Source organism: Podarcis melisellensis (assembly GCF_964234715.1).
Source record: "Podarcis melisellensis genome assembly, chromosome: 18".
NCBI lineage: Eukaryota > Metazoa > Chordata > Lepidosauria > Squamata > Lacertidae > Podarcis > Podarcis melisellensis.
The window spans coordinates 6268413-6403150 of NC_138536.1; the positions used below are offsets into that span (position 1 = coordinate 6268413).

Below are 134738 nucleotides of genomic sequence, written 5' to 3' on the forward strand. Positions count from 1 at the left end.
TAATTTACATTTCAAAATAAGAAGTCTTCCCCTGCTATAACCTTTAACCCTGGGCACCTGCATTTCTCCACAGTTTTCTCGGAGAACTGGATTGCAAAATTCAGTGTGAATGTCAAAAGATGGCTGTTTTTCTCTCCACGTACTGTAAGGATGAATGCACACTGTGCAGCTATCACCATTTCCTTCGCGAGAATTGCTCAGGCGTGAAGGAAAGGCACTCTGCACATGCCCGGGAATATTGCATTTTTTGTTTTTACGACATAATGTTGCATCTCCAAATATTGGCTGCGTGAGAAAGCCACTTCCACCTTCAGGAGGGAGGTGGGTTGCGGGCTTCACAGCCCCTCCACACCCGTGGTGGGTGGAGGGCAGCCCCGCGTGACTGGGGGGATTCCCGGCTGCGTCACCCCCTAGCCAGCCAATCGGCTGGTTCAGGGGCGTGGCCCATCCTATAAAGAGATGTCCCTCTTTGCTGCCCACCAGCTGTTCCTGTTTTCCCACCCTATAAGGTTTTCATTCTTTGACCTTGCTGTGGACCTCGGTTGGTCGCCGTCGAGGGGCCTGGTAGGAATTTTCCCACTTGGCAAATTGGCACCAGCCGTTTGGTTTCCGCCAACCTCGTATCAAATCGCCACAACTTTCTGGGTATTGGAGGTTAGGCATTGGTATATTTCTGTAGATGGAAGAGGGGAGGTAGTGCCATCACCTGCCCCACATATTGAAGGGTACTCTGTTAAAGGATTCCAGGGGGCGTGGCCCTGTCCAAAGCCTAGGGAGGTGAGGGCCTAAGGCACGCCCCCTAGCAGTGACCCCGGAGGAGTTACTAGTTGATGTGCATCAGCAGGACTCCCCCTACTGGTGGTTAACCCTTCCTGGACTTCCAGCAGATGGGCTGGAGTCAGATATAGTCGGTTAGGACCAATGCCTGAGCCAATACCACTCATCACCTGTAATCAATAAAGTTGTGGCCTTTATTTTTAGCACATTAACCTTAATAATTGCGTCATTTGTCATTATTTCCACCTGGAGTTCTCTCCATGCAATGCTGGGGTCAAATCACTTGTGGCTTCCTGGGACAGCTCAGCAGGCAGAACCGCAAGATTCAATCTCAGGGCTGTGGGTTCTAGCCCCACACTGGGCAAAAGATTCCTGCATCGCAGGGGGTTGGTCTTCATGACCCTTGGAGTCCCTTTCTACAATTCTATGAGTCTATGAAAGAAAAGTGGGGCAGAACAAGCAGGTCCTGTACAACACTTTCATCCTTTCTGCCTTCCTTCAAATCACTCTTCAATTTGCGGACTTCCCTGCGTGGCCTTCCTTTCTGAAAATCACCACTCCAAATTTGGACTGCCCTCGTCTGTGTTCATCCACTCCCTGGTTCCTCCCTCCAGCCTCATTTGTTTATTTTACTTTGTAAGCTCCTAGGAGGCGGAGAGCTGCCTTCCACATTTTTGCCTCCGCGAGGAAGACAGCATGGGAATCGATGATGTCGACAGAAAGTGCCTCTTAAACAGCAAACGCCCGGATGACATCCTCGCTGAGCTATTTCAAATAAAATGTCCTCACCTGGTACTTAAAATAAAATCACTCCTCTCGTCTCTCCCCACCCGCAACCCCCCCTGACATCTAGATTTTCCAGCCCTCTCATCCTTCTCTCTTCCCATAGTTTGGGAGAAGCAGCACTGATCGTCTCAGGAAAGACACGCTTAATCTTTTGGGCACTAGGGGGAAATTTGAAACCCTCAGCCTTGGTGGTGAAGGGCGGGGCTTGCCCAAACCCCTCCCCTCGTGCATTCGGCTCTGTGGACTGCACCTTCTCTGCCCCCCTCCTTTCAACCCCCCCCCAGAAAAAGAGTTGGAAGGCAGGAACAGATCCACCAAACCCTTTCACTGTTCCCTCTAAAGCAGAGAAGCTCCAAGGTGAATGTGAAAAATGCAAAGCAGGGGAGAAGGAAAATAGCTGCTGTGGAAGGAAATAACTTCTTGAAAAGTGACAGAACCAGAAGCCTTGGGGGTTTTTTTTTTGGGTGTGTGGTTCCCCCCCCCTTGCATGTTTGCTTTCTCTCCCCCCACTGCAACCCTGCTGTTCCGTCTCCAAAGGATTGCTGAGTTGAGGCTGGCAGCTGGATAGGAAGAGGAGGAAAAGTCGGCGTTTATGCACACCAGACGCACCAGCGCAAAGAGACTCCAGCTGTGGCCAGGAGAAGCGCTTCGGAAAGGGCATCTGAGTGACCTTTGGAGGCCTGAAGACCGCCACCTTCCTCGCAGGAGGAGGCAGCAAGAAGTGGCAGGGAATTAGCCAGCTGGAGGAGACCGATTCGCCAAGTGCCCAAAGGGGAGAGGCTCCGCTGGCGAGGATCACACCTGGCCCAGGGGCGGAGGTGGGCGGCAGGAGCCACGTGCAGACGTCCACCTGCTTGACCTCTCCCCAAAGGACCTCTCCTCCCTTGGGGCGAGGCGAAGGAAGGAGGCCCAGGTCAGCAGAGGGAGCGTCCTCTGCCTCCGAGAGCCACAAAAACTTCTGGAATCTGCATCTGGGTGTCGTTTCCGATGTCCTTCAAAGTCTGGATCCCCAGGGAGTGAGAAGATGGGTTTTGGTAGCAGAGCTGCCCTGGTTTGGCACAATGGAGAAAGCGGAATGAGGTTTTGCAGGGCGGTTGGTGGTCAGGAGGAGGATTAACCCAAAGTCGGGTGTGGAGGTTTTCTGGAGTTGCCGCTGAATTACTTTTTGGACTTTCCTGGATGAGATGGGCCCTTTGAGGTGATTTGTGTTCCCACCCCCCACCCCACCCCCTTGTGTTTTTGTGGGCTGTTGTTTGTTTTTGCAAAGATGACTGGCCTTGTGGGTTTTTATTCTTTCGGAGATCTCTGCTTTTCCGGGGACGCTTTTTGACGGATGGTTTTCGGAGAGACTGGACTGCGAAGGTAAGAGGACGGGGGCTCTTCCCATTGTTTTCCGGGCTGTGAAGGAAGGGTAAAATCTTGCTTTCCAGGGGAGGTGGAAGTGTGAGGACATGCAGAGTTTGAGGACAACATGCTGAGATCATTTTAACAACCAGATCAAGAGGGGAAGTGTCTTAAATATGGGAGGGTGACGAAAGATGTGTACATTTCCTTCTTTCCCCCCAGTGCCATCTCAAATCAGATCTGTCCCTGCAGCAGAATGAGGTGGTCGGATCCTGAGGAAGTAGAATGGAGGCAGGGGACATAGAAAATTCTACATTGGTTTATTGACTCTCCAGTGTTTCACACAGGGGGGTCATTTTCAGTCCCTCCTAGAGATGACAAGGATTGAATCCTGGCATCCAAAACAGTTTCCCTACCCTTGGGCTCCATCCCTTCTCCAGCCACAGTTTTGAGCATTCCCCCATATTAAAATGAAAGCCAAGCAAAATGCCCCGCAAGCAGAAATCTAGCACAGCACACAGAGGGCAAGGTTTTTCTCCTCGCGGCCAAGCAAGGAGCTTTTTTCTTTTCTTTTCCATTTTACATGGCAAGAAGCATTTGAGAAATTCCCCTCCACTTGCAACCTTGAAAGCAGCACGGCCCACTATTTTCTTCCATGCGTTTGGGCAAAGTGGAAATTCGAACACAGGACCGGAGTCAGGAATTTATTTCTGGGCGGCTTCATGTAGCCTACGGTGAACGAACTTTAAAAATTTGGGTGGCTCTCAGATGCTGGATAGAGAATAGTTTTCATATCTCTTGTTAGAGGGGTAGGGCAGTGCCAAATACTCAACTAATTGGGACTAAGAGTTTATCCCTAGATTTAAATATTTGGTTTTTTTAAAGAGGTTAGGGGAATACCAAGAACACTGATATACCAACTGCTTCATTCACTAATTAATGAATAGCACATCTCCCCAGTGTTGACAGGGATGTGCAAAGTTAAAATGCCCAGGGAAGAATTTTGCATGTGAAATAACGGCTCGGCGCACATGTTTCAACAGTGCGTAAACCAGAAAACTCTGCTTTCTCACTGTAGAGTTAGTGCAGGGGAGGGAAACGAGGGCAGGGCATATTCCTCCGTTTTCACAAATACATAAACGAGTATCAGATCAGCCGCTCGCATCAACTATGAACTCGTTTCCAGAACTGCCTAACTTCTACTTACGGGAGCAAAACCGCATAGCCGACTATAGCAAACTCGGAATTTATTTATTTAGCAAAATCTAGCTTTGGGATACAGGGTGATTTCCTCATTTGCTGGCGTGAAGCTTGCAGATTGTAATCGGTATGCCTAGGTGCACATTTAGAAATACCGTATTTTTTGCTCTATAAGACTCACTTTTCCCCTCCTAAAAAGTAAGGGGAAATGTGTGTGTGTCTTATGGAGCGAATGCAGGCTGCGCAGCTATCCCAGAAGCCAGAACAGCAAGAGAGATTCCTGCTTTCGCTGCGCAGCGATCCCTCTTGCTGTTCTGGCTTCTGAGATTCAGAATATTTTTTTCCTTGTTTTCCTCCTCCAAAAACTAGGTGCGTCTTGTGGTCTGGTGCGTCTTATAGAGCGGAAAATACGGTAATTGCAAAGGTTTATATAGAGATGTGTTTCATCTCCTGGGAATGGGGACGACTGACAAGGCGAATTGTGTTCTGCATCTGTAAACTGCCTTGAGTCTTTGTCTGGGAAAAAGACAAGGAATAAATATACCATCATCATCATCAATATCACAGTCTGTTGTTGATGTGCTCATTGTGGATGGGAAGTGTGTATTTTCAGATCTGCCTTCTTGGCATTCTTTGGCAGTGTTCAGACCAGTGCTGGATTTACGTATAAGCTAAATAAGCTATAGCTTAGGGCCCCACTCTCTTGGGGGCCCCCCAAAAAATTTAAAGGGATGTACATTTCCAAAATATAAGATAAAAAACAAATACAGTGGTACCTTGGGTTAAGTACTTATTTCGCTCCGGAGGTCCGTTCTTAACCTGAAACTGTTCTTAACCTGAAGCACCACTTTAGCTAACGGGGCCTCTCGCTGCTGCCGCACCGCCGGAGCCCGATTTCTGTTCTCATCCTGAAGCAAAGTTCTTAACCTGAAGCACTATTTCTGGGTTAGGGGAGTCAGTAACCTGAAGCGTATGTAACCCGAGCTACCACTGTAAAATAAAGCCAACATACAGCAACAGTGTTTTGTGTTGTGTAGGCTCCTGTGATGTAAGTCATGGGCCCCGCCTGCTAGCCTGCTCCCTAAAATATCTCTGGTTTGCTCCTTTCTAGACATAGGGTGCCTGCATTCTGCATGGACTGGTTGCATGGCAATATGGGCAAATGGCTTGAGATACCTATGAGGTCCATAAATGACCATATAGCATATATTGAACACAAAAAATAGCAACAATTTGTTGTTGCTGGAGCCACACAGAGCAACCGGGGAAAGCCAGTCAGATGGGCAGGGTATAAATTATTATTATTATTATTATTATTATTATTATTATTATTGACAAAGGACAGCTGGACATAGAAAGGGCTCTATTACCTTCAGTAGCTTAGGGCCTCATCAAACCTAAACCCAGCCCTGGTTCAGACTATACATTTAAATACATACGATTGGATCCTGACGTTTCCCCACTACAGAGCTACATTTCCCAGCACCCATAGCAAACTACAGTCCCCAGGATTCCTTGGGGGGAAAGTCACGTGTCCTTATGTGTGTCTGCAGACTTTTGTCTCTAAACTAGGCTTGGGCTGGAGAGCCCCTCAGACAGAGAGCAGACCCTCCAAGCCTCTCTGTTTTCCAGGGACAGTCCCGGAGTTACAGAAGCCATCCCAGTTTCTGATCTGATCCCGGAACGTCCCGCTTTTCCTTAGGCCGTCCCTATTTTCATCGGAAAAACGTTGGAGGGCATGGAGTTATGTGACTGCCCCTCCCTCAAGCCAATACAACCTTTAGAAGACATCTGGGTAGGGAGGTTTCTTAATGTTCTATGTTTTATTATGTTTTCATCTATGTTGGAAGCTGCCCAGAGTGGCTGGGGAAACGCATAATGAAGTTGTTGTTGTTGTTGTTGTTGTTGTTGTTGTTGTTCTTCCTCTTCTTCTTCTTCTTCTTCTTCTTCTTCTTCTTCTTCTTCTTCTTCTTCTTCTTCTTCTAGTTATTATTATTATTAATGATGTTCCAGTCAGACGAGCAAACTGCTAAGTTGGCAGGAGCTGGGACTGAGCAACGGGAGCTCACCCTGTCAAGGGATTTGAACTGCTGACCTTCTGATTGGCAAGCCCTAGGCTCAGTGGTTTAAACCACAGCGCCACCCACATCCCTAAAGGTAAAGGGACCCCTGACCGTTAGGTCCGGTCACGGACGTCTCTGGGGTTGCGGCGCTCATCTCGCTTTACTGGCCGAGGGAGCCGGTGTACAACTTCCAGGTGATGTGGCCAGCAGGGCTAAGCCGCTTCTAGCGAACCAGAGCAGCGCACGGAAACGCTGTTTACCTTCCCGCCGGAGCGGTACCTATTTATCTACTTGCGCTGGTGTGCTTTCGAACTGCTATGTTGGCAGGAGCAGGGACTGAGCAACGGGAGCTCACCTCGTCGCCGGGATTCGAACCGCCGACCTTCTGATCGGCAAGCGCTAGGCTCTGTGATCCTGAACTCAGCTTCAAGGTTCAATCTCTCTCTCTCTCTCTTTATAGATCACTCTCTTGTTTAGGCTTCCTCAAATACCTCTGGCCGCTTGCTCTTTCGAGAAACTGCCAGGCGCCGTGGAGTGTCTTAAGTCATATAAATTTTTACTGTATTGCAATCTCAAGTGCCTTCTGGAGAAGCGGAGGACCGCTGCCAAGCCGCTTCACGAGAAAACTTTGTTTAGGGAAGTGTGTTTATTCCAAGGCCCCGCTCCTCCCCTCCCGGTTCTGCAGGCTGTGGCCGCATTTCCCCCCAAGCGCGCATGCTTTCCTTGACTGAGATGGTTGTTCCTGAACCATGCGCTGAGTGGTGGCTGGTGCTCCTTGCGACTGGACCCAGAGCCAAGGACAAGGCAGGGCCAAGACATTCTAGTTTGGTCTCACTCCTCTTCCCTCCTGAGTTCTACAGGAGCAGCCTTGGGACTTGAGGCGCAGGAGGAAGTTGGAAGGAAGCATCTCCCTCTAGTTTGGCTGAAAGCAACAAAGGTCCGTATAGTTAAAGCTATGGTTTTCCCAGTAGTGATGTATGGAAGTGAAAGCTGGACCATAAAGAAGGCTGATCGCCAAAGAATGGATGCTTTTGAATTCTGGTGCTGGAGGAGACTCTTGAGAGTCCCATGGACTGCAAGAAGATCAAACCTCTCCATTCTGAAGGAAATCAGCCCTGAGTGCTCACTGGAAGGACAGATCCTGAAGCTGAGGCTCCAAGACTTTGGCCCCCTCATGAGAAGAGAAGACTCCCTGGAAAAGACCCTGGTGTTGGGAAAGATGGAGGGCACAAGGAGAAGGGGACGACAGAGGACGAGAGGGTGGGACAGTGTTCTCGAAGCTACCAGCATGAGTTTGACCAAACTGCGGGAGGCTGTGGAAGACAGGAGTACCTGGCGTGCTCTGGTTCTTGGGGTCACGAAGAGTTGGAAACGACTAAACAACAACAAAGGATCTAGTGGCTGGCCGAGGGCATACCTAAAACAACGGTCCTGAAAGACCTTCATTGGCTCCCAGGACGTTTCCGAGCACAATTCAAAGTGTTGGTGCTGACCTTGAAAGCCCTAAACGACCCAGTATACCTGAAGGAGCGTCTCCACCCCCATTGTCCAGCCTAGACACTGAGGTCCAGCTCCAAGGGTCTTCTGGCGGTTCCCTCCCTGCGAAAAGTGAGGTTACAGGGAACCAGGCAGAGGGCCTTCTCGGTGGTGGCGCCCTCCCATCAGATGTCAAGGAAATAAACAACTATCTGACTTTCAGAAGACATCCGAAGGCGGACCTGTTTAGGGAAGTTTCTAATGTTTGATGTGTTTTTAATATCCTGTTGGGAGCCGCCCAGAGTGACTGGGGAGACCCGGCCAGAGGGGCGGGGTATAAGTAATAAATTATTATTATTATTGAGTGTTTGGGGCACACTGAGCCAATTCTGTTTCAGGGACTAAGTACCAGTTGTCAACCTGTGGGGCAATGTCTGGAGAATCGAGAAGTTGTCTACCTTTGCCTTGTCGAAAAGGGATCCCTGAGCTACCTGTTCAATGAATACTCCTTCCTGCTGTGGCTACCATTTGTGGGAGGTATTTAAGCAGCTCACTGGAAGGTCAGATCGTGAAGCTGAGGCTCCAGTACTTTGGCCACCTCATGAGAAGAGAAGACTCACTGGAAAAGACCCTGATGCTGGGAAAGATGGAGGGCGCAAGGAGAAGGGGACGATGGAGGACGAGATGGTGGGACAGTGTTCTCGAAGCTACCAGCATGAGTTTGACCAAACTGTGGGAGGCAGTGGAAGACAGGAGTGCCTGGCGTGCTCTGGTCCAGGGGGTCACGAAGAGTCGGACACAACTAAATGACTAAACAACATTTAAGCAGCATCTGGTTGTTTGTCTGTCGGGGATGCTGTGCATTCATGAAGGGATTTCTGCTTGACCCATCTTCCTCACAGCTGTTTCTGTTCTGCTGTGATTCGGTTCCGCCAAATGCCACATTCCTCTGTGGCATCCCCTGCCTGCTATTTAACGCAACCTCGGCGATTGTTTGCACATGTTACCCTAAGCTGTGAATTCCATGGAACCAAGGGCATAATTATTTCTACCCCCTCCGCTGAAATGCAAAGGAAGCGCGATTTAAATGGGGGGAAGTACCGGTAATCAGTTTCGCTGCACAGCGATCCCTCTTGCTGTTCTGGCTTCTGAGATTCAGAATATATTTTTTCTTGTTTTCCTCCTCCAAAAACTAGGTGCGTCTTGTGGTCTGGTGCGTCTTATAGAGCGAAAAATACGGTATGCGCTCTCTCTGGCGCAAGGATTCATATCTGTCCCAAAATAAGCACCCCTCCCCTGTAATGCAAATTGAGGAAATGTGCGCAGCGCTTCTTATTTTGCATAATTCTGGTTTTCCTAGTTGAGGCAGGTGGGAGAGCCAATCTTCCTCCTCCCCTCCCCGGTTGCTGGAAAACTGCAGCCGATTTTTGCTCTGGAAACGGCTACTGAACCTCTCTCCTGCTTCTTGAAATCCCAGTCTAGCGACAAGGCGGTACCGGTCGCCGTTGAGGCAGACGGGCTGTGCGACGCCTTCTTCTCCCTTGTTAACTGCGAGAGGCAAGCGGTGAAATATAAAGCATTATATGCACATACTCTGAATGGCTTTCGCGCACATGGACTGAATATTTCTCAGAACCTCTCTCTCTCTCTCTAAGTAAAGCAAGCTGAGATTCTCAGGAAGTTGAGTTCTGGGGTCAAAGCTGCCTTCTGTGATTTTTACGGCATCGCAGCATCTAAACGCAGCCCTGGATTAGACCCATTTCCTGCTCTGTTGAAGTAAGGTGGAACTCAGGAGTTTGGCGGTGAATGGAAAGAGGTCAGCTTTCTCCGTTTCTGAAATAACCTGTTTCCTTTCGGTTCTCCCTCACACTTCCATTTTACTGCCCTCCCAGCGTTCATAAAGACTTCACAATTCTCTCTCTCTCTCTCTCTCTCTCTCTCTCTCTCTCTCTCTCCCTCTCTCCCTATCCAAGTTGGAAGAGAATTTTGGAGGGGCATTCACACTCTGCAATTTCCTGCAGTGTACACAGAATTATTTGACAATTAAAAGAAAATATACCGAAAGACTTAAAACATTTATATTATCAAAACATTACGTACTCTAAACAGAGCTATAAAAGTACCCCAATGTACAAATCAAAACAGTAAAATTCATAAGCTAAAATCATCACGTGGCCGCTAATGTTAAAAGCAATGTCAGTTAATACAGTGTGCAATTTATACTCAGGGTTTGGTGACAAAGATTGACCGTATTAAAGATATTTGATTTGTTTGAAAGATAGAGCATAGCCTGAGGTAGATAGACAGGATCAAATAAATTCATCTCCTTTACAGTTAATGGCTACCTTGGCTATATAATTAGATCTAATTTTCCTAGCTGCAGTTGCAAAAAGTGCTACACACTATTAGGAAGCTACAGTGGTGCCCCGCAAGACGAACGCCTCGCAAGACGGAAAACCCGCTAGACAAAAGGGTTTTCCGTTTTGGAGGCGCTTCGCAAAACGAATTTCCCTATGGGGTTGCTTCGCAAGACGAAAAGGTCTTGTGAGTTCCTGCGGGGTATCCCCCCCTTTCCCCCCTTTTTCTAAGCAGCTAAGCCGCTTATCAGCTGATCCGCTAAGCTGATAAGCCGCTAAAAGCTGCTAAAAGCCTCTAAACCGCTAATAGCGCTAATCCACTAAGCTGTCAATGGGCTTGCTTCGCAAGACGAAAAAACCGCTAGACAAAGAGCCTCACGGAACGGATTAATTTCGTCTTGCAAGGCACCACTGTATAAGGAAGAGCTTACTGATGACATGAGGTGTTTGACTGCGTGGACGGACTCTCCTTAGAATCATAGAATCACAGGGTTGGAAGGGACTCCCAACCCCATGCAACGCAGGAAAATATGCAGCTGTCACATGCGGTGATCGAACCTTCATCTTCAGCACCATGCTCTAACCCACTGAGCTATCTGTGCTCAGTGCTCAACTGTGCTCAACTTCCTCAGAGACTTTTAAAACTAGGCTGGGCGCCTACCTGTCGGGGGGAGGAATTTGGTTTGGCTCACATTTTAATGCAAATCCACCTGATTCACAATTTCTGAAACAATTTGTTGTTGTTGTTTAGTCGCTTAGTCGTGTCCCCCTCTTCGTGACCCCCTGGACCAGAGCACGCCAGGCACTCCTGTCTTCCACTGCCTCCCGCAGTTTGGTCAAACTCATGCTGGTCGCTTCAAGAACACTATCCCACCATCTCATCCTCTGTCATTCCCTTCTCCTTGTGCCCTCCATCTTTCCCAACATCAGGTCTTTTCCAGGGAGTCTTCTCTTCTCATGAGGTGGCCAAAGTACTGGAGCCTCAGCTTCAGGATCTGTCCTTCCAGTGAGCACTCAGGGCTGATTTCCTTCAGAATGGAGAGGTTTGATCTTCTTGCAGTCCATGGGACTCTCAAGAGTCTCCTCCAGCTCCAGAATTCAAAAGCATCCATTCTTTGGCAATCAGCCTTCTTTATGGTCCAGCTCTCACTTCCATACATCACTACTGGGGAAACCAGAGCTTTAACTATACGGACCTTTGTTGGCAAAGTGATGTCTCTGCTTTTTAAGCTGCTGTCTAGGTTTGTCATTGCTTTTCTCCCAAGAAGCAAGACCATATTTTACGCTCTCCTCTTTCACCCTCATTAGAGGTTCTTTAATTCCTCCTCACTTTCTGCCATCAAAGTTGTGTCATCCGTGTGTCTGAGGTTGTTGATATTTCTTCTGGCAATCTTAATTCCAGTTTGGGATTTATCCAGCCCAGCCTTTGAAATGCAGCCGTCTTTCTGAATTCTCGCCCTTCCCTGAATTTTGTAATACAGCTCTACAGCCAGGAGCTGTACAAAAAAAGGCACGTACTAAGGGGATGTGTACATAAAAATGAATATATTGCTGAAAGAGGACCAATAGTGCATTGCATTGGGGGGTGGCTTTGTAAATAATGTGTAGCTTGGGAGAATTTCGCACTGAAACGATGAATTTTAACGACTTTACGATATTGCACATTGCTGCAGAAATGTAGAGAACTGAATTTAATGGGGGGGGTGAGAAACTGAGAGAAACAAAAATTATCAGATTCCCCCCTTAGTCTAAGGAGATCCCTTTCACTTCTACGGTTCTGCGATAAATCTCCACCATCCCAGCCCCATTTATGTGTAGGATCTGACACATAGGTAAACACAGATTCATAGCAGGGCAAGGTTACTCAGAAGCAAGCGCTGTTGAGTCAAATAAGGCCTACTTTCTAGTCTAGTAAGTAGTGATTTGGGATAAATTTGGTACCAGCGATCCTTCAAAATCGTCACCTACCTCCCGTCCAAAGATAACCCCCAAAGTGTCAGACTTTAATAAAATAACAATTGACAGGGAGGCAGCAAACTAAGTTATACTGAATTTAATGGGCTAGGGATGCGGGTGGCGCTGTGGGTTAAACCACAGAGCCTAGGACTTGCCAATCGGAAGGTCGGAGGTTCAAATCCCCTTGACGGGGTGAGCTCCCGTTGCTCGGTCCCTGCTCCTGCCAACCTAGCAGTTCGAAAGCACGTCAAAGTGCAAGTAGATAAATTGGTACCGCTCCGGCGGGAAGGTAAACGGCGTTTCCGTGCGCTGCTCTGGTTTGCCAGAAGCGGCTTAGCCCTGCTGGCCACATGACCCGGAAGCTGTATGCCAGCTCCCTCGGCCAATAAAGCGAGATGAGTGCTGCAACCCCAGAGTTGGCCATTACTGGATCTAACGGTCAGGGGTCCCTTTACCTCTTAACTTTAACTCCATTGATTTCAATAGGTCATCTCTATGACTAACATTCAGTGGTACCCACGTTGGGTTTTTTAAAAATAATAATAATGCAGCTTTAGGGCTTGTTTGGTTTCTTAAACCACTTAATACAACCAACTAAAACAAACAGAGACAGAAGGAATTATTTATTCTAAGAGCAGTGCCTTGAAGAAGTAATGGTTGTCAGTATATTGTTATAAGCACTTCTCTGAATGGGGAGATATCCTAAAATAAGCGCTGCTACAGCCCTTAGGAACCCAGAGAGTTCCTTATATGGGCTGCTTATATAGAATCAGACCATTGGCCCATTTAGTACAGTATTGGCTGCATGGGCTTACAGCAGCAGCTCTCCAGGATTCCAGACAGTGTGGTGTAGTGGTTAAGAGCGGTGGACTCGTAATCTGGGGAACCGGGTTCGCGTCTCCGCTCCTCCACGTGCAGCTGCTGGGTGACCTTGGGCCAGTCACACTTCTCTGAAGTCTCTCAGCCTCACTCACCTCACAGAGTGTTTGTTGTGGGGGAGGAAGGGAAAAGGAGAATGTTAGCTGCTTTGAGACTCCTTCGGGTAGTGATAAAGCGGGATATCAAATCCAAACTCCTCTTCTTCTTCTACCTGAACACAAGGTGTTCTCAGGAATCCTTTGTCAGGCAAGTGTTCACATAACAAGTTGACAATTTCCATTGATTCCTATGGGGAAATTTCTAATGCGTTCCCAGCCATGGAATTTTGACACCCCCCCCCCAAAAAATGATTCTGAAGAGCCCCAGTCTGCACAGGTTCCCCTGCAACAAACACCAGCTGGGCCGAGTCAGGGGCTGGAGCCTGCCCTGGCTCCAGATGCGGGGATTCCCTCGTTGCCTCCAGCTGGGCCATCGCTTACAGCTGCTCCACTACCGGTTGGGTCAGGGGAGGCTGAGGCGGCCCCTGGGTCTAGTAACCCACCGACGTCTCCTGAGGTCTTAGAGAAGGAAAGACCTGAGTACTTGCAGGAGCAGTGCTCGCTTTCGGGTGAAAAGGGAGGTGAGTCGCTGGGGGATCAGGACCGGCCGTTACCCCAACAAAGATAAAAGGCTGTTGGACCCTGCCCCAGATTGTGGGAGCAACATTGCTGTATGCTAGATCCTGTCTGAGATCCTGTACCTGTCCTTGCCTGGTTTCCTGCCTCGTGTCCTGCCTTGACCCTGTCAGACTGATTCCTAGAGGAACCTTTGGATTCAGGACCACACCTGGATTGGCTTACCCCCAGGGCCAGCACAAAAGGTAAAGGGACCCCTGACCATTAGGTCCAGTTGTGACTGACTCTGGGGTTGTGGCGCTCATCTCGCTTTATTGGCCGAGGGAGCCGGCGTACAGCTTCCGGGTCATGTGGCCAGCAGGACTAAGCCGCTTCTGGCGAACCAGAGCAGGGCACGGAAACGCCCTTTACCTTCCCGCCGGAGTGGTACCTATTTATCTACTTGCACTTTGACGTGCTTTAGAACTGCTAGGTTGGCAGGAGCAGGGACCGAGCAAGGGGAGCTCACCCCGTCACGGGGATTCGAACCGCCGACCTTCTGATCGGCAAGTCCTGGGCTCTGTGGTTTAACCCACAGCGCCAACTGCATCCCAGGGCCAGCATACGTACGCCCTTATTTGTGACTGTCCCGTGATGTGCCTGTGGTTGCGGGAATCTGGAGCTAGAGGCCCTGGGCTTGAACCTGCCTTCTACTGCTTCAGAACTGGACTCAGTCCAGAGCAGTGGAATCTTCCACGGGATAAAGGAAAGTATGTGAAGCATCTTTTGTCCCTTCCTCTGACTAGCTCCAGCTGGGTTTAGTGCGCCCCTGTTCCCTTTCACGGCTGTTTTCAGCGCCGGAGAGAGAGAGAGCGAGCAAAGAAATGTGTTTCGTTTCACCTCTGTGTTTGGGAAGCGAGAAGAGTTATCCCTCTCCCCCCTTGCATTTTCTTCTTTAGAAAAAGAACACACACACACACACCCGCCCTGTTGTGTTCTTGTGACTTTTATGAAGTGTTTCGCTCCTCTGTGCAGGCGGTCCCATTCCTGCAGAAAGAGGAGGAGGGAAAGTCTTGGTGGGGGGGGGCGGTTGTGGGCCTGGGGGGGGGCAGCACTGCCTCCATTGTAGGGGCGAGGGCACAAAGCTTGTTAAATGTTCCATGTGTGACTTTTTGTACATATATGGTAGCTTGGAAGGAAGGAGGAAGGAGTGACAGGGGAAACTCATTAGCACGCCCTGTCTTCAGCCAAAAACCGGGAACTGCTTTGAAGATAATAATAATACCTTTATTGTCCATGTACAACCTGTGTACAATGAAATTAACTGAGCCTCCCCCATGCCACAAACACTCAATCTCATTACACTGTGTGTGCTTGTCGCACAACACACCAACCCCGTAAAGTCCATTGCACTATATTATTTTCCGTTCAGCAGCCTAACAGCTCATGGACAGAAACTGTTTCTTAGCCTGTTGGTACGACTGATTATGGGACGCAGGTGGCGCTGTGGGTTAAACCACAGAGCCTAGGACTTGCCGATCAGAAGGTCGGCGGTTCGAATCCCCGCAATGACGGGGTGAGCTCCCGTTGCTCGGTCTCTGCTCCTGCCAACCTAGCAGTTCGAAAGCACGTCAAAGTGCAAGTATATAAATAGGTACCACTCAGGCGGGAAGGTAAACGGCGTTTCCGTGCGCTGCTCTGGTTCGCCAGAAGCGGCTTAGTCCTGCTGGCCACATGACCCGGAAGCTGTTTGCCGGCTCCCTCGGCCAATAAAGCGAGATGAGCGCTGCAACCCCAGAGTCGGCCACGACTGGACCTAATGGTCAGGAGTCCCTTTACCATACAACTGATTATACTTCTATATCTCCTGCCCAAGGGTAGAAGATTAAAGAGGTGCTGGCCAGGGTGTTAATCGTCCCTGAGAATTTTTCTCGCTCTCCTAAGGCAACAATCCCTTGCAATGTCATCTATGGGGCTCAGGGGGTATCCCATGATATCATATGCTGTATTCACCACCCTCTGTAAAGACTTTCTGTCCATGGCAGTCAAGCCAACGTACCACACTGTGATACAATATGAGAGGACACTTTCTATTGTGGACTGGTTGAAGGACGTCATCAGTTGTTGTTTAACACTGTTCTCTTGCAAGACCCTGAGGAAATGGAGTCTCTGTTGGGCCTTCCTAGCCACCTGAGTTATATTGTTTTTCCTGTCCCCACCCCCAATTTTTTATTCATTTTATAACACAACTAAACAACACAAACACATTCTTGTCTTATCCTTATTTTTTCTAAACATTGTTAGGTGGGCTTCCCCAAGTCCCCCCTATCTGATTTTCATTTTACCTCATCTTTAGCAGTTTACATATACAGAGGTACCTCGCAAGACGAATGCCTCGTAAAACGAAAAACTCGCAAGACGAAAGAGTTTTTCGTTTTTTGAGTTGCTTCGCAAGACGAATTTCCCTATGGGCTTGCTTCGCAAGACGAAAACGTCTTGCGAGTTTGTTTCCTTTTTCTTAAAACCGTTAATACCCAGGGAATCCGTGCTTCGCAAGACGAAAAATTCGCAAGGCGAAGAAACTCCCAGAACGAATTAATTTCGTCTTGCGAGGTACCACTGTATAATAATTTTTATCACGCTTACTTTTACCATAAAAATCTTCACAGTTTATCACTTACAAATAATACTATTTTAAAATACACTATCTTCTACTTCTAACCCTACAGCCTATATTGTTTGTCCAAGTGAGGTCGTCACTAAGGTAAACTCCCAGAAATTTAAAGGAAGAGATTCTCTCCACACAACCCCCCCTGATAAACAATGGGGCTAGTTCCCCTCTCTTCCTCCGAAAGTCCAACACCATCTCCTTTGTCTTGCTAATATTTAGGTGCAAGTTATTCTCTAGGCACCATGTAGATCCTTTGTGAACCTCCCCCCCCGTACGCTGATTCATCTCCACCTGTAATTAGACCCATTATGGTAGTATCATCTGCAAACTTAAGAATTGCAGTAGATGGGTCAGGGAAAATACGGTCATTGTGTACAACGCATACAGGTAGGGACTCGGCATACGTTCCCTGTGGGGTGCCAGTGCTGAGCTTCAGGGAGGTAGATGTAACGGGCCCAATCCTCACTGTTTGTGGTGGAGGCTAGCATGGTGGCGCAATCAAACAATTTTAGGCTCTGGTCTTAGAGGAGCTCCATTCAATACATTGTCCATGCTCATTGCCTCGCTTGCATCAGAAGTGTAGTGACCATTGTTGTAAACAAAAATTGCCCTTTTCCCTTATGGGGTATCCAAGAGCCCATATAGAGTCCTTCCATAGGTTCCCTATTGGTAGAAGAAGATAACAGAGGCCAACCAGAGAATATTGAGAAGCAAAGCAGCTAGTAAGCCTGATCTTTATTGATCTGTTGCAACAGGGTGCTCCTCTCACCCACAGGAGAGGAGTAGGAACCCAGAAAAATGGCGTGCAAGGCCTTATAAAGACTTTTGAAATTGCCACCCTGTAGATCAAGACCACCCCCAGAAACATCATACCTACATCACAGAAGGGGTGTAACCTAAGATACATCACACCTACATCACAGAAAAGGCGGTCTAAAACAGAAATTTGAATGTTGTTTTTCTGCTGTCCTTGTTTATCTCCTGTCGGGCAGGTTACTTGATTGGATTGCCTGGGGAGCCTGGCCAGTCTTTTGTAATGTTAAATACTTAGTTAATGGGCCAGGTCACAGGCTCACACCCTATTCATATCTTAAATGTGTCCTTAAGACAGGATTTGTGAAGGAAAAGAGACAATGGGGAGGTTTCCCACTTTGACCTTGCAGAGAAAACATTTGGTCAGTTTAGGAATCAAAATGGTTCCAGGTCGGTCTTCCTGTGCTGATCTATGTACGTGCTTGGTTGGTTGGTACGCTTGTGAACATTACCATATATCTAAGACCATAAAATTCCTATCACAATATACACCCCTGCACACATGGAGGGGTCGTGAGAGCGCGCAACCCCACCTCATCCTTAAGGCAGAAGTGCCTTTCTCGGCCAGCAGCCAGCAAGGTCCGTTGCTGAGCGCCTGATCTCAAATCTCTCTGGGGATCTGTAGCAGGAGGTCGGATCAGCTGCTTGCTTTGGGGAACCCACCCCGGAGAAGAACCGGCCTCGCCTGTGACTCACTGGTCTCCGCTCCTCAGACCACCTGCGCAGCGGGCAGAATCCAGGGAGTGTTCAAAAGTAGGTGAAAGGAGGATTTGCCCAGCGGGGTTGGTTAATGAACCAGCCACCCTGTTCTCGTTGACTCATTCGTCAAAAAAGAACGGGTCAGAAGACAAAAGAGCAGACAGAGGGTTGGCTTGTCTGAAAGCATCTATACATGCCCCGTGAAACTTCTTTCTTTAATGCCCTTCTCCTTTGTTTCGCTCCTCTCGTTCGCTTTCCATTTATTCTGGAAAGGCTCTTTTCGGTCCTCACATCAGGGGGTTACCCAAGTAGAATCATAGAATCATAGAGTTGGAAGAGACTCCAAGGGCCATCGAGTCCAACCCCCTGCCAAGCAGGAAACACCATCAGAGCACTCCTGACATATGGTTGTCAAGCCTCTGCTTAAAGACCTCCAAAGAAGGAGACTCCACCACACTCCTTGGCAGCAAATTCCACTGTCCAACAGCTCTTACTGTCAGGAAGTTCTTCCTAATGTTGAGGTGGAATCTTCTTTCTTGTGGTTTGGATCCATTGCTCCGTGTCCGCTTCTCTGGAGCAGCAGAAAACAACCTTTCTTCCTCCTCTATGTGACATCCTTTTATATATTTGAACATGGCTATCATATCACCCCTTAACCTCCTCTTCTCCAGGCTAAACATGCCCAGCTCCCTTAGCCGTTCCTCATAAGGCATCGTTTCCAGGCCTTTGACCATTTTGGTTGCCCTCCTCTGGACACGTTCCAGTTTGTCAGTGTCCTTCTTGAACTGTGGTGCCCAGAACTGGACACAGTACTCCAGGTGAGGTCTGACCAGAGCAGAATACAGTGGCACTATTACTTCCCTTGATCTAGATGCTATACTCCTATTGATGCAGCCCAGAATTGCATTGGCTTTTTTAGCTGCCGCGTCACACTGTTGGCTCATGTCAAGTTTGTGGTCAACCAAGACTCCTAGATCCTCTCCTGGTATTTGAGAGGTACACAGGTGGACAAAATTGTGGAAACCTTTTGGGAAATTTCTGAGGTTTGATGTCTCATAACACCACCAGAGCCAGTGTGGTGTAGTGGTTAAGAGCGGTGGACTCGTAATCTGGTGAACCGGGTTCGCTTCCCCGCTCCTCCACATGCAGCTGCTGGGTGACCTTGCGCTACTCACACTTCTCTGAAGTCTCTCAGCCCCACTCACCTCACAGAGTGTTTGTTGTGGGGGAGGAAGGGAAAGGAGAATGTTAGCCGCTTTGCGACTCCTTCGGGTAGTGATAAAGCGGGATATCAAATCCAAACTCTTCTTCTTTTTTTGGAGCAATACCGTAAAATTACATTATCAACGGAAAGATAATTACATGAAGAATGTAACGCAATGAAGTTTCTTCAATGATCTGTATTCTATCAGAAGTTAGAGCCAAATAACTAGAAAAAGGAAGCACAATTTGCTTAGGTTGATATGAGGTAGATTTTCTTCATTTGAATGCAGCCAGTGAGCACAAGTGTATAGAGAGCCAATCAGGTGTTATGAGCCATCAAACCTTAGAAATGCACTTTTCCTAAAAGGTTTCTGTCTTGTCATCTTGTTTTGGCAATGAGCCATTTAGGTCACAGTAGGATTCAGCTATTGATGTTATGTACTGGAGATGAGGGGACGCGGGTGGCGCTGTGGGTTAAACCACAGAGCCTAGGGCTTGCCGATCAGAAGGTCAGCGGTTCGAATCCCCACGACGGGGTGATCTCCCGTTGCCCGGTCCCTGCTCCTGCCAACCTAGCAGTTTGAAAGCACACCAGCGCAAGTAGATAAATAGGTACCGCTCCGGCGGGAAGGTAAACGTCGTTTCCGTGCGCTGCTCCAGAAGCGGCTTAGTCCTGCTGGCCACATGACCCGGAAGCTGTACGCCGGCTCCCTCGGCCAATAAAGAGAGATGAGCGCCGCAACCCCAGAGTCGGCCACGACTGGACCTAATGGTCAGGGGTCCCTTTACCTTTACTGGAGCTGAGAGGAGGGCGTTTGTCAGAGTGTTAGGTTATTGCTATCAAGTTGGTTGCTGTTTTTTGTTCTTTCATTTAGTGAGCTTGTAAAACATAATACAAATTAAAGAAATGGCGCAAAGAGTTGACTGGTCACTCAGAAAGCGATGTGATTACTTCTGCATTGGCTGTGCATGCCAGTTCTGCATCAGCTGATGGGCAGGAGGTTAAATCCTGCTCCGTTTGGCAGGATTCAGTGCAATCTGGAAGGGGGTCACGTTAAAACGCCTGATAAAAAATGAGGGCTCTTGCTTTAGCAAGGTGCTTTGACGTCCCGACTTAGGGACGTCAAAGGGCCGAAACACCTGGTGTCATTGTCGCTTCCAGCCCCACCCACCTATCCAATTTGGTTCACGAGGCCGGTCCTGATGAAGATCTGGTCCATGGAGCCAAAGAAGACCCCCACCCATGGGATAGAGAGTTCCCAAGCAAAGCTGAGCCCCCGTACCTTTCTCTCTCAATCTGTGGGACCATTGAGCTCTCATTCCCGAAGCAAGCTTCTGTGCAAAGCTTGGTGGCTTCATTGCCCTTTTAACAATGTTGGTTTTGGCACGGGATCGTAGGACGACTCTTGGACGGTTTATTGCAAACTCTTGTTGACTTCTGACCCAGTCCTATAAATGAGGGAAGATGTTTGAAAACAGAGGGAGGGACTGAAGACGATCTCTGCTCTCTTTTGCATCAGTCCATGGTTCTGGGAGAAAAGTCGACTTTCTGGAGAGTCATGCCTTTGTGTGTGTAATTGGTGGGTTATATTGGAAAGTAGGCATGCAGGTGGCGCTGTGGGTTAAACCACAGAGTCTAAGACTTGCCGATCAGAAGGTCGGCGGTTCGAATCCCCGCGACGGGGTGAGCTCCCGTTACTCGGTCTCTGCTCCTGCCAACCTAGCAGTTCGAAAGCACACCAGCGCAAGTAGATAAATAGGTACCGCTCCGGAGGGAAGGTAAAGGCGTTTCTGTGCGCTGCTCTGGTTCGCCAGAAGCGGCTTAGTCCTGCTGGCCACATGACCCAGAAGCTGTATGCCGGCTCCCTCGGCCAGTAGAAGAAGAAGAAGAAGAGTTTGGATTTGATATCCCGCCTTTCACTCCCTTTAAGGAGTCTCAAAGCGGCTAACATTCTCCTTTCCCTTCCTCCCCCACAACAAACACTCTGTGAGGTGAGTGGGGCTGAGAGACCTCAAAGAAGTGTGACTGGCCCAAGGTCATCCAGCAGCTGCATGTGGAGGAGCGGAGACGCGAACCCGGTTCCCCAGATTACGAGACTAGCGCTCTTAACCACTACACCACACTGGTTGCGAGGTGAGCGCCGCAACCCCAGAGTCGGTCACGACTGGACCTAATGGTCAGGGGTCCCTTTACCCTTTACCTTAGGGCTCATTCCATGCCCACCCCAACCCTGGTATTTCATTTATTTACGTGCACAAAGCGAAAAATGAATAGATGTTGATAGTATTAATAATAATAATAATAATAATAATAATAATAATAATAATAATACAGTCGTACCTCGGCTTCCGAGTGCCTTGGGAGTCAACGTTTTCAAAGGTTCTTTTGAAACTCCCACCTACCCCCCTTGCAACTGACCCTTCTTGACCCCGGCGTTTCTTGCTGTCTCCCCACCACAGGGCATTTCCTATCAGAAGAAGGGCGGGTCCCAACACCATGGGTAGGCAAACTAAGGCCCGGGAGCCAGATCCAGCCCAATCGCCTTCTAAATCCGGCCCACAGATGGTCCGGGAATCCGCGTGTTTTTACATGAGTAGAATGTGTCCTTTTATTTAAAATGCATCTCTGGGTTTTTTGTGGGGCATAGGAATTCGTTCATTATTTTTTTCAATATATAGTCCGGCCCCTCACAAGGTCTGAGGGACAGTAGACTGCCCCCCTGCTGAAAAAGTTTGCTGACCCCTGCTGTAGAGGACCTCGCCTGTCCGTGTTCTCCCTTTCTTCTCTCTGCCTGAGATCTTGGGGAGCTAAGAATGGATGCTTTTGAATTCTGGTGCTGGAGGAGACTCTTGAGAGTCCCATGGACTGCAAGAAGGTCAAACCTCTCCATTGTGAAGGAAATCAGCCCTGAGTGCTCACTGGAAGGACAGATCGTGAAGCTGAGGCTCTAAGACTTTGGCCACCTCATGAGAAGAGAAGACTCCCTGGAAAAGACCCTGATGTTGGGAAAGATGGAGGGCGCAAGGAGAAGGGGACGACAGAGGATGAGATGGTTGGACAGTGTTCTCGAAGCTACCAGCATGAGTTTGACCAAACGGCGGGAGGCAGTGGAAGACAGGAGTGCCTGGCATGCTCTGGTCCAGGGGGTCACGAAGAGTCGGACACGACTAAACGACTCAACAACAACAATTCTGAGCAGGCAATTTCCAATGCTTGGCTTCTACTTGACTGGGTTGTATAATCTCCCAAAGGGCACCCATTTTAGGCCTCTCCCTGCAGGCTCCTGCTTGCACACCTCTCCGGCAAGCTTTTCATGAGCGTGGAAACTTGCCAGAAAGATAATGAGCTGGCGTTAATTAAGATGAACCCTCGCCCTTTTTAACATCTCCATCAACATCCCGGGAAGGTGAATGTGAACCTGGATTGACAAACCATCGTGTCTTGGAAACCGAGGTGGATTAAAAGGTAGCCGAGGGCTCTTTGGAATAGTTTTGAAAGCATCCGAGACTCCCCTCCTTTGCATCAATGGGAGCAGAGGTGTTTTGCTCCCTCGGGTTAACCGAATACTTTGATTCTGCCATCTCCCTTTCTGCCAAACAGCCTGGAGGAACAATACTCTGAACCATTGAACATAGTCATTCCTATCTCGCTAATGCTCGTTTTATTTTTATTTATACCCAGCGGTGGGAGAGAGATCAAATTCGGTTTGCAGCTACGGGAAAACCTTCCAAATCTGCCCTATCTGAAACAGCACAAGAACCAAAACACAGAACCATCTTTCGAAATGCAGGCTTCTCCGAAATTTACAGCCGTGCAACGCGTAGAGAAACAGGCACCTTTCAGGGCCGAGTGCGCATAGAAATACTTATGTTAGTAAATACAAAAATGCATTTATTTGTGGAAACTGCTTTGCAAAAGTACACACACACACACAAAGAGAGAGAGAGAGAGAGAGAGAGAGAGAGAGAGAGAGAGAGAGAGAGAGAGAGAGAGTGGTACCTCGGTTTACGAACAGCCCTGTTTGCAAACGATTCATTTTGCAAACTCTGCAGAACGAGAACGAAAGTAGTGTCCCGGTTTGCGAACTTTACCTCAGTCTAAGAACGGAATCCAAATGGTGGAAGCTGCTTCTGACAAACCAGAGCAGCACACAGAAATGCCGTTTACCTTCCCACCGGAGTGGTACCTATTTATCTACTTGCCCTGGCGTCCTTTCTAACTGCTAGGTTGGGACCGAGCAACGGGAGCTCTCCCCATCGTGGGCATTCAATGATCGTGCTCCGGTGGCACGGCAGCAGCAGGAGGCCCCATTAGCTAAAGTGGTGCTTCAGGTTAAGAACAGTTTCAGGTTAAGAATGGACCTCCGGAACGAATTAAGTACTTAACCCGAGGTACCACTGTATATAGAAAGGAGCAAACCAGTGATATTTTAGGGAGCAGGCTAGCAGGCGGGGCCCATGACTAACATCATAGGAGCCTACACAACACAAAACATTGTTGCTGGATGTAGGTTTTATTTTATTTGTTGTTTTTTATCTTATATTTTGGAAATGTACATGCAGGTTTTTTTCCCTTTAATTTTTTGGGGGGCCGCCAAGAGAGTGGGGCCCTAAACTGAAGCTTGTTTAGCTTATACGTAAATCCGGCACTGCTCTGGTGTCGTGTGGCAAGTGGCCACTTGTTGCTCATTGGAAAGATGCAAAATAGGGGTACAGGGATGGCCCCACTGGGGTGCAAGTGTCCTGGCAGGTCTCCAAGAACGTTGGCTGCTCCCTCGCGTTCTGGATCTTCCTGGTAATGTCTAGTTTAAAAAATGGTGCGATTGCATCCAGCATTTCTGTGCCCTTGCTTCACCTGCAGGGCTTGGCATTATGAGGAAACACCTGGAGGAGGGGAGTTGGGTCGGTGGTGGCCATGTGCCCTGGTCCCTTCCAGCAATGAGCTTCCCATTCAGCCCACGGACTGTCTCGCCAGAGTGGTGCATGCTCTAGTTATCTCCCGCTTGGACTACTGCAACACGCTCTACGTGGGGCTACCTTTGAAGGTGACCTGGAAACTGCAATTAATCCAGAATGCGGCAGCTAGACTGGGGACTGGGAGTGGCCGCCAAGACCATATAACACTGGTCCTGAAAGACCTACATTGGCTCCCAGGACATTTCCGAGCACAATTCAAAGTGTTGGTGCTGAACTTTAAAGCCCTAAACGGCCTTGGCCCAGTATACCTGAAGGAGCGTCTCCACCCCCATCGTTCAGCCCAGACACTGAGGTCCAGCTCCAAGGGCCTTCTGGCGGTTCCCTCATTGCGAGAAGTGAGGTTACAGGGAACCAGACAGAGGGCCTTCTCGGTAGTGGCGCCCGCCCTGAGGAACGCCCTCCCTTCAGATGTGAAGGAAATAAGCAGCTATCCTATCTTTAAAAGACATCTGAAGGCAGCCCTGTTCAGGGAAGTTTTTAATATTTAACGCTGTATTGTTTTTAATACTTGATTGGGAGCCGCCCAGAGAGGCTGGGGAAACTCAGCCAGATGGGCGAGGTATAAATAATAAATTATTATTAGGACACAGGTGGAGGACCCGAATCCCGACTGCCCCACCCATTTGACACGTGGGCCGTGCTGATATTATGAAAAGATGCTGTGGAGTTTTCTGGTCGCAAGACAGCAACAGAGAGAGGGAGGGAGGGAAGGAGGCGCACCAGTGGAAAACTGGCAGGTGGCTATCATTACGCAGAGTGCTTTGTGGTACCCAAAGGATGTTGACTTGTTCTCTTGGGCTAGACCGAGGCCTTGGAACAGAGTAGAAGTTGGGTTTTTCATGACTTTCCACGCATATATATACTCACAAAGGATACTTCTGTTGCGATCAGGGCTTTTGCCAAACTTCAGACTCATGTCCCCTTGGGCACTTGAAGTGCTGAAAGTAATGTCATTCTCATTTTTTTACAGTTGTGCCCTTCCCTCAGTTTAATTAACTTTTCCTCCTTCGGAATGACATTTCTGCAGCGGCGTTCGTTCATTTGGCTGGCGTTGTATTTGTGTGTGTTGAAAGGCTTTCTGTGACCAGTGACATAGCGTGTGTTGCTGGTGCCCCGGGGCAAAGCAAGGGTCTGGTAGACTGGGCAGTTGGGTTGGAGAAATGCGTGACCCAGCCTGGGCACAGCTTGCCTCCTAGCAGCTTAGGAAGATGGCAGGAGCTCAGCCATGCAGTCTTAATAAGGGAGCTTGTCATGGGGGTGCTGGTTGTGCCCCTCTCAGAATTCTGCGCCTGGGACCACCACCCCCTCTGTCCCTCCACGCTATGCCACTGCTGTGAACATAATGCAGACTGCACACTCCAATCAATCAGCTTTATTTACATCTTATTCTTACATATTGTATTTTTCGCTCTATAAGACGCACCAGACCACAAGACGCACCTAGTTTTCGGAACAAGAAAAAAGATATTCTGAATCTCAGAACGGCCTCGGTCCAGTATATCTGAAGGAGCGTCTCCTCCCCCATCGTTCTGCCCGGACACTGAGGTCCAGCTAGATAGACCTCTTATGTTCCTTTGGTAGCCCACAGACCCAGGAAACCCCTCTGGGCATAAACAGCAGAGCCCGAGATATGCCAGAGGGCTGGGGTCACATCATCTTGCCCCAGAGCTGAGCGCTTCGCTCTCTCCCCTAAAGAGAAGGACTTTGTGCCTCCGCAGGGGAGATTTAGTAGCAGAGGCTCTGACGGCAGAAAAACAGCTGCCGAGCAGGGAGGGGGCGACTCTCTCGAGTCCCCAGTGCCTGCATATTTCTGCCTCATTAGCGAAATCAGAAACAGTTCCGAACCCCCAAGGAAGGAGCAGAGGAGAGGAGTTAATATGGCCTCTTCCCGGAGAGCAGCGCTCAATCCCTGATCTTTCCTGCCAACTGCACATTTGGGAAAGATGCTGAGTGACAGGCACTCAGATCCTCGCCACGGGCGGCTCTGCCTCGGCGGACCTCGGATTCCCCGCTCCGGCCTTCGGGACACAATCGTGTCGGGCAGTGGGAATGAATGGGGCGCCAGCCGTCGGACGCAGCATTTCATCGGCGCTAGGAGAGGCTGGAGGGACGCGGGTGGCACTGTGGGTTAAAACACAGAGCCTAGGACTTGCCGATCAGAAGGTTGGCAGTTCGAATCCCCGCAATGACGGGGTGAGCTCCCATTGCTCAGTCCCTGCTCCTGCCAACCTAGCAGTTCGAAAGCACGTCAAAGTGCAAGTAGATAAATAGGTACCACTCCGGTGGGAAGGGAAACGGCGTTTCCGTGCGCTGCTCTGGTTCGCCAGAAACGGCTTAGTCCTGCTGGCCACATGACCCGGAAGCTGTACGCCGGCTCCCTCGGCCCATAAAGCGAGATGAGCACCGCAACACCAGAGTCGGTCATACTGGATCTAATGGTCAGGGGTCCCTTTACCTGTTCCGATGTCCAGACAGTAGTCTCCCACCAAGGATCCATCCGGCCTGGGATTCTGTTTCATACAGTGACTGAAAACACCTACCAATACCTCAGTTTAACCCTGCCCGGCGAGGCCGAGTGAGGAGGCAGCTGGTTCTGATGTGGGGGGAGTGTCCAGTGTTTGAGTGCCATGTGACCTGCCCTACACCTGCTAAGCTAAAGGGACGCAGGTGGCGCTGTGGTCTAAACCGCTGAGCCTCTTGGGCTTGCTGATCGGAAGGTCAGCAGTTCAAATCCCCAAGACGGAGCGAGCTCCCATTGCTCTGTCCCAGCTCCTGCCAGCCTAGCAGTTCGAAAGCACACCAGTGCAAGTAGATAAATAGGTACTGCTGCAGCGGGAAGGTAAATGGTAAATGGGAAGGTAAAAGGCACTCTGGTTTCCATCACGGTGTCCCGTTGCACCAGAAGCGGTTTAGTCTTGCTGGCCACATGACCCAGAAAGCTGTCTGCAGACAAACGCCGGCTCCCTCGGCCTGAAGGCGAGATGAGCGCTGCAACCCCATAGTTGCCTTTGATTGGACTTAACCATTCAGGGGTCCTTTACCTTTTTACCTGCTAAGCTAGCCTGTTGCCCTTCATCAGCATCAACATCATCATCAAATAAGTCGCTATCCTTTCACCAGAATTGAAGTAAGATTCAACTACCAGTCCAATTGGCTTCTGTATGTGTCTTTTTAATTTCTGAGATGAATTTTGACAACCGGTTGGCATGTAAAGGGCAAAATACCTGCCATATTAGTCACCGCAGGCTGGGATATTATGAAGGTTGAGGATAATCGTTTGTGAAGTTCGTATTTTTCGCTCTATAAGATGCACCAGACCACAAGACGCACCTAGATTTTGGAGGAGGAAAACAAGAAGAAAAAAATTCTGAATCTCAGAAGCCAGAACAACAAGAGGGATCGCTGTGCAGTGAAAGCAGCAATCCCTCTTGCTGTTCTGTCTTCTGGGATAGCTGCACAGCCTGCATTCGCGCCATAAGACTCACACACATTTCCCCTTACTTTTTAGGAGGGAAAAAGTGAGTCTCATAGAGCAGAAAATACGGTATTTGCTGGCTCAGTTTTGAGTTTCAGGTTTGCACGGGTCATGGCACAAGAGAGGATTGTATTGTCATGAATTAAATTCGGATACTGCCCTTCGTCTGGAGATCACAGGGTGACTCACAACCTGAAAATGCACAGAGAGAACACAAAATACAAAATGAAAACAAAACAAAAAAACCAATAACCCTTCTGACAGAAACACATTTTAAAAAATGGCTCAGGACTGCAAAGACCGCCTCTCTCCATATGACCCTACCCAGACCCTGAGATCATCCTCTGAGACCCTTCTTTGTGTGCCTCCTTTGTGTGTGAGAGGTCTGGAGGGTGGCAACACGAGAACAGCGCCTTTTCTGTGGTGACTCCCCATTTGTGGAATACTCGCCCCAGAGAGGCCCTCTTGGCTACTTCATAGGCACTAGGCGAAAACGTTCCTCTTTAACCAGGCCTTTTTAAATGCGTTGTGAGATTGGAGATTATTGGGTTGTCCTTGCTTCTATTTTTATTATGTATTTTGTGTTCTTTATGTTGTGATTTTAGGTTGTGAAACCTCCCTGAGATCTACAGGTCTAGGGAAATAATAATAATGATAACTGGGAGATTGCAGCGTCTTGCCCTTTGCCTCAGGTAGCAAAATGTCTTGAGCAGGCCCTGATACAGTGGTACCTTGGTTCTCAAATGCCTCCATACTCAAACAGCTTGGAACCTAAACACTGCAAACCCGGAAGTAAGTGTTCCGGTTTGCGAACTTTTTTCGGAAGCCGAACGTGCTCCATTTCTAGTGTTACACTTCCGATTTGAATGTTACTCTCAGGCCTGTCTGTTTTGCTATTTATTTTTGCGTTTTTGTTTTTGCGGCTTTTTTTTGTTTTGTTTTTGTGACTGTGTGGCACCTAGGTCAGCTACTGATTGATTGATTGATTGATTGATTGATTTCATGACTGCAGTACAGTGGTACCTCAGGTTACAGACTCCACTAACCCAGAAATAGTACCACGGGTAAAGAAATTTGCTTCAGGATGAGAACAGAAATTGCTTGGTGGCGGCACGGCAGCAGCAGGAGGCCCCACTAGCTAAAGTGGTACCTCAGGTTAAGAGCAGTTTCAGGTTAGGAACAGACCTCCGGAACGAATTAAGTTCTTAACCCGAGGTACCACTGTACATTGTTTATTGCTTTCATTTTATGGATCAATGGTCTTGTTAGATAGTAAAATTCAAGTTGCTGTTTTAGGGCTTGTTTTTAAAAGTCTGGAACGGATTAATCCGTTCTGCATGACTTTCTATGGGAAAGCGCACCTTGGTTTTGGAACGCTTTGGTTTTGGAACGGATTAAGTTTGAGAACCAAGGTACCACTGTATATACTTTGTACTCCAAAGAACAAACAGATAAAAACAGAATCCTGTTTGTGCTTTGCATTCTTCCATGTTTGCAACGCATCCACAGATTTTTCTTTCTCTCCCCCCGCCCCGGTCGGGCCCTTTGCTGGTAATGAGCTTGCAGTTGAATAAAACCAATTTCAGGACCGAGCAGCAGGGACAGGAGCAGACTGGGAGCAAAGCACATCTTTGCTTCAGAACCCAGACGCAGCTGTTTGTTGTGTGTCACTTTCTTTGCCATATCTGCCCCGTCTCAAGCAGAGATAATCCCAACAGGGCACTCTCTCCCCCTTGCTTTTCCTGGGACAGAGGGGGCTGGGGGGTGGCCTTTCCTCCTCCGAAGCTGTAAACCAGACCTACTGTGATCCTCCAGCGCATGTGAAATTTTGTGGCAGCTGTGCTCTTCCGTCTTTGTTCCCTGAACGGCGTTCCCATCCCACTTGGAATGCCAGAAATCTTGCTTGCATAGCTGTGGTTCCTCTGTCCCCTAAGCATGTAGGGAGTTTGGCCACAAAGACGAATGGTACCTGAAACAGACAGACAGACAGACCCTGCTCCGGCCGGCCGTTCCGTTCCCTCCCTCCCTTACCCCTGCTTCCCGTTTTTCTCCTCCAAAGGACTCACAAGTTCTGTGTGAGGATGCCAGAGAAAATGAGAAGTTGCCGACAATTGCTTATACTCAGAACGGAAATCAACCCGGCGATCGATTACTGCAATTGTTGCTTTCGATTTGCAAATGGCACGCAATTTATTACTCCCTCCCTCACCCCACCCCAATTTAATAATAATAATAATTTTTTATTTATACCCCGCCCTCCCCAGCTAAGGCTGGGCTCAGGGCGACTAACAAGCAATAATAAAAACAAGTTGAATGATTACAACTTAAAACAAAATTAAAACACAACATTAAAATATTGAAGCATTAAAATATTAAAATGCCTCCTTAAAATGCCTCATCGCAGGAGGAGAAGGAAAAGAAAAAAGAAAGAGAGGGAAGGAATCAAATTGACCCCAAGCCAAAGGCCAGGTGGAACAACTCTGTCTTACAGGCCTTGCGGAAAGAAATCAGATCCTGCAGGGCCCTGGTCTCATGAGACAGAGCGTTCCACCAGGCCGGGGCCAGTGTTGAAAAGGCCCTGGCTCTGGTTGAAGCTAATCTAACTTCCTTAGGGCCCGGGACCACTAGGGTGTTGTTATTTATGGACCTTGAGGTTCTCCGTGAGGCATACCGGGTGAGGCGATCCCGTAGGTACGAGGGTCCTAGGCTGTGAAGGGCTTTAAAGGTCAAAATCAGCACCTTAAATCGGACCCTGTACTCCACCGGGAGCCAGTGCAGCTGGAAAAGCACTGGGTGAATATGCTCCCATGGCAGAGACCCCGTGAGGAGCCTCGCTGCAGCATTCTGCACCCGCTGGAGTTTCTGGGACAGCTTCAAGGGCAGCCCCGCATAGAGAGAGTTACAGTAGTCAAGCAATTACAAGTAGTCAATTTGTGTTGCATTTGCTTTGAACAAATTGTGGAATCATGTAGCAATGGTGTAATTAATTATGTAAAACTCTATCGCAGGAGACAGGAGAATGACACAGTATTTGACAGAAGCCCAACTGCAGCAGAATGGAAACATCGCTGCCTGGGAAGGGAAAGCGATCAGAGCAGAAACTTTTGCCTTCTTCCATTCCTAACTCTCTGGCTACTAACCATACTTAATTCTCCATGGGTGCTCTGTGTGTGTGTGTGTGTGTGTGTGTGTGTATTTCCCACCCAACCCCTATTTAAACTTTAAAAAATATTTGGCCTCCTCTATAGATGCTGCTAGGGACGTGGGTAGCGCTGTGGGTTAAACCACAGAGCCTAGGCCTTGCCGATCAGAAGGTCGGTGGTTCGAATCCCCGCGACGGGGTGAGCTCCCGTTGCTCGGTCCCTGCTCCTGCCAACCTAGCAGTTCGAAAGCACGTCAAAGTGCAAGGAGATAAATAGGTACCACTCCAGCGGGAAAGTAAACGGCGTTTTTGTGCACTGCTCTGGTTCGCCAGAAGCGGCTTAGTCCTGCTGGCCACATGACCCGGAAGCTGTACACCGGCTCCCTCGGCCAATAAAGCGAGATGAGCGCCGCAACCCCAGAGTCGGCCACAACTGGACCTAATGGTCAGGGGTCCCTTTACCTTTACCTTATAGATGCTGCTACAATATTCTCGTTTCCCTTTCTTATTTCTCACTGGGGTTGGTTGGTTTAATTCCTGTTGACCCTCACTACCTGAGTTTGTCATTAGAAGGAGTGGTGATTCGCCACCCCTCCCGAAGAACTGAAGAAGGAAAAGTGTGTTTATGGTTGTGTGTGTTTGTGTGTTTCTTTGCCTGTGAAACTGAAGAGCGCTAGGAAAAAGTGGACCTGCGTTCTGGTGGGAATTGGGTCATGCATGAGGATTTTTTTTTTTTTTTTGACAGCAAAGCAGAACCATCTGGAGGCAAAGAGGATAGCTCTGGTTTTGCTTACAGCTTGGATGGAGGTGCATGAGAAGGAAAATAAGAAACAGAAGCAGCCTGTTAATAATAATAATGTTAATTGGATGCTGCGCCAACGATGTCCAGAAAATCTTGTCTCCTGGCAAAGAGTAGCTGGCTCTTTCGGGCCGTTGGAGAAATCTCCTGGTGATCTGACAAGAAAGTGTTGCAAATGTCGGATCCTTCCTGGGCACGTTTGTTGTGCCTGGAAAAGAAAGGATGTGGTTGACAGCTTTGCAGAGCACGGATCTGGTTTGTAAGGCCGAAAGCGTACTGGCGAGAAGTGTGTAAGAGTTGGACTCTGGCACCCAATTCAGTGTGTCTGGTTGTCAGATAGCACTGGAGAATCGCCCAGCGAAATGGCCAATTCAGCAGATTCACGGAGGTTCGGGCTATTAACCTCGGGGTTTAACTTGCTTATTTTGAGGCAGTCTATAAGGTAAAAGGTAAAGGGACCCCTGACCATTAGGTCCAGTCGTGGCCGACTCTGGGGTTGTGGCGCTCATCTCACTTTACTGGCCGAGGGAGCCGGCATACAGCTTCCGGGTCATGTGGCCTGCAGGACTAAGCCGCTTCTGGCGAGCCAGAGCAGTGCATGGAAACGCCGTTTCCCTTCCTGCTGGAGCAGTACCTATTTATCCACTTGCACTGGTGTGCTTTGGAACTGCTAGGTTGGCAGGAGCATGGACTGAGCAACGGGAGCTCACCCTGTCGTGGGGATTCGAACCGCCGACCTTCTGATCAGCAAGTCCTAGGCTCTGTGGTTTAACCCAAAGCAGTGGCCCCAAAAGTAGTCATGCAGTTGAACCAATGAGATTCATTGCAACAGATTATATGGGTACGCATAACTAACACACCACTAAGTGGCAGTCGGATTTTGGGCGGACAGATGAAAGGATTATTTGCGAATGATGACAGCGAACTTGAGTCAAGAACAACGAAAGTTGATTCCGCAGCAGGCTACCTACTTTTGAGCCACCTTGCAAATCCTATTTTGTGTTACTGGGTGGCCAAGCATGTGAATCAGTGTGTGCTTCATCTCTTAATCGTAGGTCTCTCATAGCCTCAGCGATCTTCTTCCTTCCTCAGGGAGAACAGGCCCACCAATGTTAGCTGCCAGCCATGGCAGTTGAATGGAACTTCCATGTTCCAGAGCAGTCTACCACTGAATAGTAAAAGGTGGCGCTGTGGTCTAAATCGCTGAGCCTCTTGGCCTTGCCGATCAGAAGGTCAGCAGTTCGCGACAGGGTGAGCTCCTGTTGCTCTGTCCCAGCTCCTGCCAACCTAGCAGTTCAAAAGCACACCAGTGCAAGTAGATAAATAGGTATCAATGTGGTGGGAAGGTGAACGGTGTTTCCGTGCGCTCTGGTTTCCGTCCCAGTGTCCCGTTGTGCCAGAAGCGGTTTACTCCTGCTGTCCACATGACCCGGAAAGCTGTCTGCGGACAAACGCTGGCTCACTCAACCTGAAAGCAAGATGAGTGCTGCAACCCCATAGTCGCCTTTGTCTGGACTTAACCGTCCAGGGGTCCTTTATCTTTTACCACTAAATGCAAGATATTGTGGGCAAACCAGCAAGAGAGGGCTGTTATTGTCCTGCTTGTTAGTGTACCTTTGGGGCATGTGGACGGTCTCGGTTGCAAAAATAATGAGAGAAACGGATACTGGCACAGATTGGCATTTGGTTCCATCGTTGGTGAGAGTGACCATTTTGGGCAGCAGCTACTCATGTGTAGGCAGGCAGAGGGTGGCAGTTTGATAACAGAGCCGTAGGTGCTATGCTCTCATACCTGTTCAGAGAGAGGTTGCCTTCAAACAGAGGACAGTCCAGTTCGGTTCTTCACAATTTGCAATTTAGCAAAATTTTGCAAAATCTTCACGAAATTTGCAATTTGCAAAATCTTCCCGAAAATTCACCTGCGTTGTAATGTGAATTTCTTCTGATAATTACATTTTTGTATGCGACTAACATACACGCTTCTGCAAGTTGTTGTTGTTTAGTCATTTAGTCGTGTCCGACTCTTCGTGACCCCACGGACCAAAGCACGCCAGGCCCTCCTGTCTTCCACTGCCTCCCACAGTTTGGTCAAACTCATGTTGGTAGCCTCGAGAACACTGTCCCACCATCTCGTCCTCTGTCGTCCCCTTCTCCTTGCGCCCTCCATCTTTCCCAGCATCAGGGTCTTTTCCAGGGAGTCTTCTCTTCTCATGAGGTGGCCAAAGTCTTGGAGCCTCAGCTTCAGGATCTGTCCTTCCAGTGAGCACACAGGGCTGATTTCCTCCAGAATGGAGAGGTTTGATCTGCAAGTGGTTTTCCCTAATAGGATGCTTTTGCATGTACTGTTTTCATACTGTGTGCATTTGCACGGGAACTCTCTGTATGCACACTTTACTTGCAGACCTTGGTTGGAAAACTGACTCTTGCAGAATTTGGAGACATGTGATTCTTAACTCATGGCTGTATCGCATTCCTCCTATTGTTCTGGGAAGTGTGAAGTGGGGAGATTCTCCCTTAAATGCTAACGGATCTGGATTTCTGCCCCTGCTCCCGACTTCGGTTACCCTGAGAACAAATGAAGATCCCGTTTAGCTGAGCCTCCCGTTCTCATGCTGACCAGCTAGATGCCTCTGGGTGACCCAAACTCAGCACTTGAACGGGACTTAAATCACAAGAAAGGAGAGTCCGACTAAACATAAGAAAAAAACTTTCTGACAGTAAGAGCTGTTCAACTAATAATAATAATAATAAATTTTATTTATACCCTGCCCTCCCCAGACAAGACCGGGCTCAGGGCGGCTAACACCAGGTATAATAATAATAATAATAATAATAATAATAATAATAATAATATATTTATACCCCGCCCATCTGGCTGAGCTTCCCCAGCCACTCTGGGCGGCTTCCAATCGAGTGTTAAAAACAATACAGCATTAAATATTAACAACTTCCCTAAACAGGGCTGCCTTCAGATGTCTTTTAAAGATAGGATAGCTGCTTATTTCCTTCACATCTGGTAGGAGGGTGTTCCACAGGGCGGGCGCCACCACTGAGAAGGCCCTCTGCCTGGTTCCCTGTAACCTCACTTCTCACAACGAGGAAACCGTCAGAAGGCCCTCGGCGCTGGATCTTTAATCAAACAATTGATTAAAATACAACTTAAAAACAAGATTAAGATACAACATTAAAATGCAGCCTCATTTCAGTAGAAACTCAGATCAAAAACTTTTTGGGGATGAAAACATTAAATCTTCACCAAGGCCAACTATCCAGACTGGTCCTACATGGGCCAAAAAAAGCCAGGGAAGTCCCCAAAAAGGAGTTCCATCACAGAAAGAGAAAGGAAAGAGGAAAGAGTGGGAGGGGATCAAGTTGATTCCAAGCCAAAAGCCTGGCGGAACAGCTCTGTCTTACAGGCCCTGCGGAAAGAAATCAGATCCTGCAGGGCCCTGGTCTCATGAGGCAGAGCGTTCCACCAGGCTGGAGCCATCACTGAGAAGGCCCTGGCTCTGGTTGAAGCTAATCTGACTTCCTTAGGGCCCGGGACCACTAGGGTGTTGCTATTTATGGACCTTGAGACTCTCCGTGGGGCATACCGGGAGAGGCGGTCCCGTAGGTACGAGGGTCCTAGGCCGTGGAATGGTCTCCCTCGGGAGGTTGTGGACTCTCCTCCCTTGGAGGTTTTCAAGCAGAGGTTGCGTGGCTATCCACTGCGATTCCTGCATTGCAGCTCTACGATTCTAGTGGGGTCTCTTGGTTTGTACTCCAGAAGCTTTTGCACCTCGTAGTATAACAGCAGCGGCGATAAGAGAAGGGCGGAGGGAAACACGGAAGCGTTTTTGGCAGTGACACCCTCCTCCTTTTTCGCGAGGGCCGCCAAGAACACTTCACCAATTATTGGCCGGCGGATTGAAGATAAATCTTCATTTCCTGATGGCTTCCATCCCCTCAGCTTTGCCAAGACAAACTTGGGAGTGGGGATCTTTCGCTCTCTCTCTCCGACTCCCCACCCCCCATCCCCGGCCCCCAACTGGGTCACTTTGGAGATTCATCCTCTATACCTCAACCCAAGTTTGGAGAAATGTCGCCCAATGGCTCACCGACAAAACAAGTGGCGCTTTTTCCGTTGTTTTTGAGAGCTGGATATGATTCAGAGTGGTACCGGGGAAAAGAGGGGGGAAAGAGCCATCTCTGTGTCAGGACAAAGATCAGCATGTGTTTTCGAAGCTGCACAAAGATGCGAGTGTCTCTTTTGACGGTGTACACAGTGGAAGTTGAGCCCGAGGCGTGTTGGGACCGGGGACAGAAATTCTGGCCGTGTTAAGAGTCTCAGAATTGTTTCACAGGATCAAAGCAAAGGCTAGTTTGTCCCATCCTCCTGCCTCTTGCCAGATACCCCTAGGAAGTTTGCAAGTGTGACCTACTCTTGTTTATAAGTCCTTGTTGATTCCCCAGCTTCTGGTATTAGAAGCCGATTATTTTTAGACAGCAGAGGCTCAACAAGGCTGGTGTAGTTCGAGTAGGCATGGGAGCGAAGTTCAATTTGGTTTGCATTCAAAGCAGAACTTTCCAAAACGCATCACAAATGGAAACCCAACCCATTCTTCAAAATTCACACTTCTGCAGATGCCATAGTGAAGTTTGCCAGGCAGGTAAAGGTAAAGGGACCCCTGACCATTAGGTGCAGTCGTGGCCAACTCTGGGGTTGTGGCGCTCATCTCGCTTTACTGGCCGAGGGAGCTGGCGTACAGCTTCTGGGTTATGTGGCCAGCAGGACTAAGCCGCTTCTGGTGAACCAAAGCAGCGCACGGAAATGCTGTTTACCTTCCCACCGGAGCGGTACCTATTTATCTACTTGCGCTTTCACGTGCTTTTGAACTGCTAGGTTGGCAGGAGCAGGGACCGAGCAATGGGAGCTCACCCCGTCATTGCGGGGATTCGAACTGCCGACCTTCTGATCTGCAAGTCCTAGGCTCTGTGGTTTAACCCACAGCGCCACCCGTGTCCCATCCCCAGGCAGGTAATATTTACAAAAAAGATGGGTACAGTGGTACCTCGGGTTAAGAACTTAATTCGTTTCGGAGGCCCGTTCTTAATCTGAAACTGTTCTTACCCTGAGGTACCACTTTAGCTAATGGGGGCTCCTGCTGCCGCCACCGCTGCGCGATTTCTGTTCTCATCCTGAAGCAAAGTTCTTAACCCAAGGTACTATTTCTGGGTTAGCAGAGTCTGTAACCTGAAGTGTATGTAACCTGAAGCATCTGTAAACTGAGGTACCACTGTATATCAGTGCAGATTGATATGAAAACTGTCTGATTCACCAATCCCTAAGTTAAGTTTTTAAAAAGGTAAAAGACGCCTGAATGGTTCAGTCCAGTCAAAGGCGACTATGGGGTTGTGGCGCTCATCTTGCTTTCAGGCCGAGGGAGCCGGCGTTTGTACGCAGACAGATTTCCGGGTCATGTGGCCAGCAGGACTAAACCGCTTCTGGTGCAATGGGACACCGTGACGGAAACCACAGTGCACGGAAACGCCGTTTACCTTCCCACCACAGTGGTACCTATTTATCTACTTGCACTGGTGTGCTCCCTGGGAACCTTCTGGGGGCTGCATGCCAACGGTGGGCGGGGCCAAACCAGTGGGTGGAGCCAAACCAACACCTGCCCACCCTCACTGGCTGCCAACGGTAGGGCAGGTTAGTCCCACCGGAGGCCCTGTGAGCATGTACAGAGGGCTTTCCTTTTCTCTGATCAGGGGAAATTCCGTTGCTCTGGATTGGGGCGGGGGCTGCAGAATTCTAGATCAGACAGTTTGGCTCCTATATCGGGCCTGCTTGAGTCTTTTCGGAAGAATGCAGCATCTCTCCCCCCCATTAACAACTGGTTCCACTTACATGCTCATTCTGTGTGTATGTTGAAATTGAAAGAATAAGCTTGTTTTGCTTTCATGCAAGAGATTCTCTCTTCTCCCTGCCCCCCCCCAAAAGCACGGCTTGTTTTTGCAAAACCTCCTTTAAGCCTCCTAATCCAGGCCTTCCCTAAACATCTTGACAATGTCTCTTTAACAGACAGCCCAGCGCTGCGTCGGAGGGGGCAAATTGCAAAAACAGACCCTCGCTCCTTCCTCCAGCCTCCGCCGCCAATGGCAGGCTGCTGTTTGGCTGGAAGAGCCCTCCTAAAGTTTTATGGGTTTTAAATAAAAAAGTGGGTTTTTTGGGGGGGGAGTGAGAGAGAGGCCTAAGGCCCCCCTCCACAATCGCCGCCCATGCCCAATCTGTCTGTCTGCATCGTTGCACATGCAAGCGAACTGCGGAGGAAACCCTCAGGGATTTGACATCTGCAGCCCACGTTGGACAAGGATTTGGCAGCGGCAAGGTGCAATCCTGCTGCCGCATGGATTCCTTCAGCGCCTAGGCATTTGCAGAGAGCAGCCCTTCGCTGCAAGGGCTGTCAGAGCACACATCTCTATCTGATAGGGCTGGGGTGGGAAATCCGATCCCCTATGTGTTCAAAGGCTGATGTGGGTTAAACCACAGAGCACAGGACTTGCCGATCAGAAGGTTGGCGGTTCGAATCCCCGCAATGACGGGGTGAGCTCCCGTTGCTCGGTCCCTGCTCCTGCCCACCTAGCAGTTTGAAAGCATGAAGTGCAAGTAGATCAATAGGTACCACTCCGGCGGGAAGGTAAATGGCGTTTCTGTGCACTGCTCTGGTTCCCCAGAAGCGGCTTAGTCATGCTGGCCACATGACCCGGAAGCTGTACGCCATCTCCCTTGGCCAGTAAAGCGAGATGAGCGCCACAACCCCAGAGTCGGCCACAACTGGACCTAATGGTCAGGGGTCCCTTTACCTTAACCTTACCGAAACAGCAAGCGAGTGGGAATAGCAGCCATTTTCCGAATCGTAGAATTGTAGACTGGGAAGGGACCCCGTGGGTATCTAGTCCAACCCCCTCAAGTAAAATATCCAAGACAGATGGCCGCCCAACCTTTGCTTTAAAAACCTCCAAGGAGAGGCCCCCACTTCTCTTGGCAGTCTGTTGCACCGTCAAAGAGCTCCTACTGCCAGAAAGTCGGAATCTGCTTTCTTGCAATGCGGTTCGCTGCCCAAGTGCTCTCTGTAAATATTGTTAGTATTGTTAATAATAATATTTAATTTATACAACTACTACTACTTTATTACAGTAGTAAATAACAAGTCGAACGGAATCTGTTCCGGAAGCCCGTTTGACCTCCAAAATGTCCGGAAACCAAAGCACGGCTTCTGATTGGCTGCAGGAAGCCCCTGCAGCCAATCGGAAGCCGCGGAAGCTAAGCCGGATGTTCGCAAAACATTCGGCTCACAAGTCGTTCATCAACCAAGGTACGGATTAAGTTCTTAATTCGTTCCGGAGATCTTTTTTTAACCTGAAACTGTTCTTAACCTGAGGGACCACTTTAGCTAATGGGGCCTCCCGCTGCCGCCGCGCAATTTCTGTTCTCATCCTGAAGCAAAGTTCTTAACCCGAGGTACTATTTCTGCATTAGCGGAGTCTGTAACCTGAAGCGTTTGTAACCTGCAGCGTATGTAATCCGAGGTATCACTGTACAGCTATATTTATACTTCGCCCATCTGTCTGGGTTTGCCCAGCCACCCTGGATGGCTCACAGCACATAAAAAAATTTGTAAAACATTAGACATTACAAAATTCCCCAATACAGGGTTACCTTCGCCTAGAGATCTCAGGGTGGTTCGCAACACAAAAATACAATACTGTATATATAAAAGAACACAAAATAGACGCGGGTGGTGCTGTGGGTTAAACCACAGAGCCTAGGACTTGCCAATCAGAAGGTCGACGGTTCGAATCCCTGCGACGGGGTGAGCTCCCGTTGCTCGGTCCCTGCTCCTGCCCACCTAGCAGTTCAAAAGCACGTCAAAGTGCAAGTAGATAAATAGGTACCACTCCGGCGGGAAGGTAAACGGCATTTCCGTGCGCTGCTCTGGTTCGCCAGAAGCGGCTTAGTCCTGTTGGCCACATGCCCGAAAGCTGTACGCCGGCTCCCTCGGCCAGTAAAGCGAGATGAGCGCCGCAACCCCAGAGTTGTCTGCGACTGGACCTAACGGTCAGGGGTCCCTTTACCTTTGGCACATGTGAGTCTAAGTAACAGGCAAACGTTGGGGGAAATTGCTTTGAAAACCTGTGTACATTAGGCAGCCTACAGGGGAAGTCCCTCGTAGAGAGGATTGCAGCAGTCTAGTCAATCAAGGAGCGGCTGTAGCTGTTTCAGCAGCTGGTGCTCCTAGCCTCTGAAGATGCCTGGGCCTTGGGGGACAAAGATGGATCTGGAAGTATTCCCAAGCCATGCACTTACTCTGTCAGAAAAGTGTGCGGTCCACAACACAAAAGAATTGGCTGGCCAGTTTCCCGGACCGGGAAAATGCTCCCCTCCCCGCAAGCCTCTGTCCCGCCATAAACTTCAGGGTCACATCTGATTCAGAGGTTGTTTTTATTTTGTAACATTCACATTCCACATGGTTGCAATAAAACTTCAAAGCGGTTCGCAAGGAAAGACTAAAATGATAACATTATCAGTAAAAAGAAAAGTTAAAACCTTTTTCAAATACCCCAATTAAAATCAACTGTAAACTAACGACCAAACACATGCCAACATCCAGCATTCGAACACATGTCTGGAGCAATAATGTTTTTAGCAAGCGCCGAAAGGGATACAGTGAAAAGGCCGGCTTGCTTTCAATAGGCAGGGAGTTCCATACTTTCCAGAAGTATTATGTGGCAACCGTAACATGGCCAGTTCCACAGGCTGAAACCGTCGCGTGGGCACGTATGGGTTAAGGTGATCTTGCAGGTAATCTGTTGTGATTCAAGGATCTGCCACCCGATTGGGGATAAGAAAGACACAGGGACACAGTGTATTAGGTTAATGGGCTAAAAAAGGCCACATCTTTATTGATTACAGCATGTAAGAGGTATTGGATAAAACAACAGAGCGTGACTCCACCCCCTCAGGGAGGGGTGAGTCTAACAAGGGTTAACCACCAGTGGGAGGAGCCTGTTGATGCAAATACAACTGAAAGCTCCCCCTGATGTCACCGGGGGTCTTGCCATGGCCCTAGCCACTAGCAAGGGTGTTGGACAGGATCCACAACCGCCGGATTCCTTTACCCATAAAGTAGAGGGGTAGGTGATGGCCACACCCTGCCCTCTAACACACAAACATATTCCCATGCCTAACCGCCAATACCTAAAAGTTGTGACAATTTGCTACGAGGTAGGCAAAAAAACCAAGGGACGCGGGTGGCACTGTGGGTTAAACCACAGAGCCTAGGACTTGCAGATCAGAAGGTCTGCTTCCCAAAGCACAGGGCAGGGCAGCCACCTCTCTCTTTTTGACTACATGCATCGAAGAAGCAACATCTGCTTAGCCAAAGATGCTCTCTTGGCTTGAGGACAGAGAGACCGTCTCTTTATGAGATAGTTTCCAGGTATATGTTACTTTTCTAAGCTAAGTCTGCCTTCTGGGATCCAATTGTGAACAGAATGTGAGTAAACTCTTTTTATACTTTTATAGAAGACTGTGTCGTGTCTTATCTTTTATGAGGGAATAAGGGGAAAATACCAGAACAGTTAAGGGACGTGGGTGGCACTGTGGGTTAAACCACAGAGCCTAGGACTTGCCGATCAGAAGGTCGGCGGTTCGAATCCCCGTGACGGGGTGAGCTCCTGTTGCTCGGTCCCTGCTCCTGCCAACCTAGCAGTTCGAAAGCACATCAAAGTGCAAGTAGATCAATAGGTACCACTCCGGCGGGAAGGTAAACGGCTTTTTCATGCGCTGCTCTGGTTCGCCAGAAGCGGCTTAGTCCTGCTGGCCACATGACCCGGAAGCTGTACGCCGGCTCCCTCGGCCAATAAAGCGAGATGAGCACCACAACCCCAGAGTCGGCCACGACTGGACCTAATGGTCAGGGGTCCCTTTACCTTAGGCAAAAAACCAAGTGGCCGGTGCCAGTTTGCCAGTTGGATAAAAATTCCTACCGGGCCCCTTGGCCAACCAAGGCGACCAACCACAGGTCCACACAATGTCAAGAGCCAAGCAATGAACTAAGAGAGGGTGGGTGGTTGATCCGACGAAAACCAGCAGCGGAATGAATGGGAAGGGCTGCCGCAGCCACATTTGAGCGGCAAAACCCCGCCCTCAAGCCTCCACCTGGTTGGTTGGGTACCTGGGGGTGTGGCGCGGCAGCCAGGCCAGCTGGGCAGGGGGCTGGAATGCCCCCTGCCAACGCGGGAAACGGCCCCTGCTCACAACTTCTCCCCTCTGTAAGGAGGAGAGGCTCTTTCAAACAGAGCAGCAGAAAACACGCTTGCTCCATCTTCCAGCCCTTGGGATACTTGAAGATACTCTCAAGATACTCCCGTATCTCCTCTCAGTCTCCTCTTTTCCATGCTAAACATACTCAGCTCGGATCCTCTTTCAAATCCATCTAACTGCTGGTCATCACTGCCTCCTGGGGGGAGCAAATTCCATCCCTTAACTACGTGCTGAATGAAGTCCTGACTTTTATCCACCCCGAATCTTCCGGCCCTTTGCAGGATTAGCCTTTGCACACTCAACACTGCCTTGACCAAATTGGGTAGCACTTATCTGCCCCAGAATCGCTTTGCGAAAAGGCTCAAAGTTGAAGGAGCCCATATTTGGCTGTTTCGCTCTGTCCCCAATTCCTGTCACCTCTCGGGAGATTTTGCACAATAACAAACTCCGCTGCGTCGTGTTTTGGCACCGGCGGTTTGCTAGGCGGGCACTGAGTCTTGCGGCAGCGCTGGGAGAGAGTCACACAATGCCTAACATGTTGTAAAAGGCCATTGAAAAAAGGAAAAGGGCTGGATTTCCTAGAAGTGTCTGTTTCTGCCAGAAAAAGTTTGATTTGGGACCGCTCTCCTGTTTATTCCACCAAATTGCAAACAGATCCTGCAAAGCAAAGTGCTGCGTTTAAAGCTCTCTTTGTGATAGGTTTCGTTCAGGGATGAAAGGAGGCGGCGAATTCCATGGCGTTCGTCACAATCTGCACTTCTTCCTTTCCACTGCGGTTCGGGTTCTGCTAAGACTTACTCTGTCTCGCTATCCGCTATTGCCAAAACGGACGCGATGAATTACGGTGCATTTCGCTGAAAGGGAAATGTCAGAAGTGATGCAGAATATAATGTGACGATTTACATAATATTTGTGGACAACAGCGAATGCTTGCCCGGTTTCCATTCCTGACATTGGATGAGCAGGTGAACCGCAGCAAATTTCTACTCCCAATTCCATTTGTGACTGAGTGATCTGACATCTCTAAATAGTACAGTGGCACCTCTAGTTGTGTTCCGTTCTGGTTACGGACTTTCAGCTTATGAACGCAGCAAACCCGGAAGTGTTTACTTCCAGGTTCACCATGCGTGCATGCGCAGAAGCGATCTGTGTGCTTCTCGCATGCGCAAAAGCGATCTGCACGCTTCTTGCATGTGCAAAAGTGATCTGCATGCTTCTCGCATGTGCAAAAGCGATCTGCACGCTTCTTGCATGCGCAAAAGTGATCTGCATGCTTCTCGCATGCGCAAAAGCGATCTGCACACTTCTTGCATGCGCAAAAGTGATCTGCATGCTTCTTGCATGTGCAAAAGCGACCTGCATGCTTCTCGCATGCGCAAAAGCGACCTGTGCGCTTCTCACATGCGCAAAAGCAATCTGCGTGCTTATCGCATGCGCAAAAGTGATCTGCGTGCTTCTCGCATGCGCAAAAGTGATCTGTCCACATCACACTTGCACAGAAGCACTTGATCAAGCTGCACACATGCGCGGAAGAGGCGCTATAGTTACGGACTTTTCAGGGTGCGAATGGCACCCCAAAACGAATTAAGTTAGAGGTACCACTGTGCATCTGTTTTGCATGTCACAAGATTCCTGTGCTGGTTCATACCTGCAACTGGTCTTCCACATTGTGAAGTTCCTAAGCAGGGCAGGAGGGATGGCCGGGGCTGGGAATTCATGCAGCCCACAATTTTAATATAAACTGACTTAATTCGCATTTCCTGAACTCAGATGTGAGCCAAAACCCAGCTCTCCTGCACATGAACATTCTCCAGTCTGGAAATGGGGGAGAACAGCATCGCATTTGGGAAGTGAGAGCAAGGCATTCTGAACTCCAGAACTCAGGAGAGAGAGATTTCATAGAACCAGAGAATTCTGGAGTTGGAAGGGACCCCCAGGGTCATCTAGTCCAACCCCCTGCCATGCAGGAATTTCAGCTAAAGCATCCATGACAGATGGCCATCCAACCATAGCTGCCAACTTTTCCCTTTTCTTGCGATGAATCCTATTGGGAATAAGGGAAATTCCCTAAAGTTAGCAAAAATGTATAAAACATGTAATAAGTGTTGGAAATGTAAAGAAAAAGAAGGTTTATTTTTTCATATGTGGTGGGAATGTAAGAAGGTAAAGGGTTTCTGGGAAATGATATACAACGAATTGAAAAAGATGTTTAAATATACGTTTGTTAAAAAACCAGAAGCCTTTTTGTTAGGAATAACAGGAAGAGAGATAAAAAGATGTGATTATAAACTGTTTCAATATGCAGTTACAGCGGCAAGAATACTAATGGCCCAAAAATGGAAACAAGAGGAACTACCGACCTTGACTGAGTGGAGAATGAAACTTATGGATTATGCAGAATTGGATAAAATGACTGGAAAAATTAGATATCAGAAAGATCACAAATTCATTGAGGACTGGGGAAAGTTTACGGAATATCTGAAAACTGTATGTGATGAACAGACAACGCTAGTGGGTTTTAAAGAGGCTTTGTGATAAACCAAGGTATATTGTAAGAAAGAAACTGAGATGGAAGGTTATTATCAAATCGGCAATACTACATAGAAAATGTGTAAAGATATGAAAAATGGATGATTGAAGGAGGTACTGGTGGAAGTTCAAAAACTGTAAATTGGTAAACATGGTTGTTAAAATTATTTGTTAAAGAAAAACTTAATAAAAATTTATATATATTAAAAAAAAGGGAATAAGGGAAATTCCCTTTTAAAAAGGGAAACGTTGACAGCTATGTATCCAACCTCTGCTTAAAAACTTCCAAGGATGGAGAGTCTGTGATCTGAGCACTCGTGGCTCAAAGGCAGTGAATCATCGCGCAACAGCCCTTTGAACTTTGGGCACCAATTCTGTTCCTCCCAACTGTTGATGTCTCCATCCTTGCGATCTTTTGGCAGCTGCACCCTCCCATCGCCCACCGCGACGTCACAATTTCAACAGCCGGGGACGGATGATTTAGTCTGCGTCTAGACATGAAAGAAGGAGGGTGCATCTCAAAAGTTTGCAAATATCCATCAGCGCTTGCTGTAAGAAATGTCTGCTTTGGGTTCTGTGAGACAGTTTGGCCTGCAGGCAATGCTTCCTTTGTTGTTGTTTAGTCGTTTAGTCGTGTCCGACTCTTCGTGACCCCATGGACCAGAGAACGCCAGGCACCTCTGTCCTCCACTGCCTCCCGCAGTTTGGTCAAACTCATGCTGGTAACCTCGAAAACACTATCCAACCATCTCGTCCTCTGTCGCCCCCTTCTCCTTGTGCCCTCCATCTTTCCCAACATTAGGGTCTTTTCCAGGGAGTCTTCTCTTCTCATGAGGTGGCCAAAGTCTTGGAGCCTCAGCTTCACGATCTGTCCTTCCAGTGAGCACTCAGGGCTGATTTCCTTCAGAATGGAGAGGTTTGATCTTCTTGCAGTCCTTGGGACTCTCAAGAGTCTCCTCCAGCACCAGAATTCAAAAGCATCCATTCTACGGCGATCAACCTTCTTTATGGTCCAGCTCTCACTTCCATACATCACTACTGGGAAAACCATAGCTTTAACTATACAAACCTTTGTTGGCAAGGTGATGTCTCTACTTCCCCTTCATGGATCACTGCCTTGCCGTGGTGAAGGGGCTTGAAGAACTCAGAGAAGCTATGAACTATGCCGAGCAGGGCACCCAAGATGAACAGGTCATAGTGGAGAGTTTTGACCAAACGTGATCCACCTGGAGGAGGGACCGGCAAGCCACTCCAGTATCCCTGCCAAGAAAACTCCATGGACAAAGGCTTCCTTTGGTCCTCCTCAAATCTACAAGGAGAGCCCAGCAGGGACACATTAAAATGGGTACATCTGATGTCATGCAGCTTGCTTGCTTCTCCCTAGACCAGCAAATGGTGTTCAAAGATGAACCATTTTTAAAAAATATATATATACAGTGGTACCTTGGGTTACATATGCTTCAGGTTACAGACTCTTCTAACCCAGAAATATTACCTCGGGTTAAGAACTTTGCTTCAGGATGAGAACAGAAATCGTTCTCCGGCGGCGTGGCAGCAGCAGGAGGCCCCATTAGCTAAGATGTTGCTTCAGGCTTAAGAACAGTTTCAGGTTAAGAATGGACCTCCGGAACGAATTAAGTGCTCTATAAGACACATTTTTTCCCTCCTAAAAAGTAAGGGGGAATGTGTGTGCGTCTTATGGAGCGAATGCAGGCTGCACAGCTATCCCAGAAGCCAGAACAGCAAGAGGGATTGCTGCTTTCACTGCGCAGCGATCCCTCTTGCTGTTCTGGCTTCTGAGATTCAGAATTTTTTCCTTGTTTTCCTCCTCCAAAAATTAGGTGCGTCTTGTGGTCTGGTGCGTCTTAGAGAGCGGAAAATACGCTACTTAACCCGAGGTACCACTGTGCAGACTTTAATCATAAGATAAACCATTCTTGAAGCCATTGAGAGACCTTGCCTCATCCTCTTCCTCCTTTCTCCACAAGTTTGTGGTTGGTTATTTCCAGGCAATTTCCCCTGACAGGGACTCAAGGCACACTAGAGCTACAATTTTCATTCATTCCCTTTATCTGTCGAAGGTTTTGTACAAGATCCCTTCCCTCAAACATTTTTTTTCTTTACAACGATCCTGCAAGGTCGGTGAGGCAGAGAGGATGCAATTGGCTCAAGGGGACCAATGTTGATGTGTAGGCAACGTCAATGAGGGGGGAGAAGCTTCCTGATGGAGAATAGGACGTCCCTGTTTTCATGGGAGAAACGTTGGAGGGGATGGAATAGGACGTCCCTATTTTCATGGGTGAAATGTTGGAGGGGATGGAATAGGACGTCCCTATTTTCATGGGTGAAATGTTGGAGGGATGGAATAGGACGTCCCTATTTTCATGGGTGAAATGTTGGAGGGATGGAACAGGAAGTCCCTATTTTCATGAGAGGGGATGGAATAAGATGTCCCTTTTTTCACTGAGAAATATTGGAGGGGATGGAATAGGAAGTCCCTAGTTTCATGGGGGAAACGTTGGAAGGGGTGAAATAGGACGAGCCTATTTTCATGGGAGAAACATTGGGGGGGTGGAATAGGATGTCCCTATTTTCATGGGTGAAATGTTGGAAGGGATGGAATAGGACATCCCTATTTTCATGGAGAAAACGTTGGAGGGGATGGAATAGGACGTCCCTATTTTCATGGAGAAAACGTTGGAGGGGATGGAATAGGATGTCCCTATTTTCATGGGTGAAATGTTGGAAGGGATGGAATAGGACATCCCTATTTTCATCAGGGAAATGTTGGAGGGGATGGAATAGGACGTCCCTATTTTCCTCCGAGTAATGCTGGTGAGAGATTTTACTTTCTTGGGTTCCATGATCACTGGAGATGGTGACAGCAGCCATGAAATTAAAAGACGCCTGCTTCTTGGGAGAAAAGCAATGACAAACCTAGACAGCATCTTAAAAAGCAGAGACATCACCTTGCCAACAAAGGTCCGTATAATAAAAGCTATGGTTTTCCCAGTAGTGAAGTATGGAAGTGAGAGCTGGACCATAAAGAAGGCTGATCACCGAAGAATGGATGCTTTTGAATTCTGGTGCCGGAGGAGACTCTTGAGAATCCCATGGACTGCAAAAAGATCAAACCTCTCCATTCTGAAGAAAATCAGCCCTGAGTTCTCACTGGAAGGACAGATCCTGAAGCTGAGGCTCCAAGACTTTGGCCACCTCATGAGAAGAGAAGACTCCCTGGAAAAGACCCTGATGTTGGGAAAGATGGAGGGCACAAGGAGAAGGGGACGACAGAGGACGAGATGGTGGGACAGTGTTCTCAAAGCTACCAGCATGAGTTTGACCCAACTGTGGGAGGCAGTGGAAGACAGGAGTGCCTGGCGTGCTCTGGTCCAGGCGGTCACGAAGAGTCGGACACGACTAAACAACAACAATGCTGGTGGATATGTAGAAAATAAGAAACTGATTCACCTGCAGCTACTCAAGGCTTTGAGATGGCTCCACCAATTTTCCAGGCTGCTAGTGGAGAACCCCCTTCCCTCCCCCCCAAATCTGGGAAGCCCTGGAAACAGCAGAAACAGAGTCACCCTATCCAGCAAGTCAGCACAAGGGCTGGGTGCCTATTTAATTTGGAGACGAGTCACGAGATGCTGCCATAGGGTGCAAGCTAGGCGTGCCCCGCCGAGCGGGCTCACCGTGGGGTGGGGGGAAATGACGTCGCTTGGGGAGTGGTGTGTGTCAGAGGCATGAGGAACACTGCCTCTTTTCTCCTTTCAGTTCCCAAATGCCTTCGCGTCTTTCATTTCGGTTTTCCCCCCTCCAGGGCAATAATTAAGCTGGCACACGGAGATCCTCGCCCGCCTTGTCTTTGGGGCATGTCTTAATCATCAGAATAATTGCTGCTTATCATTTGATGGGAGAGATTGACGGGCCTCAGGCAAATGGTGTGTGTGCATGTGTGTGTGTGTGTGTGCATGCATGCATGCAATGTTTGGTTGGCAACAGAAGGGCCTCATTGTCGGCAACAAGAACATTAATTTCTGGCAAGGCTATCTCCCCAGCAGAGAAATCAGTGCTTTTGCCAGTTTCTCTGTTTTGCTCAAGATCATTCACCGTATTTTTCGCTCCATAACACGCACCTGACCATAACACGCACGTAGTTTTTAGAGGAGGAAAACAAGAAAAAAAAATCAGATGTTGTACTAAACTGTTTAATAAACAACCGGTATATCAGAATCATATTACAACCATGTAAAGTGAACAGCCTAGGTGCCTTCACTCCCCATTAAATATTTGAGGGAGTCATCCCCCACCCCCCATTGTGGTATGGGAGGTGGGGCTTACCTGGCCGCCCCCCAATATTTTTTGAAGTTGGAAGAGGGAGGGAGGCAGGGAAGGAAGAGAGAGGGGGAGCTCACATTTGTGCAGCTGCCTTGCCTCGCTGGAACTGGAGCAAAAAGAGGCGAAGGAGACGCAGGGGCAGGAGCCTCGTAAGGCGCTTTGCTTGAATTTACCGGTGCGGTGCTGGGGGAGGGACGGAAGGGGGTGCCCTATTTGTCCTTCCTTCTGGCTCATGGTAAAGAAAGCATGCGTGTAAGCGGCTCTTCCTTTGCTTGAATTACAGTCAGCCCATCAGACTATAAAGTCACCTTGCCAAAAAGCCATAGAGCAGGCAGACACGCTATGCGCAGCTCTTGCCGGCTTCCCAGCGAGCCGGAGGAAGGGAGGTTGCTTCCCTTCTCCCACCTCGCCGAAAAGCCATCAAGAGCGGCTCCTCCCGCCTGCATTCACTCCATAAGGCACACACACATTTCCCTTTACCTTTTGGGGTGGGGGGGGGAGTGCGTGTTATGGAGCGAAAAATACGGTAACTTTAGACTGTGTGAAAGGAGGCAGTAAGCACTGCCCGTTTCCATGTCTCTGTGTTGGTGAAATTCAGCTCCCATCAATTTCAGCCAGCCTGTTGTCAGGGCAGCACCATAGCTGCCAACTTACAGATTTGAAAATAAGGGACCAGCAGCCTTGAAAATAAGGGATCAGCAGCCAAAATAAGGGATTTTCATAGCACAGGTATGTTCGACTTCTGAGCCCCTCTGAGCCAAAGGCAGAAAGCCCAGCCAGCAGCCAAACGAAGCCTCAAGCGGTGGTTCCCACAGTGCAGCAACCCGGCAAAGGGGATGCAGCAAGGAAAACCACCGTCACCTCTCTGCTGGGAAGCGCTGAGCAAAGGCAAGTCCCCAGGCAACGCGGCCGATTTGATCAGCACAAGGCATGCAAGCTCCACCCCCCAGTCGTTCTTAGACTCCTTATTGGGTGTGCAACGCAGCCAAGCAACACAGTTGGAGCCTCCCTCCTCCCTGGCCGGCAGGGAGGGAGGGAGAGGAGCTGCTTCCTTTGAAACCCGGGAAATTTAAGGGACATCATCAATAAGGGACAGCAGCGGGACACGGTGCTGGGATAAGGGACTGTCCTGCCAAATAAGGGATGGTTGACAGCTATGGGCAGGACAGCAATAATTCACAAGGTGCCAGCGAAGTTAACTATTCACCTAAACAAAAACAGAGCTGCCCCAACGAGGCAGTTGCAAGGAATGGAAGCCTTCCCACAGCTCCCCAAGTCTCCTCCTCCGCCAGGTCCTTCCCATGCAATCTGAGACTCTGGCGTCTTGTCTGTCTCTGCACTGCCCTCTTCGTACCCCTGTGGGTGACCAGGGCGGAGGCAGCAGGTTGCAGCAGGAGGGCGAGATTCCCTGGCTTCTTCAGCAGCCAGCCTCCTCTCTGGACTCAGCTGCAAATAAAACTTTTTAAATGTGTTGCAAGGCGCAATATACTAATGCGACACTAGATGGCGAAAGTGAGCTGCGCAGAATTCAGCGTATTTTTCAAAACTTTTTTTTTTTACATTTTCACAGCGTTTATTATATGTGTGTAGATTCCGCCTCTGTCTCTTGGCCTCCCTTCTTTCCAGCCTCTGCTTCGGCCTCTGAACCTGCACTGCTCTCTGGCACAGAATCTCCCTGCTCACTAAACCCTGTTGCCTCTTCAGCTTCCGACGCCACCTCCTCCCATTTTATGTATATTCTGTTTTACAATTTAAAATACTCATTTAAACATCCTTAAAATATCAGTGACCTCCCTTCCTCTCTTTCCATGGTTCATTTTGCGTATCATAAATCTCTGCATATTTTACAAAAACAAAACCATTCGGTATTCCATTATCGCATCTATCAAAACTTATTTACACTGTTGAGTTTCTCTTAATGCTGCCAGCATTTTTGGCCGTACACAGTTATTTCCCATATACTCAATAAACATTTTCCAATCTTCTCTAAGCGTATGTCCTTCTAGTTCTCCAATTCAATTTGTTCGGTTCGCAAGCTGCGCATATTCCATCTGTTTAAGTTGCCATTCTTTGGATGGGAACTTGCTCGTTTTCCATTTTTTGGGCTAACTAAACATGGGCCGCAGTAGTGTGCATAAATAACGTTTTTGACACCTGGGAATCTCAGTCTGAATTATCCCCAACAGAAAGGACTCTGGTTTTGGAGCAGGTGGAAGTACCTTTAAACATTTTTCTCAATTCATTATGGATCATTTCCCAATACTCTTTTGTTGTTGTTGTTGGTGTTGTTTAGTTGTTTAGTCGTGTCCGACTCTTCGTGACACCCTGGACCAGAGCACACCAGGCACTCCTGTCTTCCACTGCCTCCCGCAGTTTGGTCAAACTCATGCTGGTAGCCTCGAGAACACTGTCCCACCATCTCGTCCTCTGTCGTCCCCTTCTCCTTGTGCCCTCCATCTTTCCCAGCATCAGGGTCTTTCCCAGGGAGTCTTCTCTTCTCATGAGGTGGCCAAAGTATTGGAGCCTCAGCTTCAGGATCTGTCCTTCCAGTGAGCACTCAGGGCTGATTTCCTTCAGAATGGAGAGGTTTGATCTTCTTGCAGTCCATGGGACTCTCAAGAGTCTCCTCCAGCACCAGAATTCAAAAGCATCCATTCTTCAGCGATCAGCCTTCTTTGTGGTCCACCTCTCACTTCCATACATCACTACTGGGAAAACCATAGCTTTAACTATACGGACCTTTGTTGGCAATGCTCTTTTACCCCTTTACAAGTCCACCACCTGTGAAAGGATGTTCCCTATCTCCTACCCCTTCTCTGCATTCACCCACGGCCACTGTTCAGAGATGGCAATGGTGAAGACAACATCTGGAGGGCAAAAGGCTCCCCGTCCCTATATATGAGTCATCCTCTGCATTTATTTCAGTATACAGACTCTGCAGATGGACAGCTAGACACACAGCTGGTTTAATCGTAATTGTGCTGGATGGAGAGACATATGGATTGGTTATAATCCTGTCCTGATGTATCAGGATGTGCTGGGTTGCTTTTATGTAATGCATATCTTTCCCCCAAAGACAATGCATGCTTGTATCTTATATTCACCAATACATGCAATTTTCTATGCCTGCTACTGTATGGAATTTTGTAAATATTATTTTGCTGGAGAACCACATTGCAAAATCCCCACCCCCACGTATTTTATTAAAGTTTGAAATAAAGCTTAATATTAAATATCCGATATTTTTTATTGGAGATAATAGAAGCTAATCTAAATAAAAACACAAACCGAAAGGAGGGGAGAAAAGGAAGGGGAGGGATTAAAAGAGAAAGAGAGAGAGAGAGAGAGAGAGAGCATTTCTGTCTCTTCATCTGCCAGCTATATAGAGATCCCGCCCCCCCCAAAAAAATCCACTCCAAGATAACACGGAACAATTCCACTTTCTAGAAACCACACTGGAAAATTCGAAGAAGTTTGGATTTTGATGGATGGCTGCATTTGGATCCAGGAAGTGTGAATTAGGTAAAGATAAAGGGACCCCTGACCATTAGGTCCAGTCGTGGCCGACTCTGGGGTTGCGGCGCTCATCTCGCTTTATTGGCCGAGGGAGCCAGTGTACAGCTTGTGGGTCATGTGGCCAGCATGACAAAGCCGCTTCTGGCGAACCAGAGCATCGCACAGAAACGCCGTTTACCTTCCCGCCGGAGCGGTACCTATTTATCTACTTGCACTTTGATGTGCTTTCGAACTGCTAGGTTGGCAGGAGCAGGGACCGAGAAACGGGAGCTCACCCCATCGCAGGGATTCGAACCGCCAACCTTCTGATCGGCAAGCCCTAGGCTCTGTGGTTTAACCCACAGCACCACCCGTGTCCCGTGAATTAGGTAGAAACACCTTTAAATGAGAACTGGAAATACCGTTTTTTTTGTTCTATAAGACGAACTTTTCCCCTCCTAAAAAGTAAGGGGAAATGTGTGTGCGTCTTATGGAGCGAATGCAGGCGGGAGGCTCTGCTCAGCGCTCCCTTTAAAGAGCTGCCCTTCTCCCTCCTCGGGGAAAAGCCCCCAAGAGCCGCACACATGCTCCGCAAGCTCTTTAAAGGGAGTGTGGCTCTTGGGGGAGCCTTCATCCTGGTGCCCTGAAGAGGCTTCACGCAGCTATCCCAGAAGCCAGAACATGGAGCTGGGCATGTTTAGCCTGGAGAAGAGGAGGTTAAGGGGTGATATGATAGCCATGTTCAAATATATAAAAGGATGTCACATAGAGGAGGGAGAAAGGTTGCTTTCTGCTGCTCCAGAGAAGCGGACCCGGAGCAATGGATCCAAACTACAAGAAAGAAGATTCCACCTAAACATTAGGAAGAACTTCCTGACAGTAAGAGCTGTTGGACAGTGGAATTTGCTGCCCAGGAGTGTGGTGGAGTCTCCTTCTTTGGAGGTCTTTAAGCAGAGGCTTGACAACCATATGTCAGGAGTGCTCTGATGGTGTTTCCTGCTTGGCAGGGGGTTGGACTCGATGGCCCTTGTGGTCTCTTCCAACTCTATGATTCTATGATTCTATGATCAAGAGGCTATCCCAGAAGCCAGATCCCTCTTGCTGTTCCGGCTTCTGGGATTCAGAATATATTTTTTTTCTTGTTTTCCTCCCCCCAAACTAGGTGCGTCTTACGCTCTTATAGAGCGAAAAATACGGTAATTTCTGCCTCTTCCCTAAAGTAGGAAGGATGAATGTTAGTAGCTCCCTGGTAGGGTGATAACGGACTTTAGGCGGTAAGATTTGGTGGGAAGCAAGCTCTGTTTGCCAAAATGAACCGTTTTTGTAACTTTCGGTCTCAGAGTCTCTGCTTAACATCAGGAGTTGCTTTTCGAGTCGAAGCGGTTGTAACGAGGGATCTGTTGTGTTGACATTTTTATTAGCGAATTTTAACCGAGAGCAAGCATGGTTATGAGTTACTGATCTGGAACCTGGCACCGAGCCTAAGACAGTGAATCATACAGAGAAACAACGGTCAGCGTTCTCCGTCGCTTAGAGCTCACACAAGATCCATTCATTGTTTTTAACTGACTGGTTTCTTGTGGGACAGCTACTGCTTTCAGAAATTTCTGCAGCTTTGACGGGTTGGCTGCTAGGATCAGCTAATTGTTTGTTGCTTCCCCTATTTATAACGTTCCTGCGTTTGACAGTATAGCGATTGCAACGTTTGTTTGCTTCTAATAAAGGTAAAGGGACCCCTGACCATTAGGTCCAGTCGTAGCCGACTCTGAGGTTGCGGCGCTCATCTTGCTTTATTGGCCGAGGGAGCCGGCGTACAGCTTCCGGGTCATGTGGCCAGCAGGACTAAGCCGCTTCTGGCGAACCAGAGCAGCGCAAGGAAACGCCGTTTACCTTCCCGCCGGAGTGGTACCTATTTATCTACTTGAACTTTGATGTGCTTTTGAACTGCTAGGTTGGCAGGAGCAGGGACCGAGCAACGGGAGCTCACCCCATCGTGGGGATTCGAACCGCCGACCTTCCGATCGGCATGCCCAAGAGGCTCAGTGTTTGCTGTCGCAAAAGCGGAATAGAAATATTAAATCAAATCGAAAGAAGCCTTGCGAAAACCGAGTTGTCAGATGAAAAGCAGAGGCCCTTGCAAGACCGTTCAAAACTGGGGATGGGGCTTGCTATCAGAAAAAACTGCTCCTTTTCCCTTATAGGGTACCCAAGAACCCGTTTAGAGTCATTATGTAGGTTTTCTATTGGTAGGAGAAAATAACAGAGGATATTGAGAAGCAAAGCAGCTGGTAAGCCTGATCTTTGTTGAACTGTTGCAACAGGGTCTCCACTCACCCCATGCAGGAGGGAGGAGAGGAACCCAGAACATTGGTTTACAAGCTCTTATATAGACTTTTGAAACTGCCTACCCTGTAGCTCATAGGGACGCGGGTGGTGCTGTGGGTAAAACCTCAGCGCCTAGGACTTGCCGATCGCATGGTCGGCGGTTCGAATCCCCGCGGCGGGGTGCGCTCCCGTCGTCCGGTCCCAGCGCCTGCCAACCTAGCAGTTCGAAAGCACCCCCGGGTGCAAGTAGATAAATAGCGACCGCTTACCAGCGGGAAGGTAAACGGCGTTCCGTGTGCTGCGCTGGCTCGCCAGATGCAGCTTGTCACGCTGGCCACGTGACCCGGAAGTGTCTGTGGACAGCGCTGGCTCCCGGCCTATAGAGTGAGATGAGCGCACAACCCTGGAGTCTGGCAAGACTGGCCCGTACGGGCAGGGGTACCTTTACCTTTACCGTGTAGCTCAAGACCACCCCATAATACATGCATCACAGAAGGGGCCGTCTATAGCAGAATCCTGTCTGGCAGGAAACCTGTTAATGGTCACTGATTGCTTTTACCTGGGCATCCTGGCCATTCTTTAGTGATGGTAAACACACAGTTACTGAATCCAGGTCATAGGCTCACCCTATTCATCATCAAATACGCCCTTAAGCCAGGATTTGCAAGGAAAAATACAATGGGAAGACTTTTCCCATTTCTTTCTTTTTTTAAAATGATATTTATTAAAGTTTTCAATATTAATACAATAAAAATCAAAAAGAAAAAAGAAAAAAATAACAAAAATACAGAAATGAAAATAATTAAAAACACACAGAGTTTCCATTACTTATTTTCCATTAACTTATTTCCCAGACCTCCTCGTACCTCCCTTTTTTGTATTCCAATTCAAATTGTTAGTTCAGCAAATCCTTATCAATAAATTTTTACCTGTTTCTGAACCTTTTTTTCCATATTCTCTTAAAGCATTACAGCTGGAAACCACTTAATTTCTATCCGACATCATTCTAGCATTCATTAATTTTGCAATATTTCTGCAAATAGTCTTTAAATTTCTTCCAATCTTCTTCTGCCGACTCTTCTCCCTGGTCTCGGATTCTGCCAGTCATTTCTGCCAATCCCATATAGTCCATCACCTTCATCTGCCATTCTTCCAGAGTGGGTAGATCCTGTGTCTTCCTGTGGCTTTTCCCATTTCCTTCCTCCTTGCAGAGAAACCTTTGGGAGAGTCGAAATGGTTTCAGGATTGCTCTCCCGTACTATTTCAGACACATGCTTATGTATGTGTTTGCCTTGTACATATATGAACATATGATTTATATATATATGAAACCTTAGAATTCCTATAACAGGTGGCAAAAGTGTTTTGCCAATACATTGCTCTCTGCAGAGAGATTGGGACGCAAACAGCCAGGGGAGCCGTGCAAAGAGGACCTAAATACCTTTGCTTCTCGTCTCTGGAGGCTGGTCCATTAGATTGGATTGGGCACTGTCCCACCAACCACAGTCTAGATTCCTCCATGCCCGCCTGCCTTCTTCCTTAACAATGAATCCATTGTTTGCCTGTCATTTTCCTACTCAGTAGCAGGTGGCGCTGTGGGTTAAACCACAGAGCCTAGGGCTTGCCGATCAGAAGGTTGGCGGTTCGAATCCCCGCAATGACAGGGTGAGCTCCCATTTCTCAGCCCCTGCTCCTGCCAACCCAGCAGTTCGAAAGGACGTCAAAGTGCATGTAGGTAAATAGGTACCACTCCGGCAGGAAGGTAAACGGCGTTTTTGTGCGCTGCTCTGGTTCGCCAAAAGTCAGGGGAAATGTGTGTGCGTCTTATGGAGCGAATGCAGGCTGCGCAGCTATGCCAGAAGCCAGAACAGCAAGAGGGATTGCTGCTTTCACTGCGCAGCGATCCCTCTTGCTGTTCTGGCTTCTGAGATTCAGAATATTTTTTTTCTTGTTTTCCTCCTCCAAAACCTAGGTGAGTCTTGTGGTCTGGTGCGTCCTATAGAGCGAAAAATACGGTAATATTTTCCCCTTACCTGCACTGATGATAGTCATTGTTTGGATAAACAATGGATAAAATGGCTTTTATCCATTTCTGCATTTTTCGGAGGACAAGAAGCCCCCCCCCCCAATGCCATGTGCGCCTCTTTCAAATGCTATTGCAGGGGGTCTGGGTGGGGCAGGGATACCAGGGCCCAGGTCAGTGTAATAAAGACTGTCGTTTTTGCCTGTTTTGCAGAGTTTCAATGTTCTGACTTGGTCTAAGATGAAGGTATGGAAGCTGGCAGCTATAGCCTCGATGCTCTTCAGTTCCATGTTGTCCGTTTTGGTTTGTAGAGACTTGTTCACCAGGAGCCAGGAGCACACCCTCTTCTCCTCGTCGCTGTTTTCGAGAACCTCGTCGTCTTCCTCGCTCGCCGACGGCCACAGGAGGCACCCAAGGGCTCTGGGACGCCGTGGGTCGCTGATCTCCCAATGTAAGCTCTCAGCCCTTCCTTCTCCCGGTGGAAAATGAGTAGGCTTGTTTGGGAGGGTCCACTATTGCTTATGAGACAGAGCTGGGTGGAAACCTAAGGTGTTCTCAATGTGGCCGCCCAGGCCTCTTTAGGTGGTTCCTCAAGGGTGGCACTGTGGGTTAAACCACAGATCCTAGGGCTTGCAGATCAGAAGGTCAGCGGTTCGAATCCCCGCAACGGGGTGAGCTCCCGTTGCTCGGTCCCTGCTCCTGCCAACCTAGCAGTTCGAAAGCACGTCAAAGTGCAAATAGATAATTAGGTACCACACTGGCAGGAAGGTAAACGGCGTTTCTGTGCGCTGCTCTGGTTAGCCAGAAGCGGCTTAGTCCTGCTGGCCACATGGCCCGGAAGCTGTACGCCGGCTCCCTCGGCCAATAAAGCGAGATGAGCACTGCAACCCCAGAGTCGTCCGGGACTGGACCTAATGGTCAGGGACCCCTTTACCTTTACCATTATAAACTTGGGCTTCTATGTAGCATATCCCGGTGTAAAACTCTCTCCTGAACAGATATCCTAAACTCGAGACTAAATCGACTCATCACACATGCACGCAAAATTTATACGATTGCACACATGTGCGCAAAATTGATGTAACTGCATCTGCAATTAGAAAACTGTGTATGGTAGCATGAGATTTCCTATGATAGCATAGAATCAAATCCAGACCCGTCCTCCCGAGCTGGGATGGGATGGGGAGATTAGATGAATTTTGGGGACTGTTTGACTGGAACATGGTTGCTTCTGAGATTGGTTACATTTGGCTACCCCCAGCTCCTGAAAAAATGGATTTATTTTTTATTTTTTAAAAAATATTTATTAAGATTTTGTATTGTAAAACAAACATCACAATCAGACAAACCAAAAAAGAAAGACAATAAATGGAAAAACAACACAATCCAACAGGACAGAAAAAAAATACAATAAAAACATAAGAAAAAAATAAGAAAAAACAGAAAAAAAAGAAAAATCTAATTTTTTGCTTATTATCTTTATAGCCCTCTTTCCTGACTTCCTCACGTCTCCCTTTTCTGTGTTCCCCTTTACACAATCAAATTCAGCAATTCCTTACCCTCTTTCAAATCTTATTCAATATTTATACATTTCAACCTATTATGTCTCCGATTTTTCCTTTCCTTTTAAATCCATTTTTACATATTCTTTATAACTTAATCCCTTATATCACTTTGATTAATTTCGACATAATTTTACTCTGGTCCTTTTATCCTTTTCTTTTAAAACATTTTTACATATTCCTTTTAACTATGTCACTAATGCCATGTTGTCTTTGTATCCAACATCATTTTAACATTCAAACATTTTACAATGTTTTTGGAGATATTCTTTGAACTTCTTCCAGTCCTCTTCCACCGACTCTTCTCCCAGATCTCGGATTCTGCCAGTAATTTCTGCCAATTCCATGTAGTCTATCACTTGCATCTGCCATTCTTCCAGGGTGGGCAAATCGTGTGTCTTCCTGAAAAAATGGATTTAATTGCACGTTTGTCTATGCATAGGACGCAGGTGGTGCTGTGGGTTAAAGCCTCAGTGCCTAGGACTTGCCGATCGAAAGGTCGGCGGTTCGAATCCCTGCGGCGGGGTGCGCTCCCGCTGCTCGGTCCCAGCGCCTGCCAACCTAGCAGTTCGAAAGCACCTCCAGGTGCAAGTAGATAAATAGGGACCGCTTACCAGCGGGAAGGTAAACGGCGTTTCCGTGTGCAGCTCTGGCTCGCCAGAGCAGCGATGTCACGCTGGCCACGTGATCCGGAAGTGTCTCCGGACAGCGCTGGCCCCTGGCCTCTTAAGTGAGATGGGCGCACAACCCCAGAGTCTGTCAAGACTGGCCCGTACGGGCAGGGGTACCTTTACCTTTACCTTTTTACCTTGTCTATGCATTATAATTCTTTCAAAGGCAGTTGGTTGGGGTGGGTTTGTGTATACGATTAGATCAGGCTTTTTGCGGTTATAGGATGCCTCCACATTCCAGCTGCGAAGGAGAAAGGGTGACTTTGATGAGGGCCACCAAGCTAAGGGGAGACAGAGTGCTGCCAGACCAGTTCTGGGTCCCTCGCTTTAAGAAGGGCATGGGGATACGGGAGGAAGAACCAAAATTCTTCCCGCAAGGCACTCCCTCTTAGGGATGGGTGAAGAAGGGCTTGGTCTAGCTCTATCTAGGCATTCCTGTGAAGGGACGTGAGTGGCGCTGAGGTCTAAACTACAGAGCCTAGTTCAAAGTTCAGTAAAGTAGGCTCTGTGCATTGTCGACCAGAAGGTGTTAAAGAAGGATAGAACATTTTTCATGTATGCAACAACAGCAGCAAGGATACTACTCGCTAAGAACTGGAAAACTCAAGATCTACCCACACTGGAAGAATGGCAGACGCAACTGATGGACTATATGCAACTGGCGGAGATGACTGGCAGAATCCGAGACCTGGGAGAAGAAAGGATCGAAGAAGATTGGAAGAAATTCAAGATTTATCTACAGAAACATTGTGATTTAGTGGAATGTTAAGAAGGATGCTTGGTTATAAATAATTGGCCATCACTAAATTGGATCAGAATTTGATGATAAGAGAGATTAAGAGAAACAAAATTTGTAGGAGAATTATTTTATTGTATTTAAATAAGTGGTTATAAAATTGAAAATAAGATGATAATTTGCTTGACAAAAACTGATTAATGATGTAAGTGGGAGCGGGGGATGTGAGGAAGTCTAAAGATGTTATGAAATTTTGCAAAAACAAAGTAACGTTGTTTATTATTTTTGTATTTCTTTTATTAAAAACTCCAATAAATATTTATAAAAAAAATAAAAATAAACTACAGAGCCTAGGACTTGCCGATCAGAAGGTCGGCCGTTCAAATCCCCGCGACGGGGTGAGCTCCCATTGCTCAGTCCCTGCTCCTGCCCACCTAGCAGTTTGAAAGCACACCGGTGCAAGTAGATAAATAGGTACCGCTCTGGCGGGAAGGTAAACGGCGTTTCCGTGCGCTGCTCTGGTTCACCAGAAGCGGCTTAGTCCTGCTGGCCACATGACCCAGAAGCTGTACACCGGCTCCCTTGGACAATAAAGTGAGATGAGCGCCGCAACCCCAGAGTCGGCCATGACTGGACCTAATGGTCAGGGGTCTCTTTACCTTTACCTTTAGGCATTCCTGTAAGCTACCAATTGTACACACCGGGAGAACAGTGCTCCAACCCCCACCTCCATCCCATCACCCTCCAGGAATTTTTCTATACAGTGGACTCTCAGGTTGTGAACGTGATCCGTGCGGGAGGCACGTTTGCAACCAGCAGCGCCGCGTCTGCACACGCTTGGGTTGCAATTCGGCACTTCTGCGCAAAGCACAATGTAGCGCTTCTCTGCATGCACAACCACCGAAACCCAGAAGTAACCTGTTCTGGTACTTCCGGGTTTCGGCGCGTCTGCAACCCGAAAAAACGCAACCTGAAGCGTCCAAGGTATGACTGTACAGTGGTGCCTCGCAAGACGAAATTAATTCGTTCCGCAAGTCTTTTCGTCTTGCGAGTTTTTCGTCTTGCGAAGCACGGTTTCCCATAGGAATGCATTAAAAATCAATTAATGCGTTCCTATGGAAACCGAACCGCCTTCAGACCAGGTCTGGGGACAGTCTGTCCCCCGACCTCTTCTGAAGGCTGGCGGGGGCGAAAGTCTTTGCTTCCCCCCGCCTGCCTTCCCGGGACAGTCCCGGGGGCTTTTAAAATGCTGGCGGGCGGCAGCGAAGCCTTCGCTGCTGCCCGCCAGCATTTTAAAATCGCCCCGGAACAGCGGAGGAATTCTCAGCTGTCCCGGGGCGATTTAAAAGCCCCCGGGAAGGCAGGCAGGGGGACAAAGACTTTTGCCCCCCGCCCGCCTTGGGAAGAGGTCCTGGACCTCTTCCCAAGGCGGGCGGGGGGCAAAAGTCTTTGCTCCCCCCTGCCTGCCTTCAAAAGCCGTCCGGGATAGAGGGAAGCGATTCCCTGCTATCCCGGACCGCTTTTAAAATGCTGGCGGTGGGGAGCAAAGCCTTTCGCCCCCGCCGGCCTTCCTGGACCTCTTCTGAAGTCCGGAGGGGGGGAAAAGGCTTTGCTCCCCACCGCCAGCATTTTAAAAGAGGTCCCCGGAGATTTCCCTGTGGGCTTTCGTCTTGCGAAGCAAGCCCATAGGGAAAATCGTCTAGCGAAGCCTCGCAAAAACCGAAAAACCCTTTCGTCTTGCGGGTTTTTCGTCTTGCGAGGCATTCGTCTTGCGGGGCACCACTGTATGTTGGAAGCTATCCAGTGTCACTGGGGCAACCCAGTCAGATAGATGGGGAATAATAATAATAATAATAATAATAATAATAATAATAATAATAATACAGTTGTACCTTGGATGCTGAACGCCTTGCGAGTTGACAGTGGCGTAGCGTGGGTTGTCAGCACCCGGGGCAAGGCAAGTAATTTGTGCCCCCTAACCCGTGGATTTGCGCCCCCTAACCTGTGGATTTGCGCCCCCTAATCCTAACCCCCAGATGTTGTGCCCGGTGCAGCTGGCCCCCCCTGCACCCCCAACGCTACGCCACTGTGAGTTGAACATTTTGGCTCCCGAACGCCGCAAACCCAGAAGTGAGCGTTCCGGTTTGCGAACTATTTTTGGAACCTGAATGTCAGGTGCGGCTTCCGATCAGGTGCAGGAGTTTCAGCGGGGAGAGGGAAGGAGAACAACAGCAAAAAAAAGGGAGGTCAAGGAGGTTCAGTTGGCTGGGGGGGGCGAGTGAGAAATGTCCCTCTTTTCATCTGAGGAGTGTTGGAGGGTATGTAAGGAGGAGAGGGAAGCTGTAAGTAAGAAGGTGAGCAGGTGAGGGGGCTGGCTGGCTGAACGAACTTAGAGGGGCAGTGCTAACTATGCCCTAATGGGGCCACTTTCCCCAACAAGAAGGGAAAACCCACCCAAATGGGCAGGGTATAAATAATTGTTGAGTTGTTTAATCGTGTCCGACTCTTCCTGACCCCCTAGACCAGAGCTAGCCAGGCCCTCCTGTCTTCCACTGCCTCCCGCAGTTTGGTCAAACTCATGCTGGTAGCTTCGAGAACACTGTCCCACCATCTCGTCCTCTGTCGTCCCCTTCTCCTTGTTCCCTCCATCTTTCCCAACATCAGGGTCTTTTCCAGGGAGTCTTCTCTTCTCCTGAGGTGACCAAAGTCTTGGAGCCTCAGCTTCAGGATCTGTCCTTCCAGTGAGCACTCAGGGCTGATTTCCTTCCGAATGGAGAGGTTTGATCTTCTTGCAGTCCATGGGACTCTCAAGAGTCTCCTCCAGCACCAGAATTCAAAAGCATCCATTCTTTGGCGATCAGCCTTCTTTATGGTCCAGCTCTCACTTCCATACATCACTACTGGGAAAACCAGAGCTTTAACTATACGGACCTTTGTTGGCAAAATAATAAATTATTATTATTATTATTATTATTATTATTATTATTATTATTATTAGGATGACGTGCCAAGCAAGCAAACCCCGACTGTTTCAAACTGAGCTTTCTGGGCCCTTCCCAAAATTGGCGCCAGCGAATTACTGGCGACAAATGGTCATTGGAATCAGATGCTGCTGTCCCTTTTGTTCTTTCCTGCCTGGGAACGGAATAAAAGCCTCCGGCCGCTGGGTCCTTTAAAGGCCCTCAGAGGCTTTGTGGAGGCTGTTAAATCCAGGTTGCGAGCGGAGGCCAAGTTGCCTTCGTGGAAAAACGCTGGATGCTCGCAGCGTGCTAAACAGCACACCGTATTGTGGGGTGGGGAGGGTATTTAATGCAAAAATAAAAACAGAGGGCTGCGCCCCATGTTTGTGGCGGTGGACGGGAGAGTTCTGGGTTCTTTTTAAAGAAAAAAAACTTTTACCATATCCATATATGAGATTCTCTGAATCTCACAATTTCCCCTCGTGTCCCTAGCATGGGTCCTTAACATAATTATTCTAGATACAAGTAGGTAACCATGTTGGTCTGCCGTAGTCGAAACAAAATAAAAAAAGCTTTCATGTGCATGTACACTTCTTCAGATACATGAAAGCTCAGACCAATATGAAACTTAGTTGGTCTCTAAGGTGCTGCTGGAAGGAATACTGTATTTTTTGCACCATAACACTCACTTTTTTCCTCCTAGAAAGTAAGGGGAAATGTCTGTGCGTGTTATGGAGGGTGGTGGGGATCTGCTGCAGTCGTGAGCAGAGGATCCATGGTTCCCCTTCCTTGCCTCCTCCGTGGCTCGCTTTGAAACAGCAAAGCGGGAGAAGAGCCGCTGAGTGGGGAGGAGAGAGGGACAGAGAGCCTGGAGAGGTTGGTTCCTTTAAAGCAAGCAGGCTCTCTGTCCCTCTCTCCTCCCCACTCAGCTCGCTAAATAGCAGCAAAGTTTTTCAGCTTGCTAAGCCGGGGATGAGCGGGGAGGAGGGAGAAAAGCAGACCCTGCTTGCTTTAAAGGAGCAAGGTGGGAGAGGAGAGGAGCCTTCTCCCCTTATACCCCTCTTCTGCATTATTAGCAGCATCCTTCTCCACACATCCCATGCGTGCTCCTTGTCCCTTGACTGCTTTTCCTTCCCTCCCCACTTAAAACGTGGTTACAAAGCACAGATCCACATGGATCCTCAGGATTTTTGCATTGGGCTACTCCAAACTCACTGTCAGATCACATGTCTGTGGCCGCAGCATGAACCACAAAAATCATACACCCACTGTTTTGTTTAGAATATTTTTCTCTCCCTTGTTTTCCTCCTCTAAAAACTACGTGCGTGTTATGGTCGGGTGCGCGTTATAGAGCGAAAAATACAGTAATTATTCTAAAACTACATATCATTGCATTCTCCACAGTTTTCATCTCTCTGAATTATCCATCCCACCCCACGTTTCTTTACAAGTTGGTTTTAAAGTCCAGCTCACGTTTTTATTTGTTTAACAATGGTCTCCTAAATAAGTTATAAATTCTTCCCATTCTTTTTAAAAAGTCCTTATCTTCTTGATTCCCGAGTCGCACGGTCAGTTTTGCCATTTCAGTACAGTCCTTACGGTCTTCAGACAAAAACATCTTGGAGGTCCCAGGCCACAGGGAGGTTAGGCTGGCCTCAACCAGAGCCAGGGCTTTTTCAGCCGTGGCCCCGATCTGGTGGAACGCTCTGCCACAAGAGACTAGGGCCCTGCGGGACTTGACATCTTTCCACAGGGCCTGCAAGACAGAGCTGTTCCGCCAGGCCTTTGGCCAGGGCACAGCCTGACTCCCTCCTTTGGTAATCCTCACAGAACTCTAGCCCAATGGTTGTCATTAATCTGATTTTGAATTGATTTTAAAATGAATTGATTTTAGAATGCTGTGTTACTTTTATTGTTGTTGGCTGCTCTGAGCCCGGCTTCGGCTGGGGAGGGCAGGATATAAATAAAATGTTATTATTATATTATTATTAAGGTAAAGGGACCCCTGACCATTAGGTCCAGTTGTGACCGACTCTGGGGTTGCGGCGCTCATCTCGCTTTATTGGCCGAGGGAGCCGGCGTACAGCTTCCGGGTCATGTGGCCAGCAGGACTAAGCCGCTTCTGGCGAACCAGAGCAGCGCACGGAAACGCCGTTTACCTTCCCGCCAGAGTGGTACCTATTTATCTACTTGCACTTTGACGTGCTTTCAAACTGCTAGGTGGGCAGGAGCAGGGACCGAGCAACGGGAGCTCACCCCGTCATTGCGGGGATTTGAACCGCCGACCTTCTGATCGGCAAGTCCTAGGCTCTGTGGTTTAACCCACAGCGTCCCATAATCAGTCGTACCAACAGGCTAAAGAACAGATTCTGTCCATGGACTGTTAGGCTGCTGAATGGAAAATAATATAGTGCAAGTCCTACACTCTGTGCAATATAGGCAAGTCCTAGGCTCTGAAAGTTTGGTAGAAATATTGTTTAAATAACATGGTAAGATAAGATATACATAGTGCAATATAAATGAAGAAATGTGAAGATATGTAATAACTACGGAAAATTATCAGACATGTTGATGGAAGTCTAAAAGAAAAAAGACGTGTGATTAATTCCTAATGTTTAATTGTGTTATAAATTTGTTTTTATTGGAAAATTAATAAAAATTCTATACAAAGAATATATATTATTATTATAATTATTCTAATTTCCTGTCGTTTCTTAAAAAAATTCCAGACAGCACGTTGTTCGAGAGCTACACGGAGGGAGAAATCCGCCACCTCATCTCCACGCTGATCGAGAGGTACAGCCAGTCCATGAATTCGGGGGGCCACGAACTGCCGCTCTTTGCCAAAGCCGGCAACCGGATGAAACGCGCCAAGGCCCGCCACAAGCCCTGCTCCCTCAAGGAGCTGGAGGTGACTGTCAGCGAGTTGGGCCTCGGGTACAAGTCGGACGAGACGGTCCTCTTCCGGTACTGCAGCGGCACCTGCGACTCGGCCGTGCGCAACTACGACCTGTCCCTCAAGAACGTGAGGAGCATGCGGAAGATCAAGAAGGAGAAGGTGAGGGCCCGGCCGTGCTGCCGCCCCCTGTCGTACGACGACGACGTCTCCTTCTTGGACGCGGGGAACCGCTACTACACGGTGAACGAGGTGTCGGCCAAAGAGTGCGGCTGCGTGTGATAGAGCAACGGTTGGAGGAGGAAGGGCCTGGCTGCGTACCCAGCGGTGCCCAGACGCTGCTGGCGTGTGGGTGGTTGTCCAAAGGTGGAAGAGGACACGAGGAGAAGACCGCCAGGGCATCCCTGCTTGGAGCAGCCAAGGAGACAACTGGATTTTAAGTCTACCTCAGGTCCGTCAACGGAGGCCAAGGGAAGCCAGAGTCTGGTTGGGGGCCTTCTCAACTGGTGGCGAGCCGGGGAAGCTCTTCATTCCAGCAGTGCAAGGAATCCTGTCAAGGGCCATCGCCGCGCTGCCGCGATGGAGGAACCGGCGCACTCTCGACGCAGCCGGCTGGAGGAACGTCGTTCCAAGCTTCGCAGCAGATCGAAAACAAGAGAGATCTCTTGCCTGGTGGTCTTCTGGAGGAGCTGCCCCGTGGGCAGTGCCCGCTTTGCCCAAGCTGGAGATCTTTACGGGGATGGTTCCACATGGGGCCAGGGTGCCAGGGGCCGTTCCTGCCCGTGAATCCTGCGGGCAAAGAAGGGTTGAGAGATTGAGGAGCGCGCTCCTCCCATACTTGCAGGGGAGCCATCCTGCCGCCATCTTAAAGTACACACACCGTTATAACAGTGCTGTGTAAAATGTATGTTTGTATATACATGTAGACATAGGTTTAAAGTATTGACAAAGGTGTACAAAAAGGCTGGCGTTCCTTTCCAGGCATTGCATCAAATTCTTAACGGAATCGGCGGCGTCTGGGGGATTCTGAAACCGAAGAGCTCAAATGTTCCACATTAAACATTGGAGGGATGTTGGAGTATGGTGGCAGAGTTCTGCAGAGTTTTTCGATTCCTGGCGCTTCCAGTTATGTCTGAAATCATGGAGAGCCTCTGCCAGCAGGTTGGGCCAACGTGGAGCGCTGTGGACCTGACTCAGTTTTAAGGCACCTGCGCTGCTGTTTCAATCTGCTCAGAACCATGAGGACTAGGTGCTTAAATGGATTTTACGGGAAAGAGGCATCGTTGCATGCAGGCGGTCCAAAGTTCGATCTCTGGCATCTCGAGGTAGTTTGGGGAAGGGCGCCCCTGCCTGTGGAGAACTGTTGATGGTTTAGTGTCGAGAGAATGATAGAATGGTCGGGTTGGAAGGGACCCCAGGGGTCATCTAGTCCAGCCCCTGCAATGCGAGAACATCAACACGCAGTCCCCCCCCCATCCTGTTTGAAAGCATACAGGACTCTGCTCATGGGCTAGCTGTTTTATTGGGACACAATCCTCGGATCGCCTATTCCTGAGAAGTGGAGCAGGCCAGTGTTTCCCAAACTTGGCTCTCCAGCTGTTTTGGGGCTACGACTCCCATCATTCCTAGCTAGCAGGACCAGTGGTCAGGGATGATGGGAACTGTAGTCCCAAAACAGTTGGCAAGAGACCCATGTTTGGGAAATCCTGGATGAGGGCAGTGTGTGAGCTCCTAAAGCTCTGGCCAAGGCCACTTCCTAACTGTCTCCAGACTTTGTGAGGGGCCATAATTTTGGAAGCAGAACGTCCTGAGTTCAAATCTCTGGAATTGCCTGCTTTCCAAAGGTGTCAGGTTCCAGGTTCCATCTTTGCCTCAGGGAGAACTGCAGGAGCCACAGCCAATCAGAGGAGAACAGCCTCTGGACATCACAGAACTACAACTCCCATCAGCTTAGCCCAAGGGTCAGGGATGCTGAGCACTGCAGTCCTATAACATCTGGAGAAGGTTACAGTACACAATAATCCGCTAGATGAATCAATGAACTGACTTGGCGTTAAGGCAACTCTCTTTATTCCGTGAAATAATGGAAATGACCGTCAAAACAAGTTTTAATTTGCAGTGTCGCTGTGCTTCTCAAAGCGAGGTTGATGGCTTCTCTACTGAAGAAGGAACCAGATATTCAGCCTTAAGAGGCATTTGCTGCTGACCGGTGAGGAGGGAGATAAATTTGATTCAGTTACCATTTAATGGCAAATCAACAACAACAGCTTAATATTTATACCCCACCTGTCTGGCTGGGTTTCCCCAGCCACTCTGGGCAGCTCCCAACAGAATATTAAAAACATGATAAAACATCAAACATTAAAAACTTCCCTAAACAGGGTTGCCTTCAGATGTCTTCTAAAAGTCAGGTAGTTGCTTATTTCCTTGACATCTGATGGGAGGGTGTTCCATAGGGTGGGCGCCACCACCGAGAAGGCCCTCTGCCTGGTTCCATGTAACCTCAATTCTCGCAGGGAGGGAACCGCCAGAAGGCCCTCGGAGCTGGACCTCAGTGTCTGGGCTGAATGATGGGGGTGGAGACGCTCCTTCAGGTATACTGGATTCACACGTCCCCGAAACAATATGGACCAAAGCAGCCATCCTTTGACATTTGCACTTCTCTGAATTTTGCAATGCAGTTCTCCAGTTGATTAAACTGCAAGTGAATATACATATCCTAGGGGTAAATGTGCATACATATGCATATGACGTACAAAAATCCATTGCACGAGGTACAATGGGGGGGGGGGAGTGTCAAATTCGTAATAAAATGCTCACCAATTTTTATGAGAACCTTCCCCCAAGAGAAATTGCAAACTAATGTGGAAATGTGATGGATCCGAACTTAAGATTGGGAAAAATAATAACCAGAAACCGGGACATAGATGCCTATCCATACTTCTGGCGAAAGGGACGTGGATGGCGCTGTGGGTTAAACCACAGAGCCTAGGACTTGCCGATCAGAAGGTCGGCGGTTCGAATCCCCGCGACGTGGAGAGCTCCCGTTGCTCAGTCCCTGCTCCTGCCAACCTAGCAGTTTGAAAGCATGTCAAAGTGCAAGTAGATAAATAGGTACCGCTCTGGCAGGAAGGTAAATGGCGTTTCTGTGCGCTGCTCTGGTTCGCCAGAAGTGGTTTAGCCCTGCTGGCCACATGACCCAGAAGCTGTACGCCAGCTCCCTCGGCCAATAAAGCGAGCTGAGCGCTGCAACCCCAGAGTCGGTCACCTTTACCTCCCCGGCCATTGCCAGGTTCAGGGCGGCTAACATCATAAAACTAACACAGTATACAAAGAACATAAGAACATAAAAACAGGCAATCGGTTAATTAAAATACATCTTAAAATTAGTTCAGAGCAAATTAAAATCCGGACAGATGGCAGTCCACGGGTAAAATTGAGGCTGGTTAATATTCTCCAGGGCCAAATGTTACCACTGGTCTTATAAAGGACCCGTGAGCAGGCTAGGAAAATGAAGAATCAGACTGAACCCCGATCAAAGGCCTGGCGGAACAGCTCCGTCTTGCAGGCCCTGCGGAAAGATGTCAAAATCCCGCAGGGCTCTGGTCTCTTGTGAGAGAGCAGCAGCCATGCATGCTTTGATCTCAGCCTCACTTTTGCTGGCAAGGCTGGGATTGAGGCAGTTGCCCCAGTCTTAGAGACTCAGACCTGATCCATTTGCAGGTCAGTGAGGAATTGTTGCTTGTGTGGAAGGAAGTGCCCCTCTCGTCACAAATACAAACCTTTGTTCTGCTTTGCGGCGTGCGTTTTGCCCTAGTTGTCTGCCCTGGCTGGACAGCGGGCAGCTGTCCTGATCCATTGGGCTGGCTTGCATTCCACGTTCTTTGCTCCCGCCTGCGAAGGGCAGCAGGACTTTACGGTTAGTCCTTCTGTTTAGCATTTCCTTGGCCCGGGAAGGCGGCCAAGAAAGAGGGGGGGGGGAGAGAAATGCTCTTTCGGGAGACAAATGAAGTTGGTTTGGCCAAGGCAGAAGTCCGAGGGCTCATTTATATCCTTCCAGAGTAAACAACGGTGACATTGCTGTGAAACGCTGCCTGCTATCTGAAAACCAGTTTGGAAATAAGAGAGTCCTTGCTCAAAGCTAGGGACGCTGGATGAGGGACACGGGTGGCGCTGTGGGTTAAACCACAGAGCCTAGGACTTGCCGATCAGAATCGCCGCGACAGGGTAAGCTCCCGTTGCTCGGTCCCTGCTCCTGCCAAACTAGCAGTTCGAAAGCACGTCAAAGTGCAAGTAGATAAATAGGTACCACTCCGGCGGGAAGGTAAACGGCGTTTCCGTGCGCTGCTCTGGTTCGCCAGAAGCGGCTCAGTCATGCTGGCCACATGACCCGGAAGCTGTACGCCGGCTCCCTCGGCCAGTAAAGCGAGATGAGCGCCGCAACCCCAGAGTCGGCCACGACTGGACCTAATGGTCAGGGGTCCCTTTACCTTTACCTGCTCAAAGCTATAAGGGCCGTGAATTGCAGCTGAATCTCATGGCATCTGTGGATGCGGCAACCGGGTGGTGGAAACTTCCTCCGTCTGGGTTTAGGGGAGGCAGGAGAGAGATTCAATTAGGTCTGCATTTTAAAGGCACCCTTTAGCCAACTTGCACTTTCATGAGAACTGAAACACATAATAATAATAATAATAATAATAATAATAATAATAATAATAATAATAATTTATTATTTGTACCCCGCCCATCTGGCTGGGTTTCCGCAGCCACTCTGGGCGGCTTCCACAGAGACCAAAAATACACTAAAATGTCACACATTAAAAACTTCCCTGAACAGGGCTGCCTTAAGATGTCTTCTGAATGTCAGGTAGTTGTTTATCGCTTTGATATCTGGTGGGAGGGCGTTCCACAGGGCGGGTGCCACTACCAAGAAGGCCCTCTGCCTGGTTCCCTGTAGCTTTGCTTCTCGCAGTGAGGGAACCGCCAGAAGGCCCTCGGCGCTGGACCTCAGCGTCTGGGCAGAACGATGGGGGTGGAGACATTTGACATTTGCACCTCTCACAGTTTTGCAGCACACAAGCAATGCATGTGCCAATGTGTACGCACGCAAAGGCACATGTAAGTGCAAATAGCGCATGAGCAAATGCCGCGTGCATTGAAAAGAAGGCATGGAGGGTTGTAGGGGAACTTGGGGGTCGCACGATGTCAGCTGCTGAAGAGCCATCAAACACAAGGGGCAACGTTATCCCTGAGCACTGGTGCATTCTGATGCAAACCTAGACCGTTTGGACCAAAACACACCAACAGGCAGCAGCTGTGCAGGATTTCAGATAGGAGTTGCTTCCCACCGGTGCCGGCGATATGATCCTGGGACCTTCTGCATGCAAACTCACTGGGCTGCTGTCTTCCCCCTCAAAGACATAGCTACCGAACCAAATAACCTGTTCATCTAGCTCAGATTCTGTCCGTGGTTGTTGGGTCTTTAATAATAATAATAATGATGATGATGATGATGATGTTTAGTTGTTTAGTCGTTTAGTCGTGTCCGACTCTTGGTGACCCCCTGGACCAGAGCACGCCAGGCCCTCCTGTCTTCCACTGCCTCCCGCAGTTTGGTCAAACTCATGCTGGTAGCTTTGAGAACACTGTCCCACCATCTCATCCTCTGCTGTCCCCTTCTCCTTGTTCCCTCCATCTTTCCCAACATCAGGGTCTTTTCTCTTCTCATAAGTGGCCAAAGTCTTGGAGCCTCAGCTTCAGGATCTGTCCTTCCAGTGAGCACTCAGGGCTGATTTCCTTCAGAATGGATCAGTTTGATCTTCTCTCAAGAGTCTCCTCCAGCACCAGAATTCAAAAGCATCCATTCTTTGGCGATCAGCCTTCTTGATGGTCCAGCTCTCACTTCCATACATCACTACTGGAATAATAATAATAATAATAATAATTTATTATTTATACCCTGCCCATCTGGCTGGGCTTCCCCAGCCACTCTGGGCGGCTTCCCAAAAATTATTAAAATACTGTAATACATTGAACCTGGGCGCTTTTGCAATTGCTCTCCCAGTGTGTTTCGACCCTTCCTGTAGCTGTTTTCCAGGCCACTTCTCCTTCTTCTCCATCCTTTCTGCACCAGGTTAGCTCAGGGGCCTCTCTCTTTCTCTCTCCCTCTCCCTGAGTTCCTTCACATCCATCTCTCCAGCCTGCCAGGAAGACATTTCGCGGTCAATAGCAGTTTTACTTTAAAGATGCCCCTTTCTCACAAGATCTTCCTTTCTCAGGACCGTGCTTCTGCGTGAAAACGGACCGTTTCCGCCGTGTTTAAATTTCCAAAGGGTCGGCGGAAGTGAGATCCGAGGCGGGTAGAAAAAAACATCTGTACGCGAAAAGGCTCCCTTTTATTCTTTCCTTTTTTGTCCCCCACCCCACCCACGTTCTAGTCTGTTTTGTTTTGCTAATCGTCGTCCAGGAAAGGCCTCCGTTCAATAAGAGTCCCGATACAGATGTTTGGGAGAGAGTAGCCATGTAGAGAAGGCCCCTTTCCAGGTTCCTGTCTTTTCTTTGGCTCCACCGCCCCAGAAGCGTCCAGATGACATCAACACACAGAGCGCTTCCATGCTTGGGCAATGAGAGGTCCAAACCGCAGGCCAGGATTGCATCCACAAACAGGACGACATCTCCAAAAAAATGTTCTTGAGAAGGGCCAATTTGGAGAAAATATTTGGGATGGGAACGGGACGCGGGTGGCGCTGTGGGTTAAACCACAGAGCCTAGGGCTTGCTGATCAGAAGGTCGGCGGTTCGAATCCCTGCGATGGGGTGAGCTCCCTTTGCTTGGTCCCTGCTCCTGCCAACCTAGCAGTTCGAAAGCACGACAAAGTGCAAGTAGATAAATAGGTACCACTCTGGCGGGAAGGTAAACGGTGTTTCCACGCGCTGCTCTGGTTTGCCAGAAGTGGCTTAGTCCTGCTGACCACATGACCCGGAAGCTGTACGCCGGCTCCCTTGGCCAGTAAAGCGAGATGAGCGCCGCAACCCCAGAGTTGGCCACGACTGGACCTAATGGTCAGGGGTCCCTTTACCTTTACAATTTGGGATGGGGGTGTGTGTTTTGCCTCTCCACTTCCCCACCAGCTTTTCCCCCCATCCATCCCTTCCCCACCTGGTTCTGGAGATGGTATCAAAGCACTATCAAAGATTCTTCCCCCCTCTGGATCCCCTTATCTTGGGGATTACGCCTCTAGTTATCTCCCGCTTGGACTACTGCCATGCACTCTCTGTGGGGCTACCTTTGAAGGTGACCTGGAAACTGCAACTAATCCAGAATGCGGCAGCTAGACTGGTGACTGGGAGCGGCCACCAAGACCATATAACATTGTCCTGAAAGACCTACATTGGCTCCCAGTATGTTTCCTAGCAGAATTCAAAGTGATGGAGCTGTCCTTTCAAGCTCTAAACAGCCCAGTATACCTGAAGGAGCGTCTCCACCCATCATCCAGCCCAGACACTGAGGTCCAGCTCCGAGGGCCTTCTAGCGGTTCCCTCCCTGCGAGAAGTGAGGTTACAGGGAACCAGGCAGAGGGCCTTCTCGGTAGTGGCACCTGCCGTGTGGAACGCCCTCCCACCAGATGTCAAGGAAATAAACCACTACCTGACATTTAGAAGACATCGGAAAGCAGCCCTGTTTAGGGAAGCTTTTAATGTTTGATGTTTTAACGTGTTTTTAATATTGTGTTGAGAGCCACCCAGATTGACTGGGGAAACCCAGCCAGATGGGCAGGGTATAAATATATTATTATTATTATTATTATTATTATTATTATTATTATTATTATTATTATGCCTTGCTGGCTGCCGCAAAATATTTGAGCCCCCCAGCTGATGGGCCTTGCCATTCAAGTTTTATTGAATTCCCACAAACTTCACATAAAATTCCAATACATAATAATTTATTTTTGTTGGTTCTATCAACTTCCCATTACATTTTCCGTGGTATTTTTTATACAACATTATTGCTGCACCCTATGTTCCCTCTTTTATATATTTTGTTCAACTTAGCACCCCTGCGGGCGACATTCTGACTTCCGAACCATTTCCTTTCAGTCCCAGACCTGCAGCTGTGCCATTGCTAGCCGCCACCAGCCATCAAAAGCCATCAACGACTACTGGTCTCATTAAGAAATTTATTAACATGAAAAGAAAGGGCTGCTGTCGCATTGTATTATTTCGCTGCGATCTAAAGATGTGCTGGGGGGAAATCTGTGTTCCTAGGGAGCTTTGAGGGTCTCTCAAACCTGGTGTCAACACCGCCCATCGATTTATTTTGAGAAGTTGATGCAATTCCACCGTATATTATGCTGAGCTCTATTTATTCAAAGTAACTTATGATATTTATTTAGGTACCCTAAAATACATCCTACCTAGTGCGCTGAGGGCATCTCCATCTTATTCCCCTCCCTTTCCTAATTTATTGTGCAAAACGATGCCAAACTTTGCTTGCCTTTCAAGTACGTTTTCCTTTTACCATTTATTTCTCAGCGGAAAGCAGACGAGTTCTTGGAGGAAGAAGCAAACGCCTTAAGAACCGAACGCAATGTTGTCATGGGGGGAAAATGATTAAAAAAGAGGAATAACTGAACAAAAGCAATTGGTGTGGTGTGTTAATTCTGCATGAGGATGAAGATACAATGGGTGGCATTCTACAAGGGTAGAGTCGTTGAAGTTCATAGATAAGAACTGAGGTATGTTAATTTCAGTGGGTCTGTGGGTTGAACCACAGAGCCTAGGACTTGTCGATCAGAAGTTCGGTGGTTCGAATCCCTGCGACGGGGTGAGCTCCCGTTGCTCTGTCCCAGCTCCTGCCAACCTAGCAGTTCGGAAACACGTCAAAGTCCAAGTAGATAAATAGGTACCATTCCGGCGGGAAGGTAAACGGCGTTTCCGTGCGCTGCTCTGGTTCTCCAGAAGCGGCTTAGTCATGCTGGTCACATGACCCGGAAGCTGGACACCGGCTCCCTCGGCCAATAAAGCGAGATGAGCGCCGCAACCCCAGAGTCGTCCACGACTGGACCTAATGGTCAGGGGTCCCTTTACCTTTACCAGAACAGTTATTATAGAGGCTTTAGCAAGCCTGAGCAAACGCATCCGCTGCAAGTTTAAAAAGGGGAATGTTACTCTGCTAAATTGTGAGCTTGTTAACACAAGTTGGAAAGGCTATAACCAAACAGTATATCCACTCCTGCATACCTGAACATTCCCACAGCCCCGAGATCTGCAAATCTTCCTTTTGCATGCCAACCTAGTGAAGGGGGGGGGGGAACCACTTTCTTTCCCTGCTGCTTCCAAGCAGGACAATGGAAACACCAGATTCCAGGGGCAGACAATTGTAGATTTGGAAAGGAGGCATAGAATCATAGTTGGAAGGGATGGCAAGAGTCAACTAGTCCAACACTCTGCAATGCTGGAATCTCAACACGTGGTCTCCCATCCAATTCGAAACCACACTGGACCCTGCTTAGCTCTGCCAATGTGGCAGCAGTTTCATTGCAGCGCCACTGGGAGTGATGTCAGCTGTACCTGGCAAGCTCAACGACCCTTTCTCGAAATCGACTCATCCTTTCCATCCATCACATCGCTTTCCCCCCTTTCCTGCTTATGGGACGTGAGCCAGAATCGGAGCTCGCCAACAAAAGAGGGTGAGATGCAGGAGGAATGAAAGCCCATCAGCCTTCTCTGGCACCATTCACTTGGTGCAAAGGTAAGAGTCCGTCCTTCCGATTGCTTAGGTCAGGGGTCAGCAACCTTTTCCAGCCACGGGCCAGTCCACTGTTCCTCAGACCATGTGGCGGGCCGGACTATATTTTGAAAAAAAATAATGAACGAATTCCTATGCCCTCTTCTGCACATCTCAGAGCTTGTCAACATCCTTCTTAAATTGTGTTGCCCAGAACTGGACGCAGTATTCCAGGTGTAGCCTAACCAAGGCAGAATGGAGTGGTACTCTTACTTCCATTGATCTGGATTAAGTCGAAATGGTTCGAACTTCTGTCCCCAAACAAACTCGATTCGGTCAGTCCTGGGAATTACCGTATTTTTTGCTCTATAAGACTCACTTTTTCCCTCCTACAAAAAGAAGGGGAAATGTGTGTGCGTCTTATGGAGCGAATGCAGGCTGCGCAGCTATCCCAGAAGCCAGAACAGCAAGAGGGATTGCTGCTTTCGCTGCGCAGCGATCCCTCTTGCTGTTCTGGCTTCTGAGATTCAGAATATTTTTTTTCTTGTTTCCTTCCTCCAAAAACTAGGTGCGTCTTGTGGTCTGGTGCATCTTATCGGGCGAAAAATACGGTACTTTCGGTTGTAGTTCAGAGGCGGTGGGTTTTGAACTAATTCGGGGAACTTTGTTCAGGCAAACTGCAGCATTCAGAACTGGCAACAGCTCAAGTCACACAGGGAGCTACAGAACCGCAAAAATTTTCAGACCTTAAGGACTAGACACTAGGCTTCCAGTATGAATCGTGAATGTCGTGGGCCAGGGAAGTGGACCCCCTGGAAAAGATGTGAAGGTGTCTTTCTTTCTTTCTTTCTTTCTTTCTTTCTTTCTTTCTTTCTTTCTTTCTTTCTTTCTTTCTTTCTTTCCTTCCTTCCTTCCTTCCTTCCTTCCTTCCTTCCTTCCTTCCTTCCTTCCTTCCTTCCCCTCTCCAGAAAACAAAGTGCCTTTAGACAGCCCTGAAGATTTATAGAGTTTAGGGGAATGGAAAAATGTTCCGTTTATATTACTGCGCCTTGTGCCACCCAGATTTCTGACAGCGGCAGGAGCAGAAAGGGCTCGGGTAGAGCGCCAGGCCCCTTCTCCCATCATCCAAACCCACGCTCTGTAAATATTTTATTAAGCATCTTTGGAGTCTCATAAATCTTATTTCCTTAAAACAGGAAAGTGCCGCCAGGTCTTCCACAGCAATAACAACGAAGAGGGGCTCTGGGTGGGCCGGGGAGAGAGGGGAGGGAGCGAAGACTGGCAATGGCCATCTTGGAAGGCGATGTCCGGAGAGTCTGGTTCACGAAAGAAGGGGTGAAGGAGGTGGAAAATTGCACAGGGGGGTGGAGCAGCCAACATGATCGATGGTTTGCCCTACATGGAAGATCCCAGGAGGGTTAGGAGAAATATGACTTTGGGGAGAGGTTTATAAAATGATGCCTGGGCTGGATAAACAGAAGAGAGAGAGAGAGAGATTTTCTCCGACTTCCGTAAGACTAGAACTCGGGTCGCCTCCATGGAGCTGGTGTGCAGGAGATTAGCTTTGTTGTTTAGTCGTTTAGTTGTGTCCGCCTCTTCGTGACCCCCTGGACCAGAGCAGGCCAGGCACTCCTGTCTTCCACTGCCTCCCGCAGTTGGGTCAAACTCATGCTGGTAGCTTCGAGAACACTGTCCCACCATCTCGTCCTCTGTCATCCCCTTCTCCTTGTGCCCTCCATCTTTCCCAACATCAGGGTCTTTTCCAGGGAGTCTTCTCTTCTCATGAGGTGGCCAAAGTCTTGGAGCCTCAGCTTCAGGATCTGTCCTTCCAGTGAGCGCTCAGGGCTGATTTCCTTCAGAATGGAGAGGTTTGATCTTCTTGCAGTCCATGGGACTCTCAAGAGTCTCCTCCAGCACCAGAATTCAAAAGCATCAATTTTCCGAAAATATTGTCAGCATCTTCTGAAGTATTGTCAGTTAAAAAAACAAAAGGCAAAACAGAGACACGATTTGTAGAGGAGCCAAACAAACTCGGCAACTGCTCAGAGTTTTTGCCATGCGCGAGAGCGGTGTGTGCATGTGTCCATTTTTCAACACCCACTGAAACAACACTCGATGAATCCCCTAAAAGGCGGGAGAGAGGGATGTGGGAGCCGGAATAAAATTTGCGAACAGATTTTCCTTCCAAGCTGGCTTGGGGTGTTTCGCGAAACCTTGCTGACAGCTTCAGGAGAAACATGGGTATGCTTGTGTCATTAAGGCTACACCGCAAAGGGAATGGGGCATGGCTGCCTTGAGCCACTTCTATAAAGTAACGGAGGGAATCGTTTTAATTATCGCCCGGCAGTCTTCCATGAGGTCACCGCTGCTACAGCTGATCTGCATTACCAAACCCACCATGTTCCCAGGAGATTTCTCCTGCCGCGAAGGTGGCTGGGGTTCTGACAGGGCCGGTGCAAAATATCTCGGCACTGGGAATCCCTCATGAGGAGCCTGTGGCCTTCAGGTGCCGTTGCGGGGCTCCAGAAAGCTGTGGAAATGTTCAGGGATGCAGGAGAGGATATATTGTTTGGTTATAGCCTTTCCAACTTGTGTTAACAAGTTCACAATTTAGCAGAGTAACATTCCCCCTTTTAAACTCGCAGCAGATGCGTTTGCTCAGGCTTGCTAAAGTCTCTATGATAACTGTTCTGGTAAAGGTAAAGGTAAAGGGACCCCTGACCATTAGGTCCAGTCGTGGCCGACTCTGGGTTTAGCAGAGTAACATTCCCCTTTTTAAACACGCAGCGGATGCGTTTGCTCAGGCTCGCTAAAGCCTCTATAATAACTGTTCTGGTATTTTCCCCTTATTCACTCATAAAAGATAAGAACTTGACACAGTCCTCTATAAAAGTATAAAAACAGTTTACAGTGGTACCTCGGGTTAAGTATTTAATTTGTTCTGGAGGTCCGTTCTTAACCTGAAACTGTCCTTAACCTGAAGCACTACTTTAGCTAATGGGGCCTCCTTCTGCCACCGGAGCACGATTTCTGTTCTCATCCTGAAGCAAAGTTCTTAACCCAAAGTACTATTTCTGGGTTAGCAGAGTCTGTAACCTGAAGCATATGTAACCTGAAGTGTATGTAACCCAAGGTACCACTGTACTCACAATCTGTTCACAATCAGATCCCAGAAGGCAGACTTATCTTAGAAAAGTAACATACACCTGGAAACTATCTCATAAGGAGACAGTCTCTCTGTCCTCAAGCCAAGAGAGCATCTTTGGCTAAGCAGATGTTGCATCTTTGATGCATGTAGTCAAAAAGAGAGAGATGGCTGCCCTGCCCTGTGCTTTTGTCATTACCTGCACAGGTGAGGCCACGCCCACCTCTAGCCACATGCAGAGGAAGTCTGTCCCAGCCCAGAAGGAAACAGGAAGTTTACCTGCTGGCTGGACAAACATTCCTCCCCATGTGTAAACATGTTCACTCTAGGAATGTTGTACTTGACTGCTCTTGTGTTTCACATCCCACAAAACCATGAGATCCAGCCAGCTGAAGCAGAAGAGAACCAGAGCATGCACCACTCTGGCCAGACAGTCTGCGGGCAGGTTGGGTCTCAGCCGGCATACCAGATGGAGCTGGTAGACAGCTGCCCGGGGCATAAAATTGACCTGCACCTCCATGGAGAGATGTGAGTCCAAGATGACTCCCAGGCTGCACACCTGGTCCTTCAGGGGCACAGTTACCCCATTCAGGACCAGGGAGTCCTCCACACCTGCCCGTCCCCTGTCCTCCCAAAACAGCACTTCTGTCTTGTCAGGATTCAACCTCAATCTGTGGAGCTTCTTAGCTGCGATCAACAGGGTGTTTGTACACAACACAGCAGAAGACAAGAACTTGACATCACCAGGAAGGTTTGCCATTGTCCTCTGCTTGAGATGCTGCCAGTTGGTGCCGACAACACTGACCTCAATGGGCTGGTGGGCAGCTGTTCTCTCGTAATATGATTTGGTTCGGTTTCTCTCCCACTTGCTTAAGCTTAGAGCGAACTCTTTGAAAGCCCTGAGCCAACAGAGGAAGGAAACTTTCGATCAGGGAGATTGCAGAGACTTGTGCAACCGAGAAGCTGCTCCAAGAGACACATTAGATTTTGGCAAGCTGCGATGTTGTGTTCTGGAAAAGGTGTTCAAGGCAGGGCTGCCTCCGCTCTGCCAATATCCTCGGGGCAAGACTGTTCCGCTTGCTCCTTTTCCCCAAAGTGTGAAGAGACGACATTGCCATGGGTGACCTGTCTTTACCCTGCTCTGCCATTGACGGCTACTAGGACATCGGCACTTGTCAGGCCTTAAACGGAAGAAAAATAAACTTGGTGCAAGCCACCTTGTGGGTAGGGGGAAACTTCCCAAAATCTCCGTCCTGGGTTTGGAGGCACTGAATTCCTCTTATCCCTGCAATAGGGTCGTGATCCTGCATCCAGGATGAGCAAAGGCGTCCTCTCCATCAGGGAGCTCGCTGGCAAGATTCAGATCCCACTGGTCCTGCTCCTTCTTGCATCCTGGTCAGCTTGCCTGTGCTTTGCGATTTTTGCACGGTTCTAACAATGCCAGTGGGATGCGGGTGGCGCTGTGGGTTAAACCACAGAGCCTAGGACTTGCCGATCAGAAGGTCGGCGGTTCGAATCCCCGCAATGACGGGGTGAGCTCCCGTTGCTCGGTCCCTGCTCCTGCCAACCTAGCAGTTCAAAAGCACGTCAAAGTGCAAGTAGACAAATAGGTTATTTGTGGGGCCTGCCTGGTGTTTTCACATGAGTAGAATGTGTCCTTTTATTTAAAATGCACCTCTGGGTTCTTTGCGGGGCATAGGAATTCATTCATTCATTTATTTTTTCAAAATATAGTCCGGCCCCCCAAAAGGTCTGAGGGACAGTGGACCGGCCCCCTGCTGAAAAAGTTTGCTGACCCCTGGAACAGAGGATCAGGCTTAACCCCGAATAAATGGCAAGCCTGTCTTCAAAATGCACTGTAGGGTTTTCCTTGCTGTGACACTGGGTGTGTTTCCGGGCCAAGGGACTTGCCTTCTCTTGCCCCAAATGTGGAGCAATCAGGAGGCTTGCCAAAAACAAGGGCGTGTGAAGTCAGCCATGGGGAGGAAAAGGGTATTTCCCCCAATACGACTGATGTGCTTTTACGGGTTTCCTTTTGACAAATTGGAAGGGAGCGCAGACACCTCCGAGAGCCACCTCTGCGGTTGAAAAAGCCGCAGCAAACAGAGACGATGAAGCAGGTAAGAGCTGCTTTCTATGGTCGTGCCTAAAACACATCAACCCAGTTTCCTGTTTCCAAGAGTGGACAGCCTCTGGGAAGCTCGCAAACAGGGCATCAAAGCGATAGACTTTTCTCTCTTTATTTTTGGCCTGCTCCATCAGGCCTGCTGTCCTTAAACAGGGGGTCATCATGGCTATCAGCCCTTGGTAGATTTCTGCTCTATAAATATCACGCCAAAGTTTCAGCATCCCAATGTGCTGGAAGAAGCAAAGATCACCCGTGTCGAAGCAATGATTCTTCAACATCAACTTTATTGGACCAGTCATGTTGTCCGGATGCCTGATGATCGTCTTCCAAAGCAACTAACTACAGTGGTACCTCGGGTTACATACGCTTCAGGTTACATACGCTTCAGGTTACAGACTCTGCTAACCCAGAAATAGTACCTCAGGTTAAGAACTTTGCTTCAGGATGAGAACAGAAATCCTGCTCCGGCGGCGCAGCAGCCGCCGGAGGCCCCATTAGCTAAAGTGGTGCTTCAGGTTAAGAACAGTTTCAGGTTAAGAACAGACCTCTGGAACAAATTAAGTAATTAACCTAAGGTACCACTGTACTCTATTCCGAACTTAAAAATGGAAAGCGTGATGCTGGTGGTCAACAAAAGAAGTTCAAAGACTCTCTCAAGGCAAATCTTTAAAAAGGTAGTATGAACACCGACAACTGGGAAACGCTGGCCTGTGAGCGCTCCAGTTGGAGAACAGCCTTTGCCAAAGGTGTCATGGGCTTTGAAGACACTTGAACTCAGGACGCAAAGGAGAAACGTGCTAAGAGGAAGGCACATTTGGCAAATCGACACCAGGATCAACTCCTGCCTGGAAACCAATGTCCCCACTGTGGAAGGACGTGTGGATCCAGAAGTGGCCTCCACAGTCACTTACGGACTCACTGTTAAAACTGTGTTTATGGAAGACAATCTTACTCGGCTACGAGGGATCACAGAAGGAGAAGGAGAAGGAGAAGGAGGAGGAGGAGGAGGAGGAGGAGGAGAAGAAGAAGAAGAAGAAGAAGAAGAAGAAGAAGAAGAAGAAGAAGAAGATCAGTTGTGCCAGGCAAATGTTCTCACCAACACTTGTTTGTTGTTGTTGTTTAGTCATTTAGTCGTGTCCGCCTCTTTGTGACCCCCTGGACCAGAGCACGTCAGGCACTCCTGTCTTCCACTTCTGACTAAGCCACTTCTGGCGAACCAGAGCAGCGCACGGAAACGCCGTTTACCTTCCCGCCGTAGCGGTACCTATTTATCTACTTGCACTTTGAGGGGCTTTCGAACTGCTAGGTTGGCAGGAGCTGGGACCGAGCAACGGGAGCTCACCCATTGCGGGGATTCAAACCACCGACCTTCTGATCGGCAAGCCCTAGGCTCTGTGGTTTAACCCACAGCGCCACCCGCATCCCTCTACATATAATCAAAATTAAAACAACGCAATAACACCCCCCACAAAAAGAACCACATTTTTAAAGGGCATAGGGTGTAAATCGGATCAACCAAATGCCTAGTTAAAGAGGAATGTTTTTGCCTGGTGCCTAAAGGTGTATAATGAAGGCACCAGGCAAACTTCCCTGGGGAGAGCATTCCACGGACGGGGAGCCACTGCAGAGAAGGCCCCGTTCTCATGTTGCCACCCTCCGCACCTCTCGAGGAGGAGACACATGAAGGAGGGCCTCGGAAGATGATCTCAGGGTGTGGGTAGGTTCATATGGAAAGAGGCGGTCCTGGAGGTATTGAGGTCCTGAGCCGTTTATGGCTTTATAGGTCAGAACCAGCACTTTGAATTGGGCCCGGAAACTCATTGGTAGCCAGTGCAGTCAGAACGGGATCGGTGTAATATGCCTTACAGGAATCCTGCTGTTCCCTGGGTGGGCTCGAACCACCAATCTTTTGGTCAACAGCCGGATGCGCTGACCCACTGCGCCACCCGGCTCCCAAGACTTTGGGAATGCGCAGGATTTAGCCTCGTTGCTTGTTGGAGCTGAGCCAGGCTGGTCTGCCAGGAGCAGCTCAAGGCAACGACCCCACAAAGCGTGCAAATCAACATTCCTCGCTGGCAGCTGAGAAAGCTATCACAAAGGGGGTGAGATTTCCCTTCTGCTTGCAGCCTCCCTGTTGGCCCTGGCTGCAGGCAGGGGCGTTGGGGTCAATGGGAAAAGAAGGGTGAGCAGGAGCTGGATTCGAGAGATGGAAGCTGTCTTCACCTTCAGTGTGGCACCGTTCAAAGCGCCGACAGTTTCCCCAGTGGAACGGTCTTCTTCTTTGGCGATCCCTCGTAGCTGAGTAAGATTGTCTTCCATGGGTACTTAAGTACACTTTCCCTAAGAAACCAGAGGCCTTTCTCCTGGGCATAGTCGACCAATTGGTATTAAAGAAGGAAAGAACATTCTTTATGTATGCTACAACAGCAGCAAGAATACTCATCGCAAAGTATTGGAAGACACAAGATCTACCCACCGTGGAAGAATGGCAGACGAAGGTGATAGAATATATGGGACTGGCAGAAATGACCGGCAGAATCCGAGACCAGGGGAGAGAGACAGCGGGAGAAGATTGGAAGAAATTTAAGGATTATCTTAAGAAACATTGTAAAATTAATGAATGTTAGAATGACGTTGGTTTAGAAATTATATGGTTCTCAGTGGTAATGGATAAGTAAAATGAAAAGAAAATTTAAAAATTAAGTTAAAATTAAGGGTAAGGATTTGTTGAAGAAATAAAATTGATTTTGGAATACAGAGAGGGGAGGTATGGGGAAGTCGGGAAAGTAAGGGTTTGAAATTATACTTGTTCTTTACTTTTTTCTGTTTTTCCGTTTTTATTTTTTTATTTTTATTCTTATGTTCTGTGTTGTGATATTATGATAAAACTTAATAAAATTTCATCATAAAAAAAAGATTTTCTTCCATGTACACAGTCTTAACAGTGAGTCCGTAAGTGACTGTGGAGGCCAATTCTGGATCCACACGTCCTTCCACAGTGGGGACATAGGTTTCTGGGCAGGAGTTGATCCCAGTGAGTGTTTGCCAAGCATGCCTTCCTCTTAGCACGTTTCTCCCTTGCGTCCTGAGTTTGAGTCTCTTCAAAGCACATGACACCTTTGGTCAAGGCTGTTCTTCAACTGGGGCACTCACAGTTGTCGGTGTTTATAGTACATTTTTTTAGATTTGCCTTGAGACAGTCTTTAAACCTCTTTTGTTGACCACCAGCATCACGCTTTCCATTTCTAAGTTCAGAATAGAGGAGTTGCTTTGGAAGACGGCAATCAGGCATCCGAACAACATGACCGGTCCAACGAAGTTGATGTTGAAGAATCATCGCTTCGACACTGGTGATCTTTGCTTCTTCCGGTACACTGGCATTAGTTCGCCTGTCTTCCCAAGTGATGTGTGATTTTTTTCGGAGACACCGTTAATGGAATCTTTCGAGGAGTTGGAGATGGTGTTTATAAGTGGTCCATGTTTCACAAGCATACAGTAGGTTTGGTAGTACAATAGCTTTGTAAACAAGCATTTTGGTTTCCTTGTGAATGTCTGCACTTCCCTCTGTACTTCAATCGGGAGAAAGCTGCACTCGCAGAGCTCAGGCGATGCTGGATTTCAGCATCAGTGTTGGGCCAGTGTTGGGCCTTGTGGAAAGATAACTGCCCAGGTAGGAGAAGTGATCGACACTTTCCAACGTTACACCATTGAGTTGGATTTGTGGCGCTGCAGAGGGGTTGCTTTCTCCATGACTGGCAGGCAGGCACCTTAAACAACAGGGACAATAAGATTTTGGAAATTGAAAGTTATATTGGTTAAATTCACACAATTTAGCTTTTGCTTGTTGAGCAAAATGTGTGCAAAATCATGTATAAATCATTGAAAATTATTGCAGTTAGATTTATTATTAGTGATATTATTCATTTCCTGAGATGTTCAGAAGGTAAAATGGTATTACTTTGGTTTTCTGAAAGCAATGCCCTTCTACGTCAAGCGACCAAGCTGAATGTTGCCCAGTCACAAACATAATAGCAGATTTGAATTCCTCACATCCAAAAACGTATTTTTAAGACTCCTCACTGAAGAAATCTGCAAAAAGTAAGTTTCGCCCCCCTAAAATGACGCACCCCACTGGCGCTCCCCATTTTTGCTGGACTCCAAACTCCGGTTAGAACCAGCCAGGTCAGGGGTGATTGGGACTGAAGTTTTGCAAGATCTGAGAGGCCGCAAATTCCCCACCTCTGGTTTCTTGCTCCAGAGGAGCCGCCTTGTCGCTTGGACAGCGTGGAGAGTTCGGGTTTGGAGGGGAAGCGTTAAAAGCTTTTACAAGATTTGGAGTCCTTGCCCGTCTGCTTCTTGGGTTGTCTCCAGTCCTGACTTCGGGGATTCGTCTTGAGCCTGTAGTGGTCAAGACAGGACAAAAACCAGCTACTACACGTACGCAGAGGCCGGCTCCGGGAATTTCTGGGCCAAATTTCCATGCTAATAAAACACAACACCCAGTGTGATAATAGCTTAGCAAAACCTTTTTCCTTCACAAACTGCAGGGCAAGGGCTGTTTACTGGCGCTGCGAAAATGAAGAGAAGGAATTTCTAGCCAAGTCTTGGGTCCAGACTTAGGCACCCCAGCTGACCCCAGCTTGCTAGCAGGGTTCCTTTTGTGAAGTATAACTGCACACCTGTCAGAGCTGCCCGAGGTCCCAGCTCACAAAGGACCAATGCCAGTGCGTTACTATTTACAAAAGTCTTTATTGAAGTTCAGTTTCGATTTCAAAGCCGCGGCGTGCAGCTCTACGTCTCAAACTCTAGACCGCTGAAGCTCCGTCTGAATCTCCTCCCCCCAGACACCAGTTTAAGACTCTAGCCTTGCTCCACCTCTTCCTTTGCTCTTTCCTCCTCTGGGTCCGCCTGTCCGCTGGGGTTTCGCTCCTTCTACACTCTTCTGACGCTGATTAATCTGAGTCTTCCCCCTCTCTCCGGCGGGCTTTAGGACCTGGTTCCCAATCCGTGTTTCCTGCTGTGCCGCGCGCCTGCACATTTGAACTTGGCGCGCGCGCCCAGCCGGCAACCTTCCTCCTGACCGTTACAGTGCTCCTGTCACTGCTTTCCCCTTCAGGGAGGCTAGCTGAAACTGACTTCCCCTCCGTTCCCTCACTCTGCGATGGAGGCGTGGTCAGCCCTGACTCATCTTCTCTCCCTGCTGGGGGAGACGCTGGCCCTGATCCATGGGACCCTTCCCCCCCACTACGCTCTGGTGGGGAAGCTGGTCCTGATCTCCAGCTGCTGCTTTGGGAGTCCCCGCTGGCCTCTTGTTTCTGGTGCGTCCCCCCTGGCACTCCCTTTGCCCTGGCCATCGGCGCCCCCCTCTGGGAATCTTCTGATTCGCTGGAGAAGCTCATGGAATCTCTCGGGTCACTGTCATACTCCCCTACGCTTCCCTCAGATTCTTCCCCTTTGCTCTCCATTCCCTCTCTCCCCTGTGCCTCTGCTCCTGAGCCCCTGACAACACCAAAATGAAGAATGCCTGTATGTATGTCGCTGAAAGGGTTTAACATTGGAAATTTCCATTAAAGCATGCTGAAGCTCTCTCTAATCTCTAGCTGGGTTGATAAGGAACTGTTGATGTTCTCTGCTGGCCTTCACATGAGTGTTTAACCTTAGATCATGCGATTGAGGTATTCAATTGCAAATCTCCATCTTGAAGGGAGTTGCTTGTTGGTCTTTCTCAGGACGTAACAGAAACAACAATCTCTCCAGGAGCTACATAGCCTTAGGCTGGATGCAGGCTAATGCAAGCTATGGGAGAGACAGAGATTTGAATTTTATTCTGATTGTAATTATGTTACATATGCTTAAGAAGAAGTACCTGTGCTTGGATATTACGGAATTATCTGGATGTATCATTGATGTTTTTGTACCTGTTTTGAAGAAGTTCTGGCTAGTAAAGCTTTGAATCTGAATATTTTTTATTCCAAAAGGATTCTGTTTTCTGCATCCCATTGCTTCATGCTGTGCAATATATTTAGCTCGCTTCCCTGGATCTGTAGAAGCTAAGTTTCTGTAAATGCATTTGGAAGGAGAAGGTGTCAGAAAGGACTATATCACTTTAGCAACAGGGAGAGTGTTGTCTGTTCGGGAGAGGAATTGTAGCTTAGCAAAAAAGTCTTTGATTGACATGCAGAGCACCCCAGGTGCAGTTTATGTAGCGCTGAGAAAGGCCCCATCTAAAACCCCAGAGAGCGGTTGACAGTCAATGGAGTGGCGCTGTGGGTTAAACCACAGAGCCTAGGACTTGCCGATCAGAAGGTTGGCAGTTCGAATCCCCGCGACGGGGTGAGCTCCCGTTGCTCGGTCCCTGCTCCTGCCAACCTAGCAGTTCGAAAGCACGTCAAAGTAGATAAATAGGTACCACTCTGGTGGGAAGGTAAAAGGCGTTTGCATGTGCTGCTCTGGTTCGCCAGAAGCGGCTTAGTCCTGCTGGCCTCATGACCCGGAAGCTGTACGCCGGCTCCCTCGGCCAGTAAAGCGAGATGAGCGCCACAACCCCAGAGTTGGTCATGACTGGACCTAATGATCAGGGGTCCCTTTAACTTTTACATTTGATTGAGTTAAGTTTGTATTTAAGAGTGAGCCTGGCTGATTTCCTGTTTTTGAAACAATGCACCAAATCTCAGCCATCCTTCAAAATTCACACTTCTCTGAACATTGCAATGCTGTTTTCCAGCCAAGAATTGTGCATGAAAATGCATTTACTAGTCAAATTGTGCAAGTGAAAATAACATGGAAAGGGGTATTATATTAGGGAAAACTGATTTGCATAAATAAATAAATGAGCTTGTTATGGAAAATTGCATGCAAAACTGTGTATAACGGGAGAATTTCGCACCGAAATGCGGATAAGTTTCCGCGTGGACTTAAAAAAATAGTAATCTCAAAGTGATGTGGAATGTGGAGAACGAAATCTAAGATTGGGGGCAGGGGAGAGAAATGGAGAGGAATTGAAATGGGCATGTTCTCTACCAAACCAAGTAAATTTTGCAGATAAAGCTGATGTTCTACCATTAAGCTCAGCTTCTCCCCTGCCCAAAAAGCACAGACAAGATTATAGTCTTCATGGTTTTAAATCAAGGGCGTATTGAAACAGGAAGCTAGGTTGTTTGTGGGCAGGACATGAAATTCCAGCCTCCTCTCCTCTTTTGAAGGCCAACTTCTCTGGCCATCAAAAAGCCAGAGGTATCTAGACCTCAGAATTCAGCTTCCACCCAGGCAAACAATTTTTGGGGCTACAAAAGCCTTATTGCCAACCAGCTGAGACTTTATATCCATCCCTTCCTAAAATGAAGGGTATCTTTTTATACTCAACGGCGGCAGCAGGAGTTCTTATTGGGCAAAATGGAAGAGTAATGAAAATCCCTCTATGCAAGATTAGATCTGGATGAATCCCTAGCCGGAATTAAGATTGCCGGAAGAAATATCAACAACCACAGAAATGCAGATGACACAACCTTGATGGCAGAAAGTGAGGAGGAATTAAAGAACCTTTTATTGAGGGTGAAAGAGGACAGCGCAAAATATGGTCTGAAGCTCAACATCAAAAAACGAAGATCATGGCCACTGGTCCCATCACCTCCTGGCAAACAGAAGGGGAAGAAATGGAGGCAGTGAGAGATTTTACTTTCTTGGGGTCCATGATCACTGCAGATGGTGACAGCAGCCATGAAATTAAAAGACGCCTGCTTCTTGGGAGAAAAGCAATGATAAACCTAGACAGCATCTTAAAAAGCAGAGACACCACCTTGCCAACAAAGGTCCGTATAGTAAAAGCTATGGTTTTCCCAGTAGTGATGTATGGAAGTGAAAGCTGGACCATAAAGAAGGCTGATCGCCGAAGAATGGATGCTTTTGAATTCTGGTGCTGGAGGAGACTCTTGAGAGTCCCATGGACTGCAAGAAGATCAAACCTCTCCATTCTAAAAGAAATCAGCCCTGAGTGCTCACTGGAAGGACAGATCCTGAAGCTGAGGCTCCAAGACTTTGGCCGCCTCATGAGAAGAGAAGACTCCCTGGAAAAGACCCTGATGCTGGGAAAGATGGAGGGCACAAGGAGAAGGGGACGACAGAGGACGAGATGGTGGGACAGTGTTCTTGAAGCGAATAACATGAGTTTGACCAAACTGCGGGAGGCAGTGGAAGACAGGAGTGCCTGGCATGCTCTGGTCCAGGGGGTCACGAAGAATCAGACACGACTAAACAACAACGATGGATCCAAAAGCTGACAGAATACACCGAATTAGATGGTCTATCAGAAAAAAATAAAGACTAAATCAAAACAGGAATTTGTCTCAAAATGGGAGGTTTTCAAAGAATATTTGAAATACAAATATAGTAGCTTAAACTCTGTTGCAGTAATCGAGGAACTTCAGTAATAGTTGCAAGGTAGATATAAGAATTAAGATATATTAAGAAAAAGTTAAATGATGATAAAAGTGTGTATTGGCAATAATATGAAATCGAAATAAGAAATAGACGTGTCTTTAGTGTTAAGACCAATTTATGTTTTGCTGTTTGTTAAGAAAATTTTGCGTCTGTTGTTATTCAGGTGTGTAATTCGCTATTTGTGTTTTCTCTTTTTCTCTTTTCTTGCTTTATCAATAAAAATATTTTTTATTTTTTTTTAAAGAGAGACTTAATATCCAACCCATTTGATTGGGGTGGGAAGAAGGAGACAGCCATTTCAACCTTGCAAATTGCAGCGCAGTTAGGGGGTCTTGACTGACAGACCCAGAAAAAGCCTGCGATGTCTTGTCGTTGTTCACAAAAACACCCCTTTTTATGTGCTTTGTTGTTTAGTCGTTTAGTCCTCTTCGTGACCCCCTGGACCAGAGCACGCCAGGCCCTCCTGTCTTCCACTGCCTCCCGCAGTTTGGTCAGACTCATGTTTGTGGCTTCGAGAACACTGTCCCACCATCTCGTCCTCCGTCGTCCCCTTCTCCTTGTGCCCTCCATCTTTCCCAACATCAGGGTCTTTTCCAGGGAGTCTTCTCTTCTCATGAGGAGGCCAAAGTACTGGAGCCTCAGCTTCAGGATCTGTCCTTCCAGTGAGCACTCAGGGCTGATATCCTTCAGAATGGAGAGGTTTGATCTTCTTGCAGTCCATGGGACTCTCAAGAGTCTCCTCCAGCACCACAATCCAAAAGCATCAATTCTTCGGCGATTAGCCTTCTTTATGGTCCAGCTCTCACTTGATGTGCTTATCCTCTTCCTTTGTTCGTCATTTGACTATTGCGACGATCCAGAACTGCAGGGAATAATACATCTGGCCTCAAAACCTTCGTGGCCAAGCCAGCAAACATACTATAAATTACAGCAACATGCTTAAAGAGAGATGCCGGTTTTCCGTTGCAAGATTTTATAGACTTGCTCCAACCTCAGCTGGAAGCCTGTGCTTCTCTCTCTTCCAGCAATGTTTTCAGAGACACGCAAACACACATAACACAGACACACACATATGGTGGTAAATCTTAAGATTGCTTTGATAGATTTTGTAATCACTCCATTAGTGGCTCGTTTGGGAACGGTTCAAGGAAGAGCATTTTTATAATCCATATCAAATAACTACAAAATAAGGAAGCCATATTCTTGGGATAGTGAAGTGGAATTTTCTCCTTTCCAATCCTTGACAGTTCCTCTATTTTAGGGGTGAGGATCCTCAGACAAGGGAGCCAAGTGTGGCCTTCTGGACCTGTGTCCCTGAGCACTGGGACTCTGCCCCAGGCCTCTTCCCTCCCCATACCGAGCCCAACCGGAGAAACATTTGTCCATGTTCTGGGAGGAGCCACCACTGAGAAGGCCCTCTTCCACATTCCCACTTGGTGGGACCAAGACCCAAGCTCTCTCTCCTATTCTTTTGTATTACTAAAGCATATATTATGATTATGATTATGATTATTGTCAGAGCTGCCTCCAGGTCCCAGCTCACAGAGGACCAACGCTAGCCGGTGGTAATGTACAAAAGTCTTTATTGAAGTTCAGTTTCCATTTACAAGCCGCAGCGTGCAGCTCTACGTCTTAGAACCTAGACCGGCGAAGCTCCGTCTGAGTCTCCACCCCCTGTACACCAGTTTAAGACTCTAGCCTTACTCCACCTCTTCCGTTGCTCTTTCCTCCTCTGGGTCCTTCTGCCCCCCGGGGTCTCCTCCTTTCTGGACTCTTCTGACGCTGACCCCCCTGACTCTTGTCCCTCCTTTCGGCGGGCTTTAGGACCTGGCTCCCTATCTGGGCTACCTGCTGTGCCGCTCGCCTGTACATTTGAACTTGGCGCGCGCGCCCAGCCGCCAACCTTCCTCTTGACCGTTTCCGCGCTCTCCGATGGAGGCGTGGTCCATCCTGACTCATCTCCTCTCGCTGGTGGTGAACACCCTGGTCCCGATACCTGGGACTCCTCCCCCCCACTGCGCTCTGGTGGGGAAGCTGGTCCTGATTTCCAACTGCTGCTCTCTGAGCTCCCGCTGGCCCCTTCCTTCTGGGATGTCCCCCTTGGAACCCCCCTTGCCCTGGCCATGGGCGCCCCCTTCTGCGAATCTTCCGATTCGCTGGAGAGACTCAGGGAATTCCTCGGATCACTGTCATCGCTTACGCTCCCCTCAGATTCCTCCCCCTCGCTCTCCATTGCCTCCCTCTCCTGTGCCTCTGCTCCTGAGCCCCTGACAATTATTATTATTATTATTATTATTATTATTATTATTATTATTACCCCGCCCATCTGGCTGGGTTTCACCAGCCACTCTGGGCGGCTCCCAACAGAACATTAAAAACATGATAAAAGATCAAACATTAAAAACTTCCCTAAACAGGGCTGCCTTCAGATGTCTTCTAAAAGTCAGGTAGTTGTTTATTTCCTTGACATCTGATGGGAGGGCGTTCCACAGGGCGGGCGCCACCACCGAGAAGGCCCTCTGCCTGGTTCCCTGTAACCTCACTTCTCACAGGGAGGGAACTGCCAGAAGGCCCTCGGTGCTGGACCTCAATGTCCGGGTAGAACGATGGGGGTGGAGACGCTCCTTCAGGTATACAGGACCGAGGCCGTTTAGGGCTTTAAAGGTCAGCACCAACACTTTGACTTGTGCTCAGAAACGTCCTGGGAGCCAATGTAGGTCTTTCAGGACCAGTGTTATATAGTCTCGGTGGCCGCTCCCAGTCACCAGTCTAGCTGCTGCATTTGTGCTATACCTTCCCGAGTTCCATGTTTTAGAAAAAATCTGTACAGTGGTACCTCTGGTTACAGACGCTTCAGGTTACAGACTCCACTAACCCAGAAATAGTACCTCGGGTTAAGAACTTTGCTTCAGGATGAGAACAGAAATTGCACAGTGGCAGCGGGAGGCCCCATTAGCTAAAGTGGTAAAGGTAAAGGGACCCCTGACCATTAGGTCCAGTCATGGCCGACTCTGGGGTTGCGGCGCTCATCTCGCTTTACTGGCCGAGGAAGCCGGCGTACAGCTTCCGGGTCATGTGGCCAGCAGGACTAAGCCGCTTCTGGCGAACCAGAGCAGCACATGGAAACGCCGTTTACCTTCCCACCAGAGCGGTACCTATTTATCTACTTGCACTTTGACGTGCTTTCGAACTGCTAGGTTGGCAGGAGCAGGGACCGAGCAACAGGAGCTCACCCCGTCACGGGGATTCGAACCGCTGACCTTCTGATTGGCAAGTCCTAGGCTCTCTGGTTTAACCCACAGCGCCACCCAGCTAAAGTGGTACCTCAGGTTAAAAGCAGTTTCAGGTTAAGAACGGACCTCCAGAACGAATTAAGTTCTTAACCCGAGGTACCACTGTATTTAGTTTCGTAACTGACTCTGCAAGCAGAAAACCGTATAACACGGGGAAAACAGGCTGTGCAGGAATATCCACGGAGACGGGGAATCTCTGAGAAAATTCTTGATGTGCCTGTTCTCGGCGCAGCTGGTCTGTTGCTGGTCTCTCAGCCTTTTCCGAATCTCCCCCCAAGGCCCAGTGCTCATGCCACCTTCCCCGGGAAATCGGAGAGCGATGAGGAATGCGCCATAAACTGAGAAAGGGGTGATACATCTTCTTGACTGCATCTTTCAAGGCGGGCTCCGTGCATGGCGGGAAAAGGCGGGGGGAGGACGGACCACCCCACAGCAGCCAAGCACCCCACAGATGCAGGGGGGCCTCTTTGTTGCTGTTGTTAGTAATATTGTCAAGTGGATTTAGTGGCAGCTTAGCAGCGGACCTCCGCTGTCCTCCCCAGTCGCAGCCAGGGGAACCGGCCCCTCTCAAGGAGCAGCTGTACAATGCCAGTGCCCACCCACCAGTTTGCGTCCAACTCCAAAACCAGCGAGAGGAGGAGAGCTCCTTCCCTCTTGCCCTTTGGCTCCCTCTTCCATGACGAACCGTAAAAAAAGAGGCCGTGGAAGTCTGAAAAATTCATTTTGATTGGCACTAGGGCATGGAAAAACTGCTCCATAAATAGCAGAGCTCTTGGAAAGAAAGCTACAAGCTCTTTTATTTTACTTTTTTGGTTGTTGTTGTTGCTTCTCCTTTTTTCTTTAAAGCCGCGGCAAATTGGCCCGCGTGTTTACACGTCCTCTAATGAGACGAAAGGAATCGCAGGCTCTTTGGTTTTTCCAGACCCCGGGTCCCAAAGCGCTGAGGAGAATTTCAGGCAGGCCTCAGATCTGTCTTCCGAAATGGGGATCTGCGGTGGGGCAGGATTCAAAACATGGACACGTCGGGACACAGACACATAGCTGTCAAGTGTCCCTTATTTGAAGGGACAGTCCCTTATTCCAGCGCCATGTCCCGCTGCTGTCCCTTATTGATGGATGTCCCTTAAATGTCCCTTAAATGATGTTCCTTAAATTTCAAAGGAAGCAGCTCCTCTCCCTCCCTCCCTGCCAGCCAGGGAGGAGGGAGGCTCCAACTGTGTTGCTTGGCTGTGTTGCTCACCCAATAAGAAGTCTAAGAACGACTGGGGGGGGGTGGAGCTTGCATGCCTTGTGTGTGGCTAGTTAATGCAAGCTGAGGGGTTTTTTGAATGCTGGACGCCATTTTGTTGCACGCGCTGCTGCAAACTTTGCAGTGCAAAGCCGGGCCGGGGAGCCATCTTAAGTTGAGGCTGCATAGGCCTTGTGGTGCATGTGATTCAGATTCTATTCAGTTGAACCTCTGGTTACAAAGTTGGTTGGACAGTGTTCTCGAAGCTACCAGCATGAGTTTGACCAGACTGCAGGAGGACAGGAAGACTGGAGTGCCTGGTGCAGGTGAGACTGCAGGTCCCTTATTTTGGCTGCTGGTCCCTTATTTTCAAATCTGTAAGTTGACAGCTATGCACAGACAAGCAACCAACAGAAATTCAGTTTCCCCCCTCCCAGTCCCCTGGATTGTATGTGTGATGCAGGCAGGTAAGCACGCCAGGTGGGGGGTTTGAGGGGTCTTCAGCACCCCCAAAATTTACAAGGAGGGGGCTGGACTCACCCCCAAATCCCGTGGCCCTGCTCCTCCTCTGCCTCTCTGCAATGGGGGGGGGCAAGTTGGTGGCCTTGCATGCAGGACTCAGAAGCTGACTAGCTGTGTGATTTACAGGTGGTACTTGACACCAGTCAAGCTTGCAAAAAATTATCATTTGCCTGACAATAAATGATGGAAATGTAAAGAGGTTGAAGGTACATTCTTTCACCTTTGGTGGACATGCCCAAAGATTAAGAACTTTTGGGAGATGATATATAATGAAATGAAAAAGGTATTTAAATATACCTTCCAGAAGAAACCAGAGGCCTTTCTCTTGGGCATGGTCGGCCAATTGGTGCGAAAGGAGGATAGAACTTTTTTCATGTACGCCACAACAGCAGCAAGAATACTCATCGCAAAGTATTGGAAAACACAAGATTTACCCACCTGGGAAGAATGGCTGATGAAGCTGATGGACTATATGGAACTGGCTGAGATGACTGGCGGAATCCGAGACCAGGGAGAAGAGTTGGTGGAAGAAGAGTGGAAGAAATTTAAAGTTTATCTTCAGAAATATTGCAAAATTGAGGAATGTTAGAAAGATGTTGGGGGAAAAAAATTATGTGGTTTTAGCAGAAAGGATATAAAGGATTAAGTAAAAATGAATTGGTGAAAGAGAGAAGGCAAAATTATAATATGCTAAGATAAATTATTAGGATAAAAACAAAGTTGGAAGGATTTGCTGGAATATTTAATTGAATTAGAATACAAAAACGGGAGGCGTGAGGAGGTCACGGAAATAAGTAAATGAGAGGCAGGACATGGAAAGATTGAAATGTTTTTACTGTTTTTTTTTTATTATTATTATTCTTTTTTGTATTTTCTATCCCTTTTGTGTTTTTTTGTGTTTTTTCTGTCTTTTTTCATATCTGTAATTCTGTTGAAATTTCAATAAATAGTATTAAAAAAAGAAGTTGACTAGCTGTGGCAGCGAGAATATTATTGGCACAAAAATGGAAGCAAGAAGAATTACCGACGAAAGAAGAATGGAGGATGAAATGGAAGGACTATGCAGAACTTGACAAACTAACAGGAAGGATTTGAAACCTGCGGGACCAGAGATTCTTAGAAGACTGGAGTAAATATACAAACTGTTTGGAATGTAATTGTAACGAACAGATCACGCCAGTAGGACTGCAAGACGTTTTGGAAGGAGGATTATATGAAAGATTGCAAGAAAGACTATGAGGAGAATTATTAGTTAATGACAATTAAGAGGAATAGTGAAATTAAGAAATGCAGAATAAGTGATAAAGAACGGAAAATCATCAGAGGTGTTGATGAAAGTCTAAAATATTGCATAAGATGAAAAGTTATGTTATATGACTGTTGGAAATGATATGTTTAAAAAACCAATAAAAATGTATATCTATAAAGAGAGAGAAATTGATTAGCTGTATTTATTCAGCGTGGTGTGGTGGTTAAGAGCAGTGGACTCGTAATATGGTGAACCGGGTTCGATTCCCCTCTCCTCCACATGCAGCTGCTGGGTGACCTTGGGCTAGACACACTTCTCTGAAGTCTCTCAGCCTCACTCATCTCACAGAGTGTTTGTTGTCGGGGAGGAAGGAAAAGGAGATTGTTAGCCGCTTTGAGACTCCTTCGGGTATAAGACAAACCTAGACAGTGATAAGACAAACCTAGACAGCATCTTAAAAAGCAGAGACATCACCTTCCCAATAAAGGTCCGTATAGTTAAAGCTATGGTTTTCCCATAGCCGATTAAAAAGGTCGGCGGTTCGAATTCCCGCGAGAGGGTGAGCTCCTGTTGCTCAGTCCCAGCTCCGGCCAACCTAGCATTTCGAAAGTACGCCAGTGCAAGTAGATAAATAGGTACCACTGTGGCAGGAAGGTAAACAGTGTTTCCTTGCAATCTGGCTTCCGTCATGGTGTCCGGTTGCGCCAGAAGCGGTTTACTCCTGCTGGCCACATGACCCAGAAAGCTATGTGTGGACAAACGCCGCTCCCTTGGCGTGAAAGCGAGATGAGCGCCACAACCCCATAGTCGCCCTTGACTGGACTTAACCGTCCAGGGATCCTTTACCTTTTGCACATTCTCAAGAGCGCTCTCTATTATTCCTTTGCAGGTTCTCCGGCTCACAGACACAAGGATGGGAAATGAAAACGTAAGAGATTACAGTGGTACCTCGGATTACAGACACTTCAGGTTACAGACTCCGCTAACCCAGAAATAGTACCTCGGGTTAAGAACTTTGCTTCAGGATGAGAACCGAAATCGTGCGGGAGGCCCCATTAGCTAAAGTGGTACCTTAGGTTGAGAACAGTTTCAGGTTAATAACAGACCTCCAGAGTGGATTAAGTTCTTAACCCAAGGTACCACTGTATTATGCTGAAAGTGAAATGAATAATGTCAGGTTTTGAGTAAAAAAGCTAAAAATTATTTTTGAAAGGACACTGGCCTTGCCACGCCTCCCCTCCTCAAGCCACGCCCCTCAACAGTGTGGCTCCGCCCCCACTTTGAGAGCCGCCGTCTGCTTGGAATCTGTCTCCGAACTGCAATAATTGTTTCTTGCAATGTTACGTCTTTCGTGCCTGGATGTTGCGTGAGCAGAACCTTTTGGCTTTCTCTTTTTTTAAAAAATAATAATATTTATTAGAGTTTCAGACAAATCACAAAAAAGAAAAAAAAATAAAAAATAACAAAACAAAACAAAAAAGAATAGAAAATACAAAATACAAAGAAGTAAAACCAATTGAAAACAAATCAATCCTTCCATGTCTTATCTTTCATTTGCTTGTTTCCCTGACCTCCTCACACCTCCCTTTTTTGTATTCTAATTCAGCAAATCCTTACCATTTTTCCCTTTATCTTAATAATTCATCTTAATATATTGTAACTTTACATTCTCACCTGTTAACAATCCATTTTTACATACCCCTTTATAACATTTCTGCTAAAACCACATAACTTCATTCCAACATCCTTCTAACATTCCTTAATTTTACAGTATTTCTGTAGATAATCTTTAAATTTCTTCCAAGCTTCTTCTACCGACTCTTCTCCCTGGTCTCGGATTCTGCCAGTCATCTCCGCCAGTTCCATATAGTCCTCTTTGGCTTTCTCAGATCTGCCCGCTTTTCAGAGTCGTGCCACCACCAACGAAATTTCCATCTTATTTAACTACCTTATCTGTGGTGATGCACAGGTATGCCTTTATAAAGGCTAGATTCAATGTTTTCCCATCAAACGTGTTGGGTAACAGACTCTCCAACGGACAGATCTCACTCCTCTGTGACTGTAAAAGTGGATCTATAGAATCATTATATCATATAATCTCCTGTTGTCCATTACATTCGGCTTCACGGTCCAAGTTTCTGGCCCCATATTTATCGAGAATTGCTGACGGACCTCAGGAAGCCCAAATAATATACTTATTAAACGACGAAGATACAAGTAGATCCCTTGCAGTCGCTAGATACCTGATTAATGTTTTATTTCAAAAGAGGAGAAATGACTCTGACAGCTTAGCTAAACTTAAGACACATGACTCTGACAGCTTAGCTAAACTTAAGAACCATCAATAAGTGCCAGAACTAAGACGCATACCCCCCAAAATCTGATGGATTTGAATTGCGGTTTACATAGAGGGAGCATATTGTGTATAGTGTTTACTTAACTGAAGTAAAATTGGTTTTATATGGGTGTTTTAACTTGGAACTGTTTAAATTGTGTTGTTTATGGATAAATTTTGATGTATTGTTTTCGATATGGGCCAATGGCCGCAATAAATCTATAGAGACAGAGTCGTGCCCGTCGCTCTGCCAGTTGTGCCAGGATCCTTGCCCGCCCCCACCACACAGCCCCCCAAGGAATGTAAGGCCTCCCACCCAAGCTGGGAGGTAAAAAGAAAAATATTCCATTGCCTGGAAGCGAAACCCATCTCTCTCTCCCCCCCCCCCCCGCTTCCAGCCTTTTCCTTTTGCTCATCTGCAAACATCTGCAGCCTAAATCATAAATTAATCTGACTAAAACACAAGTTAATAGACTTGCGGAGACCCCCGGATTCTGATCTTGACGGATTAGAGTGGAGAGGAAGGATCCGAAAGTATATTTCTCAGCCCTTTGCTCAATGGGACGACTCTGAGGAAAAAGTCTGCACCTTCTGAGTCGGTAACGAGTTCCAGATTTTTTGTTTGGGGGGGGGAACGCGCTTGTCAGCTGCTTTGCATTATTTATAGATCCCTTGTGGTCATCGGAAAATGATGGGGTGGGGTGGGGGAGGGTCTCATCACTCCGGACTCAAGGCAGCCCGCCCCCTGGGGATACGTTACAAGTTTCGTTCACAATTTTTCAAACAACGCCCCCCCCTCTCTGAGTATTCTGTTTCCAGGTCTGAAGTAAGAAGCAATTATGCTCTGTCCCTTCCTTAAGGCAAGGTTGTAGATTTACAGTGCCTGGGGGGGTGGGGGGTGGGCAGGGGTTGCTGGGAGCCCAAGGCTAATTAACACCCCTTTTTTGCAAACGAAAAGGAAAAAAACGGGGGAAGTCGTGTACAAATTCACAGCGTGAGGTTTGAAATCTGAAGGGCCGAGGAAACGCTCTCGAATCTCTGCACGGCGGTTGTGACATGATTTGTGGGGAAGGGTACATTTATATTTACAGTGGGGGGGGGGGAAGAGTATTTGATCCCCTGCTTAATTTGCCCGTTTGCCCTCTGACGAAGAATTGACCAGTCCATAATTTTACAGTGGTACCTTGGGTTAAGTACTTACCGTAATTCGTTCCGGAGGTTCGTACTTAACCTGAAAATGTTCTTAACCTGAAGCACCACTTTAGCTAATGGGGCCTGCCGCTGCCGCCGGGGCACGATTTGTGTTCTCATCCTGAAGCAAAGTTCTTAACCTGAAGCACTATTTCTGGGTTAGCGGAGTCTGTAACCTGAAGCGTATGTAACCCGAGGTACCACTGTAATGGTATTATAATAAAATAATAATAATAATAATAATAATAATAATAATAATAATAATAATAATTTATTTATACCCCACCCATCTGGCTAGGTTTCCCCAGCCACTCTGGGCGGCTTCCAACAAAATATTAAAATACAGTAATGCATCAAACATTAAAAGCTTCCATAAACAAGGCTGCCTTCAGATGTCTTCTAAAAGTTTGGTAGTTATTTTTCTCTTTGACATCTGGTGGGAGGGAGTTCCACAGGGCGGGCGCCACTACCGAGAAGGCCCTCTGCCCGGTTCCCTGTAACCTCACATCTTGCAGCGAGGGAACCGCCAGAAGGCCCTCGGCGCTGGACCTCAGTGTCCGGGCTGGACGATGGAGGTGGAGACGCTCCTTCAGGTATACTGGACCGAGGCCGTTTATTGGTAGGTTTATTGTAGCTGTGAGAGACAGAATAACAACAGGGAAAAAAACCTCAGAAACCTCAGAGATTCTGTCTCTCACAGCTACAATAAACCTACCATTTAAATTACGGACTGGTCATTTCTGGTCAGAGGGCAAACGGGCAAATTTAGCAGGGGATCGAATACTTATTTCCCTCACTGTACAGTGGTACCTCGGGTTACATACGTTTCAGGTTACATACGCTTCAGGTTACATACTCCGCTAACCCAGAAACAGTGCTTCAGGTAAAGAACTTTGCTTCAGGATGAGAACAGAAATCGTGCTCCGGCGGCGCGGCAGCAGCGGGAGGCCCCATGAGCTAAAGTGGTGCTTCAGGTTAAGAACAGTTTCAGGTTAAGAACGGACCTCTGGGATGAATGAAGTACTTAACCCGAGGTACCACTGTATTTGGTTTTGCGTGGCAAGTCCCCTCCCCCATGTGAAATGAAGACACTGGACACATTATTTAAGGTTTGTTGTTGTTGTTTAGTCGTTTAGTCGTGTCCGACTCTTCATGACCCCATGGACCAGAGAACGCCAGGCACCTCTGTCCTCCACTGCCTCCCGCAGTTTGGTCAAACTCATGCTGGTAACCTCGAAAACACTATCCAACCATCTCGTCCTCTGTCGCCCCCTTCTCCTTGTGCCCTCTATCTTTCCCAACATCAGGGTCTTTTCCAGGGAGTCTTCTCTTCTCTTGAGGTGGCCAAAGTACTGGAGCCTCAGCTTCACGATCTGTCCTTCCAGTGAGCACTCAGGGCTGATTTCCTTCAGAATGGATATTTAAGGTTAATGGGCATAAAAAGGCCACAACTTTTATTGATTACAGAATTGGAAGGTATTGGCCTTAGGCATTGGCTCCTATCGACTACCCGGCATGGAGACCGGGAAGGGTTATCCACAAGCCGTGGGAGTCCTGTTGAAGTACGCCAACTAGGATCCCACGGGTGTCACCGCTCGGGGGCGTGCCGGGGGCCCTTACCTCCCTAGGTTTCGGACAAGGCAACGCCCCCCGGAGTCCTCTACCGGACTACCCTTTTCATTGGGGGAAGGTGATGGCGCTTCCTTCCCCCCATTAATTTGCATAACGATTAACCCCTGCCAATGCCTAACCGGGGGACACAGGTGGCGCTGTGGGTTAAAGCCTCAGCGCCTAGGACTTGCCGATCGAAAGGTCGGCGGTTCGAATCCCTGCGGCGGGGTGCGCTCCCGCTGCTCGGTCCCAGCGCCTGCCAACCTAGCAGTTAGAAAGCACCTCCGGGTGCAAGTAGATAAATAGGGACCGCTTACCAGCAGGAAGGTAAACAGCGTTTCCGTGTGCAGCTCTGGCTCGCCAGAGCAGCGACGTCACACTGGCCATGTGACCCGGAAGTGTCTCCGGACAGCGCTGGCCCCTGGTCTCTTAAGTGAGATGGGTGCACAACCCCAGAGTCTGTCAAGACTGGCCTGTACGGGCAGGGGTACCTTTACCTTTACCTAATGCCTAACCGCCAATACTGCGGAAGTTGTGACGTTTGCTGCAAGGTAGGCGGAAAAACCAAAAGGCTAGAAGTGCGCCAAATTGGAAAAATTCCTACCAGGCCCCATTGCGGCGACCAACCGGAGTCCATAGCAAGGTCATAGCTAGCTAAGCGTAAAGGGTGGGTGGGATGGGAAAACTGCTCAGCTGGAAAGGGGAAAGTGGGCGGTCCCCGGGCATGCCTGGCCTTAAATAGGCTAGGCCCCGCCTCCCCAGCCCGCTGATTGGCGGGCAGGGTCGAAGGCATGCCTGGGGATTCCCTGTTCTCGCGGGGGCTGGCCCCTGCGTGTGTGGGAGGGGGTAGCCCGCAACCCCCTCTCTTCCCCAAGCTCGGAAATGGCTTTCTCATCATTGAAGTCAGGGGAGAGGCAGCCAGTGTCCATCTCTTCTCCAGCGATTCCTGGCTCTAAACTGGCCTAAACGGTTTTCAGCGTCAGCCATACGGCTCAAAATAGAATTGCAGAATCATAGGGGTCCCCAGAGCCATCTAGTCCAACCCCTTGCGATGCAGGAATCTCAACTGAAGCATGCGTGGCAGGTGGCCGTCCGAATAACACCAGCCAAGTCTTCATTCATGCATTCCTTTATTTCTTCGCTCGCCCGCCGTGTTTTATCTTCCGCCAGAAAGCATCTGCAGAACCGCTTGCCTATCAGGAAAACAACACAGTCCCTACCTTTCAGGCGTACCAAAAAATAAAAAAATGGTACAGCACAAAAGGAAAAAGGATTGGGGAGGGAAGAGGAAAGCAAGCAAACTCAGGTGCCACGTTCTGAACATTGGAGGGTTCTCATTACGCTTTTGTTGACCAAATCCTGAATTGATTGATTCAGGTCACTGTATTGCTGGCTGGTTGCAGCAGCCAAAAACCTGGCTCGTGGGATTGACCAGTCAGTCGTGTTTTCTGCCCCATGACCCATAAGTCTGCTGACCCGTCGTGTCGTTTCATTAATCCACCTGAAAACCCCATTTAAATTGACTCCCGATCCCACAAACACTTTGTCTTCATTTTTAACGGAGCAATTTCCTGTTAGAGAAAGCCGGTTTGAACTCAATCATCACGGATCCTAAAATTAAAAAGGGGAATGGGGAGGGTGAGGGGTCGAATCCTGTTCCATCCCTCCCACCCCGCTTTCCACTCAAATTTTCTTCCTTAGGAAGAATTTCCCCATGCGCCAACCCGTCAAGAGATCTAGTTACTTCTGAGCGATGCTTTGTGGTCAACAGATACCTCCGACTTGGGTGTTGCCATGGCGATAAATACATGCGATCCCATCTTTCCTTCCTCAACGCCCCCCCACCCAACTTGCCGGAGTAATCTCATTGTCTGCAGATATTCTTGGAAGGGAATTCTCACGCTGCAAGAAGGCAGATGGCCGTGAAGTCCGCCCTCCTTGATTTCCTCACCTGGGCGATGAATTTTATGGCTGCTGGCGCGAGTACAAAGAACGGCCGCGGCGCTCCGTGGGGCTTGGTTACAGCCTGAATAAAATATTTCGGGAGGGAGGGAAAGCGGGGGGGGGGGATGGGGGGTAGTGAAAGGAAATGGGCGAAAATAGACACAAGGCCCAGCTGGGGCTGTTGGTTTATTTTTATTTTCCCCCAATAATGTTTATTAAATTTCATACAAAAACATAACTTTTAACAAACAGAAAAAAACAATAATAAAGGGGGGGGAAATAAAAGAAATAAAAGTATTTCAAACCTCACCTATACCACCACATACAATAAGACTTGGTTAATTAATTGAAATCCAACTTCATAAACATATTACTTGACTTCCTCTAATCTCTTCCAACCGAATTTCCATGTAATTAAATGTAGCAGTTTCCAATATCATTATCCCATATAACAATATTCCGGTCATAATCGAATTTCCTAACTTTTCTTATCATACTTTTTCTTATTTATTTATTTAATCCAAATCTAACCCTAGGCCTAATTAGATATTTCAAGTGGTTACAAATCTTTAATACTGCAATATTTATTCAAACAGTCTTTAAATTTCAGCCAATCTTCTTGATATTGGATGAAACAGCTGGGGCTGTTGGTTTAGACCAGGCATAGGCAAACTCGGCCCTCCAGATGTTTTCGGCCTACAACTCCCATGATCCCTTGTTAACAGGACCAGTGGTCAGGGATGATGGGAATTGTAGTCCCAAAACATCTGGAGGGTTGAGTTTGCCTGGTTTAGAGCTGCATGACAGCACCTTATACGAGTTCATCTTCATTTATTGGGAATGGAACACAAAGCACAGCTACAGAATATCCTCCAACATTTCTCCAATGAAAATAGGGACATCCGATTCCATCATCATATTTTTATTTTTGTTCCCTGCCCATCTGACTGGGTTGCTCCAGACATTCCAGATCCAACCTCCAGCAAGAGTGGGCAAAGCATCCTTGGAGGCCAGATCTTCTGCTCCAGGCATCCTGCCGCCTGAGGCAGTCACCTCTCCTCGCCTCTTGGGTGGGCCGGCACTGACTGTTGGGATGTGTGGCCCCTGGAAGATCGCTCTATAGGCCGAGGGAGCTGGCGTTTTTCCGGGTCATGTGGCCAGCAGGACTAAGCCGCTTCTGACGAACCAGAGCAATACACAGAAACGCCGTTTACCTTCCCGCTGCAGTGGTACCTATTTATCTACTTGCACTGGCATCCTTTCGAAATGCCAGGTGGGCAGGAGCAGAGACCGAGCAACGGGAGCTCACCCCGTCGCGTGGATTCGACCTTCTGATTGGCAAGTCCTAGGCTCTGTGGTTTAACCCACAGCGCCACCCGCGTCCCGAGAACAGACTTAAAAAGGTAAAGGGAACCCTGACCACTAGGTCCAGTCGTGACCGACTCTGGGGGTGCGCGCTCACCTCGCTCTATAGGCCGAGGGAGCCTGCGTTTGTCCGCAGACAGCTTCCGGGTCATGTGGCCAGCATGACTAAGCCACTTCTGGTGAACCAGAGCAGCACACAGAAACGCCGTTTACCTTCCCGCCGGAGCAGTCCCTATTTATCTACTTGCACTTTGACGTGCTTTCGAACTGCTAGGTTGGCAGGAGCAGGAACAGAGCAACGGGAGCTCACCCCGTCGCGGGGATTCGAACCGCCGTCCTTCTGATCGGCAAGTCCTAGGCTCTGTGGTTTAACCCACAGAGCGTCCCGATAACAGACTTAGGGGACCCTGAATCCATTGGGCTATAAAAGCAAAGCCCAATTTTTTTCCTACAACGCCTCCCAGCTGGCTGCGAAGAAGTACGTGACAACGGAATCACTTTGTGGTATCCTCTTTATTTTCAGTTCACACAAAATGCTTTTTTGGGGGTGGGGTGCAGCAGGTAAGAGGAAAACAGATTGGACATTGCATACGTTTCCAGACAGAGCTGATCTACGCGTTTGGAAAAAGCACACAATAATAGTCGTGCGCCGGACCGTAGCACTTCAGAAGGGAGAAATCGCCGTGCAAAGCGGGAACAGGGAATCTGTGGTCCAACAGATGTCTCTGGATTACATTCTCTATGGGGCTGTTGGGGAGTGGAGTCCCACAGCCTCTCCCCAGAGAGGGCCACAAGTTCCAGAGGCCTGGCATAACGAAAAGGAAAACAGCTCCCCGCCTTTGGAAATCTAGCTGCTCAGGGAGGAGGCGAGATTGCGTCTCCTCCCTTGCTTCGGAAAAGCGGTTTGAGCATCTGTTCCGAAATGCTACAGGTGTGCTTTTTTTCTGAACAGGCAGATCGCTCCCCGCGACAATAAACATTCGTCGCAACGGCCTTTGTGGCATCAGAGAGCTTTCGCTAGTTCTTTAAAGTATGGCAAACATTTGGGGCTGTGATTCAAACTCCCCCCCATTCCTGGATTGATGGGTTCAGATAGACAGATACCTGTTCTGTTGCTGCCGCCTCTCCCTCGAGGGAGTTTGGGTCACAGCGACTGGTCAGCCAAGAAACCTTGACCGCTGGACCCTTTGTACCCCGGAAAGAGAGGTGGCAATGGGGCAGGGAGAAGGGTTAGGGGGAAGAAGAGCCCCATAGCTCCTGCCAGAGCTATGGGCATCTTCTCTTAGAGGAGGCGGTAGCAGCCGTGAGCAGCTTTCAGCATTGCATCTCACGTCCCGCCATTCAGGAGCCGCTTTGAATGTGGAGCTCAGAGCTGCAATCGCCCAAGCCTGTTTCCCACCCACCCACCCACATTTATCGGTGCTAAATTTCGGGGTAAGAACAAAACGCAGGGAGAAGAAAAGATAAACGGTCCCATTTCTTAAACAGGATGTCTCCTAAGAGATCACATTAAAAGGGAGCAGGAACTTTTCCTAACTAGATCCATGGGCTCGTCATCCAGCGCTGGTCATATTCAGAGTCAACCCCCCCGAAATAAAACGGGTCAGATCCGTTTCATTTCGGCAGGTTCCTTCTGAGTAGAGCTGTGCTGGAGACAAGCGTTGGGCATCCTTAGAAGGAAGGAAGGGGAAGGAAAGATCAGCCAATCCGGCTGCCTCTTCAATGATTCGTTTTATACGAGGAGAAGAAAAACTAAAGGGTGGGAGATTTCGCTGTCTTTGGGCTCGTCTGCATTTGCCTTTGACGCTTTCCGCCAGGGAAACCCGAATTTTACTGCTGGATCAGAGCACACATCAGTTGGGTCGATGTTTGCTCTGATTTATTGATGAAGGGCAGTTGGTACAAGCGGAAAACCGCTTCGACGTGTGCTTTCTAAACTTGGCCCAAGCGCAGATCTGGGTGAACTCTTGGTCAATTCACACCCCCCCCCCAAAAAATCTTACATATAATACCATTGCAACAAAACCAAATCCATCTTAAAATTAATTAATAAAATTAATTAATCTTAAAATGATAGATACAATCATAGGTAAAACACAAACATGGAAATGCATTAAAATTATTTAAGAATACTCTTGGTCAATTCACACCCCCCCCAAAAAAATCTTACATATAATACCATTGCAACAAAACCAAATGAATCTTAAAATTAATTAAAATTAATTAATTAAATTAATTAAAATTAATTAATTAAATTAATTAAATTAATTAAAATTAATTAATCTTAAAATGATGGATACAATCACAGGTAAAACACAAGCATGGAAATGCATTAAAGTTATTTAAGAATACGACTGAACGGCAATGCTTTAGGGGATAAAACACAAACAGGGCTTTCCAAAGAGAAACATTTGAAACGAAATAATTAACCAGGTTCAGAGGTGGGAGACTGGGGGAGGGGGGAAGAAGAGAACAACAACAACAACAACAGCAACAACAACCAATCTATTTATCTCCACGATGATTTCTTTTGTACTAGGAAAATAACCTTAAAAGAAAAAAGAAAAACCTCCTTTTTTGCCGAAGTCATGAATAAATCAGACTTATAAGGCAACTAGGTAAAAATGAAATTATCCTAAGCTTTCTAAATATATATATATATATGCATGGACATACGCACAAACATTCTCTAAAAAAATAACACATTTTATGGTCAAGTAATGCAGATACTATGGTTATAATGCAAATAACTATGGTTAAACAATGCAAAGGTTGCTAAAAAACTTTCTAAACGTCAACACACAGATCTGGCAGAACTTTGTCGCCACTTCTAGTCCCATTGAAACCGAACCCAAGTTTAGCTCTGGCTAAATTGTATCTCGCTGACTTCAACAGAACTTAAATAACAACAAACTTCTACCAGATGCCGTCTGGGATTTATTTAGGCACATTTAAGTTGCAAACAATTAATGGGAACATGCACAAATTTAAAAAGAAGAGGAATTCGTTGAAAGCCAGTGTGATGTTTCTTAGCGCCAAGTTTTTTTTTTGGGGGGGCTAATAAGAGCATAGACCTCGCACGTATTTTTTGAAAAACCGCAGCTTTCCATTTATTGCTTGCACCAGGACCAATTAAATTCAGCAATTTGTCAGTTGGCACAAACGCGTTGGTGCGACCTCCTGGAATCCCTGGAAAGAGAACGGGAAAAAATAAAATAAAATGTAATTCTTATGGCCGGCACGAGTTTTATCACTTTTACCGAAGTGAAAGCAGCACACCAGCCTAAAATCGAGAGGGCAAGATCAGGGGCGCCGACTTATAAAAAATATTGGGGGGGGGCGGGGGCCCATACCGACTTATAAAAAATATTGGGGGGGCCCAAGACCTCCAAACCGCTGCTGCTGGGGGAACGAAAGGGGCGAGCCCCGGGCTGCCCCGACCTTAAGTGAACCTGTGAGGGCCCGCCCTTTGCGGCAGCCGATTGGCTGCCGCCGTGGGCGGTGAATATTAATGAGCTAGGGGGAATCCCCGCTTCTCGCGGGGCTGACGCCAGCCCCGCGAGATTGTTGATGGGTTGAGAGCCCGCAACCCCACCCCCCCTCTAGATCGGGAGTGGCTTTGTTTTAACTCATTACTGAATGTATTTTAAAAGGTAACTGTCGTCAAACAAGGAAAATAAAAAATACCAACATAATTTTGTGATTTTACAAAGCATAATATAACTAATAATTTTCTTAAATTAATGGAGGGGCGGAGCCCCCCAAACGAATTTTTGAGGGGGCTCGGGCCCCCTCAGGCCCCATGGAGTCGGCGCCTATGGGCAAGATGGCAGAGGGTCATGGAAGAAGGGAGAATAATAAGGATATTAATAGACAGGATTGCAAGTTGTTTTCATATGCAATGACAGCGGCAAGAATATTATTGGCACAAAGATGGAAGCAAGAAGAACTGCTGACGAAAGAAGAATGGAGGATGAGGCTGATGGACTATGCAGAATTAGATAAATTAACAGGAAGGATTCGAAACCTGCGGGACCAGAGATTCTTAGAAGACTGGAGGAAATATATGAGCTACTTGAAAAGTAATTGTGATGAACAGAATATACTTGTAGGACTGCAAAATGTTTTGTAAGGTGGATTACTTGAACTATTACAAGAAAGACTATGGAAAGAATTATTAGTTAAGGATAATTAAATGAACAGTAATAGGAAATTAAGAAATGCAGAATAAGTGATAAAGAACGGAAAATCGTCAGAGGTGTGTTGATGGAAGTCAAAAATATTGTATAAGATGTGAAGATATGTTGTATGACTTTGGAACTGAGATGTTAAAAAATCAATAAAAATGTATTTTTTTTTAAAAAAAAAGGAAGAAGGGAGCAATAATTAATAAATTTTATTTGTTTTTTTATGTTTTGGAAATGTACATCCAGTTGTTTTTCTCTTTAATTTTTTTTTGGGGGGGGCCCAAGAGAGTGGGGCCCTAAGCTATAGCTTGTTTAGCTCATACGTAAATCCGGCGCTGGCCGAACGTGAACCAGACATGAACTGGAATTAGTTCCTTTGCAGACATGTTGGACTGGAACCAATTCTTCTTAAAAGGGGTTTTTTTTTCCAAGCACTCCATTTGTGCACCTACGCCAGGGGTAGGCAACCTAAGGTCCGGGGGCCGGATCCGGCCCAATCGCCTTCTAAATCCGGTCTGGGAATCAGCGTGTTTTTACATGAGTAGAATGTGTCCTTTTATTAAAAATGCCTCTCTGGGTTATTTGTGGGGCATAGGGATTGGTTCATTCCCACACCATATACAGTGGTACCTCGGGTTACATACGCTTCAGGTTACATACGCTTCAGGTTACAGACTCCCCTAACTCAGAAATAGTACCTCGGGTTAAGAACTTTGCTTCAGGGTGAGAACAGAAATTGCGCGGCGGCAGCGGGAGGCCGCATTAGCTAAAGTGGTGCTTCAGGTTAAGAATAGTTTCAGCTTAAGAATGGACCTCCGGAACGAATTAAGTATGTAACCAGAGGTACAACTGTAGTCCGCCCCCCAAAAAAGGTCTGAGGGACCGGGGACCGGCCTCCTGTTGAAAAAGTTTGCTGGCCCTTGCTCTAAACTGAAGCAGATTCCAGAGGAGGAGAAATGAAATCACTGCAACTCACTCGCATCTCAGCCCACAGGCTAGACAGGAAGGCTTGCTCTGATGCTTTTGGTTTCGTTAACATCCCAGTGGCGATGCTGCCATCTTGCGGGGAGAATTGAAAATAAACAATGCCGGGTTTACGTATAAGCTAAACAAGCTATAGCTTAGGACCCCGCTCTCTTGGGGCCCCCCCAAAAAAAATTTAAAGGGAAAAAAACTGGATGCACATTTCCAAAATATAAGATAAAAAAAACAAATGCAATAAAGCCTACATACAGCAACAGTGTTTTGTGTTGTGTTGTGTAGGCTCCCAGGAACGAATTAAGTACTTAACCTGAGGTAGTAAAGGTAAAAGGTAAAGGTACCCCTGCCCGTACGGGCCAGTCTTGCCAGACTCTGGGGTTGTGCGCCCATCTCACTCAAGAGGCCAGGGGCCAGCGCTGTCCGGAGACACTTCCGGGTCACGTGGCCAGTGTGACATCGCTGCTCTGGCGAGCCAGAGCCGCACACGGAAACGCCGTTTACCTTCCCGCTAGAAAGCGGTCCCTATTTATCTACTTGCACCCGAGGGTGCTTTCGAACTGCTAGGTTGGCAGGCGCTGGGACCGAGCAGCGGGAGCGCACCCCGCCGCAGGGATTCGAACCGCCGACCTTTCGATCGGCTAGTCCTAGGCGCTGAGGCTTTAACCCACAGCGCCACCTGCGTCCCTAACCTGAGGTACCACTGTATAAAATAAGAAGTTATGTTATATGATTGTTGGAAATGATATGTTAAAAAAACCAATAAAAATGTATAAAAAAATAAGAAGGGAAGAGGCAAACCTAAGACCGTAAATAAAAGGGTCTTGCTGGATCAGGGCCAATGGCCCCATCTAGTCCAGCAACCTGTTCTCACAGCGGCTGACCAGAGGCCTGTGGGAAACCAGTGAGCGGGATTCGAACACAAGACCAGCTCTCCCGTCCTGTGGCTTCCAGCAACTGGAATTTGGAAAGGTTGCTGGCTCCATGAATTTGCTGGTAAAAGGTAAAAGGTAAAGGACCATTAGGTCCAGTCGTGGCCAACTCTGGGTTGCGGCGCTCATCTCGCTTTACTGGCCGAGGGAGCCGGCGTACAGCTCCCGGGTCACGTGGCCAGCAGGACTAAGCCGCTTCTGGCAAACCAGAGCAGCGCACGGAAACTCCGTTTACCTTCCCGCTGGAGCGGTATCTATATATCTACTTGCACTTTGACGTGCTTTCGAACTGCTAGGTTGGCAGGAGCAGGGACCGAGCAACGGGAGCTCACCACGTCGCGGGGATTCGAACCGCCGACCTTCTGATCAGCAAGTCCTAGGCTCTGTGGCTTAAGCCACAGCGCCACCCGCGGCCCATGAATTTGCTGGGGACCCCCTTTAATCCCCCACTTTTGCAGCGAGCGGAGGTGGCACCCAACCTTTGCGACAATAATGATATCCACAAACTGCCTTGAATTTCAGTCTGGGGAAAGGTGGGATATAATAACTGAAATTGAATTGAAATTGAAATACTTTATTGTCACTTGTACAACTTGTACCCAGTGAGATTCCACCAGCACCCCCCACTCAACTCTCTTAAAATTAATTCCCCTCGTTTACTGACGCACACCCACCAAACCCAAAAGTCAGTTGCCCTGTTGTTATCTTTCCATTCAGCAGCCTAACAGCCCATGGATAGAAGCTGTTCTTTACCCTGTTGGTGCGACTAATCCTGCTTCTATCTCTTCTGCCTGAGGGCAGGAGATCAAGAAAGTGCCGGCCAGGGTGTGAATCATCCCTGAGGATTTTCCTCACTCTCCTGAGGCAACGTTCTTCCGCTATTTCATCCAGCGGATTCACGGGACAGCCCATAATATCTTGTGCTGTATTCACCACCCTCTGTAGGCACTTCCTATCAGTTGATATCAAACCAGCGTACCACACCGTGATGCAGTATGAAATAATAATAATAATAATAATAATAATAATAATAATAATAATAATAATAGTTCCTTTGGGGACTGAAGAACTACTTCACACACGCCCTACCTGATTCATTTAGTCATCACATCACTGTGGTTCGGGCTCCTTGACTTCCAGCTCTTCTGCCATTTTGTCCTGATCTGGAGCGGATTCCGGCTGATCTGGGGCTTCCGGCTGATCTGAAACCGGCGGCTGCTCCGAGGCTTCGGATTGGCCAGGAGCTTCCAGCTTATCCAAGGCTTCCAACTGGCCGTAAACATCTGGCTGATCCAAACCTTCCTGTTGGCCAAGGGATTCCATCTGTTCCATGATTCCCTGTGGATCCGGGCTCGCGCCCAACAATAATTCCATGGAGGGAATCATGGCTTCTTCCAGGTCGGGGGGCAGAACGACCTCCGGCCGGACCGGCAACACTCCTTTCTCGTAACAGTCCAGCCTCATTTCCATCATGTCTCGGATTAAGTCTGCAAGGAAAGTTGTGTGATAGGAATTTTGAGGTCTTAGATATATGGTAATGTTCATAACCACACGTACATAGATCAGCACAGGAAGGCCAACCTGGAACCATTTTGATTCCTAAACTGAGCAAAAGTTTTCTCGGCAAGGTCAAAGTGGGAAACCTCCCCATTGTCTCTTTCCTCGCAAATCCTGTCTCAAGGGCACATTTAAGATATGACTAGGGTGTGAGCCTGTGACCTGGCCCAGGAAATAAGTATTTATCACTACAAAAGACTGGCCAGGTTCCCCAGGCAATCCAATCAAGTAACCTGCCAGACAGGAGATAAACAAGGACAGGAGAAAAACAACATTCAAATTTCTGTTTTAGACCGCCTTTTCTGTGATGTAGGTGTGATGTATCTGAGGGGTGGTCTTAGGTGACACCCCTTCTGTGATGTATGTATGATGTTTCTGGGGGTGGTCTTGATCTACAGGGTGGCAATTTCAAAAGTCTTTATAAGCCCTTGCACACCATTTTTCTGGGTCCCTCCTCTCTCCTGCAAGTGAGGGGAGCACCCTGTTGCAACAGATCAATAAAGGCCAAGCCTACAAACTGCTGTTTTGCTCCAAGTTATCCTGGTTGGTGTCTCTGTTTTTTGTCCAAGGGAGCCCTCGGATTTTACCGTTAACATTAGAAATTGTACGTGTTACGTCCGGGTTTCGGCGGTCATACATGCGCAGAAGCACTAAATCATGCTTTGCGCATGCGCAGAAGTGCCGAATCGCAACCCGCGCATGTGCGGACGCGTCACTGCGGGTTGCGAACTCTGCGGGTTGCGAATGTGCATCACGCACGGATCACGTTCGCAACCCGAGCGTCCACTGTATCCTCCTAAATGCTCAGGAATTAATAGGCCAAAGCCAGTTATGGTAGTTGATTTCGGCGCAGGAATCTGGCACAGATCAGCAATCACGGCCGGTTTAACCAAACCGGCAGCCTAGACTAAGGGCACCACACCTTTTAGGAGCCCCGCGACAACAGATCGAAATGAATACTGTACGTTTTGTGTAATAAAATAGGTTTGTTAAAACTGGTGGTTGGTAAAATAAAAAAAAAATTAGGAGGTAATTTGCGAGGGGTCCCCAATAATTTGCAATGTGCCCCCCAACTTGCCGCTGAGGGAGCCGCTTTCTGGCGATGGCTGCAGTTGCCAGAGAAGAAATGGAGGAGCTTTGCTTTTATTTAGAAAAATATATAACTTTGTTATCAGAAACTATATAAGAAATATGTGACTGTGTGGTATAAGGTAATCAACAGATAAAGTACAGCGAGACTAATTGGAAGTCATTTTTATTTTCTTGTTTTACAAGTTCTATAATTGTGCACATCCTTGGGAGTCTAAATGATGTTAGTTATAAGAACTGTGTTGTTCCCTATATTGCTATTGTTTGTTTGTCAATTTATAGTTTGTTTATTTGATTGAATGTTTCTTGGTTTTCCTGGCATCTATCTATCTATCTATCTATCATCTATCTATCTATCTATCTATCTATCTATCTATCTATCTATCTATCTATCTATCTATCATCTATCTATCTATCTATCTATCTATCATCTATCTATCATCTATCTATCTATCTATCTATCTATCTATCTATCTATCTTTCATCTATCTATCTATCATCTATCTATCATCTATCATCTATCATCTATCTATCTATCTATCTATCTATCTATCTATCTATCTATCATCTATCTATCTATCTATCTATCAATCATCTATCTATCTATCTATCTATCTATCTATCTATCTATCTATCTATCTATCTATCATCTATCTATCATCTATCTATCTATCATCTATCTATCTATCATCTATCTATCTATCTATCTATCTATCTATCTATCTATCTATCATCTATCTATCTATCATCTATCTATCTATCATCTATCTATCTATCTATCTATCTATCATCCATCTATCTGTCTATCTATCTATCTATCTATCTATCTATCATCCATCTATCTGTCTATCTATCTATCTATCTATCTATCTATCTATCTATCATCTATCTATCATCTATCTATCTATCTATCTATCTATCTATCTATCTATCTATCTATCATCTATCTATCTATCTATCATCTATCTATCTATCATCTATCTATCTATCTATCTATCTATCTATCTATCTATCATCTATCTATCTATCTATCTATCTATCTATCTATCTATCATCTATCTATCTATCTATCTATCTATCTATCTATCTATCAGCTATCTATCTATCAGCTATCTATCTATCTATCTATCTATCTATCTATCTATCTATCATCTATCTATCATCTATCTATCTATCTATCTATCTATCTATCTATCTATCATCTATCTATCTATCTCTCTATCTCTCTATCTATCATCTATCTATCTATCTATCTATCATCTATCTATCTATCTATCTATCTATCTATCTATCTATCTATCATCTATCTATCTATCTATCTATCTATCATCTATCTATCTATCATCTATCTATCTATCATCTATCTATCTATCTAGCTATCTATCTATCTATCTATCTATCTATCTATCTATCATCTATCTATCTATCTATCTATCATCTATCTATCTATCTATCTATCTATCTATCTATCATCTATCTATCTATCTATCTATCTATCTATCTATCTATCTATCTATCATCTATCTATCTATCATCTATCTATCTATCTATCATCTATCTATCTATCTATCTATCTATCTATCTATCTATCATCTATCTATCTATCTATCATCTATCTATCATCTATCTATCATCTATCTATCATCTATCTATCTATCTATCTATCTATCTATCTATCTATCTATCATCTATCTATCATCTATCTATCTATCATCTATCTATCATCTATCTATCTATCATCTATCTATCTATCATCTATCTATCTATCTATCTATCTATCTATCTATCTATCTATCTATCTATAATTTTGCACCGCCGTTTTGTAAGAAAACAACAGCCACCGAAACGTATTTGCACATGGAAAAAAACTCCACCCCAGGATAATTTAACTTACTGTCGGCTATTGTTCTGCCCAGGACCCGGTTTTCCATGATCTCTTCTATCTCCGACATCATCCCCGGGAAGAAGCCTGTCTCGATGTCTGTGAAATACAAGGAGAGGTTTTTAAAAATTATGACCCGAATGGAGAAATACTGGAAGGGTGTTTTTTGGTGGAGCAGCTGAGGCTGGAAGCAGAAAGAGCTCACCCACTCCGTGGGCAATTAAAAGCTTGCCAATTAAAAAGGCTGGCGGTTTGAATCCCCGTGACAGGGTGAGCTCCTGTTGCTCTGTCCCAGCTCCTGCCAATCTAGCAGTTCGAAAGCATACCAGCGCAAGTAGATAAATAGGTACCACTCTGGTGGGGAGGTAAATGGTGTTTCTGTGCGCTCTGGTTTCCGTCACAGTGTTCCCTTGCGCCAGAAGCGGTTTAGTCCTGCTGGCCACATGATCCGGAAAGCTGTCTGCGGACAAACGCTGGCTCCCTCGGCCTGAAAGCGAGATGAGCGCCGCAATCCCATAGTCGCCTTTGGCTGGATTTAACCGCCTAGGGGTCCTTTACCTGGTCCCCTGTGTGACACCAAAATTTGATACCCTCTGCCTCTCGCCTTACATTCTAAGTACAACAACAACAACAATTTATTATTTGTACCCTGCCCATCTGGCTGGGTTTCCCCAGCCACTCTGGGCGGCTTCCAACAAAAGATTAAAAATACATTAAAATGTCACACATTAAAAACTTCCCTGAGCAGGGCTGCCTTCAGATGTCTTCTGAATGTCAGGTAGTTGTTTATCTCTTTGACATCTGATGGGAGGGCGTTCCACAGGGCGGGCGCCACCACCGAGAAGGCCCTCTGCCTGGTTCCCTGTAACCTCACTTCTCACAGAGATGGAACCGCCAGAAGGCCCTCGGAGCTGGACCTCAGCATCCAGGCTGGACGATGGGGGTGGAGATGCTCCTTCAGGTATACTGGGCCAAGGCCGCTTAGGGCTTTAAAGGTCAGCACCAAAACTTTGAATTGTGCTTGGAAACGTCCTGGGAGCCAATGTAGGTCTTTCAGGACCGGTGTTATGTGATCTCAGTGGCCGCTCCCATTCCCCAGTCTAGCTGCCGCATTCTGGATTAGTTGCAGTTTCTGGGTCACCTTCAAAGGTAGCCCCACGTAGAGCGCATGGCAGTAGTCCAAGCGGGAGATAACTAGTAAGTAATTGTTGTGGCGCCACAGCAGCGGGCAAACCGGTTGCGTTCTCCTCTGCAGCAACATCTGGGATAGCTCAGTTGTTAGAGCATGAGACTGTTAATCTCAAAGTTGTGGGTTTGAGCCCCAGGCTGGGCAAAAGATTCCTGCATTTCAGAGGGTTGGACTGGATGACCCTTGGGGTCCCTTCAAACTCTACAGTTATTTGATTCTACGATCTGGAGGCCCACTGCAACTGATCCATGAGCCATGGACTCTCCTTAATAGGAAGTACTTATAAGGGTTTCCTGTTCTCGCTGAAACTTTCCTAAGCAATGATAGACTTTACTGAGGACAGCCAAATCTATCCATTCCGGTTCCTTCATAGAATCATAGAATCATAGAGTTGGAAGAGACCCCAAGGGCCATCGAGTCCAACCCCCTGCCAAGCAGGAAACACCTTCAGAGCACTCCTGACATATGGTTGTGAAGCCTCTGCTTAAAGACCTCCAAAGAAGGAGACTCCACCACACTCCTTGGCAGTGTTTCCTAAGTTTTCATCATCCACATGTTTTTTAAAAGGGCATGCGTGAACATTCTTCTGCATTTCCAGGCCCATTTCTCCTATTAAAGGCATTTTTGTGTTTATTCCATTTACTTAACAGAATTTGCATGCCACTAATGGACCATAAAGAAGGCTGATCGCCGAAGAATTGAGGCGTTTGAATTCTGGTGCTGGAGGAGACTCTTGAGAGTCCCATGGACTGCAAGAAGATCAAACCGATCCATTCGGAAGGAAATCAGCCCTGAGTGCTCACTGGAAGCACAGATCATGAAGCTGAGGCTCCAAGACTTTGGCCACCTCATGAGAAAAGAAGACTCCCTGGGAAAGACCCTGATGTTGGGAAAGATGGAGGGCACAAGGAGAAGGGGACAACAGAGGACGAGATGGTGGGACAGTGTTCTCGAAGCTACCAACATGAGTTTGACCAAACTGCGGGAGGCAGTGGAAGACAGGAGTGCCTGGCGTGCTCTGGTCCAGGGGGTCACCAAGAGTCGGGCATGACTAAACAACAACAAAACCTAGCTAAGGTCCGTATAGTTAAAGCTCTGGTTTTCCCAGAAGTGATGTATGGAAGTGAGATCTGGACCATAAAGAAGGCTGATCACCGAAGAATGGATGCTTTTGAATTCTGGTGCTGGAGGAGACTCTTGAGAGTCCCATGGACTGCAAGAAGATCAAACCTCACCAAAAAGCTGGGTCTGATGTTAAAATGAATGGCAAAAGAAACCAAACCTGCCTTATTTAACCAATACAAGCAATCTGTGTCAGAATACGTCAGAAGCCCAGAAAGTATAAATATTTAGAGGTGGGGCCTTTCGAAATTGTCAGTTTTGAAGATTGTGACTGCTCTGAATCACCGAAGCCTCTGTCCGGGCCCGTGTATTGAGACTTCGTGTATTCGGACAAACACTTGAACGTGATCTGGTTCTGGAACCGGTTTGGAAGTTCTCCTAGCTAAACTGTGACTTGGAAGAACACTGAGAAGGCCAAGCTTCTGGAACAACAAAGAAAAAAGTTGGGGACTCTCCTTTTATCCCTATTTTCATGCACTTCTTCTTTGGCAATCCCTCGTAGCCAAGTAAGATTGTCTTCCATAAACACAGTTTTAACAATGGGTCCGTAAGTGACTGTGGAGGCCAATTCTGGGCCCAAACATCCTTCCACAGTGGGGACATTGGTTTCCGGGCGGGAGTTGATCACGGTGAGGGTTTGCCAAGCGTGCCTTCCTCTTAGCACATTTCTCCCTTGCGTCCTGAGTTCGAGGGTCTTCAAAGCCCATGACACAGAGGACCAGATGACCAGAGGGTCATGCAAACGAAGGCTACTTGGGGAGTTGCTTCGCCACTTCTTGTGGCAGATTGAAGTGTTGCTTGGTATAACAACAACAACTGGCTGGGTTTCCCCAGCCACTATGGGAGGCTTCCAACAAAATATTAAAAATACAATAAAACATTGACATTAAAAGCTTCCCTAAACACAGCTGCCTTCAGATGTCTTCAAAAAGTCTGGTAGTTGTTTATTTCCTTGACATCTGATGGGAGGGCATTCCACAGGACGGGCGCCACCACCAAGAAGGCCCTCTGCCTGGTTCCCTGTAACTTCGCTTTTCGCAGTAAGGGAACAAGCAGAAGACCTGTGGCGCTGGACCTCAGTGTCCGAGCTGAACGATGGGGGTGGAGACGCTCCTTCAGGTCTACTGGGCCATTTAGGGCTTTCAAGGTCAGCACCAACACTTTGAATTGTGCCCGGAAACATGCTGGGAGCCAACGTGAGTCTTTTAAGACCAGTGTTATGTGGTCTCGTCAGCCGCTCCCAGTCACCAGTCTAGCTGGTAATGTATATACAGTGGTAGCTCGGGTTACATACGCTTCAGGTTACACACGCTTCAGGTTACAGACTCCGCTAACCCAGAAATAGTAGCTCAGATTAAGAACTTTGCTTCAGGGCGAGAACAGAAATCACGCGGCGGCAGCGGGAGGCCCCATTAGCTAAAGTGGTGCTTCAGGTTAAGAACAGACCTCCAGAATGAATTAAGTACGTAACCAGAGGTACCACTCTATTGCTTGCTGTTTAGAATAAAATCTTCTCACTCGCTTGTGTTTGTATTGCTTCTGAGTCTCATTTCAAAGAATCACCTTGCATTTGGCAAGACAGATGCCTTTCTTGGTGTTATGTACTGAAGTTCTCACCCTGGGCCAGCAGGGGGATACTGTAGATAGTTATGCAAATAAGGGATCGAAAGTGACGTTCAGTGATTGGATAGTTTTAGAAAGTTGTTACAGTAATGTTGTACTGGAGCTCTATATAAAGAGGCTGGCTGAACCCTCCAGTTCAGTTCTGTCCTGGCCTGTGAATAAACAAGAGCTGTTTGAAGAACCGCTGTGTCGTCTGATATGTTCACCCACAACTTAACACTTGGGGAGCCTGAAATCAGAATGAGAGCCCCCCCCCCCACCATCCCAACACACAACAAGCCACACACCTCTCTCTACCGGGTCGTAGAAGTATCCGCTCTGTCGAAGGCTGCCGAAGACGGAAGGAATAAGGTCCGATAGGTAGCGCTGAGCGAACGCCCGAGCTGCAATCTTCTCCGAGGTTTCTTTCTCCTTCTGAAGGACTTGTAGCTGCTGCTTTTTGCGACGCTCCTGCCGGGGAGAATAAAACAGCAGTTGTGGAACTTCTGGGTTTTGTTTTGGGTCTTTTCCCCAAGCCATTTCAGCAGACTTTGAATCAGACCCGGTAGCTGATGGTCAACAAAAGAGACGTAAAGACTCTCTCAAGGCAAATCTTTAAAAATGTACATACAGTCAAACCTTGGATCCCGGACGCCTTGCGAGTTGAACGTTTTGGCTCCCAGATGCCGCAAACCCAGGAGTGCCTGTTCCGGTTTTTGAACATTCTTTGGAACCCAAACGTCCAACATGGCTTCCGATTGGCTGCAGGAGCTTCCTGCAGCCAATCGGAAGCCACACCTCGTTTTACAAATGTTTCGGAAGTCGGGCGGACTTCCGGAATGGATTCCGTTTGACTTCCAAGGCACCACGGTAGTATAAACACTGGCAACTGGGAAGCACTGGCCTGCGAGCGCTCCAATTGGAGAACAGCCTTTGCCAAAGGTGTCATGGGCTTTGAAGACACTCGAACTCGGGACGCTAGGGAGAAACGTGCTAAGAGGAAGGCACGCTTGGCAAATCCACACCGTGATCAACTCCCGTCCGGAAACCTATGTTCCCTATGTTCAGGGACGTTTTCTGTGTTTTAATATTTTGTTGGAAGCCGCCTAGAGTGTCTGGGGCAACCCAGCCAGATGGGCGGAATATAAATAATAAAATTGCTGTTGTTGTTGCATGAACGCATGCTGGGTCAGGTGATCTCGTAAGAAATCCGCGAGCTGGAGAGCCAGTGTGGTGTAGTGGTTAAGAGCGGTAGTCTCGTAATCTGGGGAACCGGGTTCGCGTCTCCGCTCCTCCACCTGCAGCTGCTGGGTGACCTTGGGCCAGTCACACTTCTCTGAAGTCTCTCAGCCCCACTCACCTCACAGAGTGTTTGTTGTGGGGGAGGAAGGGAAAGGAGAATGTTAGCCGCTTTGAGACTCCTTAAAGGGAGTGAAAGGCGGGATATCAAATCCAAACTCTTCTTCTTGGAGAGTTTGTAGGGCAAGAACCAGAAATTTGAATTAGGCTTGGAAACACCACAGGGAGCCCGTGTAATCCCTTCAGAAACTGATGTGACAATCACCATCTTTCCTTGACTGGAAATCTCCCACCCCAATACTTTAGAGGTTTTCAACCTTTTTGAGTCCATGGCTCCCTTGAACTTTCTTTCTGCGGCACTCCTGTGGGGCTCAGGAGCCCAGTTAGGTCCCCCCTTGCCTGCAGAGCTGGCAGCCCCTCACCCCTCTTCAAACACCCTCCTCTCCTCTCCCCTCTCCTTTGGAGTCCTCTGGGCAGCCGCTCCTGCAGCCCCTGGTCTCTGAGCTGCCCCCCAAAGAGAGACAGCTCCTTGCACCGGCCCACAGACTTGTCTGCCCATTCCCAACAGCAAGGGGTGGCAGACTGGGCTCCCTCGCCCGCTTGCTTGCTTACTCCAAGGCCGTCTCAGCTCCTGGCACCCAGCGCCCCCTGGCCAGCCCCAGAGGCGCCATTCGCACGGGGAGCTTGCAGCCAGGGCTGCTACAACAAACAGCCGTGCAAGCCTTTGGGAGGCAGAGACGCCAGAGGGCAGAGATGCCAGAGGGCATCAGAGTCTTGTCTGTGGACGCCAGTGTTGTCTGTGGCACCCCTGTGGGGCTCAGGAGTTTGGATTTGATATCCCGCTTTATCACTACCCGAAGGAGTCTCAAAGCAGCTAACATTCTCCTTTCCCTTCCTCCCCCACAACAAACACTCTGTGAGGTGAGTGGGGCTGAGAGACTTCAGAGAAGTGTGACTTGCCCAAGGTCACCCAGCAGCTGCAGGTGGAGGAGCGGAGACACGAACCCGGTTCACCAGATTACGAGTCCACCGCTCTTAACCACTACACCACACTGGCTCCCAGTTAGGTCACCCCTTGCCTGCAGAGCTGGCAGCCCCTCACCCCTTTTCGAACACCCTCCCTCAGCCTCCTTGCCCCTCTCCTGGGGAGTCCTCTGGGCAGCTGCTGCTGCTGCCCCAGGTCTCTCAGCTACCCTCCTTACCCCAAAGATAGGTGCCTCCTCAAACTGCCCCACAGGGGCCTGGGGCTTGTCTGCCCATTCCCAACAGCAAGGGCTGGCAGACTGGGCTCCCTTGCCCGCTTGCTTGCTTACTCCAAGGCCATCTTAGCTCCTGGCACCCAGCGCCCCCTGGCCAGCCCCAGAGGCACCATTCGCACGGGGAGCTTGCAGCTGGGGCTGCTACAACAAACAGCCGTGCAAACCTTTGGGAGGCAGAGACGCCAGAGGGCATCAGAGGAGGGAGGGAAGGAAAGAGGGACAGAGGCCAGGGTTGTCTGTGGCACCCCTGTGGGGCTCAGGAGCCCCCCTTGCCTGCAGAGCTGGCAGCCCCTCACCCCGTTTTCAAACACCCTCCCTTGTGGAGCGTTCCCCCAGCTACCTCTCCTCTCCCCTCTCCTTGGGAGTCCTCCAGGCAGTTACTGCCTCCACCCCTGGTCTCTGATCTGCCCCCCCCTGCCCCAAAGAGAGGTGCCTCCTCAAACTGCCCCACAGACTTGTCTGTCCATTCCCAAGGGCAAGGGCTGGAGGGCTGGCTGGCTGGGCTCCCTCGCCCGCTTGCTTGCTTACTCCAAGGCCGTCTCAGCTCCAGGCACCCAGCACCCCCTGGCCAGCCCCAGAGGCGCCATTCGCACGGGGAGCTTGCAGCTAGGGCTGCTGCAACAAACAGCTGTGCAAGCCTTTGGGTGGCAGAGACGCCAGAGGGCATCAGAGAAGGGAGGGAAGGAAAGAGGGAAAGAGGCCAGGGTTGCCCGCGGCATCCCTGACCATTGTGATAGGAATTTTGAAGTCTTATATATACCATATTTTTTGCTCTATGAGACTCACTTTTTCCCTCCTAAAAAGTAAGGGGAATGTGTGTGTGTCTTATGGAGCGAATGCAGGCTGCGCAGCTATCCCAGAAGCCAGAACAGCAAGAGGGATTGCTGCTTTCACTGCGCAGAGATCCCTCTTGCTGTTCTGGCTTCTGAGATTCAGAATATTTTTTTTTCTTGTTTTCCTCCTCCAAAAACTAGGTGTGCCTTGTGGTCTGGTGCGTCTTATAGAGTGGAAAATACGGTATGTTAAATGTTCACAAGTGTACCAACCAAGCAGGTACATAGATCAGCACAGGAAGACCGACCTGGAACCATTTTGATTCCCAAACTGTCCCAAACTGACCAAATGTTTTCTCTGCAAGGTCGAAGTGGAAAAGCCTCCCCACTGTCTTTTCCTTCACAAATCCTGTCTTAAGGGTATGTCTGTGTTTGAACAGGGTGTGAGCCTGTGACCTGGCCCAGGAACTAAGTATTTATCACTACAAAAGACTGGCCAGGTTCCCCAGGCAATCCAATCAAGTAACCTGCCAGACAGGAGATAAACAAGGACAGGAGAAAAACAACATTCAAATTTCTGTTGTAGACCGCCTTTTCTGTGATGTATCTATGATGTATCTATGATGTATCTGACCAATAGGGAACCTATGTAAGGACTCTATATGGGTCTTGGATACCCCATAAGGGAAAAAGGCAATTTTTGTTTACAACACCATCATTCAAGCACCCCAGGGTGCCACAGCACACGACTTGAAAACCGCTGCTTCTTTCCCCTCCTTTCGCCGGACTCTGTACCTTTTCCTCTCTGTGCCGCCGCTCCTGCTCCTCAAGTCTCTGGACCTCAGCGAGTTCCGCACGGCGCAGCTCATGGTACGCGTACTGATGCGCCCGCAGGTCGGCGAGTTCCTCTTCCTCCATGACTTCCAGCAACGCTTGCTCGATGGTCTTGCCAACCAAGACCTCCAGCATCGGCCTCACTTCGATATCAAAATCGAAAAGCTGGGGGGGGGGGCGAAACAAAGAGGAGAAATCAGAGGTGGGCTGACATAAGGGAACGTCTGGAGGAATGGTTTTCTTTAAAGCGTAAATCTGCACATCAAGACAAACTTCCCGCCGCAGTGGTACCTATTTATCTACTTGCGCTGGTGTGCTTTCGAACTGCTAGGTTGGCAGGAGCTGGGACTGAGCAATGGGAGCTCACCCCGTCGCTGGGATTCGAACCGCCAACCTTCTGATCGGCAAGCCCAAGAGGCTCAGTGGTTTAGACCACAGCGCCATGTGCTCCCCTTATACAAGGGGTTTAACTGTCTTTATATGTGCAGTTTTTTAAATACAAGTTTTTGTTGTGAAATCGTTTTGAGATGCTTTATAGAAAGTGGTTCATAGAAGAAATGGAACAATAAGAGTACCATGCTCTAGCTCACCCCGTCATGGGGATTCGAACCTCCGATCTTCTGATTGGCAAGCCCAAGAGGCTCAGTGGTTAAGACCAGGGCTCAGCAAACTTTTTCAGCAGAGGGCCAGTCCACTGTCCCTCAGACCTTGTGGGGGGCTGGACTATACTTTGAAAAGAAAACGAACGAATTCCTATGCCCCACAAATAACCCAGAGATGCATTTTAAATAAAAGGACACATTGCTGTTGTTGTTGAGTCATTTAGTCGTGTCCGACTCTCCGTGACCCCCTGGACCAGAGCATGCCAGGCACTCCTGTCTTACACTGCCTCCCGCAGTTTGGTCAAACTCATGCTGCTAGCTTCGAGAACACTGTCCAATGAAAAGGACACATTCTACTCATGTAAAAACACGCTGATTCCCAGACCATCCGTGGTTAAGATTTAGAAGGCGATTGGGCCGGATCCGGGCCCCCGGGCCTTAATTTGCCTACCCATGGGTTAGACCAAAGTGCCACCCATGTCCCTAGCAGCATTGGACATGGCATTGGGCACAGTTCAGATCCAACCCCCCCGGAAATTTGGCAAGGCAGAGGAAAGCACTTCCATCCAAAGTCTTGCCTAGACTTCTGGAAGCCTGAAACACACTTGCCAGGCTTGCCTCGGAGGGGGTTGGTCTAAGTGACTGCTGGGGGTCCCTGCCGACTCTACGGTTCTATGGTTTTAACGTACGTCTCCTTCCCAGATCTGGGTGGCCACATCTCTGCCGGTCTTCGCGGGGATGAACAGAGGCGTTGCCGGCCTGTCCAGAAAGGCATCCGTTTGGCATTCCATGTCCACTTCGATGATACGGTCCGCAAGCTCTTCCAGGTACAGTTCTGAAACGGCATTTGAGATGCTCCTGTATAGGGGCAGTTTTGCAGCTCTCCCGACCCCGATGCAAATTTCCTGCATGGAGGACAAGCAGTCTGGAAATGGGACTCCTGACCTCTGCATGGAGCTACCTTTGAAGGTGACCCAGAAACTACAACTAATCCAGAATGCAGCAGCTAGACTGGGGACTGGGAGTGGCCACCGGGACCACATAACACCAGTCTTGAAAGACCTACATTGGCTCCCACCACGTTTCCGGGCACAATTCAAAGTGTTGGTGCTGACCTTTAAAGCCCTAAACGGCCTCGGTCCAGTATATCTGAAGGAGCATCTCCACCCCTATCGTTCAGCCCGGACACTGAGGTCCAGCACCGAGGGCCTTCTGGCAGTTCCCTCACTGCAAGAAGCCAAGTGTTTTGTGTTGTGTAGGCTCCTGATTTGTTATGTGCAAATGGCTTGAGATACCTATTAGGTCCATAAATTACCATCAAGCATATCTTCAACACAAAAAGCAGTGACAATTTGTTGACAAAGGATAGCTGGACATATAAAGGGCCCCATTACCTTCAGTAGCTTAGGGCCTCATCAAACCTAAATCCGGCCCTGAGCACGCGTCTAAATTTGCTATTTATTGCCAGGTTCAAAACTATGAAACCAATATAGATGCACGATATAGAACTGGTTTGGGATGAAGATACGGTATTTTCCGCTCTATAAGACGCACCAGACCACAAGACGCACCTAGTTTTTGGAGGAGGAAAACAAGGAAAAAAATAATCTGAATCCCAGAAGCCAGAATAGCAAGAGGGATCGCTGCGCAGTGAAAGCAGCAATCCCTCTTGCTGTTCTGGCTTCTGGGATAGCTGCGCAGCCTGCGTTCACTCCATAAGACGCACACACATTTTCCCTTACTTTTTAGGAGGGGAAAAGTGAGTCTTATAGAGCAAAAAATACGGTATACCTCCCAGCCCTACTCACAAGGAAACCTGCTTGGCTGGTTCAACAATGGAATCCTCCATTAGATTGTTTTAAACCTGGCGATTAGAAGGGACTTGGGCATTGTAAAAATTAACATACCCCCCCACACACACACACACACGAGAGAGAGAGAGAGGGGGGGGGGAGAGAGAACTTCACCACTATATGAATCACAAACTAACATGGAGGACTGAATTTAAGGTTGGGAAGGATGTGCTAGATAACAAAAGCATTCTGGGAAATGATTTATAATGAGTTGAAAAAAATGTTTAAAATAATGTTTGTGAAAAAAACAAAAGCTTTTTTACTAGGAATTTTAGGCGCAGAGATACCAAAGGAGCAGAAATGACTATTCATGTACGCGACGACAGCAGCGTGGATACTACTGGCCCAGAGATGGAAAGAAAATAAAGTCCCGACCAGAGATGAATGACTGATGAGGATGATGGACTACGCCGAAATGGCAAAAATGACCAGGAAAATCAGAAACAAGGAAGAGAGGAGCTTTAGTGAGGAGTGGGGTAAATTTACAAATTACCTAAGGTAAAGGTAAAGGGACCCCTGACTGTTAGGTCCAGTCGTGGACATCTCTGGGGTTGTGCGCTCATCTCGCTTTATTGGCCGAGGGAGCCAGTGTACATCTTCCGGGTCATGTGGCCAGCATGACTAAGCCGCTTCTGGCGAACCAGAGCAGCGCACGGAAACGCTGTTTACCTTCCCGCCGGAGCGGTACCTATTTATCTACTTGCCCTGGCGTGCTTTCGAAGTGCTAGGTTGGCAGGCGCAGGGGCCGAGCAACGGGTGCTCACCCCATTGCGGGGATTCGAACCGCCGACCTTCTGATCAGCAAGTCCTAGGCTCTGTGGTTTAACCCACAGCACCACCCGCGTCCCTCCAATTCCATTTATTCAAAATCTTTTGACATTTGTTTTCCCATGTATCTTCCGCCATTACCTGTTCGAATATGTCAGATTGTATGTATTCAAAAACATAGTCATTCCATTATTCCATTGTACATTTATCGTTTCCTTCCCACCCTGATGCAATAACAAGCATACCAGCTAAGATCATAATTTTATACCAATCTTTCTATTTCGCCATTCCCCAGTATTCCTGAGATAAGCATTTCGACCTCCCTCTCCACCTGGCGTATTACCTGTCTGAACGTCGACATGCCTCCTGCCTTCTAAAGGTTCCGGGGTTCTCGTCTGAAGCTGATCCCTAGCTCTTCTCCTGGCCAAAGCTTTACGCTGGGCTTCCCGCTGACGTTGAAGCTCCAGAGGATCGGGTTCGCTGCTCTGGCAGAGGGGATGGACAGAGAGAAAGCGGTTCATGCGGTGTCCTTAACCTTATTTATTAGATTTCAACACTGCCCTATAACCCACAGCTACTCAGGGCGGTAAAGGACCCCTGGGCGGTTGAGTCCAGTCAAAGGTGACGATGGGGTTGCGGCGCTCATCTCGCTTTCAGGCCGAGGGAGCCGGTGTTTGTCCGCAGACACCTTTCCGGGTCATGTGGCCAGCAAGACTAAACCACTTCTGGCGCAATGGGACACAGTGACGGAAACCACAGCGCACAGAAACGCCGTTTACCATCCCGCCACAGTGGTACCTATTTATCTACTTGCACTGGTGTGCTTTTGAACTGCTGGGTTGGCAGGAGCTGGGACAGAGTGACGGGAGCTCACCCTGTTAAGTTGTGGGTGAACATATCAGACGACACAGTGATTCTTCAAACAGCTCTTGTTTATTCAGAGGCCAGGACAGAACTGAACTGAAGGGCTCAGTCAGCCTGCTTATATAGAGCTCCAGTACAACGTTACTGTAGCAACTTTCTAAAACTATCCAATCACTGAACGTCACTTTCGATCCTTCATTTGCATAACTATCTACAGTATCCCCCTGCTGGCCCAGGGTGAGAACTTCAGTACATAACACACCCGTTGTGGGGATTCGAAGCGCCGACCTTCTGATCGGCAAGCCCAAGAGGCTCAGTGGTTTAGACAACAGCGCCACCCATGTCCGGATCCCCTAGCCCAGTGGCTTGGTCAGATGTGCCGGTGGGAAGTGGAGTCTGAACGTGACAGCAATATCTATCACTAGACCTCTCCTCCTAGACAAAGTTCATGTCCAAGCCTTGCATCTTGCAGCAGATAGTTCCACTGGTTAACTGCACATTGTTCCTTTTACCTGGAATGTGCAATCGAAATAGATACATAGATATGTCAAAGTTTACGGGAGAAGGAAAACTCACCCATGGTAAGATGTGAAGAGCATAGGTATTCCCCCGAACGACTCGCCTCTCATACATGAGGTTGGCATAGTGATAGGGCTCTTCTTCCCTGGAAGAAAAAACATGAAGAGGGACAGGATTCGAAAACAGCACTTAGCATAAATTAGCAATTAATTGGAGCAGGGTGTCACTGTCCCCATTCCTGCTTCTAAATCTGCAAGGCTGCCAGAGATATGTGAGAATAAATAAGCTCTCCTTAATTTGCAAGTTTACAAACCTGTCAGAGGTATTTGTGCCCAGTGGGATTTTGTGGTAGAAATTCTTACAGAGTTCCGGGCCTTTTTATAGCAATAATAATAATAATACAGACGCCATGATATTTCTTCCCTGAAACAAATGTGTTCTTTAAAAATGTGAGCTAAAAAGGACATGAAATTGTGCTTTTGTATTCAACTCCCAGCGAAAATGAGAATGACGTAGTTTGAGAGCTAACGCAGAGAACGTTCTTATTGCTCTTTTTGCGTGGTTTTAAAATGAACTGGGAATCGTTTGGTTCTAACTCTGGAAGAAGAGAAAAATCACACATTGGATTTGTATTTATTTTGTAGAAGGAGAAGAAGTTTTAATTTTTTTAATTTTTAAAAACACTCTACTTTTAAGCTGAGGTTGGCTGGCCATCTGCCATGGATACTTTAGCTGAGATCCCAGCATTGCAGGGGGTTGGTCTAGAGGACCTTTGAGGGTCCCCATTCCAAATCTACCATTCTATGATTCCTCTGCAAACCAACTGGGCAGCTGCACACATTTAAAAACAGCAACCAAAATAACAACAGCAGCAAGCTTGTTCTTTGCACCTCTTTCTTTCTTTCCAGCGCTTTCTTAAATTTCACAGCATATATAAAAATTATCCAGAAAGAGAGAGAGAGGGGGAGAAAAAAAAATTACAATATCAAGACCATTCCCAATTGAAAAGCATCAGAAACATACAAAAACACTTCCGTTTTCTAACAAAAGCGGAGGTGCAGCATTTAAAACCGACAAAAAGCAAACCTGTAACAAACCCATATATTGGGAGTGTTTGGGTTGTCTGAAATATTTACATAAGCAGTGACGCTACACCAGCCTCTTGCAAACATGTGTCTATGTTGTTTCCTTCCTCTGGCTATTTTTCAGTTCATGTGCAATTATTATTATTATTATTATTATTATTATTATTATTATTATGCCGTTTCTGATATGCTGTCCTCTGCGACCAAGCATCACCCATCTTGGCTGGAAGGCCTGTAGCACCAGCATAAGAATCTAGTAGTAGTAGTAGTAATAATAATAATAATAATTTATTATTTATACCCCACCCATCTGGCTGGCTTTCCCCAGCCACTCTGGGCGGCTCCCAACAGAATATTAAAAACACGATAGAACATCAAACATTAACAACTTCCCTCAACAGGGCTGCCTTCGGATGTCTTCTAAAAGTCAGATATCGTTGTTTATTTCCTTGACATCTGATGGGAGGGCGTTCCACAGGGCAGGTGCCACCACCGAGAAGGCCCTCTGCCTGGTGATCTCATAGGTAAGCCGGTCCCAGGTTGTTAAAGGCTTTAAACCCCAACAGGGGCACCTTGAACTTGGCAAACACCTGGAGGCGGTTGGAGGATGGATGGCGGCTAACAGATTGAGGTTGAAGCCTGACAAGACTGAAGTACTGTTTTGGGGGGACAGGGCGGGCAGGTGTGGAGGATTCCCTGGTCCTGAATGGGGTAACTGTGCCCCTGAAGGACCAGGTGCGCAGCCTGGGAGTCATTTTGGACTCACAGCTGTCCATGGAGGCGCAGGTCAATTCTGTGTCCATGGCGGCTGTTTATCAGCTCTGTTCTGCCCGGACACCGAGGCCCAGCCTTCTGGCGGTTCCCTCGCTGCAAAAAGCCAAGTTACAGGGAACCAGGCAGAGGGCCTTCTCGGTGGTGGCACCCGCCCTGTGGAACGCCCTCCCACCAGATGTCAAAGAGAAAAACAACTACCAAACTTTTAGAAGACATCGGAAGCCAGCCCTGTTTAGGGAAGCTTTTAATGTTTAATAGATTACAATGGCACCTCGGGTTAAGAACTTAATTCGTTCTGGAGGTCCATTCTTAACCTGAAACTGTTCTTAACCTGAAGCACCACTTTAGCTAATGGGGCCTCCTGCTGCTGCTGCCGCGCAATTTCTGTTCTCTTCCTGAAGCAAAGTTCTTAACCCGAGGTAATATTTCTGGGTTAGTGGAGTCTGTAACTTGAAGCGTCTGTAACCCGAGGTAGCACTGTATTGTATTTTAATATTCTGTTGGAAGCCGCCCAGAGTGGGTGGGGTAAAGGTAAAGGTACCCCTGACCATTAGGTCCAGTCGTGACCGACTCTGGGGTTGCGGCGCTCATCTTGCTTTATTGGCTGAAGGAGCCGGCGTACAGCTTCCGGGTATGTGGCCAGCAGGACTAAGCCGCTTCTGGCGAACCAGAGCAGCGCACGGAAACGCCGTTTACCTTCCCGCCGGAGTGGTACCTATTTATCTACTTGCACTTGACGTGCTTTCGAACTGCTAGGTTGGCAGGTGGGGTATAAATAAATTATTATTATAATTATTATTATTAGCATTAATTATTATTATTAGTAGCATTATGCGCTGGCAAGGCCTCAGCCGGCATTCTGCTTGTGGTCTGAGTGCAAGGGATGCCCCACGGGGAGCGCATTGCTGTAGTCTATCGCAGATGTCAGTTTGACTCTTTCGGGTCAGGCCCTTCCTTCCCTGGTCCAGCCTGGGAGCCTAAAGGTACTCACGTCTCATTGGCATCGATGGAGGTCCGGTACCTCTGCCTGCCCGGCAACGGCCTGGGACGGTTGCAGTACGAATAGGTGGCAGAGGGTCCCGCCGCCGTGCCGTCCCGGCTGAGGATCACCGACGTGGAGGCCATGGCGGCTCACAGAAGCCTCTGGCTCCAAGAGGCCTGGGCTGGGAGCAGCAGCGCCGAGAGAGTCTCCTTGGCAACCGTCGCCGGGCGACACGGACTCCGTTGCCTGGCAACCGTCGCCAAGGTAAACTGAGCCCTGCCACCTGACCCAGCCTTTGCTGGCATCCGTCCAAGGGAGCATAACTATGGCAGGGAGCTGGGAGTTCACGAAAGGGAACTTGATTTATGGGCTACTTTAATTAATTAATTTTATAATGAAATGATCTTAGAATGTTGTATTATTTTATTGTTGTTAGCTGCCCTGAGCCTGGCTTCAGCTGGGGAAGGCGGGATATAAATAATAATAATAATAATAATAATAATAATAATAATAATAATAAAATGAGACTGCATTTTAAATTGCATTTTAACCTGTATTTTAAATTGGGTTTTTTTTCCTATTATGTTTTTACTGTAATTTTTACTGTTGTTAGACGGCCTGAGCCCGGCTCTGGCCAGGAAGGGCAGGGTATAAATAAAATTATTATTATTATTATTATTATTATTATTATTATTATTATTATTATTATTATCATCTGGGGCTATGGGTCTCAAAGGAAAACAAATGGGGAACTCAATGGCCCCCAATTGGAGTCAGGCTGTTGGCCCAATGTCTACACACCAACCGGCGACGGCTACAAAACGGAGGCGCTGTGATTTTCCGCCGGCAAAGCAGGGGTGTTTTGTGTGACTTTTGTTGTCGTTTCTTAATAGGGTGCAACACATGTTTGTGGTTTTTATGCTGCAAACCGCCCTGTGACTGTCAGGTGGAGGGCGGTATGTAAATTTCAGTTGCCAAGACCATGTTAAAAACTAGGCTGTGGCACGTAGACCTCCAGGAACTAATCTCAGCTACGGGAAAAACATGTTCCCCTCTTTATTTTCGATTCTCTCGGGCGCAGGAATTTAACCTTAATTATTTACAATTTTTGTTTAATCCGCAAGAAAGAAGGGCTTTTTCGCTGGCTAGGTTCCATTCTAATCCTTCTAACCTCCTTTCGGGCAGGTTTGCGGGTTTGGCAGAAGGAGATAAGATCTGCCCATGCGATGCCCACCTGGTGGAAACTCTAGCTCACATGGCCCTTAAATGTAAATTGTATGATGAACTCTGCCAACAATTTCTAGACCATCTATGTATTCCAACATGGAAACCAGAGACGGAGGTTATGCTTTTCTTATTACAGGGGAGAGACCAGGAGCTCACCAAGACAGTAGCTAATTCCTCTATTTTATGTCGCCGAAGTACGCTACAGGATCCTGCCCTTGCTGGAGACCCACAGAGATGAGGTGGATTCTTCACCTCTTCGGCCCTTTGGTGGGTGACTGTGCCATTGGGGTAGCGACGAGATTGCACTGGCTTATCTATTCTGAATGTATTCTGAATGTTCTTGTTGTTGTTTAGTCGTTTAGTCGTGTCCGCCTCTTTGTGACCCCCTGGACCAGAGCACGCCAGGCACTCCTGTCTTCCACTGCCTCCCGCAGTTGGGTCAAACTCATGCTGGTAGCTTCAAAAACACTGTCCCACCATCTCATCCTCTGTTGTCCCCTTCTCCTTGCGCCCTCCATCTTTCCCAACATCAGGGTCTTTTCCAGGGAGTCTTCTCTTCTCATGAGGTGGCCAAAGACTTGGAGCCTCAGCTTCAGGATCTGTCCTTCCAGTGAGCACTCAGGGCTGATTTCCTTCCGAATGGAGAGGTTTGATCTTCTTGCAGTCCATGGGACTCTCAAGAGTCTCCTCCAGCACCATAATCCAAAAGCATCCATTCTTCGGCGATCAGCCTTCTTTATGGTCCAGCTCTCACTTCCATACATCACTACTGGGAAAACCATAGCTTTAACTATACGGACCTTTGTGGGCAAGGTGATGTCTCTGCTTTTTAAGATGCTGTCTAGGTTTGTCATTGCTTTTCTTCTGAATGTTCTTGTGATGCCAATAAAGGTTGACTGACTGGCATGTAAATTTAATAAATTATTATTATTATTATTATTATTATTATTATTTGTACCCCGCCCATTCGACTAGGTTGCCGCAGCCACTCTGGGCAGCTCCCAACAGAATATAAAAGAACCTCTGACCTTTGAGATTTTGTAAAAAAAAAAATCTATAAAGATTATGCCTTTCATCAGAATAGCTATTCATTCACTCTTTTTTCCTTCATATGCCACAGTTGTACAGATACGAATTTAATAATGTGTGACCAAGATAGTTTGTTTGATGAAAAATGTTCCCATTTATATCTGGAAAACAACATTATCTTCTAAGCTTTTGTTTTTCGGCACCTGTGACTACATTTCCGCTTCTTTTGTTACGTTCCATATTATGACTAGCATTTAACGCTTCTCTATACAGTGGTACCTCGGGTTACAGACGCTTCAGGCTACATACGCTTCAGGTTACAGACTCCGCTAACCCAAAAATAGTAGCTCAGATTAGGAACTTTGCTTCAGGATGAGAACAGAAATTGCACGGTGGTGGCAGTGGGAGGCTCCATTAGCTAAAGTGGTTAAGAACGGACCTCCAGAACGAATTAAGTTCTTAACCCGAGGTACCACTGTACTCATTGAGTCTGACAAGCGCGGCCGATGTGAATGACAAGTGCCACCGCTGGCGCAGCACGTCTTTCGTAAATGAGCACACAAAGCGGAAAGTCCTTTAGTGAAACAGTAGGTATACATTTCAGTAATACCTAGGTAGGTATGTATCGTCTGTTTAACTCGTTGCTCGTTTTCCCTCCTTTTCTATTTTGTGGGAAGAAGGTTTTGTTGGCATAGTATGTAATGAATTTTAATATTTTTAACTATTGTAGTGTAGATTTTTGTGCACAGGCATGGTCCTCACAATAAACGGATTTGTTGTTGTTGTATTTTGTTTTTCTAGCTTGATCAAAATTATTTATTATTTCATGGGGACTGGGAGTGGCCGCCGGGACCACATAACACCGGTCCTGAGAGATCTGCATTGGCTCCCCGGACGTTTTGGAGCACAATTCAAAGTGTTGGTGCTGACCTTTAAAGCCCTAAACGGCCTCGGTCCTGTATACCTGAAGGAGCATCTCCACCCCCATCGTCCAGCCCGGATCTCCACTGAGGTCCAGCTCCGAGGGCCTTCTGGCAGTTCCCTCATTGCGAGAAGTGAGGTTACAGGGAACCAGACAGAGGGCCTTCTCGGTGGTGTCACCCGCCCTGTGGAACGCCCTCCCTTCAGATGTGAAGGAAATAAGCAGTTATCCTATCTTTAAAAGACATCTGAAGGCAGCCCTGTTTAGGGACGTTTTTAATATTTAATGCTGTTTTGTTTTTAACCCTTGATTGGGAGCCACCCAGAGTAGCTGGGGAAACTCAGCCAGGTGGGCGGGGTATAAATAAATTAATAATAATAATAATAATAATAATAATAATAATAATAATAATAGAATCTGTTTACCTATGAGATCGTCTCCTGCTCTGGAGGGTTGGAATCAAACCAACACTTTCCAGTAATAAGAAAGGCGATTCCGACTCAACATCAGGAAAAACCTTCTGACAGTAAGAGCTGTTTGACAGTGGAACGGTCTCCGTTGGAAGATGGTAGACTCTCCTTCCTTGGAGATTTTAAGCAGAGGTTGGGTGGCCATCTGTGAGCCAAGATTCCTGCATTACAGAGGGTTGGACTAGATGAAACATGGGGTTCCCTTCCGACTCTAAAAGTAAAGGTAAAGGGACCCCTGACCATTAGGTCCAGTCATGGTCGACTCTGGGGTTGCAGCGCTCATCTCGCTTTATTGGCCAAGGGAGCCGGCGTACAGCTTCCAGGTCATGTGGCCAGCAGGACTAAGCCGCTTCTGGCGAACCAGAGCAGCGCACGGAAACGCCGTTTACCTTCCCGCCAGAGTGGTACCTATTTATCTACTTGCACTTTGATGTGCTTTCGAACTGCTCGGTTGGCAGGAGCAGGGACTGAGCAACGGGAGCTCACCCCGTCGCAGGGATTCGAACTGCTGACCTTCTGATCGGCAAGTCCTAGGCTCTGTGGTTTAAGACACAGCGCCACCCACGTCGCTCCTTCCAACTCTACTATTCTATAATTCTACAAGATTGCCTTGCCCCAGTGTGACTGCTTGACCACTTTGATCATCGGAATTGGCATTTCCCCAAGGGCCAATGAATACCCATTCTGCATCTTGTAGGAACTCAATTGTTTAGCTGGAACTTTGGAACTCCCTGCCTATTGATTCCAGTTAGATGCCTTCACTCTATTCCTTTCGGTACCTGCTGAAGACGCTCTTATTTAAGACCAGTCTACCCAGGTGTTTAAGGGACTGGGTGGCACTGTGGGTTAAACCACAGAACCTAGTACTTGCCGATCAGAAGGTCGGCGGTTCGAATCCCCGCAATGACGGGGTGAGCTCCCATTGCTCAGTCCCTGCTCCTGCCAACCTAGCAGTTCAAAAGCACCTCAAGTAGATAAATAGGTGCCACTCTGGCAGGAAGGTAAACGGCATTTCTGTGCGCTGCTCTGGTTCTCTAGAAGCGGCTTAGTCCTGCTGGCTAAATGACCCGGAAGCTGTACGCCGGCTCCCTTGGCCAGTAAAGCGAGATGAGCGCCGCAAACCCAGAGTCAGCCACGACTGGACCTAATGGTCAGGGGTCTCTTTACTTTACTTTACCAAGGTGTTTAGAAAGCTTGCAGGCTTGATTTGCTTCAGTCAGTTTTACTGCGGTTTCAACTTTCTGTAGGTTTTAGATTTTTTTAAATGATCATTTCATTGCTTCAGTTTTTGGTTTTTTTTGCCAAGTACTTTGATGTTCTTCTGTAATCCAGCGGTATACAGTGGTACCTTAGGTTACAGACGCTTCAGGTTACAGATGCTTCAGGTTACAGACTCCGCTAACCCAGAAATAGTACCTCATGTTAAGAACTTTGCTTCAGGATGAGAACAGAAATTGTGCAGCGGCAGCGGGAGGCCCCATTAGCTAGAGTGGTGCTTCAGGTTAAGAACAGTTTCAGGTTAAGAACGGACCTCCAGAATGAATTAAGTTCTTAACCCAAGGTACCACTGTATATAAATGTTGATCACCAGATCTTGTGGTGGAATTCCTGAAGAAGAGTTTTCCTTTGCAGCCATCCTACATCTAAAGCATAGCTGTCAAGCGTCCCTTATTTGGTGGGACAGTCCCTTATCCCAGTGCCATG

General features: G+C 48.0%; 2 protein-coding genes and 1 long non-coding RNA gene across 7 annotated transcripts; 1 reads left to right on the top strand and 2 right to left on the bottom strand.

The window, feature by feature from the left end:
• The first annotated feature begins 2051 nt into the window (after window positions 1-2051).
• NRTN (neurturin) lies at window positions 2052-70589 on the top strand. Of its 4 annotated transcripts, XR_014164262.1 has the most exons (4): window positions 2052-2925; window positions 56449-56686; window positions 64894-67474; window positions 69932-70589. XR_014164262.1 is itself a non-coding variant. In XM_081895915.1 (3 exons), the coding sequence occupies exons 2-3, from the start codon at window positions 56476-56478 to the stop codon at window positions 65340-65342; spliced, it is 660 nt and encodes a 219-aa protein (XP_081752041.1). In that variant the 5' UTR covers window positions 2052-2925; window positions 56449-56475; the 3' UTR covers window positions 65343-68209. The 4 variants fall into 4 exon arrangements, 3 of the variants coding, with proteins under 3 accessions (XP_081752041.1, XP_081752043.1, XP_081752042.1); XM_081895915.1 differs by lacking the exon at window positions 69932-70589 and having other exon boundaries at window positions 64894-68209; XM_081895917.1 differs by lacking the exon at window positions 69932-70589 and having other exon boundaries at window positions 56547-56686; window positions 64894-68209.
• Window positions 16806-17182, bottom strand: LOC309361021. Its single transcript, XR_014164302.1, has 2 exons — window positions 17015-17182; window positions 16806-16975 (listed from the first exon to the last, which is right to left on the bottom strand). It is a non-coding gene; the product is annotated as an uncharacterized lncRNA (long non-coding RNA).
• Window positions 70590-84514: 13925 nt separating the features above from the next.
• On the bottom strand, window positions 84515-129587 carry LOC309360803 (radial spoke head protein 3 homolog B-like). 2 transcript variants are annotated; one of them, XM_081895701.1, is made up of 9 exons: window positions 129396-129587; window positions 126603-126690; window positions 125506-125647; window positions 123231-123376; window positions 121901-122104; window positions 118083-118245; window positions 113874-113960; window positions 110423-110820; window positions 84515-84526 (listed from the first exon to the last, which is right to left on the bottom strand). In XM_081895701.1, exons 1-8 carry the CDS (start codon window positions 129527-129529, stop codon window positions 110444-110446), a joined length of 1341 nt encoding a protein of 446 aa, XP_081751827.1. In that variant the 5' UTR covers window positions 129530-129587; the 3' UTR covers window positions 84515-84526; window positions 110423-110443. The 2 variants fall into 2 exon arrangements, with proteins under 2 accessions (XP_081751827.1, XP_081751826.1); XM_081895700.1 differs by lacking the exon at window positions 84515-84526 and adding an exon at window positions 103731-106425.
• Window positions 129588-134738: the final 5151 nt, after the last annotated feature.

Coding starts and splice junctions, on each gene's coding strand:
- NRTN (XM_081895915.1), top strand. CDS start 56,476: ATGAAGGTATGGAAGCTGGCAGCTATAGCCTCGATGCTCTTCAGTTCC. Junction 56,687..64,893: donor TGGGTCGCTGATCTCCCAAT/GTAAGCTCTCAG, acceptor AAAAAATTCCAG/ACAGCACGTTGTTCGAGAGC.
- LOC309360803 (XM_081895701.1), bottom strand. CDS start 129,529: ATGGCCTCCACGTCGGTGATCCTCAGCCGGGACGGCACGGCGGCGGGA. Junction 126,691..129,395: donor TCCATCGATGCCAATGAGAC/GTGAGTACCTTT, acceptor TTTTTCTTCCAG/GGAAGAAGAGCCCTATCACT. Junction 118,246..121,900: donor GGCGGCACAGAGAGGAAAAG/GTACAGAGTCCG, acceptor TCTCCCCGGCAG/GAGCGTCGCAAAAAGCAGCA.